Source organism: Suncus etruscus, chromosome 7 (genome assembly GCF_024139225.1).
Source record: "Suncus etruscus isolate mSunEtr1 chromosome 7, mSunEtr1.pri.cur, whole genome shotgun sequence".
Classification (NCBI taxonomy): Eukaryota; Metazoa; Chordata; class Mammalia; order Eulipotyphla; family Soricidae; genus Suncus; species Suncus etruscus.
Genome location: NC_064854.1, coordinates 9,664,564 through 9,793,479, shown reverse-complemented (window position 1 = coordinate 9,793,479; position 128,916 = coordinate 9,664,564). Strand labels below are relative to the sequence as shown.

Sequence of the window (128,916 nt, the reverse complement as noted above, 5' to 3'; positions counted from 1 at the left end):
TGGAGACCCCCATGCAGTGCCCTGGATGGAACTGGGGTCGACCATGAGCAAGGTCAGCGCCTTGGACAGAGCTAGGGCCTACAGCTTGGTGGTGTGAGTTTGGGTAGAGTGGGCATGATCTGACTGGACATATCCCCAGGAAATGTGACCCCAGGATCTGATCCAACACAAGAGGACAGACACACAGACACAGCAGGTCAGGACCACTCTGACGGCCTCTCCCCTAGTGACCCACACCCCTTGGCAGCTCATAGGCCCTGATGACTCAGCTCAGACCAGGGGCAAGGCCACAAGCTGCTGCCAGGTGAAGTGAGGTCCTTGTGCCAGCTGCTGTAGCAGTGTGGACAATCTATGATGTCAAGGGGGTGAAAACACACCCCATGAAAAGCAAGAGGTCAAGCACGAGAATCCTGGAAGTCCCTTTGATCCAGTGACACCCAGACCAGCTGCACCCCAGGCTGAGACAGGCCAGTAACCTGAATCTTCAGGGACCAGAGAGATATAGGGCAGGGGGTGCATGCCTTGCATGTGGCTGACCCAGGTTTGATACCCAGCACTGCATATGAAGTCCAGAGTTCAATCCCGGCATCCCACATGGCCCTTCTTCAAACACCACCAGGAGTAATTCCTGAGTGCTGAGTTAGCAGAAACCCTTGAGATCATGTGGGTGTGACCCCAAAACAAACAAAACACCCCAAAGCAAAACAGTCCACATCTTCATAGGCTGCCAATATCCCCCCATTCTAACTTCACCCATAGGTGGCCTGGTCCCACCCCTAGGCTACCTGTCCACACCCACAGGTTTCCTAGTCCCACCCACAGGCTTCTGGCTCCACCCACAGAAGTGAGAACTGGTCTCTGAGCACCTAAGCCAGGACAGGGCTCAGGCCCTATACACATGGGAACCCTGTTCCATCCATGGCACCACGAGTTCCCCTAAGCACCACCAGGAGTGGCCCCTGAGCACCAAGCTAGGAGTTGCACCTGCTCACCCTAGGGTGCCCAGCTTCCGGCATCTCCCTGGTCTGGGAACTCGTAGTCAGGAGCTTGCGGGTGTTCTTGGGTTTGATCCCCAACACCATTGGGTTGATCCCCAACACCCCAACCCACTTGGGGTCCTGGCACCACTAGGCCTTAACACTCAGCCAATGTTCCAGGAAGGGCCCCAGGCCCCGAGCACCACTGAGGACTGTCCTCCCCACTCCAACACTCATCATCCTCACCGGCCCCTGAGGAAGGCCACTTCTAGCTGCGCCCCAACATTCTGGCAGTAGCTCCATATGTGAAAAGGTTGCAGGGTCTGGGAGAGTTGAGAGGGGTTGGGGAGGTCCCTGACCGAGATTTGGGGACAGATCAAAGAGGACCCTGAGGTTGAGGGTAGCCCCCACCCCCAAAAGCCTCTGATCAGGTATTTTAAGGGCTCCTTGTGCTGGGGTCCTCACTTGAGAGCTCTCCTGGGCTGCAGAGAGGGCTATGGTGGTTCCTCCAATATCCAATCTCACTCCCCCACCTTGGAGGCCCCTCTCAGATCCAGTCTTGGGGCCCTGCTGGTGGTCTTCAGCCCAGGAGGAGTACTGGGAGAGAAACTGGGGAGCGGTGAGGAACCCCATCTGACAGTGACAGTCAGAGGCAGGTCTGCGCCCAGTCCATTCCCCAGCTGCAGCAGCGTCTTTCCCACGGGCGCCCCCTCCTCTGAGCCAAGAGGCCCGCGCCGCGGGGGTCGCCCCCCAAGAACAAGGGGCCTGCTCGCCCGCCCGCCCCTGGCGTCTCCTGGGGTTGGGCGGGCGGACACTCCCGGGCTTGGGCGCGCGGTGGGTGGGAGGACGGGGGGCCCGGAACGACGCCCCTTCCCGCCCCAGCCCACGACGCCGGCGCGTCCCTAACCGAGGGGGTCTCCAGCCGGGACGGGGCGGGGGTTCGGCGGAGGAGGCCCGAGAGGAAAAAACGGGGCCCCGGGGAGGAGAGAAAAGGAGAGGAGAGGAGGGGGCGGCCCCGACGCGCCCCGCCCGCCGTCGCCGATTGGCCCCCGAACCGCTATATCTGGGCGCCCACCCGGAGCGCGGCCGTCCGTCGTGCCCAGCCGTGCCGCGCCGCGTCGTGCCGCGTCCCGTCCCGCCGTCGCCCTCGCGCCCACCGCCCCGCGTGTCCACCCGCGCCCCGCGCCGCGTCCCGCCCAGGCCTCGCCCAGCTGGAATGCAGAGGTCGCCGCCCGGCTACGGCGCACAGGACGAGCTGCCCGGCCGCCGCGACTGTGCATGGGCCCCGGGCCTCGGGGCTGCCGCGCCCGCCGCGCCGCCCAGTCCGCCGCGCAGCCCTGAGCCGGGGCGCTATGGTGTGAGCCCGGCCGGCCGCGGGGACCGGCCGGCGGCCGACGAGTCGCGCATCCGGAGGCCCATGAACGCCTTCATGGTCTGGGCCAAGGACGAGCGCAAGCGGCTCGCGCAGCAGAACCCCGATCTGCACAACGCGGTGCTCAGCAAGATGCTTGGTGAGTGAGTGAGTGAGTGAGTGAGTCCGTGCGTGGGCGCGCGCGAGACGGGAGGGTCCTGGGCTAGCCAAGGGGCGCAGGGGCGCGCAGGAATGGAAGGGTCCTGGGGCTATCCAAGGGGCGCAGGAATGTGGGGACGGGGACGGGAGGGTCTTGGGGCCAGCCAAGGGCGCAGGGGTACGCGAGGGGCGCAGGAATGTGGGGACGGGAATGGGAGGGTCCTATGGCTTTCCGAGGGGCACAGGGGCGCAGGAATGGGAGGCTCCCGGAGATAGCCAAGGGGCGCGGGAACATGGATACGGTAATGGGAGGATCCTGGAGTTAGCCAAGGGGCGCAGAAATGTGGGTACGGGAATGAGAGGGTCCTGGGGCAAGCCAAGGAGCGCAGGGACGCAGGAATGGGAGGGTCCTGGGGCTAGCCAAGGGGCTCAGGAATGTGGGGACGGGGACGGGAGGGTCCTGGGGCTAGCCGAGGAGCACAGGGGCTCGGTGGTCCGCGGGGGATCAGCTGGGATTTGCGGGCGTGGCGACATACTCCCTCCAGGCAGCCAGAGCGCACGGGGCACATAGGGCGCACAGGGCGCACGGCGCAAGCGGCTCCCCGACGGCTCCAGCTGGCTGACCCAGGGGCGCACGGCTCCCCGACGGTGCCAGCTCGCCCGCCGGCTAACCCAGGCTCCCGCCCGCGCCCCCGCAGGCAAAGCCTGGAAGGAGTTAAGCACTTCGGAGAAGCGGCCCTTCGTGGAGGAGGCGGAACGGCTGCGCGTGCAGCACCTGCGCGATCACCCCAACTACAAGTACCGGCCGCGCCGCAAGAAGCAGGCGCGCAAGGCCCGGCGGCTGGAGCCGGGCCTCTTGCTCCCGGGCCTGGCCCCGCCGCCTCCGCCGCCGCCCCCGGAGCCCTTCCCCGCCGTGCCCGGCCCGGCCCGGCCCTTCCGCGAGCTGCCTCCGCTGCTGGGATCCGAGTTCGACGGGCTGGGGCTGCCCACGCCCGAGCGCTCGCCCCTGGACGGCCTGGAGCCCGGCGAGGCCGCCTTCTTCCCGCCGCCCACGGTGCCCGAGGACTGCGCGCTGCGGACCCTCCGTGCGCCCTTCGCCGCCGCAGCCGGGGAGCCCAGTGGCGGCTACGGGGCGCCCCTGGCCGACGCGCTGCGGACCGGGCCCGTCCCGGGCCTCAACTACGGTGCCCCGGGGCCCTACGCCGGGCCGCTGTCGCCGCCCCCCGAGGCCCCGCCGCTGGAGGCCGCCGAGCCGCTGGCCCCGGGCGCCGAGCTCTGGGCCGACGTGGACCTCACCGAGTTCGACCAGTACCTCAACTGCAGCCGGACTTGGCCCGACGCCGCCGCGCTCCCCTACCATGTGGCGCTGGCCAAGCTGGGCCCGCGGGCCATGTCCTGCCCCGAGGAGAGCAGCCTGATCGCCGCCCTGTCCGACGCCAGCAGCGCCGTCTACTACAGCGCCTGCATCTCGGGGTAGGCGACGCCTTGCAGGGGGCAGCGCCTTGTAGGGGGCAGCTCTTTGCGGGGGCAGCGCCTTCTCTGGCTACCCTGCTGGCCGGCAGAACGCTGGTCCTTCTGGAAGGCCGCGGACCTGTCAGACGGCCCAGAGGGCCAATTCAACCCTGGTGCCTACCCTATGCCCCGTTCTTTTCCAGAATCGGGCTCCTCTTCTTTTTTTTACTCTGCCTTTTTATATACGTAATACAGTGTATTTAATTTTTGACGACGTGTAGAGACTTTTCTCTTTCAAGACCTGTTTGGAAAGGTGGGTGGCACAATTTCTGGAGGCTACGGGGGCGGGGGCCTGAACAAACCTTTTCTTAGGAATCTTGTAGAGGGGCTCAGAGAGCACAGTGGTAGGGCGTTTGCCTTTCACGTGGAAGACCAGGACAGACCTGGGTTTGACTCCCGGCATCCTATATGGTCCCCCGAGCCTGCCAGGAGTGATTTCAGAGCGCAGAGTCAGAAGTAACCTCTAAGCACCACCGGCTGACCCAAGCTCCATCTCTGCCTCCACACTCCTACCTCTGTGTGTGCAATGGCCCTTCATCCCCCGTTTGTCTCACTTCTCTTAGGGTTCTTAGACACTGTGCTCACTGACCTCTCGTAGCCTCCTGGGCCCCACCACCACATCTGGGTCCCCAGAGGGCAGCTTCTGACACTTGATGCCTGTCGGGGAACTGTCCTGGCTCCACCCAAGAAACAAGGCTGGTGACCAAAGAGGCCTCTGGCTTTGTCCCAGGCCCCAACTTGAGCCCCTCCCTCTGTCCACCCTCAACATCTTGTCCCATCTCCATTTACTAGGCCCCTGAGGTTCACACCTGGGCCATTTTCACTGTTTAGGAGGACAGGCCTATGATGCTCCCAAGATCTGTGCTACACAGCCCCCAGCCTGTGCAGTGGCAGCTCTCCTGAGGCAGGTTCTACTTGATTGTGGCGCACTGAGCCACCATCTATGACACATGGTCAGACTGGTTTGTGTGTGTGTGTGTGTTGTGTGTGTGTGTGTGTGTGTGTGTGTGTTGTTGTTGTGAGCTATTGGTCTGGGCCTCCTGGGACTGACAGAGTGGGACACCCTTGTGGGCATGGTCACAAGCCAGCAGCTCACAGAGGAGTTGGGAACTGCCTCTACCCAGCCCCTTCTGCAGCGACAGAGCACAGGAGGCTCAGATGGGACAAGCAGACTGCTGTGGGGGCACAGCAATAACCACAGAAAGAGGTCACAGGTGATGGAGGGGCAGGGAACCCAGAGCATCGCCTAAACACTAGTTCACCAGGGACCCCACTGCTGAGTCCTGAATTATCTGGGGAGTGGTGCCAGCCATACCACCTATGCCGGCTCTGTCCCTATCCCAAGGTGCACCCAAATACAGGGACAGCCTGGATCCCACTGCAGGGAGTTCCGGGATCCTGGCATCAGGTGTGGGTATAGATAGGGCCAAGATGGGTGAGCAGGCAGGGACACACAGCCTTCTATCTCCTGGACAGAGAGGGACAGGGCCTTGCCCATGAGTAAGGACCCCCAGGATGGTGGGATATTTTGTCCTGAGTCTCCCCTGGAGACAGGTGGGGTGGCCTAAGAAGCTTTTCTTCAGCAGCACAGAACAGGCCAAGGTCTTCTCAGAGGACGCCCTGTGGGGACAAAGCAACCCTCAGGACCACAGTGCCCTCTCCCGTTGTTGTCCATCTGTGTCATAAGTTCTGAGAAGGGAAGTCCCCACCCCAGTTTTCCCTGACTCAGACCACCAGAAAGAGACCCCAGCAGCTTTGCTCCAGGCAGGAAGCTCCAAACTGTCCCTGTGATTACCTGAATCAAGGTGTCAGCCCTCCCTGGCCAGCAGTCCAGAGACAAAAGCAGGAAGGCATGGGCAGCAGGTATGTCCTCTCCCTTTCCCCAGGTGTAGCACCTGCCATGCTGCCCAGACCCTCAGCTTACACAGCCCACATACCCCCTATGGAATAACTCAATAGTTTTCACTTTATTAGTCTATTCTGATTTGGGAACCACACCCAGTGGTTCTCCAGGCTCTCTGCTTGGGGGACCACAGGGTGTTGGGGATCAAACCTTGTGTGCAGAGCTTGGGCCCAACCTGTTGAGCTCAGTCAACTCAACGTGATCAGTACCTTCACAAGCACCATTCCGGACTCTGCTCATTGTCTTTCACAGCAAGGGGGCCCCAACGCTCAGGAACCCTTTGGGTTATTTTGCTTTTGGGCTTTCAGCCAGAACTGCAATGCTCAAGAACTCTGTGCTCTGGAATCTCACTCCTAGCAGTGCTCAGAGACCATATAAGATCAAACCGAGGTCTATTTGTGTGCAAAACAAATGCTCTTCCAGCTGCACTCTCTCTCCAAGCCCTCAGGAAGCCTTAGTAGCAGGGCAACATTGCTCCCTGAACTTGGGGGAGCTGAACTCACACCCCCAGAAAGTGTTCATACCTTCCTACATAAACAAGGACAGGGAATGTCGGGGAAAGCCTGGTCTTTGGTGGTAATGTTAGCACACACCTGGCACCCAGCCTGGCCACTCCCCCACTGGGCACTGGGTCTATCTGGAAGCACCTGGAGGAAGGACCTCAAACCCCCAGAGGGCACCCGGTCATAGCCAAATGACCTCCCCAAACCCAGGCTCAACCCTTGTATTCCTGTCCCCTCTGGGGTGGTCGGGCCACACTGCTTCAGTCCACAGTGTCCTGGCCAAGTGCGTGTAAATGTGGAGGGTAAGGGGGCTGGAGTTTAAAATTGGGGGTGACGTAATACCAGGATGGGGTAGAGACCTAGCTGGGTGTCCCTCTTCCACCGGATGGTCACCCAGTCCCCAAGGCCGGCCAGCCTCAAGCTCCACGCCCTCTAGACTCAAACCACGCCCCCTTGGTGATAGACACGCTCATACACCGGGAAGTCACGCCCACAAATAAGGCCCCCATCGAATCATCTACGTCCCCTACCTGGAAACCACGCCCACAGACACGCCCCTCGGTGGAAAGCCACGCCCCGCGCCGAGAAAACAGGAAGCGGCGTTGCGGCGGCGGAGGAAGCGCAGGAAGCGGCCGGCGGGCGCGGCGCTTATCTCGGGCCGCAGCCTGGACCCCCTGGCCCCGCGCCCCGCGCACACCGGGCAGGGGGCGCCGGGCGGCCGAGGCCGGAGCCTCTGGGCCTGGCGGGGAGCCCGGCCGCTGAGCGCCCGAGACCTGCCGGCGTCCAGCCCCCCGCCCCGTTTCCCCACGCAGGGACTCACTTCCCCCGGCAGGGCTGGGTGTGTGTGTGTGTGTGTGTGTGTGTGTGTCCTGGGGGTGTCTCGGTGTCCTGGGGGTGTGTGTGTTTGTGTGTGTTCCTGTGTCCCGAGGAGGGGGCAGGATGGGGCAGTCCCTGAGCGCCCCCAGACCCCCGGCGCGGACAATAGGCCGTGCACCTGGCACTCCCCCTGTGCAGGAACGAGGATTGCTTTGCTTCCTGGCGCAGGCCTTGTTTGCTCCTGTCAGGGCCCACAGCTGTGCGGTCCTCCCCTTGCCCACCTGCGGAGCCACCGGACCCCCCAGCTCAGGCCCTGGATCTGGGCGCAGCTGTTTCCGCCCCGGGCCCTGGTCCTGCCTTGCCCCCAGACTCCTTGTGCCCAGTGGGAGGGACCGCATAGGCCCCCCAGGGCCCTGGATCTGAAGCTCCAGGGTGGCAGGAGGGTTCACCCCCACCCCACTTGGAGGATGTGTAGGAGGAGGCAGAACCTCCAAGTCGAAGAAGCAGCGTCGGATTCGCTTTGGGGGCTTTTGGAGTCCAGAGACTCACTCGTCGGCCTCCTTCCCGTGTTCCAGATGTTCTTTCAAAGGCTCCCAGGCCTCCTGCAAAGCTGCCCCCGGGCCGCTCCCCTTTCAGCACTGTGCTGGCGGGCAGGGGTGGGGGCGCTGTGGGAAGTCGCTGCGGATCCCTGGACAGAGCTGTGAGGGCCCAGCTGCCAGCCGGGCACTGGGTAGGGAAGTGGGGGGGGGGGACAGGACGCCACCCGTGGGAACCAGAAATGGAACAAGGGAGAGCAACCACTTGTCATGGGCTGAGGATTCTCTTCCTGCAGCAGTGCCTAGGGTCTGAGTGGGCACCCCAGCCTTGTGCATTTCTTGATAGTTTGGTGTGGTTCTGGGTTTCCCACCCACCCACTCACCCCCGAATTGAGCTGGCTGGAAAGAGGCCTCAGTGAGTACAATCTTTTGCCAGCATCTCTCTTTGTATGTCCCAAGTGAGGAGATACTGGCTATGAACGACCTCACCCGGAAAGCCCAAGTGGCTGTGGCCACGCTCAGCGAACATGGCTCTTCACCCAACACCAGAAGCTGAGCCCAGCAGGATTGGCACCTTCCTGCCATGTCTGGCTCAGCTGTTGGTGTGACTTGGCTTCCAGCCTCCACAGTGTACCTCCCACCCCAAGCCCCAGCTCAGGACATCAGTGATGTGGCTTTGACATGTGAGGCAGAGCTGAGGGTCCTTAGCACATCCAGGATCCCAGAGGAAGGGTGTCCCACCAGGTTCTGCAAGCTCAAGCCACAGCTCCTACTCCTCCCCACATGTCTAGATAGGTTATGGAAGGGGTTCAGGCGCTGCTGCCAGTGGTCACTTTTCACTACAAGGTCATGCCCTCAGCCCCACTCACCAGCCCAGAACTGTGGATAAAGCACTGCCCAGCCAGGGAGCTCAACAGCCACTGGAATACTTGTTCTAGGGCCTTTGGAGAATGGAATGCCTGGGGAGCCCTCTATGTCCTGAACCCAGACTCTTGGACTCTTTCTTTTCTTTGTTTTTGTTTTTTTTTGTTGTTTGTTTGTTTGTTTTTGGGCCACACCCGGCAGTGCTCAGGGGTTACTCCTGACTGTCTGCTCAGAAATAGCTCCTGGCAGGCACGGGGGACCATATGGGACACCGGAATTCCAACCAACCACCATAGGTCCTGGATCGGCTGCTTGCAAGGCAAACGCCACTGTGCTATCCGGGCCCTGGCAGCCTGTTTTCTACCTGTATATTAGACACATGGCGTGGAGGGGCATCAGGCTGGGCCCTGAACCCTGTCCCAGCTCTCCCTTCCTGGCTATGCTCTCTAGTGCCTCAGTTTCCTTAGATCTTTACAAAGCAGCTTCTTGGCTGCAGGGGCCCGAGGCCAGTCAGTGCCTGTCTTGGGGAGCCTGTGTGTCTCCGTGGAGGACTCTGGCGCTGACCTGCCCAGATTGGTGTTGGGGACCCAAGTAACCCCCTTTACTGTCTCCATCCCTGGAGTCAGGGGCACAGTGACAACCCCAAGTGAAAGGAGGGTCCCAGGGCCTGATCCGGGCGCAGGAAACCCTCGCTCCAGGGCCAGCTCCTTTATCCGGTTGTTTTGCTCCAAATTCACAAAGCGCAGCCCTCCCCTCCCTTTCCACCCCTTCCCCTCACTGCTAACAGAAGTGGGGGGAGAGGCTGCCCCCTGCTGCCTGATACTGAGGGTGCAAGTGACCACAGTCCAGGGACTCCCCCAGCTGCGGGACGTCTCCAGTGCCAGGCCGGGAGCTTCCAGTCGTCGGGCAGGTGGCCCAGCATAGGGCGCATTAGGGGGTGTCCAAGGCATCCGCGTGCAATGCAAAGAGCTTCTCCCAGCATGTGGCCACGGCGTCCAGCACTTGCAGCAGGGGCCGCCTCTGGCTGCCTCGCAAGGCAGGGCGCGTTTGAGGTCGTAGAGGGGACCAGGGGCTCAGGGCAGGGCCGCCCGCAGACTCGGGAGTGCGACGCACTTGGCGCAGCAGCGCAGAGCAGTGGCGACGCATCACCGCCTCTGTCCGCATCGCCGCTGTCCATACTGCCTTCTCCAGCGGCCCACTGCGACCCGTGCCCAGCGCCCCTCGCAGGGTCCGACTCAGGGACGAGATGGACAGCAGGATGTCACGCTCCTGCGGGGTGGAGAAACCGATGGAAAAGGCCCTGGGAAGGTCACGGTGCTGCGCACTGCAGGGCGAGGGCAGACCAGTCACTCCTACCTGCTGAGCTCCGCACCAGGGCCCAGAGCGACCTTGCTTTCTTGGACCCCTGCCTGACCGCCCGACTCCAACGTTGTTGGGTGCAGTGAGGCTTTTGGGGTGCAAAGGCGGACTCCCGGCTCGGGCTCCGTGCCTGAGCTGGCGGGTCCCCTTGCCGAAGTGTCTCACGGCTGCCTGCAGATCCTCAAAGATCACCCCGCGGTAGTGGCGGAGTATGTCAGGAACGCTGCAGGTTCCATGCTCCACCTTGCCCGGTGCCAGTGCCAGCCCCAGCAGCAGCATCGGCAGTAGCGCCAAGAGTACTGGCCTGGGAGGCACCTGGAAGGAATGGCAGTGAGGTGGAGACACACACACACACACACACACACACGTGCAGACCATGCTAGCAGTGGGCACTGGCAGGGTCTGGCACTCTGGTTTCCTGAAATGGAAAAGTCCTGCACCAGATCTCCCAGAACAAATCCACAGAACTCCAAAGAACCAAAAGGGTTCCAGAGGCAGGATGGTGGGTGCTCTGATCACAAGTGACAAGGCCAGGCCACCTAGTGAGTCCAAGTTGGGTTCTAGCAGAATAATCCCAGCACATCTGGACGCCACCCACCAGCTCTTCTGACCAAGTGCTACCAGCCAAGGAGTCGGGGCCATGCCCATGTGCTTGTACCCCTAAGAACATGAGGACCCCTGGACTCCGGGTAAGGGCTCAGAGCTCCAGGCCACACCCTGCTGAAAGGGAAAGGTTTGGGGAAACCCCCAGAGCAAGGTATCCAGTGGAGGCCCCAGCGTCCAGCCAGACACAAGCAGCTACTTTCAGATAAGGAGCCCAAAACGGACCCCAAACTGGTGTCAAGACTCGGGACTCAGCTTCCGGTCCTACTCAGAGCCTGCCAGCTGCCCACAGCAGTCCGGGGCCCCTTCTCCCATGCTTGCAAGGTGCCGGAGGCTTCGCTCAGGTGTGGGGGAGAAAGGTGGGTTCCAGATCTTGAGGTGCAGCCCTGATCCAGAAGGGGCCCAGGACTGAGGAGAGTCTGCCAGAGACTACCCCCTTAGCAGCCACCCCTGTACCACAGCAGGGCATGCTCCTCCTTCCCAGGGGATACTGCTCACCATGGGCCTCCCAGTGTCCGGTGTCCCTCACTGCAGTCGCCTGGCCTCGGACATGGTCCTGTGTCTTCCGCTGGTGAATGTGGCGGCCACTCCGGGCTGCGACACCCACCCTCCTCGGGGCTTCCCTGGGCTACAAGGCAGCAGCGGCTGCAGCTTTTGAAGTCACTGTTCCACGCCAAGGGGAGGGAAGCCAGGCAGCTCCTGGCCCTGCCCTCCCGCCCCAGCTCCCCACCCCTGTCCAATCACTTCTTCACTGTACCTGACACAGGCCAGGCCGTGGGGCCCGTCCCCTGCATCGGCCCCAATATTGCTGAGAGGCTGAGGGTTGGGCCAATGAAGGGGCCTGAGACGGGGGGGTGGGCCAAGGCCAAAAGGGCCTTTCTCAGCGGTCAGCTGGGCGCCAGCCTTTGGGGGAGCCAAAGGGAGGGTGGGGCCCCAGGCCCAGCCCCTCCCGCTGGGGGTCCTGCCCCAGCAGGCCCAGGACAGGGACTTCCCAGGCTCCGCGGGGCCAGCCGGCTCCCCCTCTGCAGCAGGAGGGGCTGCCTAGACTGACCAGGTCCCCTCCTGCCAGCCATACCCCAAGCAAGGGCAGTCTCTTTATAGGCAGCTGCCCTCCGCGGAAGCGGAACAACTCGGGAGCTAAAGGTCGCAATATGGGCTGAAATGCATCTGTGAGCACAAAGGGAAACAAGGCGCTCCCGGAGGAGAACCAGGAGCAGAGATGCTCTAGGCTCCACCAAAACCCCACAGGCAGGTGAGAGCCCAAACAAGACTGCCCAGAGATGCAGCTGACCCTCAACTTCTAGACTGGCTAAAAAAGAGTGTGTCAGACAGGACCCCACAATCATGAGCACTGTGAGGTCTGAGATGGGTCAAGCCCCCAAAGACAGCTTGAGTCACCAGTAAGTGTAGGCCAGAAGGCTCCAGCCCTGGCAGATGTAGCCTGAGACTCCAGAGGTGAGAGCAAAAATAGGAGTGGAAACTAAGAGACAGCCCACCTGCCCCCTAGGGGCCAGAGGTCCTTCATGACACCCCAGGGTCCACACGCGGGTCTCACAGTGAGGGGATGGAAGGGAACCAAGACAGCACTTCCAAATAGCTCCACCTTCCCATGACCCAAGCTTGGGAACTCTCTGCTAGGGGCCATGGGTCAGGGGCCTCACAATAAGGACCACAGAGAGGACAATGAGAGGCTGCGGATATGGAGGAGCGCTCAGAGCCCCAGGAGCATGCAGTGTAGCCGACGAGGCGCAAGAAGAGCCAACGGGCTGGTGATTTTCACAGAAGCTTTAATGAGGCTGTCAGAAGCTGTTCTGGATGCTGGCCGCCACCAGCACCAAGATCTCCCCCATCTTCCTCTGCCAATTGGCGATATCCTTAGACACGGCGCACCACAGCTCCCCGTGGCGTGGCTCCGCGTTCTCACAGCGCCGGCGCACCTCCTCCCGCTGCTCCTGTGGGGGAACTGGTGATGAGGGGTGTTCGGGGAGCACATCTCTCACCATACATCCCAACCTGCCACCCAGCCTTCCCAAAGGCCAAGCCCAAGACACTATGGGTCTCGAGGGCTCTGGTCTCCCAGCTCCCCACCCCCAACCTATGGGCATAATTCCCAGCAGGCAGGGCTCTGGTCCCGGTGAGGCCCGCCGGGCATGGGCATGGGCAGCCAGTCACCTCTGTGCCGTGTTGCAGTTCGAACTTGTAGAAGAAGGCCCAGGCGTCCCCCAGGTCCGAGTCGATCTTCACTGTGCGGTGGAACCACTCCCGGGCTTTGGTGATCTTGCGCTCACTCCAGAACAGCCTGCAGGGAGGAGAGTGAGTCTGGGGTGAGGCCGGGAAGCAGGAAACAGGCTCTGCTATGGGGTATGGTACCAGCTGGCTGAAATGTATGTAAACGACAACCACCACTCTGCCTACTTTAGCAGGGCTAAGGAGGAGGCCTGGCCACAAGTCCCCAGACCCTGAGTGGCCCTTAGGGAATCCGACTGAATGAATGGCCTCTTTGGGGTGGGGAATCACACCTGGGTCTCCCATACAATGGATTCGTCTCCTCGCACCCCCACCCAGGGAATAGTGCAGGTGCTGAGAGCATGTGGTCTGGCTGTATGCACACACATCTCTGGCACACAGACACCCACAACAGGAACCTCACAGTCAAATTTCCTTCTGGGTCAAATGCAAGGTGATAAAGGGCTGGGACTGGGGAAAGTCCAGTGGTGGCGCTGCCTCCTCTTGGGCCCTTCTGGATATTTCTGCCCCAGCAGGAAGCGAACCACCATGACTAGATCCCCCTGCTGGAGTCACAGTGATGCCTCAGACCAGCCTGGATGCTAGGGAGCTGCCCTCAGCTGCCTGTCCTCCCACCCGAGGCTGCTGGGCGATGCCACTGATAACCTGATTGTTTTTTAAGCCCTGTGGTCTACTTGATTGCATAGTGTCAGATAAACTGTGATTTTTAAGTGCACAAACCCAGATAACAGGCGCAATAACATAGCCTGGGAAAAGCGAAGAGGGACATATTTATCTTAGCAAAGCCTTTTATGAGGTTTTATTGCTCTTTATCAGGGGCCCCACCAGCAGAGGGCAGGGAGACCTGGGCAGCTCAGTTGGGAGCAGCCCCAGCACCAGGCCTCCGCTATGCCCACCTGCACACCTGAGCCAGTCCAGCTCCCTAGAAGGAAGCAGTGGCTTGAGCAATACGTCACAGCCTACCTACTGCACCTGGGATCACCACACGAAAGCACCTCGCTCACTTTCCTGGGAGGCCCCATACGCATGTGCTCCACGGCATGGTATCCACCGTCTACCTTCTCCCATGAAACATATGAGCCCAGAAAAATCAGGGAAGGTTCCCCACAAGGGGAGGCATTCTGTTTCCTGCCCTGACACTGCACCAACTAATCTGAGGCAGAATTTGCCTGCGACTTGAATTCTGGTGGGTCAAAGCCAGCCAGCAATGGTCTCTCTTGCAACCCAGAACATGCCAAAAGTGAACCAGACAGAACCTGAGAAGAGGAGGCGGGACCCCAAGGCAGGGGGCCCACATAGACTCACGTACTTGGCCACTGCCAGCAGCACATGAGGATCATGCTCACACTTCTTCAGGGCATCTACACTCTTGGTCTTCCTCTGGGGCCGGGCCTCCAGGAAGATAGCTTCAGACCACAGGACACCTGGAACCGGACCAGAAGGTGAGACTTGAGTGCTGTCTACCATGGGCTGTCTCTGAGGGCCTCTGAAGGCTGTGGCCCCAGGGAGGGAACCACTGATGTCTGCTCATGGTTCCTCTGTTCACGGGGTCAGCTCAGAGAAGAACCATAAAGGGTTTCTTGGTGTCATCTACCTCCAGGCTCACCCAGAGCCACAGCAGTGCTGAGTCATATCTAAGTAGCAAATGTGCCAATAGGACCCAACAGCAGCACAGTCCCATAGAAAGAAGGTCTCTTGAAATCAAGTGTCGTGCAGAGGGTTCTAGCTTTATTGCAGCTAACCCAGATTCAATCCCCGGCACCCCATCTGGTCCCCTGAGCTCCACCAGAAGTGATCCTGGAGCACCACCAGGTGTGGTTTAGAAACCAAAACAGGGGGCCCGGAGAGATAGCACAGCGGTGTTTGCCTTGCAAGCAGCCGATCCAGGACCAAAGGTGGTTGGTTCGAATCTCGGTGTCCCATATGGTCCCCCGTGCCTGCCAGGAGCTATTTCTGAGCAGACAGCCAGGAGTAACCCCTGAGCACCGCCGGGCGTGGCCCCCCCCCCCAAAAAAACAAACAAACAAACAAAAAAAAGAAACCAAAACAGGAAAAATCAATACCAGGCCAACGGTAATGAACATTTTGACTTTTATGCATTCGGTCCCGGGCTTGCTCTCTGGCACTAAAAACCCTGACTCCCCTGTGTGGCGATGAGGGTTCGTGAAATGTCTGGGCCCACCTCACCCCCAGGACTCCACATGCAGCCCAGGTCTCGCCCCTCCTCACCGGAGCTGGGGCATTCCTGTAGCGCCTTGGCCATGAGTGTGTTGGCGATGTTCTTCAAGCCGGCTCGGTACTCCAGCCGCACGGACTCCAGCCTGAGGGAGAAGCGCAACTCCTGAGGGTCAAGTCTCACCCTCCAGGCCTCCCCTAAGAGCAGTCACTGAGGCTCAGCTCACTGCTTCCCACAGCCTGTGGTGGTGCCTCGGACTCTCTTGGGCCTTAAGGCTCTGTGCCCTCCTCTAGCTGGGTCACAGCTTCCTGTGTGAGCACGCTGTCACCAAGTCTAGCTCAGAGCAGAACATCACCCAAAGGAGCATGCACGCAGGCTCACTAGATGTCACCTTTACTGCTTCATGCCCCAGCCCTCCCCACACTCTATTCAGAGGTACTCCTGAGCTTCTTTGTTTTGGGGCCACACCTGGTAGGCTCGGGGGACCATATAGGATGCTGGGGATCAAACCAGAGATGGCTGCATACAAGGCAAATTTCCTACACGCTGTGGTAGCGCTCCAGGCCCATATCTGAGCTTCCGCTCATGGAAAGCTTGAGGTAAATGACGCCTGAATTGCGACAAACACAGGACCGGGTCCCCAGAACTCACCAGAGACCCGGGTTCTTGGGGTTCTTCAGACGAGACTTTTCCAGAATGGCACGAGCCCGGGTCAGCTGCCCGCTTTTCTCTTCCAGCCGAGAGAGCAGAAGCCAGAGTGGTGTGGACTGAGGGCACTTCTTCAACTACAGCAACACCGCAGGAAAGGGGGGAAGTCACATGTGGGTCCCACCCCATGCCCCTGTGGGTCCCACATCAAGCCTAGCTCCGCACGGTGGCAGCTCACCCCCTGGTTGTAGGCTTCCCGGGCACGCTCCGTCAGGCCCTCCTGCTCCTCCACCTGCCCCTTCATCATCCAGAGTTTGGGGAAGTCCTCGTAGTGGCGCAGGGCTTCCTCACACAGCTCCTGAGCAGCCGCAATGTTGCCGAGCACCCACTCCAGCTTCACCGACTTCATGAAAACCTGCCGCCAGCCACACCAGAAGTTGCCCCTGGCTGACACCGACCCCCCGGCTGGGGCACAGCTAGGCAGCTCTTGCTGTCTGGAACTCAGACCCTGGATCCTCCGCCCTCCCCAGCCCGGCCTTCAAGACACGATGGGGCTGTAGGGGCCACGGCACTCACCCTGGCAGTGGGCGCGCTGCTCCGCGCCTTGGCCAGCAGCCTCCGGGCCCGTTCGTACTCATTGTTCTCGGACTCCAGCTTCACGGCGGCCAGCCAGATCTCCTCACTGTTGGGGTTGGCCTGGGGGCAAAGCCGAGGCGAGCATTTGGACACAAGCACACAGGGCGCGCCTCACCTAATCAGAAGCAGCCGTCACACGCTGCTGCAGGACCCTCTGCTCCAGGCTCTTTCTGGGCACTCACGTGACCGAGGCGGCATGCGCCCAAGCTGACCCACTGGACCCAGGCCAGCCCTCCTTCTCCTGGCGGACATGTGCTCTGCACGGCTGATGGCTGCAGCCGGCCCCTTCTCCGAGAACCTCTTAGAACCAAAGTGGGCCTCTCACACCCTCGTCTGCAGCCAACCCAGACAGGAGGACGCCCACTGTGGCCAGGTTGTGGGCAGCAGCCAGTAAAGCTGTCGCAGACTCTGATGTGTCACGGCCACTCAGGCAGACAAGATCCTTGGTGTGAACATGCAAAACATGGCGGGGAAGAGCAGCAGTGGTGGGAAGGACGCTGGGGACAGCACCTGGTGCTGGGACCCAAAAAGGGACAGTCCCCCTAGCATGGCGTGTGGGCCTACAGTGTGTGCGCCACCTGCTGAAAAGCCTGAAGCCAGGGACCAACATCTATCAGCGAACAGAGGTTAGGTTCTGGAGCTGAGCCCCCTCACCTACCTGGAAGGCCAGAGCCAGGATGCTCCGTGCAGCAGGCACGTCCCCGGCCAGCCACTTGGACTTGGCGCCCATGAGCCACAGCACCTCTGCTTTGGGGCAGTGGGCCACGGCCCTTTGCAACAACGCCTCCAGGGATTCCCTGCAAGACAGGCCTCACTCAGCAGGGTGCCCCGAGCACCACAGCCATGGGGGACAGTTATTGCTCCAAAGTTCGACACCAGGAGTCGTGAATGATTGACCAGCTTTTATGACGGGAAGAGTGTGGAGAAATCTCCTCTCCACAAAGGGCCCCCCCAGCCAGCCTCTGAGGAGGCGCTACAAAGCGGCACATTGTTCACACGACCACCGACACCCCGACTTCTGACGAGGCCCTTTTACAGCCGTGTGTCCTGGAGGGAGGGGAACGATAACTCCACAGTCTGGGTGACAGGAAAAACCTTTTCATCTTGAGCTGCAGACCCGCCCACAGAGATAGTGACCGGGAGTCAGAGAAACTGTCTATTGAAGAAGCTGTTCTTGGCTCCTAGCTCACCCCGACCCCGAGGCATGAGGACAGAGACTCTCGCACGGGGGGGGGGGGGGGGGGGGGGGGGGGGGGGGGGCGGCACTGTGCGGGAACCTCAGGGGCCAAGGTCACAGGAGACCAGCCTGAGCCGACCCCATAGGAAGCTGCTTCCCCAAAACGCATGAGGAGAGCTTCTCCAATAAGCTGGAAAATGCACAAAACTCCAGAGTGGAAGAGAACTGCCAGCTCTCGAGACCCAGCGTAGCCGGCCCATCCCCACTGCACAGGGATCAGAGCCGATGATTCGGTCGGAGGAGGGTCCGGCCTCGGGGGACCCGGAGTCCAGTGCCGCCCACCTCACGCCAGAAACTACAGCACCTGATCCAACAGGCTGCTCTGGCCAGTGGGGCGAACCGAAAGGTTTTTTCAATTAGAGAGCATAATTAGGGAGAATTGTCAGGGACCTCCTCAGAGCACAAATCCAGCAGAGCACAAATGAAAACCAGGCGCCCCACCCACACTGCAGGGCCCATGTGGCACTGAGACACGGCTCTGGCCTACCTCACCGCAGGCAGCCCTTAGGCATCAGCGCCTGCTGGCTCAGCTGCACATGCTCTGGCCCTCAGCTAGGAGTCGGGAAAGCTTCTCTCCCAGAGGCCCATGAACACAGCTCCTACTGGAGCTCACCACCAAGGGCTGGATCTACCTCAGGCAACATGCACCTAAGCCCAACACCAGGCACGGCGCCTGGGCCTTACCACGTACCTGGTGCCGTGGTTCTTCTCAAAGTAGGCGGCACGTAGCCACACACTCTTCTTGCTAGGGAACACCTGCAGGGCGTAGGCGTAGATGGCCCTCGCACACTCCAGAGCGTTGTGCGCCACACACTGTGGAAGAAACAAGGTGTCAGGGCACACGGCCCATGCTTGGGGCCTAAGGGCACAGCTCAAAGGGCAGGAGCTCTGGGCTTATCCCTGGCACCACCTGGTCCCCCAAGCAGAGTAAGTAAGCCCTGAGGTTCAGGCCCAGAGTGCTGCTGGATTTGGCCCCCAATGAGACAAAAAGCATCGATCTAGTGAACTCAGGGTTCACAGAGCGCTGTGCACTGTGGGCATTTAAGCCAGTGGAAACCCTGGCAGAGAGAGGCCTGAGCGCCCTCAGTCCCGCTCACACTGTCTGCGTCCTCCATCCAGGTGTGCTTCCGGTCCTCTTCCTCAATCCCGATGCCAATCACGGCTCGCATGACTGCCTGGCAGGTGGCCACACTCCCAGCCTTGTCGCACTCCTCGGCATCCTGGGATAGGAAAGGAACACAAAGTGGAGATGAAAGGTGTCTCCCCTAGGGGCCGGTGAGGTGGCGCTAGAGGTAAGGTGTCTGCCTTGCAAGCGCTAGCCAAGGAAGGACCGCGGTTTGATCCTCCGGCATCCCATATGGTCCCCCCAAGCCAGGGGCAATTTCTGAGCGCTTAGCCAGGAGTAACCCCTGAGTATCAAACGGGTGTGCCCCCCCCCAAAAAAAAAAAGAAAGGTGTCTCCTGGAGGTAGGGGGCTTGGATCCCTCCCAAACACTCTCAGGACCTCAGCTTGGCTCATTCCACTTACTTTTCTTTCATTGTTGAACTATACCAGGCAGGACGCAGGGCCGACTCCTGGCTCTGTGTTCAAAGGGACTTATGGGGAATCAAGGATTGCACTGTGCTCTCTCCCCAACTCTACAACTTGCTCCTCAAAGGGCCCCTCTCCACTACTCAGCGACACTAGAAACAATTGACCAGCCCCTGATGACATTCAAGTGTTTCTGTATTGGGGCCGGAGAGGTGGCGCTAGAGGTAAGGTGTCTGCCTTGCAAGCGCTAGCCAAGGAAGGACCGCAGTTCGATCCCCCGGCGTCCAATATGGTCCCCCCAAGCCAGGGGCAATTTCTGAGCGCTTAGCCAGGAGTAACCCCCTGAGCATCAAACGGGTGTGGCCCAAAAAACCAAAAAGAAATAAAAATAAAAAATAAAGTGTTCCTGTACTCTCAGCCTCCCTCAGTACCAATGTGGACAAACCTCTCCAGGAGGTGGCTGAAGACCAGTACAGACTAGTGCAGTAGGAGCTCAGGAGACACACAAAGGGACACACACACACACACACACACACACACACACACACACACAAAAGAGTGGCTAGTAGGAGTACTTGATCTGGGACACACAGAGGAGTGACTGGTAGAAGCACTTGCTTGGGGATACACAGCAGGACACAGGGAAATGCCTCCTATGGGTCAAAAGAAGCAGACAACACAGAGCGCCATGACACAACTCTAAGGAGCAATGCTATGAGTGGGTTTCACACACCTGCCAGGAAACCCATAACCATCCAAGAATGTCCAGCTATTCACAGGGTCCTTTAACATTCTGTTGGGTCCGTCAACACGAAAGTATATGTTGACAAAAGTGGATTAAGAGGAATATAGATATAGCAGATATAACAGTCCCAGACTGCTGGCAGTGGTCAAAATGCCATCTATACAGAATGCAACTCCTTCTCCCATGATGCTCATTATAGGGCCGGAGAACTAGCACAGTGGAAAGCCCTTGCATTAGGCCTACCTGGGTCGATCTCCAACATCCCATATCACTCCAAGAGTGATGCCTGAACATCACCAAGAGTAGGGCCTCCAAAAGATCACCCCCAAAAATTTGTTACAAAAATTCAAGAAATTCATTGTGAAAATATATTCCCAGGAAAGGAACAATGTACAGTGAGTAAGAAATTTGTCTTGCACACAGCCAACCTCGTTTGGATCCCTGTCATCCCATATGACTCCTGAAAACTGTCAAGAGTGATTCCTGAGTGCAGAGCCAGGAAGCTCTAAGCATCGCTGGGAGTGCCCCCCCCCCCCAAAAAAAAAGACAAAGGGCCGGAGCAATAGTACAATGGTAAGGCATTTGTGACCCAGGATGGACCTGGGTTCAATCTCTGGCATCCCATATGGATGGTCCCCGAGCCTGCCAGAGTGACTTCTGAGCACAGCCAGGTGTAACCAGAGTGGCATAAGGTGTGACCCAAAAACCAAAAAAAAAAAAAAGAAAAGAAAGAAAAGGGGGGGGGAACCCCAGGATGGAAGAGAGTACAGCCTCCCAATAACATATCTACTAGCACCCACACGTGCACAACCCCAATAACATGCAATTATGTTAACATATGTTGCAAGTCAGCCCCTGAAAAGGTTGACTGATGAAGGGATGGAGGATGAGGTCTTTTCCTTCCAAACATAGTCCCACATTTACCACTCTAAGAAAATGCCTTGGGAGCACCTTTGCAGCAGAGTTGGACACCCTGCTGTTTCCAGCAACGACACTATATTAGGGAAGGGACACTCATGAGGGGGGCCACTTAGAGGAGCACTCAGAGGGGCACCCTAGGAGGAGGAGAGGCACTCACTGAAGAACACTGACAGAGCAGGAGTACTCCGAGAGCGAGGGGCACTCAGTGAGGGGAAGGTGCTTAGAATTGCAGGAGCACTCGCTGAGGAGGAAGGGCACTCAGGAGCACTCACGTAGGAGCATTTACGAGGGGAGGGACTGAGACAGGATTGAGACAGGAGTGAGAGACAAGGCTGAGACAGGGCTGCCAACAATCACACAAGAAAAGAAACACAGGGTGGCCATACTTGCTTCAGACAAAAGAGCAGAAGTGAGGAAGGCAGTGAATTGAGGATCAGGTGCCAACAACGGGAACTGAAGACTTAACCCGAAGAAGAGGAGCAAAGATCTTACAGCTGCTACTAAGCGACCTAAGGAGATACAAGTACAGCCGCACAAAGGCAGGGCAAGGGGGAAAGTTCCCACCAAAGCAAGGTGAGCACCAGGAAATGAGAAAAACTCTAATCTATGACTTAAGCGCAATATAGAGTCACAGTGGGGAGGGCATTTGCCTTGCACGCGGTGGATCCAGGTTTGATTCCCGCCATCCGACAGGGTCCCTTGAGCCTGACAAGAATAATTTCTGGGGCCGGCTCGGCACGGTGGCGCTCGAGGTAAGGTGTCTGCCTTGCCAGCGCTAGCCTAGGATGGACCTCGGTTCGATCCCCTGGCGTCCCATATGGTCCCCCAAGCCAGGAGCGACTTCTGAGCGCATAGCTAGCAGTAACCCCTGAGCGTCACCGGGTGTGGCCCAAAAACCAAAAAATAAATAATAATAATAATAATTCCTTTTTTTTTTTTTTTTTTTGGTTTTTGGTTTTTGGGTCAGTTACACCTGGCAGCTCTCATAGGTTACTCCTGGCTTTATGCTCAGAAATTGCCCCTGGCAGGCACAGGGGACATATGGGATGCCGGGATTCGAAGCACGGTCCTTCTGCATGAAAGGCAAACACCTAACTTCCATGCTATCTCTCCGGCCCCAAGAATAATTTCTGAGTGCAGAGTCAGGAGTAACTGCTGAGCACCATCCAGTACGACCCAAAAACCAAGACCCAATTATATAGAAGCCATAAAAAATGCAAAATATATGAGTAGTTTTTTAAGACACATCATTAAGAATAATTTATTATTAGCCTAATGGGGATAAAAGGAACTCCTCTAATATAATATTTTACTGTAATTTTATCAGTGTATAAGATATTTTATCAGTGTCTGTAATTTCCTCTTTTCAAAAATGTGGGGCATGATTACTGTGCAGAATTCACTGTCATTTTACTGTAATTTAAGTAATAGTATGAAGCTTTAAAAATAATAACAGGGTTATTATTTTTTATATATTACATATATATATATTATATTTTATATAAGCATTCGCCTTGCACTCTGCTGACCTGGGACGAACCCAGGTTTGATCACTGGCATCCCACATGGTCCACCAAGCCGGCCAGGAGCAATTTCTTTTCTTTCTTTTTTTTTTTTTTTTTTTTTTTTGGTTTTTGGGTCACACCCAGCAGTGCTCAGGAGTTACTCCTGGCTCTACGCTCAGAAATCGCCCCTGGCAGGCACGGGGGACCATATGGGATGCCGGGATTCAAACCACCGTCCTTCTGGATGTAAGGCAAATGCCCTACCTCCATGCTATCTCTCTGGTCCCTAGGAGCGATTTCTGAGCACAGAGCCAGGAGTAACCCCTGAGCGCCACCACATGTGGCCCAAACACCAAAAACAAACAAAGGCAGGAGCAAAAAACAGTACAGACAGCTGGATCCTTGCTGAGCCCATGGTGTCCCTGGTTCAATCCTCAGCACCCCATCTGGTCCTTAGAGCTCTGCCACAAGGGATCCCTGAGAACTGAGCCAAGAATAAGCTCTGAGCACTGTCAGATATGGCTCCCAAACCAAAAAAAGCACAGATGAAGAGCCTGGATTTGTGTGTCAGTATGTGCATGACTTGCACGCAGAGGACCTGGGCTTGATCTCCACCACAAGAAGTAAAAAACGGGAGGGTCCTATAGACCAGCAACAGGCTTCAAACCCATCACCACCTCACTTACTGCCGCCGTCCGGCATTTCCACCACCAAACATGTGATATGCCACAAAGTGCAAGGACCAAGAAACCAGAATGGCCTCCCAGTCTATCACGGAGGCTGAGCCAGGAGAAAAATGTTGAAGTCTCTCTCCTCTTGGCTGACTGCTCACAGCCTGAGCGTGCACAGCACCAGTCCTGCCCCGGTGAAAAGTCCTTCAGAACCCACTCCAGGAAATGCTATTGCCTGAACGGGAGGGAAGTTCAGCCAAGAGTCGACAGGTGAGGACAGGCCCTGAGAAGAGTGAGGCTGCAGCACTAGCTACAACAAGAGTCCTGCCCCAGCTCCTCACCTGGATCCACTGCTCACGGTTTATCTCCACACCGTTAGCCCGCAACGAAGTGATAGCACGGTCAATGATCTTCTCCACCATCTGCGTGTTCCCGTTGGCTTCCTCCAGCTTAGCCGCCGTGATCCAGATGTGCCGGTCCGTCGGAATATTCTCCCGGGCCTTATTTAAGACCTTCCGGGCATTTTCATAGGTCTCCAGTCTGGCCAAAGCAAGCCAGAGCTGCAGGAAGACAGAGCCAGGGAACAGGAGGTTGGGATAAGTGCACCAACATATAACACCCCATCAGCAGGCAGGGCCCTGGGAGGGTGTCAGGAGCATGGCTGGCTGCTGAGTGCTTCACACTTTCTCAATGATCCTCTACTGTAAGAAGCTGCGGGGTTCTCAGCCACTTGTCTGGGGGGTACACAGAACACTAAACTCCTGCCAGGAGTGGGGGACAGGCAGGCCCCAGAGCTGCTCAGCCTCCTGGAACTCATGCCCAGCAACTGATGAGGCCATTTTCTCACTAGGAATGGGTACAGTCTTAGTTGTTGTTTTTTTTTTTCTAGAAATAAAGCAAAATGGATATTGTCTGCAGATTTCACAATGCCCAGGGTGGTAATTAAAGACATGCCGAACCGGACTGTAGTGAAAACAAAACTGGTCACGGCTACACGGTGATGTGAGCCAGAGGTCTGAGAACACAGCCAGACTGAGGCAGAGCTCAGGAAGACACACCCCCTCTTCTACCAGCGCCCTTCTGCTGGGCCCCATTTACAGACAAGGAGCTGAAGTTAGGCGACAGGCCTCTAGAAGAGTGGTGCCAAGGAGCAACGTGGCCTGGACTCACCTCCACGCTGGTGGGGCAGCACTCCACGGCACGGCTGAGCATGATGCGGGCATCTTCGGGCTCTTCCAGCTCCACGGCTGCCTTCCACAAGCGAACCGAGTTCGGCACATGCTCCAGGGCTGGGAAAAGTCAAGGAACGTACCAGGAGAGAGTAAAGGGGGAGAAAAGGGAGAAAAAGGACCAGAGAGATAAAAGTACAGCAAGGAAGGTGCTAACTTTGCAATGTGGCCAACCAGAGTTTAATCCCTGGCATCCTATAATGGTCCCCTGAGCCCGCCAAGAGTGATTTCTGTGTGCAGAGCCAGGAGCGACTCCAGGAATACCTGCCACTAGGTGTGGCCCAAAAACAAGCAAACAAAACAAAGCAGAACAAAACCAATGCTGTCCTGTAAACACTAGGCAGAGTACATCCTGGGAGCCCACAGTCTGTCTACCTGGGCATGCTGGCCCTGCCCAGGAGAAAGTAGAGCTCCTCGGCCTGCCCTTGCATGCCAAAATGGCCTGGAAATACAATCCTCCCTTTCCCCAAGGCCATCACTTCCAGATAGCCCCCTTCTAAGCTGAGAACAGCTAAAATAAGGAGCTGGGAAGCCTGTACTGGGCAGGATAGGCACTGCCCATCAGGAACACACATCGAACCATCCCTCAGTTCTACTGGGGAGTACAGGAAAATCCTCTGGAAAAAAATCATGCCAATGTCCAGAACTTAATTGGTTTGTACTAAAAAAAGTTTCCTGGCTGAAAAACAAGTCAGCATTTTTTTGTATTTTGTTGTTGTTGTTTTCTGTTTTCTGGGCCACACCCAGAGACTCTCAGGGGTTACTCCTGGCTATGCGCTCAGAAATCGCTCCTGGCTTGGGAGACCATATGGGATGCCAGGGGATCGAACCGCATCCATCCTAGGCTAGTGTGGGCAAAGTAGACACCTTACCGTTTGCGCCACCACTCCGGCCCCAAGAAGTCGGCTTTTATAAATTGTGACAGGTGTAACATTCTGCCCTGGCCTGACTGGGAGGGGAGCTGAGTTGACATCAGACCCACATCAGACGACCTGAGCCCACGTGTAAGGGGCCACACAGCAACACCTCTCCCCTGAGAACTCCCTCTACACTCACACACTAACATATACCAGACACGGACAGCACCGAAGCCATCCACTAAAGACTGCCTTCCCCATCTCTCCTCAAAGAGCCCAATTCCAGGGGCCAGAGCAATAGCACAGTGGAGAGGGTGTTTGCCTTGCATGTGGCCGACCCGGATTCAATCCCTAGCATCCCATATGGTTCCCCAAGCCTGCCAGGAGTAATTTCTGACCACAGAGCCAGAGTGCTCAGCACCCTGAGCACTGCCGGGTGTGGCCAAATAAAACAAACAAACTAACAAACAAACAAATAAATAAATAAATAATAAAAAAGAGCCCGATTCCACCCTCAGCCCAAATGACCCACAAGTAACAGGCAAGAAGCCGCACTGCTGGACACTTGTGCGGTGACCACCTGGTTTTCCAGATGCCAAGTGTGGGTCCTGCTTCCCTGTCCAGAAAAGGCCACTGTTTCTTGTTCACTGCCACCAAAGCCCAAAAGATCCTTTCGAGAGCCCCAGATGGCAGGTGCGTCCCACATACAGGCTCACCTTTCCTCAGTACCCGCTTCTTAGCCCGAATATCCGTCTCCAACTCCGCTGCTCTGATGTAGATCCTGACTGACTGCGGGAGGTGCCGGACGGCCTGGGCCACCACGGCCTTGGCTGTGTCCCCTGGCTGCAACCTGGCTGCCTCTAGCCAGACGTCTTCGCTCTGTGAGCAAAAGAGGAAGTGCCGGGCTGGAGCAATAGTATAGCATCGGAAGCAGCGAGGGCATTTGCCTCGCACACGGCTGACCTGGGTACAATAACCAACATCCCATTTGCCCGCCCCAAGCCTGCCAGGAATGATTTTGAATGCAGAGCCAGGAGTAAGCTGAGTGCCGCTGGGTGTGACCCAAAAAAAAAAAAAAATAAAATAAAATATAATAATTTAAAGAAGAAAGTAAAGGAACCAGTGGTAACTGCACAATGACTATTATATGCAGTCCAGCACCCCTGTAAGGCAGGAAGGCCCAGGCTCCACAGAATATGGGGTGCAGGGCTGACTATAAAACACATGCCCTGAAACACACCTGCACCACATGCCCAAAGGGAGGGAGGGCTGAGATGTGACTACAGCCTTGAGGCCTGAGCAAGGAGACCAGTGTCTGCTCCGAGGAGAGCACAGCGACCCCTACTTGGAAGGGGCTAATCCAAGCTGTGCGTCCCCTAATGTGCTAGTCAGTGATCGAAAGGGCATCCTGCTTGGCAAGAGGCCCCAAAAGAAGCGGAGTCCCCCAGAAGGACTCAGAAATCTTTTCAAAGATTGACTAAGAAGGGGCCGGAGCAACAGCAAACCAGGGAAGGTGTCTGACTTGCAATGTGGCCTCCCCAGGTTCCATCTCCAACATCCCATATGGTCCCCAAAATACAGCAAGGAGGGGACCGGAGTGATAGCTCAGCGGAAGGGCTTTTGCCTTGCACACAGCTACCGAGGACGGACTTGGGTTTGATCCCTGGTGTCCCATATGGTCCCCCAAGTCAGGAGCAATCGATTTCTGAGCGCATAGCCAGGAGTAACCCCTGAGCGTCACCGGGTGTTGTTCAAAAACCAAAAAATAAATAAAATAAAAAAATAGGGGCCGGGCGGTGGCGCTAAAGGTAAGGTGCCTGCCTTACCTGCACTAGCCTAGGACGGACCGCGGTTCGATCCCCCGGCGTCCCATATGGTCCCCCAAGCCAGGAGTGACTTCTGAGTGCATAGCCAGGAGTAACCCCTGAGCGTCACCGGGTGTGGCCCAAAAACAAAAAAAAAAAAAAAAAATAGGGGCCGGAGCAGTGGTGCTAGAGGTAAGGCGTCTGTCTTGCAAGCACAATCCTAAGACGGACCGCGATTCAATCCCCAGGTGTCCCATATGGTCCCCCCAAGCCAGGAGTGATTTCTGAGCACATAGCCAGGAGTAACCCCTGAGCGTCAACAGGTGTGGCCCAAAAAACAAACAAACAAAAAAAACCAGCAAGGAGTAACTCCCAAGTGCTGAGCCAAGAGTAACCCTTGAGCATCACCAGGTTTGGACTCCTTATACCCTCAAAAAGACTGATTGAAAAAAGGTGGTAAAATAAAGATAAAAGGGGTGGGGGCAAACCAAAAAAAAAAGGTGATGCTGGAACACTCATAAGTGCAGGATTGATCTCTAGGGTCTTGCTAGGGGACCACAGGGCCTCTTCACATTGCCACGTGGGCACTTCGGCTCCAGGACAAAAGTGTAGGAACATCCTTTTCCTCTCTGCTTCTTGCCGTCATCTGCCCTGTTATCTGTAGCTCCAACACAGAAGCAAGCAACCCTGAAAAGTAGGTTCCTGGAAGGTCCTGCGAGATGCAGGGAGTCCTCGAGAGTTCAGCACAGCATCAGCTCCCAGGACAGGGGATCAGAGGTGGTAGCCATAGGACATCAGGGAGGATCCATACCTTGAATGTGGCAGCCCCAGGTCCCACCCCTGCACCACCAGGAGTGATTCCTGAACGCAGAGCTAGGAGTAACCATTGAGCATCACCAGGTGTGGTCCAAAACCCAGACAGAAAATGGGATGCAGCCTCACCTTGGGACACATCTCTGTCCCCTTCATGATAAGGTTGCGAGCTACTTGCAGCTTCCCCGTGACCTCCTCCAGGCGGGCTGATGCGATCCAGGCTGGTGGGTGATGAGGGTTCGTTTCCCGAACAGACTTGAGGAGCAGCCGTGCTTTCTTGATGTCACTAAGAGGCAGCAGAAGCATAGGTCAGGACACCTCCCTGCAAACCCTTTCTGGGTCCAACCCGGAAAGAAGGCACCCTTGCAAAAACAGGGCGAGCAAACTGCCTACCATGATGTCCAAGTGACAAGACCAACTCAAAACTAAACTGCTGCACAGAACTGAACCGTGCAAGCCCTGGAACTAGCACTGAAGCCTGGTCTTGAGGAAATAAGCCACTGGGACCAGAGAATTGGCATAGCAGGTAGGGTTCTGGCTTTGCAAGCAGCCATTGCATTTCCTTGCCCAAGTCAGCAAGCCATGAGCATGCCAGCTAGGGCCCAGAAAGTGAAAACAAATAAACAGGGCCAGAGAGATAGCACAGTGGTAAGGCATTTGCCTTGCATATGGCCAACCCTGGACGAACCTGGGTTTGATTCCCAGCATCCCCAAACCTGCCAGGAGCAGATTTCTGAGCACAGAAAAGAGTAACTCCTGAGTGCTGTTGGGTGTGGCCCAAAAACAAACAAAAACACAAAACAATAAAGAACAGGGGCTAGAGAGATAGCATGAAGGTGGGGTGTTTGTCTTGCATGCAGAAGGACAGTGGTTCAAATCCCAGCATCCCATATGGTCCTCCGTGCCTGCCAGGGGCGATTTCTGAGCACAGAGCCAGGAGTAACCCCTGAGCGATGCTGAATGTGACCCAAATAAAAAAAGGAAGAAAGAACAGGGGCCAGAGTGGTGGCGCAAGTGGTAAGGCATCTGCCCTGCCCATGCTAGCCTAGGATGAACCTCGGTTCAATTCCCTGGCATCCATATGGTCCCCCAAGCCAGGAGCAATTTCTGAGCTCATAGCCAGGAGTGGCCTCTGAGCATCACTGGGTATGGCCAAAAAACCAAAAAATAATTAAATAAATAAATAAATAAATAAAATAAAGAACAAACAAATAAACCCCAAAGTGAGATCACACTGTATCTCAGAGAGTATCCGGGTTCATCCTGACTTCAGAGTCTCAAAGAAAATGCGCCCACACTGGTATCCCGACTCTACTGGCTCAAGCACTTACTTGATGTCCCCACCATGAGTTGGGATCATGGAGTTCAAATCTGTCAGGTAGCCTTTGGGGTCAACCACAGTCTGTCCACTCACTGAGTCAGAAACCTGCATGAGAAAGACCAGTCAAGTAAGTGGATTGGTCACAAGAAGACCAGTCAGGTGGGAGGACAGGACACAGGAAGGTCATCAGGTAGGTGGATGGAACACAGAAACCAGTCAGTAGGAGGATGGGACACAGGAAGACCCAATCAGGTGGGAAGATGGGAAACAAGGCCAATCAAGTGAGTGGACTGGGATACAGGAAGACCAAATAGGTGGGAGGATAGACCATAGAAAGATCAACAGGTGGGTTGATGGAAGAAAATGATCATATCTAGCACATTCTCAGGCCCCTTTCCAACCCCAACCTGTCCATGTGGAAACTGCAGAAAAGTCCAGCTCCAAAATTAGTGATCACGAACTTCCTTCCACACTGTATAACCAAAATGTAAATAAAAATGAGGGGCTGGAAAGATAACACAGCGGTAGGGCGTTTGCCTTGCACACAAAACTGTCCAGGATGGATGGTGGTTCAAATCCTGGCCCGTCGGGTCTCCTGAACCTACCAGGAACAATTTCTAAGCACAGAGTAAGGAGTAACCCAAGCACTGCCGGTGTGACCAAAAATCTATAAAAATGAAAGCAAGCAAGTTGCAGGAGACAAGCCTAAGTGAATAGAAGGACATTAAGGAAGAACGAAAGCCAGCAATAACCAAGTTTACTTTGGTGCACAACTCATCAATTTAAATCCCCAGCACCACAAATGTGGTCCTGAAGCCCTAGTCGAGTGATTCCAGAGCAGAGTCAAAAGTAAATCCTGCACAGGCTCTCGGCGAAAAAATTTCACTGGGACCACACTCAGGGATTGGACAATCTAGTATGCCTGAAGACCAGAGTTGGTCTTATGCCAGAAAACTTCAGGGGTAAGGTTTCCTTGTATTTAGGCCAACGCTTTTCCTTTCCATTTCTCCCATATTTTGCTGTGCCTATGCAAACAACAACTGCCACTCTTACACCGTTTTTACTGTATTTTTTTTTTTTTTTTTTTTTTTTTTGGTTTTTGGATCACACCCGGCAGTGCTCAGGGGTTACTCCTGGCTGTCTGCTGAGAAATAGCTCCTGGCAGGCACCAGGGACCATATGGGACACCGGGATTCGAACCAACCACCTTTGGTCCTGGACCGGCTGCTTGCAAGGCAAACGCCGCTGTGCTATCTCTCCGGTCCCCAATTAATGTATTTTTTAAGTCTTATCCTTTAAAAAAAAAAAAAAAAAGAAGAGTTAATAAACTTTCTGTTGTGCTTTAATGAGTTCATTGGTGATTCAATAATTTTTTTTTTTTTTTGGTTTTTGGGTCACACCCGGCAGTGCTCAGGGGTTACTCCTGGCTCCATGCTCAGAAATTGCTCCTGGCAGGCACGGGGGACCATATGGGACGCCGGGATTTGAACCGATGACCTTCTGCATGAAAGGCAAACGCCTTACCTCCATGCTATCTCTCCGGCCCCTGATTCAATAATTTTTAAAAATATACTTGCTACTGAACTTTTTCTTCTTTCCTTTGTCTTCCATCTCTTTAGTTTTTCTTTTAATTTTCTATTTTTTTAAATCATGTTGCTTTTGGTCTTCCTAAAACATATGAATTATGATCATTTATGTCAACGAGGTGATGGATTTTCTTTAAGTAAATTTAAAAATAAATCATTTAAAAAAAGAAGTAAATCCTACACAGTCCAAATAGGCTCAACCCTTCCCCCAGCAAAGACTTACTGCAACTAATTTTCTTTGGATATGCATATCATGGGCAGGTAATCAAACAACTCTCCAGATGTCTTAAAATGACCATCATCAAAGAAAAAGGCATAAGTAAACAAAAGGAAAAATAAAATAAAACATCTCTAAAGAGCTAAGAGATAACATACAGGCAGGTTCCTCATTTGCATGTAGCTGACCTGGGTTCCATGCCCAACACTGCATATGGTGCCCTGTGCACTACCAGGAGTCACTTCTGAACAGGGAACCAAGAGTCAGCCCTGAGCACTGCCAATGTCGTCCCAAAACCAATACAGAAGAAAACTATCAGGGGCCAGATTTACAACACAGCAGCTGAAGTGCTTGCTTCCTTTGCATGTAACTAACCTGGGTTCAATTGCTGGCACCCTTTATAATCAATCCCTAGAGCCTGCCAGGAGTAAACCCTGAGACCACTGGGTGATGATTCCAAAACTAAAATGATCAAAAACGGGGCCAGAGAGATAGCATGGAGGTAAAACGACCCAAGTGGAAAATGGAGCAATAGCATAGCAGATAGGGTGTTTACCAGGCCCGTGGCTGACCCAGGCTTGCTTCCGAGCATCCCATATGGTCCCATGAGCTGCCAGGAGTACTTTATGAGTGCAGAGCCAGGAGGAACCTCTGAGCACCTCCAAGTATGGCCCAAAAACAAAAATAATGGTGCCAGAGTGATAGCATAGCACTAGGGCTTTTGATTGGAACTAACCCGGGTTCAATCCTTGGCATCCCATATGGTCCCCTGAGCCTGCCAGGAGCAATTTCTGAGCTCAGAGCCAGGAGTAACCTGAGTGCCCACTGGGTGTGGCACAAAAACAATAGATAGATTAGATAGGTAGATAGATAAATAATAGATAGATAGATAGATAGGTAGGTAGGTAGGTAGGTAGGTAGGTAGGAAGGTAGGTAGGTAGGTAGGTAGATAGATGATAGATAGATAGATAGATAGATAGATAGATAGATAGATAGACAGACAGACAGACAGACAGACAGACAGACCCAAGTAAAATATGAAAATATGGTGCCAGAGAGAGATCACAGCATGTAAGGTGCAGGATGGGTATACTAGAAGGTGTTTGTCTTGCACACAGATGACCCAGGTTCAATCGGGCATCCATTATGGTCTCCCAAGTACTGCCAGGATTGGTTCCTGAGTGCAGAGCCAGGAGTTTCCCCTGAGCTCCACAGCTCCACGAGGTCTGGATCCAAAACAAAAAAAAGAAAAGAACCTCACACACTTAATGAATACACAGCTCAGTGGCATGATTCAAGTCTCACCTGACTCAGCCTCATATCCATCAAGGTGTTCCTTGCCTGGCCAATCTTCCGCATGTCCAGCTCCCCTGTGCCGGGTGTCATGAGTCCGGGTGTCATCCCACCCGGGTAGGGAGTGTTCAGTCCACCTGGGTAAGGTGTGTTGAGACCACCAAATTGCTGGGGGGGAGGGAAAAAGGCCACTCAGGTCTCTTGATAGAAAGAAGAGCCTCCCTCATCTTCCAAATTCTGTGCTATAAGAATGCTTGACACAGTTGGAGCCACAGCACAATGGGTAAGGTGTTCACCTTGCACATGGCCAGCCCAAGTTTGATCACCAGCATTCCTGAGCACCGCCAGGAGTGATTTCCGAGCACAGAGCCAGGAGTAACTTCTGAGCAGTGCTGGTTGTGGCCCCAAGACTAAAACATAAAAGCCTGGGGCCTGGAGAGATAGCACAGCGGCGTTTGCCTTGCAAGCAGCCGATCCAGGACCAAAGGTGGTCCCCCGTGCCTGCCAGGAAATATTTCTGAGCAGACAGCCAGGAGTGACCCAAAAAAACAAAACAAACAAACCAAAAAAAAAAAAACCCATAAAAGCCTGACGCATGCCCATCTGCCAACCCACAAGATCTCCACATGTCCATACACCCCACAAAACCCCACCATCACCCTACCCACACCCACATCTCATGCCACACACACACACACACACACACACACACACACACACACAGAGCTCATCTCCATCTCAGACCATCCATATGCCACCCCACACAAGCCCAAAACCCCACATATCCATACCCACACCCACACCCACACCAGGCCACACCCATACCCACACTGGCAAGCCTCCCACCAATACCCGCCTTCCCAGCCCATCCAGACCACGCCTTCCTTTTCCTCTCAAGCACTCACAGTCTGCCGGGGGTCAACAGAAGTGTGGTTCTCTCCAGTCTGTAAATGTTTCGCAAAAAAACTGTCGGGAACAGGGGTGAGTTTCTCATAGCGTGGGCTCCGCTGACGCTTGTTCCTAGCGTCACCGACTTCAGGAATGCTCAGCCACTCTTCCTCTGTGACTTCTGCCAACTTCCTCTGGAAACACCCAGGCGCCAAACGTTTATGCTCTGGCAGAATTTCCCTCTCTGATCCTGAGACTCCAATAGTTTTGATACAAAAATGGTCATCTATTTCTTTTCCTTTTTTTTTTTTTTTTTTTAAGAGAGAGCACACCTGGAAATGCTCAGGAATCACTCCTGGCAGGCTTGGGGGTCAGGGGACCATATGGGATGCCGGGGATAGAATCCTTATCGGTTGAACCACTGAATGCAAGGCAAACAAATGCTCGACCCATCGTACTATCTTTCTGGCCTCTTTATTTGGTGGGGTTTTATTGTTTTTGTTCTTTTTTTTTTTTTTTTTGGTTTTTGGGCCACACCTGGCGATGCTCTTGGGTTACTCCTGGCTGTCTGCTCAGAAATAGCTCCTGGCAGGCCCGGAGAGATAGCACAGCGGCGTTTGCCTTGCAAGCAGCCGATCCAGGACCAAAGGTGGTTGGTTCGAATCCCGGTGTCCCATGTGGTCCCCCGTGCCTGCCAGGAGCTATTTCTGAGCAGACAGCCAGGAGTAACCCCTGAGCACCGCCGGGTGTGACCTAAAAACCAAAAAAAAAAAAAAAAAATAGCTCCTGGCAGGCACGGGGACCATATGGGACACCGGGATTCGAACCAACCACCTTTGGTCCTGAATCGGCTGCTTGCAAGGCAAATGCCGCTGTGCTATCTCTCCAGGGCCGTTTTGGTTCTTTTTTAGTTTTTGGGCCACACCGGTCACATTCAGGGGTTACTCCTGGCTATGCACTCAGAAATTGCTCCTGGCTTGGGAGACCATATGGGACACTGGGGGATCGAACCGCAGTCCATTGTGCATCAATCGCATGCAAGGCAAATGCCCTACCGCTGCACCATCGATCTGGCCCTCTTTATTTGGAGGGGTTGGCCACACTCTGTTGTGCTTAGGGCTTACAGTTGGCTCTGCACTGCAGGGACCACTCCTAGTGAGTCTCAAGGTACTATATGAAATGTTGGGATTAAACCCGGGTCAAACTGTACAGAAGGCAAGCAACTTGCCTACTATTTCTGGCCCAGCACCTGTGTCTTGAAGGAAAAACATTTTGTTTGGGGCTGGAGAGAGGGCACAGAGGTGGGGCATTTGCCTTGCATGCAGAAGGATGGTGGTTCGCATCCCGGCATCCCATATGGTTCCCCGAGCCTGCCAGAAGTGATTTCTGAGCGTAGAAGCCAGGAGTAACCCCTGAGCGCTGCTGGGTGTGACCCAAAAAACAAACAAACGAACAAAAAACATTTCGTTCAATCTGCTCTTCTTCATTCAACATAAATGGTTCCATCAAAGCTGAGCAGACAGGGGCTAGAATGATAAAACAGCAGCAGGGAGGGTGCTTGACTTGCAAGAAGTTCTGAGACCCAGGTTTGATCCCTGGTACCCCAAATGTCCCTCAAGCCCACCAGGGGTGATCCCTGAGTATAGATCCAGGAGTTCTCCCTGAGCACAGCCAGACATGGCCCCAAAACTAAAAGAGAACCAAAAACAAAAAACAAAATAACAAAGCCTAGCAGATAATGCTCAGGAAACCTCACATATGTGTGAACTGGTTCCCAAAAAAGGGAGTGAGAGAAAGAGAGAACTAAAAAGAAGAGCAAGGGCTTTGAATGCAGGAGGTCTAGGTTCAAGTCCCAACCACAGGATCCCTTGAACATACAGCCAAGAACAGCCTCCTAAGTATTGTTTGGTGCAGCCCAAAATCTATAGAAGAAAAAAGGCCAAGCAATAGCACAGTGGGGAGGGAAGATTGCCTTGCACAAGACTGACCCAGATTTAATCCCCGGCATTCCATATAGTCCTGTAAGCCTGTCAGGAGTGATTTCTAAGCACAAAGCCAGGAGTAACCTGAGCACCACTGGGCATGGCCCAAAGACAAAAACAAAACAAAACAAACAAAAGTTAAAAGAGGGGGCCAGTTCAAAAAAGAAAAAAAAGGGGGGGTGGTGACCAGAGAGATAGCATGGAGGTAGGGCGTTTGCCTTGCATGCGAAAGAACACTGGTTCTAATCCCGGAATTCCCATATGGTCTCTCAAGCCTGCCAGGAGCGATTTCTGAGTGTAGAGCCAGGAGTAATCCCTGAGTGCTGCTGGGTGTGACACCCCTCACCAGCCCCCAAAAAAAAAGTTAAAAGAAAGCTCGTTCATTTGGGTCAAAGGATTAGTACAACAGGTAAGGCGTTTGCCTTGTAAGCCGCAAACCTAGGTTTAATTTCTGGTATCACATATGTTCCCCCAAGCCCACCAGGAATGAGTACAGGAACAGAAGTGAGCCCTGAGCACCACTGGGGGTGTCCTAAAACCAAAACAAAAATAAAAAGCTTTTTGTTTCACCTTTCCCTGGTGGGGGTGGGGATGGGTTCTTACACAGAAGTCTAAGCAGACACACTAGGGCAGGTGCTGTCTTCCATGACCTACATCGAATGGAGAGCTAAGCTACTGAGGCTAAAGCTACTAAGGAAACTGGGTGTCATTCAATTATTTACTTTGAGATCTGAGAACTGCTGTTGGATTTTAGGGCGTTCCATACGGTATTTCTCAATTTCTTCTTTCTCCCTCTGCTCCCTGCCAAGTAAAAATACGTAAGCATTAGAAATACCAGATGTCCAACCTGAAAGTCTTTTTCTTTTTTTAAATATCTCTTAAATCACCAAAAAGGGGGCCGGAGAGATAGCACAGCGGTTGGGGGTTTGCTTTGACATAGCCAAACTGGGACGGACCCCGGTTTGATCCCTGGCATCCCAAATGGTCCCCTGTGCCTGTCAGGAGTGATTCCTGAGTGCAGAGCCAGGAATAACCCCTGAGTGCCACCAGGTGTATCCACTCCCCGAGGAAAAAAAAAAAAAAAAACAATTCCAGAATCAGAAGCTAAGTCAAATACATTCAATTACAACAATACATACTCACAAATGTAACACAACTGTTAGCCCAATAAAATGTGGGTAAGTTTATTAAATATAAACTAGTTTACTCTGCACTGGACAGATGCTCAAAAGCCCTGAACAGGTGTGGTCCCCCACCCCCGCCTCCCCCCAAAAAAAAGAGCAACAGAAAACTGAGACAAATTATTGATCGAGGTAAGCCTGGACCATAGGCAATGGGAATCTAAATATCAAACTCAAAATAGGAAACTCAAGGCTGCTGATAGGAAAACACATGCAAGCAGAGTTCTCAGGAACTTGGGTCCAAGGGACTCCTTTCATCAAGCCTGGACCCTGCTTCTGCCCTCTACAACTACCATTGACAGGACACGAAGAGCGTACCCCAAGAGGACAAATGCCACATAATTGTCCAGGCCCTTTTGCCAAGACTCCTCTCACAAAACAACAATGTCATGAGCCAGTTGCCAAGATCTGGGGCCACCATCAAAGTTGGAAACGACTAGTGTGCTGGGCCAGACTTTGGCTCAAGACACCCTGGGAAGCCCAGCTGGGAGGCATATGGGCCAAGAGGAGGAATGGCAGACCCAGTACAGGCGCACGCCCAGTGGCACTGCTCTCCCCAACGCCTGGCTGGTCAGTCACCCGAAGTGGACACCCACACTCCTCAGTTGGACAGTTCCCAGAGAGGGTCAGTCCAATGTGCAGCCACTGTGAGCCCCTTCTATGAAGGACAATGGAGCTTTTATTTTCTTTTTTGGAGAGGGGGGCCGTGTAAGCAGTGCTCAGGGGACCATATGGAATGCTGGGGATTAAACTCAAGTCAGCCACATGCAAAACAAATACCCTCCCTGCTGTGCTATCTCTCTAGCCACAATGATATCAGAGCTCTGAACTGCTGTTTCCATGCCTAGACCTGAATGCTGCTCTCCAGTGGCCTGGCTCTGACATGCAACCACACAACAGCTGGGTCCTGGCACATGCAGTTGTGGGCAGGTCCCACACGCTCCATGGTTCCATGTCTCTTTCACCACATCACAACAAAACTGGATGAACCCAACAAGAAGGTAATTGCAGAATTAAATATTAATTATAAAGTCTACAGGTAATGACTTTGTTTTACCTTCTCTCTTTTCGTCTCTCGTCCATCCTTTTATCCAGGGCTGCATAGATGGCATCTGCTTCCTCGTCATCTTTCTCATAAGGGCCACTGGAGAAGAGGCTTCCAGCATAGCCGTTGAACTGAAAACCAAAGCACACACTTAGAAAGGCTGTTTCCCCTCCAACATCATGCCCAGAAACAAGAATACCTCTGGCAGTACATGCCTGTTAACCAACCTTCCCAACTGGAAAATCCCCACTGGTCAGAGATGGGGCTCAGAAGCAGAGTTTATATTTGGTACATATCAGGTCCCCAAAGAACAGAAATAAATAAATAAATAAATAAATAAATAAATAAATAAATAAATAAATAAAAGGGGCCAGAGTGATCACACAGTGGTTGGGAATTTGCCTTGCACGCAGCTGACCTAGGACTAATGGTGATTTGAATCCCAGCATCCCATATGGTCCCCAGAGCCTGCCAGGGGCAATTTCTCAGCACAGAGCCAGGAGTGACCCCTGAGCGCCACCGGGTGTGACCCAAACACAAATAAACCAAGGGGGTTAAAAAAAAAAAAAAAAAAAAAAATATATATATATATATAGGCCCGGCATCCCATATTGTCCCCTGAGCCTGCCAGGAGCGATTTCTGAGCATAGAGCCAGGAGTAACCCCTGAGCGTGCCAGTGTGAACCAAAAACCAATATATATATAACATATATAAATATATATATATATATATATATATATTTATATATATAAAGGGTCCAGGGCAGATGAGAACACAGAGTTATCCAAACTGGGGGGGGTGGCACTAAGGAGATGACAATATTTTTTTTTTTGGTTGTTGGGCCACACCCAGCGGTGCTCAGGGGTTACTCCTGGCTATCTGCTCAGAAATAGCTCCTGACAGGCATGGGGGACCATATGGGATGCCGGGGTTCGAACCAACCACCTTAGGTCCTGAATTGGCTGTTTGCAAGGCAAACACCACTGTGCTATCTCTCCAGCCCCGTGGAGACGACAATATTTAGCGATCTGGATTCTGGACCAGAAACAAGCCTCAAATAGGAAAAAGGAGAGAATCCAAACAAGAGTTACAGGTCAGCAGCCCTGTGTAGTGAGATTCAGAGATTCTTCGAGACTCAGAAAGGCTGAGGAGGGCCAGAGCAATAGCACAGTGGGAAGGGCATTTGCCTTGTACATGGCTGACCCAGGTTCAATCCCCGGCATCCCATATGGTCCCCCAAGCCCGCCAGGAGTGTTTTCTGAGTGCAGAGCTCAAGTAACCCCTGAGCACTGCTGGGTGTGGCCCAAAAACAAAATATAAAAGGGGGGTATGTGGAGAGAAGAAACAAAAAATAAAAGGGGGGCCCGGAGAGATAGCACAGCGGCGTTTGCCTTGCAAGCAGCCGATCCAGGACCAAAGGTGGTTGGTTCGAATCCCGGTGTCCCATATGGTCCCCCGTGCCTGCCAGGAGCTATTTCTGAGCAGACAGCCAGGAGTAACCTCTGAGCACCGCCGGGTGTGGCTCAAAAACAAAAATAAATAAATAAATAAATAAATAAATAAATAAATAAATAAATAAATAAATAAATAAATAAAAGGGGGTATGTGGGTATGCTCACAAAAAATACCTGTAGAATGTTCACTTTATGAGGTGTGTTTGGGCCACATCCAGCAATGCTCAAGACTTACTCCTTATGCTCACGGATAACTCCTGGAGGTACTCACGGGACAATATGAGGGGCCAGGGAATCAAACATGGGTTAGCTGGGGCAAGACAAACACACTAACTGCTGTACTATTGGTAGGCCAGGCCCTAATTCCCATTTTTTTATTGTTCCCATTAAATATAAATTCTACAATCTTTGGTTTTGGGGCCACACCAAGCAGTGCTCAGGGCTGACTGCTGGCTCTGTGCTCCAAACCCAACTGGCTTCATGCAAGGCAAGTGCCCTACCCTCTGTATTGTCTCTCCAACCCCTACGATTAGTTTTGTTTTTTTTTTTTTCATTATATGTGGGAAAAAGTCTATACCAATATTTCTTTTTTTGTTTGTTTGTTTTGTTTTTTTGGGCCACACCCGGCGTTGCTCAGGGGTTACTCCTGGCTGTCTGCTCAGAAATAGCTCCTGGCAGGCACGGGATATCAAATGGGACACCGGGATTCGAACCAACCACCTTTGGTCCTGGATCGGCTGCTTGCAAGGCAAACACCGCTGTGCTATCTTTCCGGGCCCTACCAATATTTCTTAAGGAAAATTTCATTCTTCAAAGAAGTGGATCAAACACTCCTGAAATTCATTTGGAACAATAAACACCCACAAATAGAACTAGAGCAACCCTTGGGAAAAGGGGGCATCATTTTCCCCAACTTTAAATTGTATTACAAAGCTACAGTCATTAAAACAGCATGGTACTAGAATAAAGACAGACCCTCAGATCAGTGGAATAGACTTGACTATTCAGAGAATGTTTTCCAGACATACAATCAATTAATCTTTGATATGGGGGCAAGAAACGCATAATGGAGCAAGGAAAGCATCTTCAACAAGTGGTACTGGCACAACTGGTCAGCTACTTGCAAAAAAGCAAACTCAGGGGCCGGAGAGGTGGCACAAGTAGTAGGGCATTTGCCTTGTACATGCTAACCTAGGACAGATTGCAGTTCGATCCCCCAGCGTCCCATATGGTCCCCCAAGCCAGGAGTGATTTCTGAGTGCATAGCCAGGAATAACCCCTGAGTGTCACTGGGTGTGCCCTCCCCCCAAAAAAAAAGATCTAACACCGTGCATAAAGATCAAATCTAAATGGATTAAAGACCTTAACATCAGACCCAAAACCATAAGATATATAGAACAATACATAAGTAAAACACTCCACAACTTTGAGACTAAAGGCATCTTCAAGGAGGAAACTGCACTCTCCAAACAAGTGGAACAGAGATAAACAGATGGGAATATATCAAGCTGAGAAGCTTCTGTACATCAAAGCAAATAGTTCCTAGGATACAAAACCCACCCACAGAACGGGAGAAACTATTCACTCAATACCCATCAGACCAGGGGTTAACATTGAAAATATACAAGGTACTGACAGAACTTAACAAGAATAAAACATCTAATCCTATCAAAAAATGAGGAGATTGGGCCCAGAGAGATAGCATAGCGGCGTTTGCCTTGCAAACAGCTGATCTAGAACCAAAGGTGGTTGGTTCGAATCCCGGTGTCCCATATGGTCCCCCGTGCCTGCCAGGAGCTATTTCTGAGCAGACAGCCAGGAGTAACCCCTGAGTACCGTCGGGTGTGGCCCAAAAAAACAAAAACAAAAACAAAAAAAATGGGGAGAAAGAGGCTGGAGAGATAGCATGGAGGTAGGGTGTTTGCCTTGCATGCAGAAGGACGGTGGTTCAAATCCCAGCATCCCATATGGTCCCCTGAGCCTGCCAGGAGCGATTTCTGAGCATAGAGCCAGGAGTAACCCCTGAGCGCTGCCAGGTGTGATCCAAAAAGGAAAAAAAAAAATGGGGAGAAGAAATGAACAGACAGGGCCGGAGAGATAGCATGGAGGTAAGGCATTTGCCTTTCATGCAGGAGGTCATCGGTTCGAATCCCGGCGCCCCATATGGTCCCCCGTGCCTGCCAGGAGCAATTTCTGAGCCTGGAGCCAGGAATAACCCCTGAGCACTGCCGGGTGTGACCCAAAAAAAAAAAAAAAAAAAAGAAATGAACAGACAGTTCCTCAAAGAAGAAATACAAATAGCCAAAAGACACATGAAAAAATGCTCCACATCACTAATCATCAGGGAAACACAAATTAAAGCAACAATTATCTCACGCCACAGAGACTGGCACACATCACAAAGAACAAGAACAGTAAGTGCTGGTGGGGATGTGGGGAGAAAGGAACTCTCATTCATTGCTGATGAGAATGCCATCAAGTCCAGCCTTTATGAAAAACAATATGGAGATTCCTCAAAAAACTGGAAACTGAGCTCCCATATGAGCCAGCTATACCACTTCTAGGGATATACCCTAGAACACAAAAACACAATAAAAGTCCCTTCCTCGCACCTATATTCATTACAGCACTATTTACAATAGCCAGACTCTAGAAACAACTGAGATGCCCTTCAACAGATGAATGGCTAAAGAAACTGCGATACATATACAAATGGAATATTATGCAGTCGTCAGGAGAGATGAAGTCATGAAATCTTTCTATATGTGAATGAATGGACAGGGAAACCATTAAGCTGAGTGAAATAAGCCAGAGGGAAAGAGAGGGACACAAAATAATCTCACTGATCTATGGGCTTTAAGAAAAATAAAAGACATTATTGTTATAATCCCCAGAGATGAAGGCTCGAAGGACCAGCTCACGATATGAATGAAGCTTACCATGAAGAGTGGTGAGTAGAAGAATAACTACACTAACAACCACCATGACAATATTAATGAGGAGAAATAGAATGCCTGTCTCGAATACAGGCAGGAGGTGGGGAGGAAGGAGATGGGGGCATTGGTAATGGGACTGTTGCCCTGATAAAGGTAGGTATTCTTTGTATGACTGAAATCCAACTACAATCATGTTTGTAATCACGGTGTTTACAAAAAAAAGAAATTGGGGCCGGGAAGGTGGCGCTAGAGGTAAGGTGTCTGCCTTACAAGCGCTAGCCAAGGAACGGACCGCGGTTCGATCCCCCGGCGTCCCATATGGTCCCCCCAAGCCAGGGGCGATTTCTGAGCACATAGCCAGGAGTAACCCCTGAGCGTCAAACGGGTGTGGCCCAAAAACCAAAAAAAAAAAAAAAAAGAAATTAAGAAAAAAAATTCAGTTGACCAAAGACCAATTGATACCTAAAGCAGAAGCAAGCAAACAATATCCCCCATCCTACTTGATGAATTTTGACAATTCGCAACTGGCCAGAGGCTGGAGAAGAATCTATACAGTGAGAAGGCGCATGCCTTGCACTCAAAGACCAGCAATTCCATCCCTGATGCCCTAAAGAGCTCCCAGGGCCAGAACTGACCCCTGAGCACAGATGAGCCAAGTCTGCAGGACCACCAGACCTTCCTCCCTAAAGCCAAGTGTCAGGAAGCAAAGACCAAGATAGCACCTGAGGACCTAACTCAAAAGACACAGAGGTGTGCATCCATCCCCTCTCTGCCTTCCCTTCCGCTTCCCAGGCACACAAGCCACTGGGAGCATCAGCTCCTCGCTGCCCGGGAAACAGGCACCTCATCGTAGTTGGTGTCATTGAGGTCCTCGTCGTCATCGTCGGCAGCCTGGCTTTTCTTCATCTGGTCCCCCACCGTCCTCTTGCCTGGAGGTGCATGGCGATCATCCACGGGATCATTGGCATCCCTTGCAGGCCCAATGTCCGAGCGAGTGGTGAAGCCGGTGGCTCTGCAGGGAACCCAAAAGGTGGCCGGTTACCTGGGGGAGCCCAGGCCAGAGACTTTGCTCCAAGGTGCAGCCCCTGATCCTGACCCCTGGGGCCCCCCACTAGCAAGACCTTGCTGGGGACAGCAGCATCGACTTCTGGTGTGGCTGGTTTGGGGTTGGGGACCTTGTGTCTGTGCTGTCCCCCAACCTGGGAGCCACCAGAGTCTCTAGGTCAGTGGAGACGCCCCCAGATTGTGCCTCGACTCCCACCCTGACACCCCGGGATGCAGAATCTGTTCTGGGCCCTCCTGGGCCCCATGCAAGCGCCCAGAGCCCACCGGCCTGCTCACCCCCGGCCCAGCCCCGGCACGTAGCCGAGAGGCGCGGGCATGCCCAGGAACGGCTTCTTTTTCTTGTTCATGGTGCCCAGGACGCGACGACAGAGGCGGCGGCCCTGACAGCAGACACAGACCAAGGAACGTAGCGACAGGAGGGACCGTGGGAAACCGCGCAGCCCGGTGACCCGGAAGCAGAATACAAGCCCCGCCCCGAACCCGACTCCGGGCGGAAGTTCTGTCTAGTGCGTCACTTCCGCCAGCCTCCGACGTTCCGTTCCACGGGCGGGGCTCCCGCCGCTACAACGTCGCGGTGGTAGGGGCAGAAATGGAGTGGCGGTGAGCGACCCGGAAGCAGAATCCAAAACCCCACCCCTGCTCAATTTCGGGCGGAAGTTCCGCCGACGCCATTTCCGCCCGTTTCAGAGCCCCCCCACGGGGCGGGGCCTGGAGCTTGCTAACGCCTTTCTGGGTTTTGACTTGCCTAAGCCCTGCCTGAGCCCGGCATCCCTTGCTCTCCCCGTGTCCCCCCTCATCCTGCAGGGCAGAACCCCGAATTCTCTGCCGATCTGAGCTTGACTAGGGTGGACCTTGCTAAGTCAGGCCCCCAGGTCCACCGATCCTCCCTTGAGAGTCGCCCGGCCTAAAACTTCTCTCGCTGCACCCCGAAGCGCGCGTGGCTTTGGCGCAGCTTTGCGGGATGCATGCATGCACCGCAGGCCGAGGCCGTATGCATTCTGCCCGTTGTCCCCCCCACATGTGTGCAATGGGGCTCGCCCTAGCTCTGGGCCCTGGGCCCTGCCTTGGCAGCCACTCCAGAGCATCCATCCCCCAATAATCTATCCGGCCACCCCCAATGAGAGGGAAATATTTATTTTATTTTATTTTATTTTATTTTGGGGATTTGGGGTCACACCCGGTGGCTTTCAGGAGTTATTCCTGTCTCTGTGCTCAGAAGTCGCGCCTGGCAGGCTGGGGGGGAACCATATGGGATGCTGGGGATCGAACCTGTGTCAACAGAATGCAAACCAAACACCCTACCGCTGTGCTATCGAGAGGGAAATAAAACACCTGGCCAGGTGCAGGAGAAAAGAGGCGTGTGTGGTCGAACTCCACTTGCACACGCGCGTGCAGGGCGGGAGGTGGGGCACCTGCGTGACCTGGTCCCCACGAGCCCCGCTTTGCCCTGGGGGTCCTCCTCCCCACATGTAGCAGAAGAGAAGCCCAGCCTGGCGCTGCTGGTGGTCCACATAGGACTCTTCCCCCTTAGGCTCGAACCTTCGCCCTCCACGTCCCTGCCTGCCACAGACTAGGTCTCCCAGCCCGGCTGTGCAAAGAGAGGGGAGGTCTGGGTTGTGCGGAAGGGAGCAAGCGCCGGGGTGAGCATGGTTGGGGAGGGGACACAACCCTGGAAGCCAGGATCCCAAAATCCCAGGAGCCCAGGAACCCAGGAACTCAGGAGCCCAGGAACCCAAGAGCCCAGGAGCGCAGGAACCCAGGAACCCAGGATCCCAGGAACCCAGGAACCCAGGAGCCCAAGAGCCCAGAAACCCAGGAACCCAGGAACCCAGGAGCCCAGGAGCCCACGATCGATTTGGGGTGGCCAGGAGGGAAAACGATCGATCGCGGGCACGGGGTGGCACAGTGGGAGGCCGGGAAGGGCGGCACAGGTGGATGCACTCCTTGCAAACAGGTACCGCAGGTGCCAGGCTCGGGCGGAGGCTCCCCCGAGCCGCGCCCAAGCGCACTGACGCCCCTTGCTTGCCCCACGCCCTTGGCACGCGCAAACCCCGCGCGCCGCCGACTCCGCTCCGAGTGCCCGCCACGCGCGGGCAGGGGCTCAGCTGGCTCGGCTGGGGCTGGGGCTGGGCGGCAGGTGCCTGGCCACTTGCCACGCAGGGGCCACCCACCCGGGGCGAGGGGCACGGCGGTGGCCGGGCACGGTGGGCGAGGGGCGTGCGTGCGCGCGGGGCCCATGTTCACCGAGCTGAGGACCAAGCTGAGCCCCACGCGGGGCCGCCCCGCCACGGTGCGCGCGGGTTTCGGGGAGCGCCGCGATGTGGACGGTGAGTGGGGGCCCGAGCCTTGCTGCGGGTAGCTTGGGGACCTTAGGAGGACCGAGCGGCAGAGACGGGGGTCCCCGATGTCTTTGTCCTGGTGTCCCCGCCTGCCTCTGCCTGCCTGTCCGCCCGAGCGCGCGCGCGCTGGCCCTGCTCTGGGCAGGGCTGGGCTGGGCACCACGCTGCTGCGGCAGGATTTTGCCCTCCCTGGCTCCCGCAGTGGACCTGGGAACCCGCCGGGCCAGCCAGCGCCCCTGTGCGCCCCGCCCTGCTTCTTGCTGGAATTGTCGGGGACCAGGCAGAGAAGGACAGGACCTTGCCGCCCCTCCCTTTGCTTGCCAAGCCGGTGACAGGTGCATTCTTGGGCTGTGCCTGGTTCTCGGGTGGGGGTGTGTGTGCAGGCCAGAATCCAAATACTCTTGTCCCACCCACCCCACCACGCTGGCTGACTTCCTGCGCCTGGACCTGGCTCTGCAAGCTTGGAGCTTGGAGGAGGGTCCGTGTTGACTCAGAGGACTTATGTGGGGGGACAGGTCATCACCCCTGAGGCGTCCTGATAACGAGGTCTGACTGGGAATGTAGGGGCTGAGTGCACTGGGACGGTGTCCCATGCCATTCCTGGGAGTGGAGGGAAGCAAAGTCCCTGATCTGTTTTCCCCTCACCTCAGTCGTCCTTCCCTGCTGTGGGTTCAGGACCAGCCTACTCTCCCACTCTGTTCGCAGTGATTCCCCAAAAAGGGAAAAGCAAGTTTCAGTAGGTGCATTGCACTTGGCTTAGGAAAGCAAGAGGTGTGATGGAGGTGCCACACCCCCATGGCGCCCAATCTAAGCACCCTATTGGCTGAATAGGACACTCCACCTGAACAGTCCTAGGGACCGAGAAGGGGAACCAGCTGTGAGTGTTTTCAGAGCTTGGTTTTTCTGAGTTTGGTTTTTTGGGACCACACCGTGTGATACTCATGGCTTCCTCCTGGCTCTGTGCCCAGGAAATTACTCCTGGCGGTGCTCAGGGGACCATATTGGGTGCTGTGGGTTGAACTCAGGTCAAGCACATGCAAGATAAGAGTCCTACCTGCTATACTATAGCGCCAGCCCCCACAGCTTCGTTTTGTTTGTTTAGGTGGTTGGTTTGGGTTTGCCATGCAGTGCCCGGAAGAGAACCTGGCCCTCAGTATCAAAGCATGTGATGTCCCCCCTAACTGCCTCTCTAGCCCCCCAGATCTCAGTATTGTGGGTGACACACAGCTCATGCACACATTGAGGTAGGGCAGATGCCACTGCAGATGACAAGTAGACAGGCATGCACAGGATTCCCTGCCCATGGGCTGCAGCCAAAGACCTCTGTGTGTTCAGCATAGGAAGGAGCTTGGGGGCCATGCTCAGCACACACAGCACTGCCCCCTATGAACTTAGGAAAATAAGAGGTATGATAGAGGTGCCACACCCCCATGGTGCCCACATCCCAATTGGGGAGAGAGTAGTCAGATTCTTTTTTGTTTGTTTTTGGGTTTTTGGGTTTTTTGGCCACACCCATTTGATGCTCAGGGGTTACTCCTGGCTAAGCGCTCAGAAATTGCCCCTGGCTTGGGGGGACCATATGGGATGCCAGGGGATAGAACCGCGGTCCTTCCTTGGCTAGCGCTTGCAAGGCAAAGACCTTACCTCTAGTGCCACCTCGCCAGCCCCGAGTAGTCAGATTCTTTCTCTTCCTCTTTGGTCTGGGGAATCCTGGTTCTTTTTGGGGGGGTCCACACCCCAAACCCTGAGTGGTGCGCAGGGGATACTTTTGCTGTGCACTCAGAAATTACTCCTGGCAGGCTCAGGGTATCCTATGGGATGCCAGAGATCAAACCCAGGTCTGTTGCATACAAGGCAAATGCCCTCTTCACTGTGCTATTGTTCTGGCCCAAGGGAGTCTCCTGATTCTTTTATTTATTTATTTATTTTAATTTAATTTATTTATTTAGGGTTTTGGGGCACACCTGGCAGTGCTCAGGGGTTACTCCTGGCTTTATGCTCAGAAATTGCTCCTAGCAGGCTCCTGGCACCATATGGGATGCCGGGATTCGAACTACCGTCTTTCTGCATGCAAGGCAGATGCCCTACCTCCATGCTATCTCTCCGGCCCCTATTATTTGGGGGAGATTTTTGGGCCACACTCCTGATGTGCTCAGAAATTGCTCCTGGCTTGGGGGACCATATGAGACGCCAGGGGATCTAGCTGCAGTCTGTCCTAGGCTAGCACACACGAAGCAGACGCCTTACCGCTTGTACCACCAATCCAGCCCCAAGGGATTCTTGATTCTTTCTGCCGTGGGTGCTTGGGAACCCCGTACTGAAGAACTCCCCTTGGTGGGTGGAGGCTGACTCACCACAGACAGGTCCCCTTATGATGCAGAGACCCCCTCATGCTCCACAGCCACAGCCCAGTTCAGCTTCAGCAGGACCCTCCTGGATCACACCATGTCAGCAGAGAGCACCCTCTGTCCACTGCCACGAGCTCCTGGCACCAGCTTCACGTGGCATGACTCCCGGAGCCAGAGAGCGGCTAGCAGCCACCCCATCAAACTCCTGCAGCAGCCCGGAGTTGAGGGCTCCCAGGTACCCCCCACAGCCTCTGTGACCCCGGCTCCCTGTCTTACCACCCCACCCCACCTGCCACCCCTCTCCCCACAGGGCCGGCTGTACCCTGACCACTATGGCCTGTACCACACAAGCCCCTCACTGGGCGGCCTCACCAGGCCCGTGGTCCTGTGGACGCAGCAGGATGTCTGCAAATGGCTCAAGAAGCACTGTCCTCACAACTACCTCGTCTACGTGGAGGCCTTCTCCCAGCACGCCATCACGGGTGCCACAGCGGGGCAGGCCACAGAACACCCCCTCACCCATCCTGGCGGGCCCCACTCTGTTATCTAGCATCTTTTGCATGACCTCACCTGTCCCTGCCTTACCTCATACCTGCAGCTATCTCTGAGCCTCTGTGTGTGTCTGTGTGTCTGTGTGTGTGTGTGTGTGTGTGTGTGTGTGCATGCCCCTGATGACACCAGAGGCTGACCCTGCTGCCCCCTGCCCTCCCTTGCAGGCCGAGCTCTGCTGCGGCTAAATGCAGAGAAGCTGCAGCGGATGGGGCTGGCGCAGGAGGCCCAGCGGCAGGAGGTGTTGCAGCAGGTCCTGCGCCTGCAAGTTCGGGAGGAGGGGCGGAGCCTGCAGCTGCTGAGCCAAGGTTGGTGCCCTGAAGGAGCTGAGGGATGGTAGAGGTAGGCAGGGTGACAAGAGGACCCTACCCCGCAACCTGCATGCGCCCCACTGTCTCACCTTCCCCCTTCCCGCAGCTTCCTTTGGAAACAGGGCCTAGCGCCTACCAGAAGCTCCAATCGCAGACCCCAGCACTGTGACGGGCATGTGGCAAGAACGAGGGGCCGGTTGCAACCTCCCAGGCCTGGACTTCGTGCCAACGCTCCCTCAACCCCCCCCCCCACTGGTGCACATGGTAACCCCAGAGCCAGATGGGACCCGGAGCTCCAAACTCACAGGGTGTCTAACCATGCTCCCTGTGGCCACCCAGCCTGCAAACCGTACACACCTTCACCCACCTCTCCCAAGACAGCGTCTGTCTGTCCACCGGCCCCTCATCCTCCCTCAGAAGGTGGGGAGCTGGCCCAGACTCCCCGTGGCCTCTGCCCACTCCTGAGCACCGCCCATCGCCAAATGTGTCCCCTTGTTATTTATGAACCCTTCCCCACACCCCCTGATTCATGGGACCAGGACCTAATGCAGTCCAGGTTTGGGGAACTTGGAGCTGCCAACACAGATCTGTTGCCTGCCCCAAGCCTTGGCTCCACCTACCATGTCCCTGAGCTGCAGCGGCCAGCAGAGCGAGTGGGGATCTTGGAAGTCCCGCTTGCGCTCTCAAACATCTCAGGACAGATAAGGCTGAGGCAGACCTCAGTGCCTGAGTGAGCAGCCGGGGGATGGGGGCTGGCTGTTCATGCAGAGCCAGACAACAGCCTGGTGCCCCCCATCATCCTCTGTGCCCCATGAACTGTTTGGTGTCTCCACTCGTGTTGTGCTGTTACGTAGAGCTGAGGCCTTTCCTGTCTCCGTCCCCCTCGTCTTGGTCCCGTCCCCAGACACCACCAGTCTCCTGAGTCTTTTTCCTTGTTTTGTGCTCACTTTTTTTTTTTATTATTATTTTCAAAAGAACCCAGAATTAAAAATAAACCTGATTCCTAAGTGCCCAGTGAGTACAGTGCCGGCTGGGGTTTAGCAGGGGTGCAGGGGTAGGAGCCAGCTCATGCTGCCACTTCCAGTCGTGGCCACCAGGGGGCAGCGGTGTTGCACTTGGGTTGGGGGGGTACGACCTGGATGGCAGCGCAAGGAAGGGGACCATTTGCTCCATCTCAGCGCCTCTGCCAGGAATATGGAACCACCGTGAAGAAATTGGGACCATTCCCTCATTTCTGTTCTGTCAGTCACAGCTGCAGACTTGCCACGTCTCACCACCTTGGTCCCACCAAGGCAGGTGGAGTTTCACCTGGCAGACAGAGGAGACACCACACTCCACCTTTTCCTCTCATGTGAACTGCAGATTTCTCAAGCCCACAGCCAAGGACTTCCACCAGCAGCAGTCAAAGTTCCCCTCTGGGATCAGGGATCAGGAACCACTATGGGCTCAGTTGTCAGGGACACATGGACCCATAGTCAAGGTACCCCAACAGATTCAGTGGACAGTGACCCCCATAAACTCAGTGATCAGACACCCCCATGGACTCAGTGAACAGGGACATATGAACTATAGACTATAGACTCCACAGTTAGGGAATCCCCATGGACTCAGTGGTCAGGGACCCCAATGGACTCAGTGGTCAAGGACCTCTAAGGACTTCGTGGTGGGATCCCCATGGACTCAGTGGACAGGGACCCCCCATGAACTCAGTGGTCAAGGACTCCAGTGGACTAGTAGGTAGGGACCCCCATGAACTTAGTGACAGGGACCCCCTGGACTTAGTGGTCAGGGACCCCTCATGGACTCATGAATTATGAACTCCAAACTTCCATGGACTCAGTGGTCAAGGACCCATTGGAATCATGGGCTATGAACTCCACAGCCAGGGTACCTCCATGGACTAAGTGGTCAAAGACCTCCATGGACTCAGTGGTCAGGGACCCCCATGGACTCAATGGTCAGGGACCCCCATGGACTCATGGTCTGTGGACTCCAAACCTCCATGGACTCAGTGGACAGGGGCCCCCATGGACTCACTGATTAAGGGCCCCCATGGACTCATGATCTATGAACTCCAAACCTCCATGGACTCAGTGGACAGGGACCCCCATGGACTCATGGACTATGAATTCCACAGCCAGGGTACCTCCATGGACTCAGTGGTCAAGGACCTTCATGGACTCAGTGGATAGGGACCCCCATGGACTCATGGTCTCTGGACTCCAAATCTCCATGGACTACAGTGGACAGGGACCTCCATGGATTAAGTGGTTAAGGAGGGACCGGAGAGATAGCATGGAAGTAAGGCATTTGCCTTTCATGCAGAAGGTCGGTGGTTCGAATCCCGGCATCCCATATGGTCCCCAGAGCCTGCCAGGAGCGATTTCTGAGCATAGAGCCAGGAGTAACCCCTGAGCGCTGCAGGGTGTGACCCAAAAACAAACAAACAAAAAAAAGTGGTCAAGGGTCCCCATGGACTCAGTGACAGAGATCCCCATGGACTTAGTTGTCAGGGACCCCCCCCCATGGACTCATGGACTATGGACTCCAAACCTCCATGGACTCAGTGGTCAAGGACCCCCCATAGACTCAGTGAACAAGGACTCCATTGACTCAGTGGACAGGGACTCCATGGAATCAGTGGTCAGGGACCCCCATGACTCAGTGGACAGGGACCCCCATGGACTCATGGATTATGGACTCCAAACCTCCATGTACTCAGTGGACTGGAATCTCCATGGACTCAGTGGTCAAGGACCTCCCTATGGACTCAGTGGATAAGGACCCCATGGACTCAGTAGACAAGGACCCCCATAAACTCAGTGGTCAAGGACTCCAATGGACTAGTGGACAGGGACCCCATGGGCTCAGTGACAGGGACTCCCCATTTACTCATGGACTATGGACTCTACAGCCAGGGTACCTCCATGGACTCAGTAGACAGGGACCTCCATGGACTCAGTGGTCAAGGACCTCCCATGGACTCAGTGGTCAAGGCCCTCCATGGAATCAGTGACAGGGACCCTCATGGACTTAGTGGTCAGGGATCCCCCATGGACTCATAGACTATGGACTCCAAACCTCCATGGACTCAGTGGTCAGGGACCCCCATGATCCAGTAGAAAGGGACCCCCACGGATTCAATAGTCAAGCCTGCCTCGTGGGCCCCAAGCCCCATGAGGTCCGGTAAACGCAGGTCTTGCCCCCCCCCGGGGCTGTCCACGGGCAGTCATGTGGGTCACTCGGAGAGTGCGCACCGGCCGGGGAGACGACGCCCACACCCTGCTCGTGCCTCAGTTTACCCCAAGCCAAGGCCCGAAGAAGCAGGAGCTGTCAGCTCCCGGGGAGGCCCGGCGACGGGCCGGCCACCGGGGCATGGTTGCAGGGAGGGAAGGGGGGACGCCTCGGACCCGGGGCCGGCCCGACGGCCCCCTCCCCCGCGACCCGTCCCCTCCCGGCGGCGGCGCGAATACCGCGAGAGTTCGCCCCCTCCCCTCCCCCCGGCAGAGCTGTCAAAGGTGGGAGGGGCAGGAGCGCGCATGTGCGCAGCGCGGCGCAGCCCGAGCTCGCCCGGACCCGCGCCCGCGCCCCCGGCCCCGGCCCGGCCCGGCCCCCGGCCCGGCCCGGCCAGCAGACCCGCCGGGCGCCGCAGGTAAGCCCGCCTGCGCCCCCGATCCGTGCGCCCCCGCCCCGCGCCCCCGCCGCGCGCCCCGCGCCCTGACCCCGCGCCCGGGCCGCGCGCCCCGGGCCGGGCCTCGAACCCGCGCCCCGAGCCCCGCGCGCCCCGCGCCCCGATCGCGCGCCCGGACCCCGCCTGGCCGGACCCCGCGCCCCGCCGCGTCCTGCTCCTCCTTCTCCAGAAAAAGTCGCCATTTTGGTTCACTGCTCCGGCTCCCCCCTTGGCGGGTCCCCCGATCGGCCCCTCCAGATCGGGCCCGTCCGGACGCAGGTGACAGGTGGGTGCCAGGCCCGCGTCCAGGTGCGCGTCCCCGCGCGCGCGCTCCAGGGCCCGGCTCGGGCTCCGGGTGCATGGAACGGTCTGGGCCTGGAGCGCGCGCACAGGCTGGCTGGCTGGGCAGCCCCCCCCCCCCCCATCCTGCACCGGCGGGGGTGCTCCTGGTTCACTTCGAGGCTCAAATAAAGGTTGGGGACAGACATAGGGGCGCAGGCCCTTAATGGAGGCGCTGCCTGCCTGCTGCCAGGGACCGCCACCGAATTCTCTTTTCGGAGAGCCCTTAGCCAGTCCACCTGGCACTGGAGCTGGACACGCACTGTCTTGATCCCTGCTGTCGGGTCTCCCCTGGAAGTTGTGGGAGGACTTCCAGAAGTTTGCTGCGGGCTCTTGATGTGGATATAGGGATCCCCACCCCCTTGGCAGAAGACAGAGTCCTCCTGACCTGACCTCACCTCAGTCTGTCCGGGTACGCTCTGCACCCACCTAGGCAGACAGATCTTTCCCAGCCCCCGGAAAAGCAGCTGGTCACCTGCCATATCTCCCTTCCTTCACCGCTGTCTTCTCTCCTGGAAGCGGTATTAAGGGGTGCAAAGGGTGCCAGGGGGTGCTTGAGTGCTGACTGGCTTCCCCCAGCACCTCTCCCTTCCCTTTTCTCCCCAGTGTGAGGATCCCACCAACTGAGACTGAGGGGTTGGGCTGGAGGGGCTGGGAAAAGGGTCGGGACAGATCAGACCTTACCAAAGGGACAGTGTCTCTGCTTTGGCAAAGGGTAGATAACCAGGCTGGGCTGTCCTCCTGGAGCCCCAGCGCCTGTCTGGCCAAGGTATTCCACACTTGGTTGGGAGGGCTCCATTGCATTGTTCGATCTCTTCAGAGATGGCAGACCCTTTCTGTGCTGGAGGGGGCCGCCGACTCCCGGGGCCTAGCAAGAGTGGGCGAGACAGCGGCCCACAGCGGAATGAGGTCCGACTCCCTTCTCTGCATGAGACACAGAAGCTGGGTAAGAAGCCTTGAGCCAGGCAGCCTACGAAGGATATGACCCCTATCCTGGGTTCCCACTGGGCAGCTTGGGCTATTATGAGCCTTGGGGGATAGGAGAGTGTCAGCCCACAACCCTGAGACCCTGAACTCTTGCCCTGGGCCTGCCCCTGTTCCCTGCTGTGTGCAGCTCCTGGTGGCTGGGGAAGCTGTAGGGAGCATCTTCCTCACCTGCCGTGTTTCCCTGTACTGCAGGGATGCCCATGGCCAGGAGTGGGCAGACTGTACCCAGCCAGGTCCCCCTGTGCTTTGAGCCAGGAAGTACAGCCAGTGACAGGACGGAAGGCAAGAAGAAGGGGAGACCGAAAGCCGAGAACCAGGCACTCCGGGACATCCCGGTGAGCTCCCCAAGGATAGGGTGGGTCAGTCAGTCCTTTCTGAAGGTGCTTCAGGGCATGGACAGGTTTGGGTGGGAGGGTCTGCCTGGACACATCTGTCTCCATCCCCAGCTCTCCCTGGTGAACCAGTGGAAAGATGAGTTCAAGGCACATTCGAGGGTGAAGTGTCCAAACTCAGGGTGCTGGCTGGAGTTCCCAAGCATCTATGGACTCAAGTACCATTATCAGCGGTGTCAAGGGGTAAGGTGCTGCGTGGGGTCCCCCTCCCCCCCCACTGTTGGCTGGGGTGTACCTGGGTGGAGGTCAGGCTGGCCCACCCCAGGGTGCCTCTGTGTCCAGGGTGCCATCTCCGAGAGGCTGACCTTCCCCTGCCCCTTCTGTGAGGCTGCCTTCACCTCCAAGACTCAGCTGGAGAAGCACCGCATCTGGAACCACATGGATCGGCCCCTACCAGCCCCCAAGCCCAGCCCCATCAGCCGACCAGTCCCCATCAACCGGCCAGTTGGGGTCAGCAAGCCCATCGGCGTGAGCAAACCAGTGGCTATTGGCAAACCTGTGGGCGTGAGCAAACCCATTGGCATCAGCAAACCCGTGCCAGTCACCAAGGCTGTGCCGGTCAGCAGGCCCGTGCCAGTCACCAAGACTGTGCCGGTCAGCAGGCCCGTGCCAGTCACCAAGGCTGTGCCAGTCAGCAGACCTATGCCGGTTACCAAGGCTGTGCCAGTCAGTAGGCCTGTGCCAGTCACCAAGACTGTGCCGGTCAGCAAGCCAGTGACAGTCAGCAGGCCCATACCAGGCTCCAAACCAGTCACCATCACCAAACCAGTACCGATGGCAAAGCTTGTGACAGTTCCGAAGCACGTGCCAATCACAAAGCCGATGCCAATGAGCAGGCCCCTGGTGGTCAGTAAGCCGGTGCCAGTCAGCAGGCCCTTGGCCATCAGCCGGCCCACTCCACCCTGCAAGATGGTGCTGCTGAGTAGGTCTGAAAACAAGGCACCAAGAACCGTGGGGCGGAGCGGTGGAAAGAAAAGGTAGGTCCACGCTCTGTCCGCTTGACTGGACACTCCAGGCCATGGCCTGCGGCTTGTCAGCCTCAGTGTGGGCCTCCCTGTTCTTGCAGGGCTTCAGACAGCCTGGACGCCTGCCCTATCCCACCCAAGCAGGCAAGGCCCGAGAACGGGGGGTACGGCCCACCTACCACCAGCCAGAGCTCAACCTTCCTGCTGAGCGTAGACTCCAACAGCGGGCCCCTCTCCCTGGGTGCCAGGCCCTTCGGGGGCAAGGAGGCACCTCGGTCCACAGGCTGTATTTCCCCGGTGGAAGAAGGCACAGAGCGGACAAAGCACAGTAGGATGAGAGGATGAAAGCAGGGGTGGGCTGGGGAGGGGTCGTGGACCTAGGCCTCAGGGGTAGTTATTTGACCAGAATCTCGTCCCATTTTCTCTCCCCCGAGTCAGGAAGGAAACAGAAAACACCCAAGAAGTTTACGGGAGAGCAGCCATCCATCTCTGGGACCTTTGGGCTCAAAGGTGAGGCGGCTGCCAGCAAGCCCTGTGGGGCTGGGCAGGTGTGCCCAAGCCGTGTACCCATGCGTGCCCTACCCACCCATGCATCCACACAGGCCTGGCTAAAGCAGAGGACAAGTCCCGTGCCCACCGTTCTAAGAAGCATGAGGGTTCCGGGTCCGAGGACATCCGGAAAAAAGTGGTTCCTACCAGCACTCTCAACAAGGAGGCTCTGTCTGCAGTGGCCCACGCGGCACCAGGTGGGGACACTGGTGGACTGGCAGGTCTCCATCCAGCTGGACCCTGGAGATAGGGGTGGGTTGCAGGGGCTGAAAGTGGTCCCTAGGTTCTGTGCTTGGTGTCCAGGACCCCCACCCCAGCTGCTGAGGCCTGTCCCTGTCCCACAGGTGGTCCCGAAGAGTTATGGCTACAAGCCATCCACGAGCGGGGGGAGGCCGTGTGCCCCAATTGCAAGATGGTCACCCGGAAGACGCTGGCTGGCCTGCAGAAACACATGGAGGTGTGTCAGAAGGTAAGAGCGATCCTGGGGCATGATGGGGGCTGAGGGGGGCGAGTCCTACCCTGGCCGGGAGCCCCCTGGCCAGCATCTCAGCTTTGCTCTGTAGCTGCAGGATGCTCTCAAGTGTCAGCATTGCCACAAGCAATTCAAGTCCAAGGCCGGCCTCAACTACCACACCATGGCTGAGCACAGCACCAAGGTACTCACCACACACCGCCGCTGCCCCAACTTGGGCTCAGTGTGCGCTGGCCACAGTCATTTCTCCCTCTTGTTGTCCCCCCATTCCCTAGTGTTTCTTGGTCCCTGGAAGCAAGCCCTAAGAGGAGGGTCTAGGTGTTGTGGGGCTGGGATGGGATCTAGGGGTGTGGCTGTGAGGGGTGTGGTGAGAATGGGAGGTGAAGGCCAGAGAGATAGCACAGTGGTAGGCGTTTGCCTTGCGTGCTGCTGACCTGGAACGGACCTGGGTTCGATTCCCAGCATCCCATATGGTCCCCTGAGCTTGCCAGGAGTGATTTCTGAGCGCAGAGCCAGGAGTAACCCCTGAGCATTGCTGAGTGTGCCCCCCCCCCAAAAATAAGAGAGAATGGGAGGTGCATCCTGAAGGGGCCCAGGTCAGGCTGGGGAGCTGGTGATGGGTATGAACTGGTGACTGGGCTATGCTGACCGCACTGCCCTGGTCACTTCCCAGCCCTCTGACTTAGAGACTGCCGAGATGAGCGAGCAGGAGGAGCGGGAGCGGCTGCGTAAGGTGCTGAAGCAGATGGGGCGACTACGCTGCCCCCAGGAGGTCAGTGGAGCACTGCAGGGCCAGAGCCCAGTCTGCGCCCTTCTCCCTGGCCGGCCTGCAGTTGGCCACTCACTAGCCTCTGACTCTGCCCCCCCAGGGCTGTGGGGCCGCCTTCTCCAGCCTCATGGGCTACCAGTACCACCAGCGGCGCTGTGGCAAGCCGCCCTGCGAGGTGGACAGCCCCTCCTTCCCCTGTGCCCACTGCAGCAAGACCTACCGCTCCAAGGCAGGGCACGACTACCACATGCGTTCGGAGCACGCTGCCCCGGTGAGCCCGTGGCGACCGTTGCCACACTCCTCTGCCTGCCTCCCGGGTGGGTGGTGACCCGGTTCCATGGGTATGGGGCCTGGTTCCTCATGACTCTGGGATATTGGTTCCTGTGGGTATGGGGGGGGGGTCTGGTTACCCAGATATAGGGGACCTGGTTCCATGGGTTTTTCTCTGTGGGGGTGTGGTGGTTATAGTGATGTTTATGTGTGGGTTATGAGGAAAGGTTTGTGCTGAGGAAAGGTTTTGTGGGGGTGTGCTTCTGCATCTGGGTAAGGGTGTGTGGGAGTGGGGGTGTTTGTGTGTGTAAGGTTATGTATGTGGAGAATGTGGGGTGTGTGATCATTTCCAACTCTCATTGTCACCCTTCTCTGTCCTAACCACACCCCCATTCCTTTTTTTTGTTTTTTTTTTTTTTTTGTTTTTGGGCCACACCCAGCGGTGCTCAGGGGTTACTCCTGGCTGTCTGCTCAGAAATAGCTCCTGGCAGGCACGGGGGACCATATGGGACACCGGGATTCGAACCAACCACCTTTGGTCCTGGATGGGCTGCTTGCAAGGCAAACGCCGCTGTGCTATCTCTCTGGGCCCCACACCCCCATTCCTACCGTACCGTGCATGATCTGTCCTCCGGCCCTGTCTCTAATTTGGGGGGCTGCGGCTACACTCGGCGGTGCTCAGGGGTAACTCCTGGCAGGCTTGAAGAACCATATGGGATGCTGGGGATTGAACCAGGGCCGGCCACAAGCAAGGCAAATGCTCTCCCCTCTGTGCTGTTGTTCTAACCCTGTCTCTATCTTTTTTATATTTCACAAATGAGTGTGTTCATTCTATTTCTATCCCTGGCGTGTGTTTCTATGTGTGTGTTATTTCTACGTTTATACATTTTGGGGAGTGTTCCTATGTTGGAGGGTAGGGACATGTGTTTATGTATTGTAGGGTGGGTGTGTCTATGGGACATGTATTTCTGGGGGTGTTTCTCTAGAGTATGTGGGTGGTAGTGTGTTTCTTTTTTTTTTTTTTTTTGGTTTTTTTGGGCCACACCCGGTGACGCTCAGGGGTTACTCCTGGCTATGTGCTCAGAAGTTGCTCCTGGCTTGGGGGACCATATGGGACACCGGGGGATCGAACCGCGGTCCGTCCAAGGCTAGCGCAGGCAAGGCAGGCACCTTACCTCTTGCGCCACCGCCCGGCCCCGGTAGTGTGTTTCTTGATAGTGTGTTTCTGTAGGGAATGTTGAGAGGTTTTCTAGGGGGTGTTTCTGGAGGGTATATTTCTCTGGGGGTGATTAGGTTGTTCCTCTGGGGTATGTTTCTATGAGGTGGGGTGTTCTGTGTGTGTCTGTTTCTGTTCAGGTGTGGATAATGTGGTTCTATAGGAGTGTTTCTGAATTTCTGAAGGTGTTTATGTGGGGATATTTGGGGTGTTTATGTGGGTGGGTGTTTCTGGTAGTGTTTTTTTTTTAATTGGAGGGGGTTGAGCCACATCTGGAAGTGCTTAAGAGTTATTCTCTTGAATAGTTATGTTCTGCGCTCAGGAATCACTCCTGGTGGGCTCAAGGGATTGAATTGCCAGGGATTGAATCTGGGTTGGACACATGTAAGGCAAGCGCCCTACCCACTGTGCTATCGCTTTGGCCCCTCTGGTAATGTTTCTAGAGGTTTTTCTCAGAGGGTATTTGTTTGGAGATGTTGGGGGGGGCTTTCTGGGAGTGCATATATTGGGATATTTGAGGTGTTTCTATGGGGTATCTGTTTCTGTTGGGGTGTAGATATGTGGTTTTGTGGAATTGTTTGGTATGCTGTTAGGGGGTATTTCTGAGGGCATTTCTGTGGGGATATTTGGGGTGTTTTTGTGGGGGTGTGGTTGGGAGGGTTGTGTGTGTGTGTGTGTGTGTGGTGTGTGTGTACGCGCGGCTCCTCAATCATGCATCTGAGTAGCAGGTCAGGAAGTCGGTCCTTGCTCCTGTTGGTGTTGAGTGGGTCAGGTTAAACCGTGGCATGGACCCCCAGTATCTACCCCCAGTTTCCCTAACTTTATATCTCCTGGACCTCACCCTCACCTCCTTACAGCCCCCTGAAGAGGCCGAGGACAAGCTCCCCGAGGGCGAGGACCTGCTGGGCGTCGAGCGGACTCCCAGTGGCCGTATCCGCCGCACCTCGGCCCAGGTGGCCGTGTTCCACTTGCAGGAGATCGCTGAGGATGAGCTAGCTCGAGACTGGACCAAGCGGCGGATGAAAGATGACCTGGTGCCCGAGACCGCCAGGGTGAGTCACTGGGCAGAGTGTGTCTCCTACATAGCCCAGTCTCCTCTGATGTGCCCCATCTGCAGGGGCTCAGCTGTGGGCATGCCCCGGGGAGGGGTCAGCCCTGCTCTGCCACCCAGCGTCCCCGCTATGCAGACCCCTATTCTTACTGGATCTATCTACCTTTCCAGCTTAACTATACGCGGCCTGGACTGCCCACACTCAGCCCAGAGCTACTAGAGGCCTGGAAAAGCCAAGTTAAGGACCGAGGCCACGTGAACTGTCCCAATGACGTGAGTGGCTGGCTGGCAAGTGGGACCATCCCTGGGTCCTCATGACCCCATAGACAGGGACACTCAGCTCTAATCCTGACAGCCCTCTGTATGTCCCTGCACTTACCCAAGGGAGTAAGAGAGTTCCCAGTTCCCTGGGCAGGGGAACCTTTGCGCACCTCTGCGGGGTGCTTCTAGGAGACTCCCCATGCTTCCTTTCCATCCCCAGTGCTGCGAAGCCATCTACTCCAGCGTGTCCGGCCTCAAGGCTCATCTCGCCAGCTGTAGCAAGGTCAGTACCCAGGTGCTGCTGCAGTCAGCCCCCCACAACAGCATCCTGGTGGCCCACCTTGCCCAGGACACTTGGTGGGGCTGACCCAAGGGGAACCCTGTGTCTTACAGGGAGACCATCTGGTGGGGAAATACTGCTGCCTTCTGTGCCCCAAGGAGTTCAGTTCTGAGAGCGGCGTGAAATACCACATCCTGAAGACCCACGCTGAGGTGGGTGGATGGGTGGTGGTCCTAGATGTCACCCTGTTTCTCTTTTTTTGTTTTGTTTTGGGGCCACACCCGGTGGCACTCAGGGTTTCCTCCTGGCTCTGCGCTCAGAAATCACTCCTAGCAGGCTCGGGGGACCATATGGGATGCCAGGAATCGAACCCGGGTGGATCGGTTCTGGGTCAGCGACCGCATGCAAGGCAAATGCCCTACCACTGTGCTATCACTCTGGCCTTCCCTGTTTCTCCTCTGAGCCTCTCCCAGGTCTCTGAGCTTGCTGAAAATTGTGTCGTCCCCTGCATGGGAGCCCCTCAGCCTTGCATGTTTTATCCTGGGGTTCCACTGCTCCCCTCCTGCCTGCAGAACTGGTTCCGCACCTCAGTGGACCCGCCATCTTCCAAAGCCCGGAGCCAGGAGGCGCTGCCGTCCAGGAGTGAGCAGGGCAGCCCAGCAGGTGGGAGGAAACGCGGCCGCAAGCCCAAGGAGCGGCCACCCGAGGAGACTCCCCCCAAGACGTCTCCGAGCCAGGACGACTGGCCCCCAGGAGGCAGAGACAAGGGGCTGCGGGGTTCCACCAACCGCAGAGTGGGGGCCAGCAAGGCACCTGAGAAGTGAGTGGCCTTCTCACCCACTGCTCTGCCCCCTCCCTGCCTGTCCGTCTGTCCAGTGGTGCCCAGGAAGACAGCTTCCCTCGGCACCAGAGGTTGGCAGCAGCGGTAGGCCCCACAGGAGCTAGGTGAGGGTCTGCAGGTGGGCTGAGCGCAAGGGGCTTTCTGGTCTGTCCTGCCCCCCACCCCTTCCTGCTGGGTCCTCACTTTGTCCCCCAAGACTCGGGTGGGGGGTTCCTGGTGACTGGTGGCCCCATGCAGCCCCTATGTGCAGGGCTGGAAACCCAGCACCCCTGCACCCAGCTACCTCCCAGGACAGATCCTGAGTTTGAGCCCTGCCACTATGCTTGCTCCCCCCCCCACCTCTCCCCACCCTCCTGCTTCTGATCTCTACCTCTCCAGGCCCACCTTCCCCTCCCCAATCCTGCCTGTCATCACGGTGTGGGGACATCCAGCCAGTAGTGTTCTACTTCTGGAAACAGCAGGGGCAGATTGTGTGTATACCAGGGCATGGCTGCCAGTCCTGTAATGAGGGCCACAGGGGGCATTTTGCTCTCCTCCCGCTTTGCTGATCCTGCTGGCTGCGTGTGCCCCCCCCCCCCCCACTGGCTGGAGGAAAGGCTCTTCTTCCCCTTTCTTCTGGTTGTGTGATCTCCACATGTGGGCTGTGGGGGGGTGACGGAGTGGGCCTGAGTTTGCAGGCCTAAATGGACCCAGGACACCTGGAGGTGGTAGCATGCCCTGCAGCCCAAAGGGCAGTGCAAGGAGAGGAAGGGATGCTGCTACTGGGGGTGGGTAGACAGAGGGCTGGGCCTTGCGACCCTGGACGCTGTGAAGTTTGGTATTTCCCGTGTGTGTCTCCTGGGTGTAGTAGGTGCCAGTCTTGTTGCTGTGACGAGTACCCTGTTTTTAATTGTTTGTTTTTTTTTATATATATACAAAAAAATACCACAACAATTAGATATTTTGGTGCTAAGGGTTTCCTGGTGCCAATGGTGGGTCTGGGCTGGGATCCCTCCCGTGCTCAGGGAGGCACTCTGACTGCACTCCACCCTGCCTGATGAGCATCCTGGCCCTGCCTAGGTGGAGGGTCAGTACCAGGGACCCGAAGACCCTACCCACCCTCTGTGGCCCTGGTCTAATGTGCTGGGAGGGGTGTGGAACCCCTCACCCCGACATTCCTTGACTTGATCAAAGGGCAGAGTAGGGGTTGACTGGGGGCCAGAAGTCCCTTGGATGGCATGGGCAGCCTGAGGTTGGAGGACCTCCTTGGTTCTGCAGTCACCATGGGGTACAGCTGGTGGAGCTGGGGACACCCTGTGAGCTCAGCCTTGCAGTGCATGTCCTCATCACCCACTGGAGTGAGGGTGGACCTCAGCACCTCTGCTAGGGGTGGCCACACTCTCCAGCCTCTCAGGTACTTGGCCCTTAGGGAGCAGGGGGCTGGTTTTGGCTGGGGGTGCGGTTCCAGGTCATCCCTAATGACCATGGAGGGGGCAGGCGTCCTGGTGTGGGAGGAAATGGGGCCTAGGGAACCTGGCTTTTAGCACTTTAACCCCTTCTCTACCTGCACAGAGAGCTTGGGGATGCTGCCGGAAATGAGTGTTGAGTCAGACCCCCCTCTCTGTGTCCTATATCTCCCTGCATGCTCTGGCTAGTACAGGGGTCTAAATAGCTCCTCCCACTGGTCTTAGCTGACCCCTTCAGTGAGAAAAACCAGAGCGGAGTGAAGGGTGGCAGGTGTGGGCCCTGTGCAGCCCAGGGCAGGTGCCAGCCCCTTTGTGAAGATCTACCTCTGACCCAGCACCCTGCCTGGGCCACCCACGCAGGGATAGCCACAACTCCCGGTGTGACTAGCGGCCCTGCCTCTCTGATTCAGAAGAGAAAGAAGGGGCTGAGTTGAGGCGGGGTCCTCTGTGCCAGGAGGAGACCCCCCCAGGTGACAGCAGATGTGTCCACTTTGGGCTACTTGGTTTGGGTTTTTTTTTTTAACGCCAGTTCTCAGTACATAAGTGCATTTTGAAAGAGAGGTTCCAGCTACCACTTGTAACCATATATATACATATATATTCTATCTACAAAGTGTTTATTTGCAAGATGATGTTCTGACAGTCAATTTGGGCTCTGCCCGCCCTATGACCATCTGTCCCTGCTCCCTGCCCCCTCCTCCAACACGAGTGACTTGGGGGGGGGCGGGCCACCAACTGTATGTATTAAAAAAAATGACTATCAAATAAATGTTTATTGATTTTTTTTTTTCCAGGGGTTTCTGTGCAGCCTGTTTTGTGGGGTAGCTAGGGGTGGAGGGATCCCGGAAGTCCATAGGGCCGTGGGTGGACTACAACTCCCAGCATGCATGGCCGAAAGGGATTGTGGGAGTTGTAGTCACCAGGCCGCGCAGCGCCAGCAGCGGCGCGGGGACCTGGACTACAACTCCCGACAGGCAGCGCGCGCGGCGCCCGCCCGGTCCGGGCGCGGCCCCCGAAGGCCTTGGACTCCATGGCGGCGCCCCCGGCCTCCGCGGAGGACGCCCCTGGTTCGCGCCCGGAGTCCCCCGCGACTGGGGCCGGGCCCGAGACGCCTGCGGTGAAGAGCGAGAGCGCGGACCAGGACCGGTAGGCGCGGAGCGCAGGGAGCGACGGGCGCGGGCCGGCCTGGGGGCGCCTCGGGGCGCGGCCGCGGGACTGGGCCGGGGGCGTCGCCAGAGCGGAAGTGGAGGGGCGGGGCTTGTCGCCTAGGCACCGGGCCGGGCGGAAGTCAGCGCGGCCCAGGCCCGGGTAGGGCTAGCCTGGGCTTGGTTGCTGGAGGGCCTGGGCTTGCATTCGAGTTCGAGGCTGCCCTGGGCAGAGGGTACCCGCCCCTCCTCGGTGTCCCCTTTTCCTCCTTCCTCTCCTGTCCCTCCTCTGTCCCTTCTTTCTCTTCTTTCTTTTTGATTTCCTGGATTTTTATTTTAGCTCCCACTCCTGGCTCTGTGCTCAGAAACCACTCCTGGCAGGCTCAGGGGACCATATGGGATGCTGGGGATCGAACCCACGTCTGTCCTGGGTCAGCTGCATGCAGGGCAAATGTCCTACTGCTGTGCTATCATTCAGGCTTCTCTATTTTTGGGGGTGGTCTCTCCTTTTTGTCCTCTCCCCTCTCTTTTATTCTCTCACCCTTTCCCCTCTTTCCTCCTCTCTCCCATTCTCTTTCTTCTCTTTTTGTTTTTTGTTTTTTGGGTCACACCCTGCAGCGCTCAGGGGTCACTCCTGGCTCTATGCTCAGAAATCACTCCTGGCAGGCTCGGGGGACCATATGGGATGCCGGGATTCGAACTGCTGTCCTTCTGCATGAAAGGCAAATGCCTTACCTCCATGCTAGCTCTCTGGCCCCATTTTTTCTTTTTGTTTTTGGGTCACACCCAGCATCGCTCAGGGTTACTCCTGGCTCTACGCTCAGAAATCGCTCCTGGCAGGCTCTGGGGACCATATGGGATGCGGGGACTCAAAGCACCGTCCTCCTGCATGCAATGCAAATGCCCTACCTCCATGCTAGCTCTCCGGCCCTCATCTCTTTTTTTGATCTATCCTCTTCTTTCTTCTCCCATCTCTCCCTCCTCTCTCTCCCCTTCCCTCCTCCCTCCTCTCTTTCTCTTCTCTCTTCTCTCTCCCTTTCTCCTCTTTCCTCCCCTCTCTTCTCTCTCCTCTCTCCTCCCTGTATCACTGCTCTTGTCAAAGTACCTGCACAGACATCTCCTGTAATTAGTCTAGGCCGCAGGGCAGTGCCTGATAGCATGCACCCCGGGTTCCTGCTAATGCCACACCCTCATGCCCTCCCTCCCAGATGCTTTCCTCTAGGAAAACTAAGGCTTGGAGTAGCAGGGGTGCTTCGTTCCCAGCAGACCCACACCCAGAGTAGGAAGAAACAGTGGGAGGTGCCCCGAGGAGCAGGAGCCCACACTAGTGCCTGGATTGCCCAAGTTGAGGACGGGTGGGTTGAGGGAGCCTCTGTGCCTGCTCTGCCAGCCCTCAGCAGCTCAGCCAACCCGGCTCTCCCTCCGCAGCAGGCTGGGGAGTGTCCCCCTGGGGGACACTGCTGCTGAGGGCGGGCTGTGGCTATTCTGGGGAGCGGGGTAGGGTTTCAGGTTTGTTTTGCCTGCTGGAGGCACCTTGGAGCCGGTGTTGCCCTGCTCAGCCCTGACCTTCAGCGCCTCTGGGCCCCAGAACCCTCACGGTTCCCAATCTTGGGCTGGAGTTGATGCCTCCTTGGCCACCACATCTGGAGTTGAGGGGCGTTTCTCCCCGCAGCCCCCCAGCAGGGCCCTGAGCTATTAATACCAGCTGCCCAGCCCTGATCCTCTTATCCCCAATCCAGACGTTTAGCAGACTCTGGCATCTGTGCTGCCAACCCCAGTGGGTGGTCTGTTGAGTGTTCCCCACCTCACCTGCTGTGTCAGCCCGAGGAGGATCAGTGATGCCCCTGCGTACCCCAGGGCACCCCTAACCCCTGGGTGCACCCCCCCACCCTCGTGTGCCAGCCATGAGCAGCCCCCCGGCTTACCCTGGTATCAGGATCTCGGGGTGCTGGGCCCTTGGAGCCGAAGGCAGGTGAGTGTCCGGCCTGAGGCCTCTCGTCCTGACTCATGGCCCAGCCCGCATGCATATCAGAGTGGGTGGCAGGTTGGCCCGCAGCTGGCTGGCTGGCTGGGCAGCTGGAGGTCTCGAGTTTGGTGCCTGAGTCTCCCAAGGGCCCTGATCCTTGGAGGTTCGCTTTGGCGGCCCAGATCCGAAGCCTGCTCCTTCACAAGCTGTGAGGCCTTGCGCTGGGTTGATCCTGGGGCGCTTTGCAGAGGCTGGTGGGTCTCACCTGCATGGCAGGTTCTGGGTTCCCCTCTCGCACGCGCACCCTCATATACATGCCGCCTACACCCCAGGTGTGGGCCAGTTGTTGACCTGAGACCTGAGGGAGGGGCTGCTCCTTCTCATCACCCCCAGCTCCCCCACACTCACTGTCCCAGGCCCCCAGATCATGTGGTTTTTAGCCTTGGTGCTCAGCTCTGAGCCTTGGCTCAGCTGACTGTGGACAGGGCACCTGCTTGCTGGCCGGTAATTGGGCCCCCAGAGCTGAGAGCCCCGCCCTGCGGGCTGTTCCCACGGGCTCCATCCTGACAACAGGGCCCTGGGGAGGCCACCACACCTCTCTCAGCAACGTCTGTGCCTTTTCCTCTGTTTAGTCTGTGCCAGCGTCACTCCCGGGCCTTTGAGACTGCAGGCGGGACTTGTCACGTCTTAGGCCTCAGCCACTTGCTCGTCTTTCCACCACCATGTAAACATGCAAACATAGGCAAATACCACCCTCCCAGCCCTCATACCTGCGTCCCCAATGTGAGGGAAGAATCCCAGCTGGAGGTACCTGACTCCAGAGGCTGGTGGGTGGCACAGGCCTGAGGCAGCTCCTGGCACTGTGGTTGTAGCTACGGCAGCAGCAGCAGGTCCAAGGCCAGAGTCAACATGAATGTATGGGGGCTGGAGCAGTGGCACAAGTAGTAGGGTGTTTGCCTTGCATGCGCTAACCTAGGATAGACCGCAGTTTGATCCCCCGGCATCCCATATGGTCCCCCAGGCCAAGAGTAACCCCTGAATGTCACCGGGTGTGGCCCAAATACCAAAAAAAAAAAAAATGAACATATGGGACAGAGCAATAGCACAGCAGAGGTGGTGGCGCTTGTCGTGCATGTGGCTGACCCTGGTTCCATCCCCGGCATCCCATGTGGTCCTCTGTGTCCTACTAAAGTGATCCTGGAGCTCAGAGCTAGGAGTAAGTCCTGAGCACTGCCGGGTATAGACTAACTGGGATCATGAAAATGGTTTCCCCAGCACGATTTGCTTGTCCCTTGCTTGTCCATCTGTCCTGTGATTTCTGCAGAGGTATGAAACAACTGCGAGACCTGTATAGCAGAGCCTGCCTGTGCCCACGGTCTCCTCCTGAGAAAACATGCCAACATGGCCGCTTTGGCCTCTGGGGGCAGAGGCAGCAATGCCAACAAGGACCCTTCACGCAGGGCTCCTAGGTCTCAGCATCCTCCACCACCCACCTTGCCCCACATTACTGAGGCCAGGCCTCACATCTACAGCTGTCCTCCCCGCTGGGGGAGAGATCAGCACTGGTCTCCACATGGGTAGCAGGACAGGCTGGACAGGGTAGCACAGGAGAGAGGGGGTTCTGCACCCATTGGCGCTGCTGGGAGGTCCTGTACCCACTGGCTTCCTTTATTGGGTGCTCCTGTTTGGAGGCAGAACTGTTACAGCTCAGGACCGGAGTGGTAGCACAGCAGTAGGGCATTTGCCTTGCACAAGGCTGACCCAGGACAGACGTGGCTTCGATCCCTGATGTCCCATATTGTCCCCCAAGCCAGGGGCGATTTCTGAGCACAGAGCCAGGAGTAACAACTGAGCACCACGATGTGTGACCCAGAAAAAAAATAAATGTTGAGTTCTTTCCCTCTGAACCCTGCTTCCCAGGGCTGTTTGGTCAGCACAGACGCCTGGCCAAACATGTAGCCATGTGGCCCCCACTTGGTTAGGACTGCTCTGGTCTCCCCTGGGGGCTCAGGCTCAGAGGCCTACTCTTCCTGCAGCAGCAATGCTGAGTCCCTGGACAGACTCCTACCACCCCTGGGCACGGGCCGCTCTCCCCGGAAGCGTACCACCAGCCAGTGCAAGTCGGAGCCCCCGTTGTTGCGCACGAGAAAACGCACCATCTACACGGCAGGCCGACCGCCTTGGTACAATGAGCATGGCACCCAGTCCAAGGAGGCTTTCGTCATCGGTGAGTATCCACCTGGCATGGCATTGGCAGCAGCCCAGGTTGTGGCCCTGCTGCTGGCCCCAACTCCTCCTTCGCCCCCTGCAGGCTTGGGAGGTGGCAGCGCGTCTGGGAAGACCACAGTGGCCAGGATGATCATTGAGGCCTTGGATGTGCCCTGGGTGGTGCTGCTGTCCATGGACTCCTTCTACAAGGTAAGTCCTGAACTCTGTTTAGTGGGACACATGTAGTCTTGGTGGGCAGGTCCCGGCAGCTTCTCCTCCCCGGCAGGTACTAACGAAGCAGCAGCAGGAACAGGCTGCCCAGAATAACTTTAACTTCGACCACCCGGATGCCTTCGACTTCGACCTCATCGTATCCACACTCAAGAAGCTGAAGCAGGGCAAGAGCGTCCAGGTGCCCATCTACGACTTCACCAGCCACAGCCGCAAGAAGGACTGGGTAGGCCCCCACGGGCAGGCGGGCAGGGCAGGACAGAGCCAGCTGTTGTTCGCCACCAGCATGGTGTCACAGCTAGTTGCTCTTTCTCTTGCAGAAAACGCTGTATGGAGCGAATGTCATCATCTTCGAGGGTATCATGGCCTTTGCCGACAAGACATTATTGGAGGTGGGTGCAGGACCAGTAGATACTTGCCCCGTCCCCAAGGTTCAGCTGTTTTGGGGTCCTGAGAGGGCTTCACGTGTGCTTGCCCGGGAGGGAGGTGACTCCTGTGTGTGTGCCGTTCTCTGCTGAGCCTGAGGGACTTTGTGTATGGCCTTGGAACCCCTGGTCTCTCACATAGCACAGAGACCCTCCTGGGCTCAACCCCAGGAGTTCTGAGCCTCAGGACTATGAGTCCAACCCAGAGACCCTCACATGTTGCATCCTGGTCAGGCTCCTTCCCTGACTACCTCCATGTGCAGGTGAAGCAGCCAATAGTGCTGGGCCCAGAGCACAGCTTTCTTTGTGCCTTATTTTTTTTTGGTTTTTAGGTCACACCCGTCATCCATCACTCAGGTGTTATTCCTAGCTCTGCTCTCAGAAGTCGCTCCTGGCAGGCTTGAGGGACCATATGGGATGCTGGGATTCGAACCAGGATCCCTCCTGTGTTGGCTGTGTGCAAGGCAAAAGCCTTACCACTGTGCTACAGCTTCTTGTGCTCTATTTTTTTTGTTTTTTGGGTCATACCTGGCATCGCTGCTTAGGGGTTACTCCTGGCTCTAGGCTCAGAAATCGCTCCTGGCAGGCTCAGGGGACCATATAGGGCGCTGGGATTCGAACCATTGACCTTCTGCATGCGAGGCAAATGCTTCACCTCCATGCTATCTCTCCGGCCCCCAACTCCTTGTGTTCTTGACTGAAGTGTCCACACCCACATCTGCCACTCACTATACACCTGTTGCTCGCCTGTACCCACCGCTCATACCTACCCACACCCGCTGCTCCTGGTATACCCTCCACTCACACCCATACCTGTCAATCACAGTACAACCCCACCGCTCATACTCACATCTGCCCACGCATACCCCATGGAACTGAGGTACCCATGCACCCTTTTGCATCAGGTCATTGCGACCTCTGGCCACTGAGGAGCCAGCCTGGTGTCACCAGGCTCTGTTGCTGACAGAGCCTCTGGCCCTTGTGGCATTTCACTTCTCCTGTCCAGCTCCTGGACATGAAGATCTTTGTGGACACGGACTCTGACATCCGGCTAGTACGACGGCTGCGCCGGGACATCAGCGAGCGTGGCCGGGACATCGAGGGGGTCATCAAGCAGTACAACAAGTTCGTCAAGCCCGCCTTTGACCAGTACATCCAGCCCACCATGCGGGTGGCTGACATCGTGGTGCCCCGGGGTGAGCTGCTGGCCCTCCCACTTGCTTACTACCCCCCAGGGCAGGGGGGCAGGAAGGGACCAGGCATGGGTACCCAGTCACCACCTGTCCTGCCCCAGGGAGTGGGAACACGGTGGCCATCGACCTGATTGTTCAGCACGTGCACAGCCAGCTGGAGGAGGTGAGTTCAGCCTGAACCTTTCTTCGGTCCTGTGGCTGCCAGCATGGGCCTGCCAGCCCTGAGCAGTGGGTACCAGCCGCAGGGCCTTCCCTGCCGGGCTGCACGGGGGGGAGGTGGTCTGCATGTCACAGTGCCCAGGGAGCCGGCTGTCCCTTCCGGGTACCTTCCCAGCAGTAACTGACGTGGCACCCCGGTCCCTTGTGTTTCCCTGTTGCTGCCACAGCGTGAACTCAGCGTCAGGTAAGACTCCCCCCCCCCCCCAATCTGTGCCTACACCTGGCAGAATCCCAGCAGCCCTGGCAGCCCCTTCTGGCCCAGGGAGCAGGTAGAGAAGGAGGTGCCCCTGAATGCTGGGCTCAGCCTGACCTGCAGCCTCCTCTCCCTGGCCACCCAAGGGGGCTCCCGGACTGCAGGAGCCTTGAGAACTCGGGGGTCCTGAGTGCTGGAGCATCTCCACCCTCAAGTGCCCAAGGGTTTCCTGTGTCCACGCAGCACAGGGAGGCTCAGGCCAACTGCCCTGTGCCCTGGCTTGGTCTGGGGGCAGCAGGCTGGAGGCCAGGATGAAACCCTCCAGGTTCTGTCCCAGGCTCCCTGCTTGGTGGCCTTGGTCTGCGGCTGGCAGAGCTTGCTCTGAGACACTGCCACGCCATCGAGACCTCTGCCCCGTGGTCGTGCTAGGTCACATCGCCCAGAGGTTGAGGCGTCAGTGCAGGAAGTGGTGGCGGATAGGCAGCACGCCCCTCCCTGCTGGCCCTGCTGCCCTCAGAGCCACGTCTAGTCTAGGCGGCCAGCGGCTGCAGGAATGGCCGGGCTCTCTGCTGAGCAATTTCTCTCTGTTCTCTTCCTCTTCCCCGTAACCCTGGGCGCCTGCCCTCCCCTCCCGGAACACACTCTGGCCGCCTGCCCCGCCGAGCAGAGGAAGCTGCGCTGGGATGTGTGAGCACAGAGTGCGCTGCTCTGGCCGTGTGTCCCTGCGTGGCCTCCGCATGCCTCTTCCCCCACTGCTGCTCGGCCCACTCTGGAGAGCTCAGGACCCTGGGCTAGGGCTAGGGGGGGCCTGCTGCCCGGCCCCCCACCCCATCCTGGTGCAGGGCAAGGCCCGGACAAAGCCCCACTGGGCCTCTGCTTCCTGCCTGCCCAACGCTCTGCCTCCCACTCCATCCTCGAACCTTTGCCTGGCATGGCGGGTGGGTGGGGCCGCGCTACAGATCCAGCACATGAGGCCGCTTCCCTCATAACCGCCCACCAGTGTCCGAGTGTGATAACGGGGCTCCCCGAGAAGACCTCCCTGAGTCCGCCATGGGTCTGTGCCCACAGAGCCGCGCTGGCCTCGGCACACCAATGCCACCCGCTGCCACGCACGCTGAGTGTCCTCAAGAGCACGCCACAAGTGCGGGGCATGCACACCATCATCCGGTGAGGGGGTGCAGGGATGAGGTGGGGTGCACACCATCATCCAGTGAGGGGACCTAGGAGGGTGCACATCAGTCAGTGAGGGGGTGTGAGAATATAGCAGAATATCATCTGGTAAGGGGATACTGAGATACGGAGTGTGCACGCCCTCCGGTGAGAACTTGTCTGGGGAGGGGTTCCTGGAGTGCAGGGGTGTACACACTGTCATCCACTGAAGGAAGAGGTGGGGAGCACAGAACGCCCCTGGGGCTGAGCCAGGGTCCAGCCTGCACTTGCCCTTCCACTCTCCACAGGGACAAGGAGACCAGCCGTGACGAGTTCATCTTCTATTCCAAGAGGCTCATGCGGCTGCTCATCGAGCACGCGCTCTCCTTCCTGCCCTTCCAGGTGCGTGATTGGGGGGCGGGAATGCCAGGGACCTGGGCACCCTCAGGTCACGGCACCCTCTTCTTCCTTGTAGGATTGCGTGGTGCAGACGCCGCAGGGGCAGGACTATGCGGGCAAGTGCTATGCAGGCAAGCAGGTGCGGGTTGTGGGGGGAAGGCCTGGGGGGGAGACAGGGGGTGCATAGGGTACCCCGGGCCCCATGCAGCTCCGTGCCACCCCCTCTTCTCACTCAGATCACGGGGGTGTCCATTCTGCGTGCCGGGGAGACCATGGAGCCCGCCTTGCGCGCCGTGTGCAAAGACGTGCGCATTGGCACCATCCTCATCCAGACCAACCAGCTCACGGGGGAGCCCGAGGTGGGGCCAGGGAGGATCCTCGCCTGGGGTGGAGGGTCGGGTCGGGCCAGGGGCTCCCTGACTCCGGCCAGCATCGCCTGCCTGCCTGCCCACAGCTCCACTACCTGCGGCTGCCCAAGGATATCCGCGATGACCATGTGATCCTGATGGACTGCACCGTGTCCACAGGCGCTGCGGCCATGATGGCAGTGCGGGTGTTGCTGGTGAGGAAGGGGGTGCGCGGCGGGTGGGTGGGTGGGTGAGTGGGGCCTTCGGGGTTCCCACTAACGGGCGTGGATCAGGCTGGATAGGGCTACCACAGGCGGACCTAGGATGGAGCAGCCAGGAGAGGAGAGGCGGTTAATGGGGGGCTAGTGGGGATGGGCTGTGGCTGCTTAAGGGGGTCTGGGAGACTGATGGGGGCCTAGGAAGACATGGGCGGGGCAGTGTGGGTGGAACTAGAGACTGGGAGGGCGGGGCTAGTCTGGGAGGGGTGGTGTGGATGAAGCTAGGAGGCTGGTGGGGCCTGTGGGCGGGGCAAGGAGTGGGTGGGCGTGACTGGGAGGGCTAGTGGGAGGGGCACTGGTTGGAGGGGCGGGGCAAGGCTGGGAGGGGTGGTGTGGTGTGGATGAAGCTAGGAGGCTGGTGGGGCCTGAGGGCGGGGCAATGATGTGGTGGGCGTGGCTAGGAGGGCTGGTGGGAGGGGCAGTGGTTGGAGGGGCGGGGTTAGGCTGGGAGGGGTGGTATGCTGTGGATGAAGCTAGGAGGCTGGTGGGGCCTGAGGGCGGGGCAAGGAGGCATGTGGGCGTGGCTAGGGAGGCTAATGGGAGGGGCTAAGGAGACTAGGGGCCAGCGGTGCGAGGGGCGGTCCTTAGAGTGGGGCTAAACTGGGAGGCGTGGTATGGGCGTGGCTAAGGAGACTGGTAAGGCTCATGGGCGGGGCAAGGAAGACTTGTGGGCGTGGTTAGGAGTCTGTGGGCGGGGCTAGGGAAGCTGGTGGAGCCTTGGCGGGGCAAAGGAGACTGGTGGGAGGGGCAGTGGTGGGAGGGGCGGTCTTTAGGGCGGGGCTAGGCTGGGAGGGGTGACATGGGTGGAGCTAGGGAGGTTGGTGGGGGCCTGTGGGCGGGGCAAGGGGTCTGGTGGGCGTGGCAGTGTGGGTGGAGCTATGGGGACTGGTGGGCACGGTCATGTGAGTGGGGCTAGAATCTGGTGTGAGGGGCATGTGCCAGAGTGGGCGTGGTTAGTTTGGTGTGGGCGGGGCCAGGAAGGCTGGTTGGGGCCTGTGGGCGGGGCAAGAGGGACTAGTGGGCAGGGCATGGCAGTGTGTTGGGGCTATGGTGACTTGTGGGCGGGGTTGGGGCAGTGGTGGGAGGAGTGGTGTGGGCAGAGCTAGGGAGATTGGTGTGACATGTAGGCGTGGTCATCGGCTTGGTGGGTGTGGCGCGGGCGGGGTTAAGAAGATGCGTGGGTGGGGCAGGGTGCTGGGAGGCTGCGGGGCGGGGCTGCAACTCACCAGCCCATGCCCAGGACCACGACGTGCCCGAGGACAAGATCTTCCTGCTGTCCCTGCTCATGGCAGAGATGGGCGTCCACTCCGTGGCCTACGCCTTCCCCCGAGTGCGCATCATCACCACGGCTGTGGACAAGCGCGTCAACGACCTGTTCCGCATCATCCCTGGCATAGGTGAGGCCGCAGCTCGGGGCCCTCCCTCCCCATCTCCCTGCACGCAGCCTGGGCCGAACCCGGCAGCCTGGGCCTGCCCTGTTGTCCCCAGGGAACTTCGGAGACCGCTACTTCGGGACTGACGCAGCGCCCGACGGCAGCGACGAGGAGGAAGCGGTGCCCGCGAGCTAGGAGTGACCCTCCAAACAACGCTGCCCCCAGAAGTGACTCAATAAAAGCTGTTGCCGATACTCTGGGCTCTGTGGCTTGACTCAGTATTGGCTGCGGAGTATCCATCCCCACAGCAGGATCTAGGCCTCGAGGCCACCGTGCATGGAGAGCTGGGGGCTGTGGCCTGGCAGGAGGCACCTCCTGGCTTCCATGCAGGAGGAAGCCCCTGGCCTGGCCTTGGCTCTCATGGGTCAGACTTGGGGCAGAGGCAGAGTGGCCCAGCTCCTGCTCTGCCGGACAGGCCAGGACACCTGTCTCAGAGGCACTCTGAAGCCACTTCCTCTGCACCAAGTGTTCTACTGGGCCCAGCGGAAGTGTGTGTAGGCGGCTGCGAGCGGGTGTTAGGAACTGCCTGGCCACCAAAGAAGGGGGGGTCACAGGGTGCTGACCACCAAGTGGGGGGCTCCACCAACCCTGATTTTTTTTGGGGGGGTCACACCTGGTGGCGCTCAGGGGTTGCCCTGGCTCAGTGCTCAGAAATGGCAGGCTCGGGGGACCACATGGACCAGCCCTGTTCTAAGGGGAGACCGCTACCCTCACAGCACCAGACTCCGCCCCTCCATCCCTCCTTGCTTACCCACTTCACAAATGCCATCATGGAAAGTTGTTGGGGTGGAGACAGGAAGTCTGGGCGGGGGAGCTGGCCAGAGCAAGGTGATAAATGTCAAGGCTTGTCCAGGGGTGGCCAGATGCTAGGCAGAGACAAGGATTTCAGGGGTTTCTCCAGTCTGGTGAGTACACCTGTCCTCTGTCCAGCCGTCACTTGGCCCTCACTCATGGGGTCTGCCTGCAGACATCTTTGGGGCTGGGACAGGAAAAGGTTAGCAGCCCGGGACCATACCTCAGGGCTCAGTGTAGGAGTAGTGAGGTCGGTTTTTTGTTTGTTTGTTTTTGTTTTTGTTTTTTGGGCCACACCCAGTGACGCTCACCTGGTTCTGTGCTCAGAAATCACTCCTGGAGGCCCGGAGAGATAGCACAGCGGCATTTGCCTTGCAAGCAACTGATCCAGGACCAAAGGTGGTTGGTTCGAATCCTGGTGTCCCATATGGTCCCCCGTGCCTGCCAGGAGCTATTTCTGAGCAGATAGCCAGGAGTAATCCCTGAGCACTGCCGGGTGTGACCCAAAAACAAAAAAACAACAACAAAATATAAATCACTCCTGGCTTGGGGGACCATATGGGATGCCAGGGGATTGAATTGTGGCCCGTCCTAGGTACCCGAGTGCAAGGCAAACGCCCTACCACTGCATCGCTGCTCCGGCCCCATGAGAGGTCATTTCTTTCTTTTTTTTTTTTTTTTTGGTTTTTGGGCCACACCCAGCGGTGCTCAGGGGTTACTCCTGGATGTCTGCTCAGAAATAGCTCCTGGCAGGGGACCATATGGGACCCGGGATTCAAACCAACCACCTTTGGTTCTAGATCAGCTGCTTGCAAGGCAAATGCCGTTGTGCTATTTCTCCGGGCCTGAGAGGTCATTTCTGAGCAGAGCATAAGTCCAGCTCAGAGTCCTTCCTGAGGGCTGCTGAGAGCTGTGTGTGTGTGTGGAGGGGGGCGGGAGGGATGCACAGGCTGGAGCCTTGGAGAACAGCTGGCTACAAAGTCTGGGTCCAAAGCTGTGCTGGAAGGAGCTGGATCCCCTGTGGTGGTGGGAGTTGGGGCCTAACAGATGCCAAAGGGCAGAGCAAGGCCAAGCAAGGGGCAGGGGCACAGCGTTAACTTTTGGCACTCAGGCTCTTGACTAGCCACACCAACTCCTGGGTGGCTCCTCCAGGGCCGTCCAACCCGAGAATGGCGTCTCCAGGGTCCATCTCAGGCTTGTCGGCCCGTGAGGGGCTTCCTGTCCTCAGCAGCAGCCACTGGTGTGCACAAGCCTAGGCCTAGCCAGAGGGCCACGTGCGACTGATCAGGCACCACGCTGGCCAAGATGTCGCCGGCTTAGAATACTGTGAGGCTTGGATGCTCACACGGGCTAGAGGCTCTTCCTGGGACTCAGCTGAGACAGGAAGCTTGTCTCAAATCGTGGTTCCAGGAGTGGTGGCCCCCATGTCTCCAGGGCTGAAGTAGTAGGCTCAGGAACCTCAAGATCAAGTAGAGGGTTTGGGGAACAGAGGTCCTGGGGATCAGTGAAGACTGCAGGGGTAAAGAGGTCATCTTGGCCTGGCTTCAGCAGGGGGTGGGGGGAAAAGTGCCCTGGAGGTGAGTACTCTGGCCCAACCCCCACCCCCAGGACCCCAGTTCCAGCACTGGCAGGCCCATGAGTGTCATTGTCATTCATCCCAGGTCCCCCAGCTCCCCTGGACTAGCCACCTAACCCTAGCAGGGGACAGAGCAGGTGAGAAGGGAGGGAATGCCTAGTGACAAGAAACCCTCTTCTGGCCCCCTAGAAGGGTACAGGGTGTGAGATGAAGACCCACAGAGCCTGGGGACATACTCAGGCTCACTGGTCACCCCTCACCGAGATGGGTCACCACCAGCAGGACCATCCTCCAGCTTCTGGGATCTGAACAGGGGCCGCATGGTCCACTATGCCTTCACTATGGCCTTCACAGTGAAAAGGCCACGCAGCCCCTGCCTCAGCTGTCTGGAAAGGCCGGCATGACACCCCTTCTCTGAGCACGTCAGCAGGGAAATGGCGGAGTCAGTGGACAAGGGCTGGCTCTATAAAAGGATCAGGAAAGCCAAGTAAAGACAACCCTGGACGTTAGGAAGCAGGGACAAGAGGTCTCAGCTCCGAGCATCCATAGCTGTCTGTTCTCGGGGAGATGGGGGACAAGGGGCCTGATTCTGCCAGACAGCCCAGGCTATGCACAGGGTGGGACATGGCTGGAGTGAATCTGAGGCACATCCCAGTTTGGGCAGGGATAGCACCTGGGGGACAGATCCGGACAGTGACCTGAGCTCTTTGTCGATGCCCTTGGCTGGACAGGACAAGAAGGGGCATGGAGGGGACTGCAGCTGCCCCCCATGGGCAGTGGGACCTGCCTGAAGATGCCCTTCCTCTCTGCGGGCTTACAAGATGGAAAGAACAGGGTGCAGGCATGCAGGAAGCAAGTCCTCCCCCCCCCCCCCCAGACAGGTCTGTACAGACATTCAAGGACACACTACCTGAGCACTGAGAACATTTATTTGCAAGTTTATTTTCAGTCAACATTCAGACACAGGAGGTGGAGACCAGGGGACCAGGGTGCTCTCGACCTGGGCTGGACACGCTGGCCAGACTGTTGTGACTTCCGAGCATGGATGCAAGTGGTCCCTCCCTTAGTGTGAAACACGGCCCTGCGCCCCTCCAAAGGACCCTCCCAACCTCTAGCTCTTAGGTTTCCAAGGGGAGGATTTCCGGCCACCCCTGGATGTCACATGGGGCCTCACCTGTGGGCCAGATAAGCATGGGTGGCTCAAGGACAGTGGCTGCCACCCACACCCAGCTAAGGACTTTTGAGTGTGGCACCCCTACTATTTGGCACCAAAGGTGCCTCCAAGCAGCCTACGCACGCCTCACTGGACTCGCCAAGACTGGGGTGTGTCAGGGTGTGCCTACGTGGCAGATATGTGGGGACGAACAGACACCCATACACACGTACGCACACACACAGACACACGGACACCCACACATACCCTGTGACAGATACATATGGAGAGGCAGATATACACACTGGGCTGCCTGTGGTGTAGGGGAGAGCAGGGAAGTGTCTTTGCTAAGTCCACAGGCCAGTTTACTGCCCAAGAGAAGCTGGTAGGTTGTGGGCACACGAAAGGAAGTTTGGCTGAATTCCCCACGCAACCCAGACCCTCGGCAACTGCCAGCCAGGCACGATAGTCCTGGCCGTCTGGGTACTCCCATCTGGCCAGCAGGCACCTGCCCCATCTTTTCTCCGCAGCCACCTTCCAGGCCCCAATTTGGACTGTGGGGGTAGTCAGACAAAGGGTACTAGCTGGAGTTAGACTGGGGAATCTCACAGGACACTCGGGCCAGCTCACGGGAGGGGGAATGTCTTGTCTGAGAAGTCGGGAGCCCGCTCCGCACCACCTGCCACTGGTTAGGGCACAGCCAAGCTCAGGGTCCCTCAGAATCCATCTCTGTCTCCACCACCCAGAAGTAGGCAGAGGAGCATGTGGACAGCCATGCTGAAAGGGGCTCCACTCCCACCACCCAAATGGCTGGACTGTGTGTGCCTCACTGCTGGGGCTTCTGGGGAACTTCCTGTCATCACGTTTGTGGCTTCTCCCAGAAGCCTTGAAAGGTTTGTGTATATGTGGAGGGGACCGGGCCGCTGGTGTGCTTAGCTGACTCCACGGCGGTTTCCTAGGGCATCACAGTGCACCGTCTCCCTCTCGATCAAGTCCTCACAACGATTTTAATGAACAACAAAACCGAACAGGACGAAACAAGTGGCACAGACCAGTGGCAGCCGTACCCTGCTGTGCCGCCCATCTGCCTGCCCAGCACTGTTCCCGTGCCGCTTCCTCTGTCCTCGCCTCGAGTCCTTCATTGAGTACGGGCCCGACAAAGGGCGGCCTGGGCTCTGCAGGGAGCAAGCCTCAAGGGGGACGGGGGATCTGGTTTTGGCGGGGCGTGTGTAGTGGCAGAGATGCGGGGAGGGCTGCTCAAAGGGTGGGTGCGGGGAGCACCTGGACTTCCAGCGGGGAGCTGAGGCCCCGAGATCCCGGGGGCAGCACCTTCCTCCAGGAACCTGCCCCCAGCCTGCCTGTGGGGAGGCGGGCCGGGCAGGGGAAGGAAAGGGCTGTGGAGGTGGGTCCAGGGGTCCACGCGGCTGGCCATGCGCCGCACTGGGCTCTCAGCCCCTCGGCCTGGCTGGTCCAGGAAAAGACAAAGCAGAGGTGGGCTGGCAGGAATGTGGAGGCGCAGCCAGAGGCGGGGTGCTGGGTGGGCGGGCGCGGGAGGGGCCTGGTTTGGACCTGGGAATGACAGGCCGCCTGCCCAGAGGCCCAGAACAGAGTCCGAGGGTGTGGAGGGTCAGAGTTCTCACGAGGAATCATGGGGAGCCCGCCCCCGCCCCTGCGGCAGCCCTCAGAGGGCGTGAGAGGCCACACAATGGACAGAACACTCCGATCCGGGAGCACGGGAAGGAAGGACGGACGGGCACCGAGTGGCATGACCAGTTCTGGGCACCGGCAACTCCTCAGTCCGGTGCTTGAGGCCAGACCACGGCACGTCCACCACGCACAGACACAAGGACGGAACCCAGACATGCTACTCAGAAAGGAAGAGGAGAGGAGGCCGTAGCAAAACTGCTTTCAATACCGCATGCTACGCACTCGACTGTCGGGATGGATGGGTGGGGAGGCCGGAGCAGGAGGCCCCGGGCCCCGGGACTACAGTTCATGATTCTAAGGTGGCTGTGCAGACCCGTCGCTCATCACAGCTGCTCAGGACTTAGTTAAACCCGTCGGTGTGGTAGCTGGGGTGGGAGTCAGCTGTGAGCTGGGTGGTCTCCGTGGCAGACGCTGGCTGGATGACGATGGGCGTGTCTGTGGCCTCTGAAAAGAAAGCACACAGGGGCGAGCTGTGGCAGGTGCGTCACCGTTTCCACCGACAGCCGGCGGCCACCGGGCCACGCTGCTGGGCGCCGAGTCTTAGGCCGCTGTACAGGAAGGAGAGGCCGCTGGGGGGCCTCCGCCCAGCCGTGGCCGCCAGCCCTGGGCACCCCCCACTCGGCCCCTCAGCGGCTGCTTTACCTCCAGGTCCAGTTCACACACAGTCCCAGCTGCCACCACAAACACGCCCGCACAGTCAGTGCCCTCCTGTTTGACAAGACAGGTGGACACGCTCAGGGCCCGCCGTGGCACCGCCCCACGCGGATGCTCGGCTCCTGGGCGGCCACTCACCCCGCTCATCCGACTGCATCTGCGCCTCCAAGTCCTCGGGGGACACGTAGAACTCAGTGTCCTCGCCCTCCGGCGCCCGCGGCTTACACTTCCCGCAGCAGCAGTTGAAACAGCAGCACAGGCAGCAGCAGCAGTAACAGCATGTGAGCAACCCACAGAAGACGAACAGGGCCTGTGGGATGACAAGCACCTGCTGGGCACAGCCCGGGGGAGGGGAAGGGGCATGGCCGCAGTGGGCACGGTAAGAGCACGCAGATCCTTACCTTGGCCCACCAGCTGGACAGCACAAAGTAGGTGTTGACGTTCTCCTCCCCGAACTGCTCAGCCACGTACAGTCCCAGCGAGCCGTACTTGTCATAGATGTTCCTCTTGGTGGCGTCTGTGAGGATGGCGTGGGCGTTGTTGATCTCCTTGAACTTGTCTGCAGCCTCCGGGTTATCGGGGTTCTTATCAGGGTGATACTTCAAGGCAAGCTTCCTGGAAAATCAAAAGCATTTCCAAATAAAAATAAATGGTACCAGGACCAAATAGTCGTATGAACATTGAGTGGAGATAAAAAAAAAATGATCAGACTTAAACACCAAACCCAAAGTCAACAACAACAGAACTGATACCCTATCCACAACAAGCTATACACAGAGGGGAACGGTTACACTAGCACTCCAGGGGGCAAAGGCAGGAGATATGGGACACACGCTGGGAAAAGTAGTGGAGGGAGGACAGCCCTGGTGGTGGGAATGGCCCAGATTCATTGTCACTATGCACCTTAAATATTACTGTGAAAGATTTATTATTCACTTTGGTCATAATAAAAATCATTAAAAAAAAAAATCATTTCCAGGTGTGCTTGGGGAGAGGCCCAGCCTCAACCCTCCCAGGGGCAAGGCTATTTGGGAGCATCTGACTGCTGCCCCCTAAAGTCCCTGAAGGGCAACTGCACACAGAACAGAGGGGGATGAACACAGGGCAGCGGCACCAGTGAGGCATGGTGGAGGTGGCAGGTGGGCTGATGAGAGCCGAGGACAATGGGAGATGGGCTTCACTGGTTCACTGTGCTCCAACAACCCTGGGTGGGTACTGATGTGTCCTTCACAAAGCATCGCTTTCAATTATTATTCTGTCAAGGGACTGACTGACTGGGTCTTTTTCTAGAGGGAGAGGGGAAGGCCTGGGGCCACTAGGAGCTGCTCCCAGTGATGCTGAAGACCATCTGGACCATAAACGAAAGGCCAGCCACAGGAATGGCTGTGGCTCTCTGCCACCACTTTATTTAATTATATTTTTATTTTTGGTTTTTAGGCAACACCCAGTGGCGCTCGGGTTACTTCTGGCTCTGTGCTCAGAAATCACTACTGGCAGGGTGCGGGACCATAAGGGATGCTAGGGATTGAACCTGAGTCAGCCACATGCAAGGCAAATGCCCTACCGGTCCTTATTATTATTATAATATTATTATTGGGTTATATTAAATTATATTATTATTTATTATTGGGTTGATCCACTACTCCTGGCAGTGCGAGGAAGTCACAGGCACTGGGGACTAACTGTTCAGGGGCACGCTTTACCCGGGGCAGGCTCCTTCTTTCTAGGACGCTCTCTGCCCCGAAATGCAGCCTCTTGCTTACCGATAGGACTTTTTGATGTCATCAGAGGTGGCGTTCTTGTCCAGGCCCAGCACATGGTACAGTGAATCCCCGGAGGTTGACAGCGAGCGTTGCCTCTGGTCGGCCATGGCAGGTCAGCTGCAAGGGACAATGCAGCACAGTGAGACAGAGAGGGAAAGAGGAGCTGAGGTGGATGGGCTCAGCCCACATGCTGCCTGAGGCAAACCAGCCAGCTCTGCCTTGAACCTGAGGCACAGGCCCCACAGCCAGGCAGTGCCCAGGCCAACCATCCCACGCCTAGTTCAAGGCCAACAATGGCGGTGACCTGAGAGGAAGATTTCAGTGAAAAATAGAGAGGGGACAACAAGAGCATGGCAGGGAAGGTTTTCTTTTGCCTTGCATGCAGCTGTCCCGGATTTGAACCCCAGTATCCATAGGGTCCCCCGGGGCTATCTCGCATGGAGGTGAGGTGGTTTGCCTTGCATGCAGAAGGACGATGGTTTGAAACCGGGCATCCCATATGGTCCCCTGAGCCTGCCAGGAGCGATTTCTGAGGGTAGAGCCAGGAGTAACCCCTGCACTGCCGGGTGTGACCCAAGAACCAAAACAAAACAAAGGGTCCCCCAAGCGTATGAGTGATTTCTGAGGGCAGAGCTAGAAGGAACCGCTGGGCACTGATGAGTATGCCCCCTACAAAAACAAAACAAAAAATACCCCCACAAACTCCAACAGGGGGCTGGAGCAACATTACAACAGGGGAGGGCACTTGCCTTGTATGTGGCTGACCCACATTTAACCCCTGGCATTCCACCCATATGGTCCCTGAGCACTGTCAGGAGTGATCACTGAGCACAGAGTCAAGAGTTAAGTGAGCCTTGCTGAGTATGGCCCAAAAAACAAACACAAATTAAGTTACCTTGATTTTTTTTATTTGGGGGGGTTTGGGCCATACCTGACCATGCTCAGGGGCTTACTCTTTTTTTTTTTGTTTTGTTTTGTTTTGTTTTTGGGCCACATCCGGTGACCCTCAGGAGTTACTCCTGGCTATGAGCTCAGAAATCGCTCCTGGCTTGGGGGACCATAGGGGACGCCAGGGGATCAAACTGCGGTCCGTCCTAGGTTAGCGCAGTCAAGGCAAATGCCCTACCTGTGCCACCACTCCGGCGTATGGGGCCCACTCTTGGTACCTCAATGGGGTGCTGGAGCTTGACCCCAGACTGACTGCAAGGTAAGTCCTGTAACCACAGCACTGTCTCTCAGGCCCACGGAAACAGAACTTCAAAGGCGACAGCTGTTTCTTTGATTATTTCTGTGGTGTTGTGAGGTGGATCTGAGCCTCACATAAGCAAGACAGATCGTCCAGCAGAGTCAAATCCCAGTCCCAAATGAAGACGCCACTGGGCATGGGCAGCTTTGCCTGCAGGGGGCCCAAGTTCTACCCAAGAACCACACAGTTCTCTGGGCATCACCAAGGTGCAGCCTCTGAGCACTGTCAAGGGCAACTCCAAACAGACAAAATGAAAAGCATATCAGAAACACGGAGATGGGCCGGAGAGATAGCATGGAGGTAAGGCGTTTGCCTTTCATGCAGGAGGTCATCGGTTTGAATCCTGGCGCCCCATATGGTCCCCTGTGCCTGCTAGGAGCAATTTCTGAGCCTGGAGCCAGGAATAACCCCTGAGCACTGCCGGGTGTGACCCAAAAACCAAAAAAAAAAAAAAAAAAAAAAAGAAACACGGAGATGACAAGATCATTGAACAAGACCTCCAAGACCTCCAGGCCCACAGCGGCCTGGGCAACTGAACACAGCACCTCCTCAATGGCTGCACCCAACCACCAGGTTGGCTGCACAAGGAGAGCACCATGCAAGGCCAAGCTCTATCCTAAGCAACACTGGGTTTGTTGCTACCAGGCCCTATCAATCGTTCCAGGTCTTGGCACCACCAGCCCTCAAACACAGGCACAGCACAGGGGCGGGAACAAGTAGAGCTGTTGACAGGAGTCAGCCAAGCAAAGCAGAGATACAACTTGAACGTTATTGACCTGGGACAGGCTTTTCATTTGGGTGTTATTGGGCCACACCCAGTGGCATTCAGGAGTTAATCCTGGCTCTGCACTCACTCCTGGCAGGCCAGGGGGACCATATGGGATGCTAGAGATCAAACCCAAATGCCCTCTCCACTGTGCTATCAGATCTGGGACAGTTTTGGGGGCGGTTCACACTTAGAGGCTCTGGGGTTACTCCTGGCTCTGCATTCAGGGATCATGCTGACTGGTGCTCAGGGGACAGTCTATGGCACCAGGGATGGAACCTGGGTTCTGTGTGTGTAGAGCAAGTGTCCTCCCCGCTGTGCTATTACTGTCCTAAAACAAGTTCTTCACTTTCTTTTTCATTCAGTCACAGTGATCAGGAGCAACCAAGTCCACAGCAGCCCAGGCAATAGGGCAGAGGTGCACAGTCAGGTGATGACGCTAAGGGCCCTCCCAAACCAAAGGGTGGGTCTGTCACCAAGGCCAGAGAGGCAGGGTTGAACTTAGGCCATCTAGGAAGCAGAGTGGGAGACGTGCCTGAGGGAGCTGGGCTCACAGAGCTCAGTACTCGCCAAGTGCTCAGGGTGTACCCCTCAGTCCTAGTGCTCACATGTCGGGCCACACATCTGGCTCCCAGACAGAGCAGCTGGAGGATCCCATGAAACACAGGAAGTGCCTCCAGCTATGCGTGGGGCCTCCGGCCTGAGTTGCCTGCTTGGCCAGGTTCTTGGCAAAGGCATGTTAATGTTTTCTTTTTTGGGGGGTGGGGTGGGGAGTCTGTGCTCAGGGGACTCTATGAGGTGCCAGGTAGGCCCTGTGCCTTCCACACACACGGCCCTCCCTCCCTGGCCCCAGCAAGTTCTTTATATTGTTTATTCAATTATTAAATGCTGACCTGAGCCACACACAACTATCAATAATTAACATTTATGTCTGCTCTATAAAAAAGCCACTGGCCAGCCAAGACTTCGAGAAGCAGCTACTTAATTTAACGGGAAGGGAATTCCCGGTGGAGCGTCTGCACTTCAACCACGATCCGCGCGCGGCCCCACCTGCCCAGCAAGCTTGCCAGCTCCCTGAAAGCCTTGGGCCAGAGGTCAAAGGTCCACTTTGACACCACCCTTAGGAAGATGCGCTCCCTGCACCCCAAAGTCCACTGCTGACTTCCTGACCTTCTGCCTAACAGGAACATTCGCATCACAGTCTGGCAAGGCCTGGCAAAGAGTAAAAATAGCTTAGCGAGTGTTTTGTGGTGCTAAGTCCTGTGTCTTCTACAGTGCACTGGAAAGCAGGTGGTGATGGGACAGACCCCTGTGCACTAGCCCCTGGAGTGCTTGGAACTCATCCTGTGTGGTGCTGGGCATCAGAACCAGGGTCAGCGTTACAAGCATTCGGCCCCCAGCTACTTTGAACAGCTGGAACAGCTGTCCCTAAGACTTGAGTGTGGTGGTGGTGGTGGCTGTGGGCATGTCTCCCTCGTTTTTTTTTATTTCTTTGTTTTCTGGGTCACACCCGGCGGCACTCAGGGGTTACTCCTGGCTCTGTGCTCAGAAATTGCTCCTGGCAGGCTTGGGTGAACCATATGGGATGCCGGGGTTCAAACCGGAGTCCATCCTGTATTGGCCACGTACAAGGCAAACGCCTTACCATTGTGCTATCACTCCAGCCCCCACTTCCCTCCTTCTTCCTCTCCCAGCTGCAGAGCAGTCAGATCCATCTCAGGGATTAGATGCAGGTACAGCCAAGTCAGGATGGCTCCCAGCCCACCTTCCAACCACCTGGTCTCTCCACATGAGGTGCAGGAAGGAGCAAGGACTAAGCCCAAGGATCCCTTCCTCAGTGTTTATGCTTTTATGGGTCATACCTGGCATAGCTTGGGGACTGTATATTATATGTATATTATATGGTGCTGGGGATTGAACCCAAATTCCTTCCTCACTAGGAGAAGAAACACTTAATCTTGAGCAGGCCCTGGGCAAGCTTTGGTATGAGGGGCAAAGGGCAATGGGGTCAGCAAAGTCAGTGATCAAAGCTGTTGTCAGCTCAGGCCATGGGACAGGGATAGGCCAGCCCTGCCCTCAAGCCAGAACATTGTCCTGGGAGAGGCACCATGGTGTCCCAGAGGGCTGAGACTCTGGGGCGTGCAGGGAATGGGCCAGGCCCTTATAGGGACAAAACCCCAACTCCCCCAACTTTGAATCATCCTAGCCCACCCTCCCTCACCAACACCCCAGTTCCCAGAGCAGCAGTTCCTAATCTCACATCCAAATCCTGGACATCACATTAGCTAGGCAAGCTGCATGAATGACCACTAAGCTGGGGAGAGGGGGCAGAAACAAGCATACAGAAGACACAACTAACACCAACCAGTGTGGTCAATCCTCAGACAATGACTCCAGCAATAAAACTGTGATAGGTATGCTGTGATGAGCAATAAAAAGATTATGTTGTGCCTGAGGATATGTGACAGGAGGGAAATCAGAGACATTGGTGGAGGGACACTTGGAAAATTTTAATCCATGAAACTAAGGTATTCACTCAGTAATTAGTAAATCAATCACGGTGTCTGGGTAAGTTTCAAAGTTTCAGGAAAGGGGAGCCGGTCTGCAGCTGTGGACAAGTCTCTTCTGCTGTGTTAACGCAGACACCCGGCAGGGGTCCTCAACCTTTTTAAACAGGGGGCCAGTTCACTGTCCCTCAGACCATTGGAGGGTCTGACTATAGTAAAAACAAAACTTATGAACGAATTCTTATGCACACTGCATATATCTTATTTTGCAATGAAGAAACAAAACAGATACAAATACAATATGTGGCCTGCGGGCCATAGTTTGAGGACCACTGCGTGTCACAGAAATGTAGACACACTCGTGATGTTAGGGACAATAGTCTGGTTTGACAGTTTTGACCACAGTGGAAATTTCAAAGAAGTCTGCAGTGCAAGGGGGCAGGGCCCTGGGGAGTCATGTGGGAGAGAGAGAGCAGGGGGACAGGGGAGGCCAGAGGAAAAGCAACCAACGGAAGGAAAGTCATTTTCTTTTTAGTTTTAGGGTCACATCCGACAACGCTCAGGAGTTACTTCTGGCCCTGAGCTCAGAAGTCGCCCCTGATAGGCTTGGGATACCATATGGGATGCTGGGGATCAAATTGGGTCAGTTCTGGATCAGCTGCACACAAGGCGAACGCTCTGTCGCTGTGCTATCACTCTGGCCCCCAGTTATGTGCATTTTTTAACCTTTCTGTCAACTGTGAAAAGCCATCCCCTCTATTGCAGGGTCCCATGTACCTGAGAGGAGCAGCATGGTTGTACCAGATAAACCCTGAGACCTTGTATACTACCCCTTTGGGGCCACCCCCAGCTGTGGTCAGGGATCACTCATGCCAGGGATTGGAGTTGGGGTAGATAGGGTGGCAAGATAAGCACCCTCCTCGATGGACTCTCTCCCGTCCCCAATTTTAGCAACTGAACACTTGGTTTCCCTTATTCTATATGAGCAGCCTTAGGTCAATGAAGAGAAAACATAGGTCAAAAAGGCAATCTCAAGGGGCTGCAGAGATGGGACAAAGGCATGTGTCCAGCCAGGTGGGATCCCTGAAACTCCACTGAATCCCCTGAGCACAGCTGGGTGTGCCCCCCCAAAACAAAAAGAACAATCTCAGAAAACTGCCAGACTCCACACTGACTGTTAAGTACCCCTCAGTGGGCCTCACACACTCAGCCCTCCACCCAGCACCAGAGCAGGCCTGTCATGTTGTGGGCCCAGCACCAGAGCAGGTCTGTCATGTTGTGGCCTTCTTACAAGTGTAATGAGGATTTGCCCCGCCAGCTCCAGGCCAGCATAGTGGGGAAGAGCCTTCTACCTGGTGCTAGTGAGCTCCAAAGGCCTCCAAGACCCATGTCCAGACGGGCAGTCTTCTCTCTATACTGCTTTCCCTTGCGTGTGAGCCCAGGAGACAGGAGTCGAATCTGCAACTGGTGTGTGCTTCACAGAGCCCAGAAGGAACAAAAGGAGACCAGGGGAACACGAAGACTGGGGGTGGGAACACAGGCACCAGGGGGAGCACAGGGATGAGGAAGCACCAGAGCACTAAGAACAGTGGGAGCATGGAGACCTTGGGACCAAGGTTAGGCCCTGAGCACCCTGGGCTGTGACCCAAAAAACAAAACCAATTTGATTTCCCACCATTCAACACACAGAAGCACCGAGTTACTATGTCTGGAGACACACACCATGATTCCCTCTGGATCTTCGAAAGAAGGAGACTAACATTGTAGCTTCCCGAGTTCTCCCTGTGTAAAATACCTCTGTATGTGCAAAGAAACCACTTCAGGCACTGCTGCTTGTGCCCCCCATCACAGTCACACTGTGCCAGACCTGATGGGAATTGCAGCCAGGTGGGTGGGCCCCTGGTTACCGTGACAAGCAGCAGCTGCAAAGGGTCCTAGAGGCACGGTACAGGACTAGACTTTGGATGGCTCTGATGGTCAAACATGGTGAGCAGTACATCCCTGAGCGTGTCCTGTGAGGGCAGAGCTGGCATCCTGGGTAAAGCCTCTGCTTGCAGAGCCAGGTGGATGCGGTAGGCTGGCTCAATCCTGCAGAAATTGCTCCTGGCAGGCTCGAGGAGCATAAGAGAGGCTGGGGATTGAACCCAGCCTCCTGGTCGGCCACGTTCAAAGCAAATGACTACTGCTGTGCTATCGCTCCAGCCCTTGCCAGCACCTTTTAAAGAAAATGTCCTTCAAAACAGGCAATTGCCAGCCCAAAAGAAGATATAGGGAGTGCCCAGAGCCCAGTGCAAGAGACACAGAGAGCACCAGCTCAGTGCTCTGCTATACGGCCTGTCCTGCCCTGACTCTGAGGACACTCCAAAGCCTTAGCAACAGCACCGGGTGAGTGAGCTCAGGGCATCTGGGCACCCACCCCAGTGATGCTGGGCAGCACCCAGTCTGCAGGGCTCATATCTACTTTTCCTACTTAAAACACACACGTGACCCCTCCAGTCCTTATAGAGTAAGGACTATTTGTTTTTTATTAATTATTTTGTTTCCTTTGTTTTAGGGCCACACACAGTGGTTCAGGGCTTGCATCTTGGCTCTGTGTTTAAGGATCACTCCTGGCAGGTTTGGGACACCATACAAACCCCATATTGAACCTATAGGTCGCTTGCAAGACAAGCGCCCTCTCCACTGTGCTACTGCTCTGGCCTGGGGATAAAGGGGCTTTGAGTGGAAGAAGCACCAGGAGCATTGTTATAAATGAAATTACACAAGATAACTAAATTGCTGAGGGGCAGGAATGAGAGTACAGTGGGTAGGGCGCTGGCCTTTCAAACAAGATCTCTGGTATTCCAGACATCCCAAACTCTGCCAGGAGTGCAGAGCCAGGAGTAAACCCTGAACACTGCTGGATGTGCCACCAAGAAGAGGAGAAAAAGAGACACAGAGACAGAGAGAGACAGAGAGAGAGAGAAAGGAATGAAGGAGAGGGAGGGAGGGAGGGAGAGAGAGAGAGAGAGAGAGAGAGAGAGAGAGAGAGAGAGAGAGAGAGAGAGAGAGAGAGAGAGAGAAGAAATAACTCCAAATACAGGCAACTATGCCTAGAAAGGACATATTCTCTAAGAGCTGGGAATGGAATTCAATGCAGAGGTAGATAAAGTATGAGCTTTATTTTTTTGTTTATTTGTTTTTGTTTTTTTTTTTGGGTCAACACCCGGCAGCACTCAGGGGTTACTCCTGGCAGGCATAGGGGACCATATGGGATGCCGGGATTTGCACCACCTTCTGTTCTGAGTCTGCTTCATGCAAGGCAAACACATTACTGCTGTGCTATCTCTCAGGCCCCAGAATGTGTGAGCTTTAAATGTGAGGTCCTGGGTTTGATCCCTGGCACCCATGTGGTCCAGAGCATTGCAGGGTGTGGTCCAAAAAACAAACAACAACAACAACAAAATTTAAAAGAGGGGGCCCGGAGAGATAGCATAGAGATAAGGCTTTTGCTTGCATGCAGAAAGACGGTGGTTTGAATCTTGGCATCCCATATGGTCCCGTGAGCCTGCCAGAAGCGATTTCTGAGCATAGAGCCAGGAGTAACCCCTGAGCGCTGCCGGGTGTGACCCCCCCCCACACAAAAAGCCAAAAAGCCAAAAACTGGACCATGAGACAGCTTTAAACCATATGAACTTTGGGGCCAGAGCGATAGCACAGCAGTTTAACATTTGCCTTGCACATGGCTGCCTAGGATGAACTTGGGTTCAATCCCCAGCATCTCGTATGGTTCCCCCAAGCCAGGATTGATTTCTGAGCGCATAGCTAGGAGTAACTCCTGTGTGTCACTGGGTGTGGCCCAGAAAGCAAAATAAAACAAACAAACAAACAAAAAAAAAACCAAAAGACAAAAACCATAGGAACTTAACATGTGATATGTCATGGCACAAGGCCGGGCCAGTGACCATCTGTACCCAAAACACCACCTTCTGGTCAGTACAAAGCAATGTGAACTGGCTTCACAAAACAGCTACCCATGGCCCCAAAATTTGTTTAATTTTAGCTTGGCGCCACAGCTGGGCAATATGTGTGGACCACGCAGGGTGCTTGGGATCAAATAAGGGCCAGCTGTGTGCTGTTTTAATCCCTGTACTCTCTGTCTAGCCACAGTATTTCTTTGGCCAGAACTACACTTTAGAGTGCTAGGGCTTATCTCTGACTCTACACTAAGGAATCTCACCTGGAGGTCCTTGGGGTACCATATTCAGGGCTGGACTGAACCAAGGTTGGGTTCGTGCAAGGCCAGTGCCTTACCTGCTGCACTTTCCAGGCCCCCAAATTCTTTTTTTTTTTTTTTTTTTGGTTTTTCGGTCACACCCGGCAGCGCTCAGGGTTAACTCCTGGCTCCATGCTCAGAAATTACTCCTGGCAGGCTCGGGGGACCATATGGGATGCCAGGATTCTAACCACCGACCTTCTGCACGCGAGGCAAATGCCTTACCTCCATGCTATCTCTCCGGCTCCAAAGCCCCCAAATTCTGACTTTAAAGGTCAGCAAAATTTATTACAACTGCTGGCAAGGAAAATATTTTATCGGTCTAAAGCAGCAGCTGGTTAGTGAGCTACATAAAAGTCTTTAAAATTCCAGTAAAGGGCGAAGCAATATACAGTGGATCTTGCACCTGCCTCACATGTGGCTGACCCAAGTTTCATCTCCAGCAATACATTTGGTTCCCAAGCATCAGAACGACCCGAGTGCAGAGCAGAGAGTAAGTCCTGAGCATAGGCTTAAGTGAAGCTTCAAATCAAAGCAACCTAATTAAAAATAAAACAAACGGGGCCGGAGAGATAGCATGGAGGTAAGGATTTGCCTTTCATGCAGGAGGTCATCGGTTCGAATCCCGGCGCCCCATATGGTCCCTCGTGCCTGCCAGGAGCAATTTCTGAGCCTGGAGCCAGGAATAACCCCTGAGCACTGCCGGGTGTGACCCAAAAACCACAAATAATAAAATAAAATAAAATAAAACAAACAAGGCCAGAGCAATAACACAGCGGTAGAGCGTTTGCCTTGCACAAGGCCGACCTGGGATAGACCAAGGTTCAATCCCCAGCCTACCAGGAGCCTACCAGGAACGAATTCTGAGTGCAGAGCCAGAAATAAGTAACCCCTGAGCACAACCAAATGTGGCCCAAAGACCAAAACAAACTAAACCAAGGAAGGGCAGGTGGAGAGAAGACATGTAAGTAGAAGGATCAGTCTTATCTCTACCAAGAAAGACAAGTAGATACATATTTCCTAAATATTTATCTCAGAAATTCCTACAAGACACTCCTACTTACTCCTACTTAGTAAAGAAAAATCCAATGCCCCCCCCTTATTTTTTTTGTTTTTTTGGGTCACACCCGGCAGCACTCAGGAGTTACTCCTGGCGCTAAGTTCAGAAATCACCCCTGGCAGGCTGGAGGATCATATGGGATGCAGGGTTCGAACCACCGTCTTTCTCCATGCAAGGCAAACGCCTTACCTTCATGCTATCTCTCCAGCCCCCATTACTTTAAAAAAAATGTTTTTGGTTTTTGGGCCACACCTGGCAACACTCAATGGTTATTCCTGGCTCTGTACTCAAAAAATTGCTCCCACGGGGCCGGAGAGATAGCATGGAGTTAGGGCGTTTGCCTTGCATGCAGAAGGATGGTGGTTAGAACCCCGGCATCCCATATGGTCCCCAGAGCCTGCCAGGAACGATTTCTGAGCACTGCTGAGTGTGATCCAAAACAAACAAAAAAACTGCTCCTGGTAGGCTCGGGGTACCATATGGGATGCTGGGGATCAAACTTGGGTTGGTCTGGGCCAGCCACGTGCAAGGCAAATGCCCTACCACTGTGCTATCACATGGTGCTCATTCACTCACTAGCTAGCTCCCTCCCTCATTTATTTATTTAGGGAGGGGTCCACATCCAGCTAGTCTCAGTGCTTGCTTCCTGGCTGAGCTCAGGGGATCATATGGGGTGCTAGGAGTGAACCTGGGTTGGCTGCATGCAAGGCCAGTGCCCTCCCCACTCAGCCTGTTTTCCCTTCAGCCCCTACAGGCCATTTTAATTTTAATTTTTTTGGCCACACCCATTTGATACTCAGGGGTTACTCCTGGCTAAGAGCTCAGAAATTGCCCCTGGCTTGGGGGGACCATATGGGACGCCGGGAGATCAAACCACGCTCCTTCCTTGCAAGGCAGACACCTTACCTCTAGCGCCACCTCTCCAGCCCCTACAGGCCATTTTAATTTATGATAATCATCACCAGCTTCTCACCACAGAAGTGAAAGATATCAAGGTCCAAGAGATAGCACAGCAGTAGGGTATTTTGCCTTGCATGCAGCTGACTCAGGAGGGACCTGGTTCGATTCCCGGAATCCCATATGGTCCCCCAGCCTGTCAGGGTCGATTTCTGAGTGCAGGGGCAGGAGTAACCCCTGAGTGCCACTGGGTGTAGCCCCAAATCAATCAATAAATCAATAAAATGAATAAACAAATAAATAAATAAAATAAAGTTTAAAAGAAAAAAGAAGTAAAAGATATCTTACAGTGGGGAGGGCGTTTGTTTGCTTTGAAGGTAGCTGACCTGGGTTCAATCCCCAGCATCTCATAGGGCCCTCTGAACCTGCCAGGAGTCATTTCTGAGTGCAGAACTAGAAGTAACCCCTGAGCGCCGCACGGTGTGACCCCAAAACCGAAAGAAAAAAAAAAAAAAAAGAAGTGAGGGCCAGGAGAGATAGCACAGCGGCGTTTGCCTTGCAAGCAGCCGACCCAGGACCAAAGGTGGTTGGTTCAAATCCCGATGTCCCATATGGTCCCCCGTGCCTGCCAGGAGCTATTTCTGAGCAGACAGCCAGGAGTAACCCCTGAGCATTGCCGGGTGTGACCCAAAAAAAAAAAAAGAAGTGAAAAATAAGAGTGGGGAGGATGGGCTGGCCAGACATGGGGATCCTTTTTCAAAACCCCTCACACTCCCAGGGTGGGAGCACCAATACAGCGAGCAGGGCACATGCTTTGCATTTGGCAGACACTGGTTGGATCCCTGAGAGCCCATGTGGTGTGTGAAAGTAATCTGTTTTAGTTTGGGGGCCACACCCCCCGGGGCTCAGGCTTCCTCCCCCTGATCTCAGGGACCACACCTGGCTCTGAGCTCAGGGGTCATTCCTAGAGAGGGTCAGGGGATCACGAGGTGCACAACCAGGGCCTCCTTTCCTTTTGGGCCCACCCAGCAGTGCTCAGCTATATGCCAGGCTCTGTGAAGTGATGCAGGTTGGGAGTACTGGAGGTGTGCTGACCCCCTCCCCACACGTTCCATTGTGGCAGGGAACACCTCAAGTGCCCAGGGCTCTCTAGGAAAGCAGCAGGCCCAGCTCAATCCCAGAGCTATCTGGGTGGGGTCAAGCCTCTCATTCCAACCCCAATTCCCAGCCGGCCAGCGGCCACTTGCTTACTCAGAACCATGTCCTGTGACCAGTCCAGAGGGCTGAAAGGGGAAGGACAGCTCATCCCGCTTAGGGCACACCCCCTAGCCAGACCAGCCTCAGGGACCAACTCAAAGACATTGGTGGACAGACTGAAACCAGAGTACATGGGGTGGGGGTGGGTCCAAGCCAGGAGTATGTCCTGAGCACCCCTGGGCATGACAATGACCCCCACAACCAAACCAACAGAAAAGATGCTGGCTAGGCATCTTTTCTTTTCTTTTTATTCCTTTGGTTTTTTTGGGCCACACCCGGCAATGCTCAGGGGTTATTACTGGCTCTGCACCCAGAAATCTCTCCTGTAGGCTCGGGGGACCCTATGGGATGCTGGAGATTGAACCTAGGTCTATCGAGGGTCGTCTTCGTGCAAGGCAAACGCCCAACCGCTATGCTATCGCTCCGGCCACTGGGCGTCTTTTCTTTACCGGGTGCTAAGAGTCCAGTTGCTGGGGACTGAGCTCACGACCCTCCACCTTCCCCAGAATTGGCGGAGTTTATTTAGTATTTCACGTATAAATGGCAAAGGTTTCTGTCACCAACTACATTTGTTTGCTCTGGGGCCACACCCGGCAGCGCTCAGGAACCAGCAAGGCTCCTTCTTCCGCTCCACACACACAGCAGACAATGCTGGGGCACGTGGCTCAGTCCTGAATGGCCCCCAATCCTAGGGCCTGCAGTGTCCCCCATTTGGCAAGGTGGCCCAGGGGCAGAAAACCCAGAAAATCTGAGCTAAGGGCTGTAGGGAAGTTCCCGGTTTGCTTTAATCCAGCCAGTGGCAGCTTCCAGAGATAAGAACCAGGGTTAATCGCCTCAGGGCTGTGGCTATCTGTGAGCTGGCCTTGGAAGGGACAAGGGAGGGAAGGAGGGAAGACAGAACTCAGTGACCAGCCTGTGACCCACTAGCCTGGCTAGAGAAGGGAGTGGCTGTCCCAGGCCCTGACCAGCCAGCCCCAAGTGCCAGCTTTGGCCCCTCCAAGGGAGCAAAGGCACCCAGGCTCTGCTGGCCAGGCAGGTGTCCAAGGGAGAGGTGGGCGCTGACCATCATGCCAGGGCCTATCATGCCGTGTCCATTCTGGAGATAGCATTCTGCATTCTGGCGGAATCACCAGCAGGACTGGGTATCGTGATGCCATACAGCAACTCTGCTCATTGTTTTTTCTTTTTGGTTTAGGGGACACACCGTGCGGTGGCTCAGGGCTTACTCAGGGCTCTGCACTCAGGCACTCCTGGCAAGGCTTGGGGGTCTTCTGGGATACTGGTATCAAACACAAGGCAATACCCACTATACTATAATAGTACCCTCCCCACTGTACTATCACCCCACCAGTCCCCCCAAAAAAGTCTTTTTGTTTTTGGACCACACCTGGAGGCGTTCAGGGGTTATTTCAGGCTCTGCGGTCAGAAATCATTCCTGGCAGGCTAGGGAAACCATATGGGATGCCGGGGAACAATACTGGGGATCAAATCCGGGTTGGCCATGTGCAAGGCAAAAACTCTCCCTACTGTGCTATCTCTCTGTCCCCCTCCCAACTCTGTTAATTTCTAAGTTTTTGGACCACACACAGAGATGCCTGGGAGGGGCCTGTTCCTGGCATGACGCTGGGGCTAGAGGTAGGGTTTTAGGGGAGCAATCCCAGGTCCCCTGCATCTGTGATCAGCCAACACTGATTGAAAGCAAACCCCACTCAGACACTGCTCTACCTGAGTGTGACCTGAAACCTCATGGGAGCTTAGTCATGGCAGTCAACACTTCCGCATTACACCCTAAGCCAGCGCGAGTATCACACACTGGGCCACTGAGCTGCAGACAGCTGTGCAGAGAGATGCCAAGGAGAGGCAGCACAGGAGCCCGCACAGGACTGAAAACTGGGTGACAGACACCACAGTGCATAGCAGACCCCCGCCTGGACAGCGGTCAGTTCCTCTCAGCCTGGCAGCATGCTATCAGCCTCGTTCTGAAAAACAATGGTTCCTAAAACTTAAAGCAGAGAAGAAGACATGTGCGCTGACATGCTTCCTGCAGAGCAAGGCACAAAAGCCAGGCACAGTGCCCCGAGCACAGCTGAGAGGCACATCTGACACAGTGGAGTGAGTAAGATTCTGTGATGGGAAAAGCCACTCTAGTACCACACATGTGCTGACAGGTCTGATAGGTGGACAGAGCTGGAGAGGAGAGGGAGAGAATGAATCCTCATACGCTGAGCTCTTAAAACAGCTCTGGATGAACCGATGCCCAAAGGCAAGAGAAAGGGAAAAAAAACTGGTCTTCTTCAGGAGGAAGCTGACAACAAATGGGGAGGGAAGTGGACACTCTGGGGGAGGGCGTAGAGTGGAATGTCATCAGGAAATCGTACAGTAACGGTGCTGTACACTTAAAACACAATTAAGAAATAAATGAATAAAGATGAGAAGACAGTGGGGGGGGGGGGACAGGCCTCCTGCTTTGCATGCAGCCGATCCGGGTTCATAATGGTCTGCCTGAGCATGGGACTTAGCAGGCACGGCCCCCAAACCAAAAATCGAGATGAAATCAAGGGAAATGCATGCTAATAATAAATCAAGGGGGTCCCCTCCCTCGGTTGGTTCTGTGCTCAGCCTATGTGGGTGTCGGAAAGCTCTGGAAACAGCTGCAGCGTCCTCCAGCCTCCCGATGGCCGGAGGGTGCGCTCAGTCTGGGTTCTTCCTTTCAGAAAGGGGGTGCGCCCACCCACCCGGGGTGCACCCACCACCCACCCACCTACCTACCCCTCTGGCCCCCCCCCCCGAGGGGCAGTGAGAGAAGAGGGTGACCCCTGGCAGATCTGCCCGCACCTACGAGGCCAGTGCAGGCCTGGCAGGCTGCGAGCTCGCCTGTCACGCATCCTCAGCCACCGGATTCTTGGGGTTCGATTTTCTGGCACCCCAGGACTCTCGCCTGGGCCCCTCTGGCCTGGCCTGGCGGTGCGAAGGCCTTTTTCTCCAGGGCGGCCCAGCACCCGCACGGGCACTGCGGAGCCCGGGTGGAGGGGCAGGTCGAGCGGGGAGAGGGGGAGGAGGACGACGACGAGGGCGTCCGAAAGCGGGGGCGCGGGCCGAACCCCTACGGAGCGCGAGGGAGGGAGGACGGCGGAGGCAGGAACGAGGAGGGAGGGTCCCGGACGGGCCCGGCTGCGGGCGATCCCGCACTCCCGCGCACGCGCGCCCCAGCCCGCACCCGGCGCACAGGCCGCGGGGGACCCCAGGGCCGCCTCCCGCCCGCCGCAGGCCCCGCCGCCATGGCCGGCGGCCGCGCACCCCGCACCCGCCGCCCCCGCGGCCGCGAGCTCACCTGTCCGCGCGCCGCCCGCCCGCCCGCCCGCCCGCCGTCCGCCGCGCCGGCTCTCGCTTCGGCTCCCTCGGCTCCGCTCGGCTCTCCGGGGCGGCGGCGGCGGCGGCGGCTGCTCAAGAGGGCGCAGGCGCGGGCGCGGGCCGGACGCGGAACCGGAGCGGCAGCGGCAGCGGCACCGGCGGGGACGCGGGCGCGCGCACGCTCACGACGTCGAGCTCGGCTCACGCAGCGGCGCGCGCGCCCCCGCCCCGGCCGCGCCTGCGTCGCCGGCGCCGGCCCGACGGTTTGAATGGCAGCAGGGGCGGGGTCTCGCGGTGGCCACGCCCACTCGGGGCGGGATAGACAGGCCGCTCGCCGCGTGGGCGGGGTCTCGCCGACAGGCCACGCCCCACTCAGGGCGTGACGTCGCTGGCAGCTCGCCGCAGGGGCGGGGCTCGTTGGCCGTCCCAAGAGCGGCCCCGCCCACACAGGGCGTGGGACGGCTGTCGACAGCTCACCGCGGAGGCGGGGCCTGGCTGAGGGTGCCTAAAAGGGCCCCGCCCACACAGGGCTTGGCCCCGCCGGCAGCTCGCCGCAAGGGGCGGAGCGTGACCGACGGCTCACCGCAGGGCGAGGCCCCGCCCACGCGGGGGTGGAGCCTCAATGACAGCCCCGGGAGAGGCCTTGCCCACATGGGTGGGGTCTCGCCGGCTGCATCCGGGAAGACCTCGCGTGTACCGCGGGAGCCTCGGGTGTTCCCAGGAGCTGCAGGCTGTGAGGTGAAGGGACTCGCCTGGCAGGAAATTGGCCCAGGGCTTCAAACACAAAAAATCCACGTTGGCTGGTCTCTTAGGAAATGACCCGGAGGCCCCAACTGTCCACACCCAGCAGTGACCTTAGTCATCTCACAAGCCATCCTTCCCCTCCAATCATTCTAAAGCCCCTGCATTGCCCAACCATCTGCCGGGAAGCACTCCCAACAACGGAGGGGCAGACTCGACTTGCTCTCCCTGGCCCCTGCCCACGTCTTGGCGCAATGACAGGCACCTTCCTGTCACTTCGAACAAGGAAGTAGTGCACAGCTCTGGCTCTGTGCTTGGTCTCTGTCGGAGAGACCTCGCAAAAAGGCTCCAGTACAGCAGGGAGGCTCTTGGGAGTTAATTCCTGAAAGCAGACAGGGGTAATCCCTAGGCATCGCCAGGGATAACACCAAACAAACAAAAAATAATAATAAAGAAAACTTCTGCTCACTGCATCTGTGCCTCATTCTGGCCCCTGGCCATTTTTCATTTAGCAATTGTGTCCCTAAAATAGATACCTAAAAATCCAGATATGGTTCAAGTGCATGTGTGCGTGTGTGTGTGTGTGTGTACCAAGATGCAGAAAGATCAGATTGACACAACTCAACAGGTGTGGGCCCCTTAGAGCACCACATCCCTGGGTTCTGCACTGACCACACCACTGGCTGTGAACTGTAGGAAGAAAGGAGCACCGGAACCATTTTTGGAAGGAAGCTGTCCATACTGGGTCAGTTTGGAGTTCCAAGCATGAATTAGGCCTCTGTGTGACCACTTGACCAAGCAGTACCTAAGAAAATGTTCGCTAATCCAGAAAGGCAATGTGCTCTAAGCTGTTCCTGCTGCTGTAACAGAATGGAAGCCTGCCCACTTTATAAGCAAGAACATGGTAACAGAACATTTATTCAATGCCATTGAAAGCCACATAATAGCGTAGAAAGTCTTAATGATTCTGAAAGTAAAATGAGCAAGATGCAATATATATAAAAACATACATTACAAATGTTTGTGAGGATGGTTCTGCTTCCTGATCTGCCTCCACAGAGAGGCAGCAAGGAAATAGGTTTGGCTCCTCTCTGATGCCTGGAAGCCATCCAGCACACCACCTGCTCCTTGTCTCCTCATCTCCCAGCAGCCAGTAAAGAAAGGGTCACCTCAGTTCCCTCACCAAGAACAGAGCTGGAGAGCTGGGTGCACACAGGGTGCACCTTTGCCGTCCGGTTGCACTGGAGGGCACCATTGGAACCTGTCTGCATTTGCCAGCACGCACACTAGAGAACAGGCCCAGGCAGAGAATGCTGAGGCAACCATAGACATCTCATCTACCCAAGCTCTGGCCCAATGATACGAAGACAGACCCATCGCTGCAGCCATGGGATGGCTCTGAGAGGCCCTGGGACGAGAAATGGGGGCTGGAGCCTCCACCAGGAAAGAGACTTTAGTAGTTCCCAGCAAAGGCCACGAGAGGCAGAGTTCCAAGGCCATCTTCAGGTGCAGTCCACAGGCAGGTGAGAAGCTTAAAAAGAGACTGTGGTGCCAGAATGGCTGTGTGACAGCAGGAGCAACAATTTCCTCCTGTCCACAGCCCCCCCTTATCAAGTATCCCTTTATTCCCCAGGCCCAGTAACCCCTGGCCAGTGGGAGAAGATGCAGGAGACAGTGCCTCCATGAAAGCATGCTGTCATGTCACTTGATAGCATAGGGACCCCAGGGGGCCCTCACACACTTCCATGGGAACCACAGAGACAGACAGAAGGTGGCAAAAGGCATGTTTCAGCTGGAGTCCAAAGAAAAGATTTCTCTATGCGGCTCAAGCTGTGTGGCTTAGCTTTAATTTTTGAAAAGTCCATTGCATTTAAAAAATAAAGAATTTGCCTTGGTTTATTAAAGCTTGATCGTTAGTGTAGTAGCGTCAGGCAGCAGCTGAGAACCATGTGTCTTCCCTGGTCACTGAAGCAGCCGCAGGGCCGTCGGGCTCGCTGGGCGCCCTCCTGGGTCTCAGAGTAAGACCCCACAGGCCTGTGCTCAATCCTCACTCTTCCCACACACAGTGGAGCGAGCCGGGGACTCACCACCCTGCCTAATTCCTGGCATCAGGACTGAGGAGAAAGGCGTCTGGAAAGTCACGCCAAATGGCAGTCACGTCCACAAGTGCCAGGAGCAATGATCCGCTGTGGCTGTGGCCGAGCAGGCTGCTCCGCTGTGCAGAGGGGCAAGGGCGCTGGATCCGCGGCAGGGCTGAGCTGCTAAGGCTTAGAAAGGCTTCTCACCACTCCCAGTTGGGGAGGGAAGGCCGTCACCACCATTCTCTCTGCCACCCACAACCTTGGACTGCAGAGAAAAGAGACGCTGAGCCAGAGCACATCAGGAGGCAGGGGGCAGGCCCCAGGCCCTTCTGGGGAAGGGATGTGGCTGCTCTGTCCTCTCCACAAGCCTTTGACAGGGAGGCAGAACAGCAGGGACAAGGCCATGGGCTGGGCAGAGCTTAGATGATTGGCACACAGGGAAGAGCCACCCCCGGGCTAAACCCTGGTCACTCCCTGCAGCAAGAATAAGGGCGCAGGCAAGGAGGGGCTCCTGTAGGGCCTGGGAGGTGGACAAGGGTCTCTGGCAAGCCCATGTGTCCACATCTTGCTCTGGCTGTCATACTGGGAAACTGCCGCAGGGTCCCCAAGGAACAGATCACACCCGATCAGAATACCTGCCAGCCCAAGTACAATTACCTTGATGGTGCCAACACGGTCCTCAAATGACTTGAAGGTGGCAGAAGTCCTGGGGAGTAAGAAGAAGCAGGTATGAGGGAGAGGTCCTGAGGGGAGGAGGCTGGAGCCAGGCAAAGACCCCAATCCTCACTGAAAAAAATAAGAAAAAAAAAAAAGCCAACAGAAAACCAGAAACCAAAAGGAGTGCTGGACAGGTCCCTGTAGAAATGGCTGGTCCAGGTCCCTCAGTAAGCTCCTGGGTCAGAACTGGAGCCAACAGCAGCAAAACAAGAACTGAAACCTGGCAGCCCTAGTGGGTGACACCTGGCATCATGCAGGGTAGGGTTCACTGGGGAAATACTCATGAGAGTCGAGAGGGAACGACAGGTTCATGCAGGCCCTCACAGGGTACTGGAGACCCTCCAGCAGGGGCTCAGAGACCCCCTCCCTCAAAGCTTGGAGCGGTCTAAAAGGTTTTCGGGGAGCAGAGCGAACAGAACATCACTCCTGAGGGCTTCAGGACAGGAGCCTTGGCTGCCGCGCAGAAAGGTGGTTCCCAGGGATAGGGCACGTTACCTCATAGCCGGCATGCTGATGGAGTGGCGGATGGAATAGTTGCTGCTTGGAAGCATGGCAGAAGCAGAGAAGGAAGCAAGAGTTAGAAACATAAGCCCAGCCTCACTGGCTCAGGGCAGAGGCCACAGCAAGTTCCCCTCCCAGAACTGAGACCACAGCACAGATAGGAACACCTGGACATGGCAATGGCAAGTGGCCGCCCTGAGTTCACCCCACAGCGTGGCACGAGGGAGAACCATGAGATCAGGTAACTCCAAGGGTGAGAACACGTGGCCTGGACATAAGTGCCACCAGCCAAAGTCTAAGTCTCCTCTGAGGGCACCTCCAGGAAGCCACTAGGGCTATGGGACACGCTCTATGGCCAGGGGCCCCAGGACTACATGGAGAGGTGGCCCCTGAGCTACTCAGGGCTTTCTCTACAAGCAGCCTTACCTAAAGGAGTGTGAGAATGGGCGAGCCCTGACAGATGGCAGCAAGAGAGAAGAAACGCAGAGTTAGGTATGTGGGGAACAGGAGCATGGGAGACTTTGGTGAGCAGGATCGGACCCCCACTGCAGAAGCCAGAGGGAAGAATCCAGCGGTGGGGCTTGGGCTGGCACCAGACTGTGAGGCTCCAACCGGTGAGGCACCAGCAGCTAAAGTGTCCAAGCGCTACTGCTGGGACAAAGACCATGTGGACACTCACACCCCCTTGGGGTCAGAGGAGGGGCCTTAACCTGCCTTTGCCTCCAGCTCAGCTTCTAGGCCTCCCACCTATCCCAGGCAAGCCAGAAGTTGATGCACCACAGGCTCTGTAGCGCACGAGCCTCCAGCTTAGAAAAACCAAGGTGCAGGGGCTGGGCGGTGGAGCTAGAGATAAGGTGCCTGCCTTGCCTGCGCTAGCCTTGGACGGACCGCAGTTCGATCCCCCGGCATCCCATATGGTCCCCCAAGCCAGGAGCGACTTCTGAGCACATAGCCAGGAGTAACCCCTGAGCGTCACCGGGTGTGGCCCAAAAACTAAAAAAAAAAAAACAAAAAAAACAAAAACAAACAAACAAAAACCAAGGTGCTACATCACGTACCAGCAGGCATAAGACCCGACAAAGGCTGTGCCTGTGGTGTGGGCTGGTTGTAGCCACACTAAGAGATGACACTACAAACCGATGTCAGGAGTGGGAGGCCTCAGAGTCCGCCAACCGAAGAGGTTCTGCTCAGCATTAACAGGCAGCCCCAGGCCTTGGAAATGTCACCACCCTCACACACTGACTAGCACACTGAATCTCACAGGATGGCCCTCACACACAGTTCCTTATGTACCACAACGGCAACCTCTTCACCAGACCAGACCACCAGTGTAACCACTGCACAGGCCAGGATCTCAAAGTGAGCCCATGTCAATGGGACACATTGAGATGGGCCTAAGACAGGCACCCGACCTGAGATCCCACTGGGGAGTCGTGATAGGCCCTCAGTACTACTACCTAAGGAACCATTCTGAGGCGCAGACCTCAGACACCAAGCATGAAGCAAAAAGGGGCGACCACTGGGCAGCAAACATGGAAACGAGAAGTCCTTCTCTGTAAAGCTGAGAGGGTCTGAAGAATCGAAGTTAAGCACATCAAAGGCCAAGAAGGTCGAGCCAATCCTGGCACAGGCCAGGGCCAAGTGGTACCAGTGTGCCCAGGGATGTTACCAAGACTGAACCAGTGATGCCCCTGAAGCCCAGAAGGTGGAGCAGGGTCTGGGTGTAGGTCAGGAACCCAAAGGTCCAGGCCTGGCACTGCAGCCCACCATGAGAGGTCAGGCCTGACCACCTGAGGACACAACTTGCCCCAGAGGCCTAGCAGGCATAGCCACAGTACCAGGGAAGGGGCGATGGTAGGAAGCTCTGGGCCCAAGACACCTGCCTTCCTTGACCCTGATGCTCTAGAGCACCTTTGGGGCTCTAGATGAGCACTGTGAGCTGAGGGTTCTGGAGTTCCACGGAGAACTGAGGCTTCCAGCCCACCACACAACCCTCCTATGATGTTCCAGAGAACTGCATTAACAGGCAGCGCCTCCAGAATCATGGCATGACAGCCCTGCAGCCCTCCAGCCGGAGTGGAGATGGAGGAGGTGCAGAGAGAAAGTCATGAATGGACTCGATTGCAAAGGGGGTGCTCAGCCGACTGGCCCAAGCCAACAGCACACCTCATGTCTCCAAGCTTCCTGCTGATGGCAGAGCCCACAGTGGACAGGGCAGCTGAGGTCTTCTGGCCGGCCTGGGAGAGAGTTTCCTGAGTCTTCTTGTAGCTGAAAAAAGGAAACAAACGTCACAACCAAGGCCAAGGGGCAGCAGTGTAAACAGGATTAGTATGGTACCATGGACCATGGCCAAAGCACTGGCCTTTACAAGAACCCTGGCAGAGGTCTCCTGTGCCCCCAGAGGCAATTGTGTTTGTGTGTGGCCAGGGGGAGGCAGGCTGTCCCAACCTCCAACTCTGTCACCTGCAATGAAAGCACTCTGAGGACTGAAGAAAGAGCAGCCCACATCTGGGCAGTGGGGAGATGAAAGAGAGACCACACCAGGAGAAAGTGCATCTAGCAGTAGCGCTCAGCCAGACATCAGTAGAGAAGAGGCAGCAAACCAGCTGCATCCTGCAGGCATACCTGCTAAAGTAGCCCAAAGATAGGTCAACTTACACAGTTCCACGGGATGTAGGAGCACCACACCCCCCAGACTGACCCCCTAACACTTGTACTGGGGTGCCACTACAGAGTAGACTCCAGCCAGAGTGAGGCTTCCTGCAGCAGGAAACAGTTAGGGTCCCGTGGATTGGTGAGCCTGGAAAAAATAGTGCAGCCAACACACTCCATGCCTGAATGAGCCACAGACACGGTGCAAGAAATGGAGGCCCAGCAGTTTTGAGTCAGTTAGCTTTGCCAAGGGCACAGGCACTATTTCTGGGGGGAGCCTGAATAAGAGCTGGCCTAGATTTCAGCACAGCTGTCCCCACTTGGGAATGCTCCTTGGCCAGACACCACCAGCCCGGACAGCTGCCACCAAAGTTCTCTGAGGCAGGACAGTCAGGTTGGGGTGCTGTCCTGGCACATGAAACTCCATCAGGTACCCGGACCATCACTGTCACTCCCAAGTAGAGAGCCAGAAGCGGGGTGTGGCGCCCCCCTGCACAGTCCCTTTCAGAACCTGGCTCCAAGGGCACCGCCACCTGCATAAACCCTGCCATGCCCACAGCCACCCACGCTAGTGCTCCTAAGAACAGAGCATTCAACCCCCCCCAACACCCCTCCCAAGCACCTTCCCATATGCTGCACGGTCCAGTCCCAAGGCAGGGATGAGCTGCCTCAGAGAAAACACTGAGTTATTTACGTATTCTCAACTACAGCTGCTGGAGAGAAAAGCAACACTGTCCCTCAGACCTTCAACCCATAAGGGCAGGGCACAGCTCAGCATCTCTCAAGAAAAGGCAAGCCCAGCCCCCAGCTCCCCAATTCCGCTGTCACTGTGCCCTGCCTGGGACAGGGACGCAAAGGGTCAGAGCAGGGCTTACACGGGGGGCCCAGAGTGCACTGGCAGGTGTGGACAGTGAGGTGGGCGCAGCTGAGGAGCCTGGCACAGGCCCATCGCAGAAGGGATGTTCTCTGTATGGCCTGGTGGCTGCTGGACTTTAGTCCAACACAGCATCAGCCCCATGGTCTGAAGGGGGCTCTCTTTAGCATTTGCGAGGAGAAAGACCTTGTTAAGGAAAGGGAAGGAAGAAAAGGCCCGGAAAGCACCGGGCGTGCTAGCGCATGGGCAGAGCAGGGCAAAGACACTCACAGGTCCGACTGGGTCACTTTCTCGTTCCATTCGCCAAGTTTCTCAGAAGTTTTCACATAGCTAAAAACAGAAGGTGTGCGATATATTACATCTGAACTAAGATTCAGGAACTAAAGAGCTGGTCCGAAGGGGAAGGTGCTTGCCTTCCATGAGGCCAAACCCAGTTCACTTCCAGCCTAGCCAGGAAGTGACCCCTGTGCAGAGTCAGGAGTAAACCCTGGGCACTGAAGATCATGTTGTGACTCCGAAACCGTCGAGGCTACCAGGAGTAATTTCTGAAAGCAAAGCCCTGAGGGCCAACAGGTGAAGCCCAAAAACAAAGGCCCCCCCACTCTAAAACCTGACATTTCTTTCTCCAAGCCACACCCAGCAGCACTCAGGAGTTACTCATGGCTCAAAGCTCAGGAAACAGCAGCTTGGCAGGTCTCTGGGGACCAAACCCAGCTGATGTACAAGGGGAAGGCTTAACCCCTACACTACTTCTCTAGCCCCTTATTTATATATATATTTTTTTATTTTTTTATTTTTATTTTTTTTATTTTGGCTACTCCCAACTGTGGATTTGCTCTTAGTGGGATCAAACCTAGGCCAGCTGTGTGTAAGGCACATGTCTTATCTACTCCACTGTCTCTCTGGCTCCTCTTTGTTTTTCCCCTTTGGTTTTTTGGCTAAACCCAGTAGTGTTAAATGCAAGAAGGTACATAGCAAGGCAGAATGGTCACCTCGCATAAGGCCAACCCAGGTTTGATTCCAAGCACTCCATAAAATCCCCAACCACCACCAGGATATTCCCGGAGTGCAAAGCCAGGCGTAATATCTGAACATTGCTGTGTATGATCCAAAAAAAAAAAAAAATTTTTTTTGTAGAGGGGCCAGAATACAGAGTACAGGTTTAAGAAAGGTGTTTGTTGGGCCGGAGAGATAGCATGGAGGTAAGGCGTTTGCCTCTCATGCAGGAGGTCATCGGTTCGAATCCCGGCGTCCCATATATGGTCCTCCCGTGCCTGCCAGGAGCAATTTCTGAGCCTGGAGCCAGGAATAACCCCTGAGCACTGCCGGGTGTGACCCAAAAACCACAAAAAAAAAAAAAAAAAAAAAGAAAGGTGTTTGTTGGACCAGAGAAATAGCACATTGGCAGGGCATTTGCCTTGCACGCTGTCAATCCAGGAAGAACGATGGTTCAAATCCCGGCATCCATATGGTCCCTTGAGCCTGCCAGGAGCAATTTCTGAGTACAGAGCCAGAAGTAACCCCTGAGTGCCACCAGGTGTGACACAAAAGCCAAAAAAAAAAAAAGAAAAGAAAAGAAAGAAAGGTGTTTGCCTTGCATGCAGTCAATCTTGGTTCACTGCAAGCTGTATGATCCTTCAAGCATCACCAGGAAAGATCCTTAAGAAATGAGGCAGGGGCCCGGAGAGATAGCACAGCGGTGTTTGCCTTGCAAACAGCCGATCCAGGACCAAAGGTGGTTGGTTCGAATCCCGGTGTCCCATAGGGTCCCCTGTGCCTGCCAGGAGCTATTTCTGAGCAGACAGCCAGGAGTAACCCCTGAGCACTGCCGGGTGTGGCCCAAAAACCAAAAAAAAAAAAAAAAAAGAGAAATGAGGCAGGATGGGGCCCGAGAGATAGCATGGAGGTAAGGCGTTTGCCTTTCATGCAAAAGGATGGTGGCTCGAATCCCAGCATCCCATATGGTCCCCCAAGCCTGCCAGGAGTGATTTCTGAGCGCAGAGCCAGGAATAACCCCTGAGCGCTGCTGGGTGTGACCCAAAAACCAAATATCAAAGCCAACCAAACAAGAACTTTTGGGGGTCAGAGTGATAGTATAGCAGATAAAGCTTGCCTGCCCTGTATGTGGCTGACTCAGGCTCAATCCCCAGCAACCCATATGGTCTCCCAAGGCCACCAGGAGGCAAAGCCAGGAGTAACTGCTGAACACTAACAAGAGTGGCCCCACCCACTCCCAAAAAATAATAAGATATATTGGGCTAGAGTGGTGGCGCAAGTGGTAGGGTATCTGCCTTGCACGTGATAACCTAGGACGGACCAAGGTTCGATCCCCTGATGCCCCATATGGTCCCCCAAGCCAGGAGTGATTTCTGTATGGATAGCCAGGAATAACCCCTAAGCATCACTAGGTGTGGCCCAAAAACCAAAAACCAAGGGAAAAAAACCAAAACCCAAGACATAAAAAAATATTTATAGGGGCCAGACGGTGGCGCTGAAGGTAAGGTGCCTGCCTTGCCTGTGCTAGCCTTGGACGGACCGTGGTTCGATCCCCCGGAGTCCCATATGGTCTCCCAAGCCAGGAGCAACTTCTGAGCACATAGCCAGGAGTAACCCCTGAGCGTCACCGGGTGTGGCCCAAAAACCAAAAAAAAAAAAATACTTATAGAGGGGTTGAGTGACAGTATAGCAGGTCGGGTTGACCCAGACTTGATCCCCAGCACCCCATCTAAGGTCCTGAGCCCCACCTAAGCACAAAGTCTAGAGTGTGATATTGCAGTGCAAGGTGTGACCCAAAAATCAAACAAACAAACAAAAAAAAATCAAACAAATAAAAACAAAACTCAGCTTGGGACTGGAGCAATAGCAGGGCATGGGGTAGATAATCACCCACCCGTACTTCAGTCTGCCAGGAGTAATCCCTGACTGCAGAGCCAAGAGTAAGCCCTGTACACAGCCAGGTGTGGCCTCCCCCCAAAAAAATAAAATTGACACAATTTGCAGATCTGCCAGTAAGAATCCAGTTACTTGGTTAAAGGGCTCAGGCTGCAACCAAGCTGCTTCCGGATAGTTCCTTGCCTGCCAGAACAATGTTGGGAGAGAGCCCTCAGACAGTCTCCCTGCCGGGCACATAGCCTACAAGTGGATACCTACGCGTTGGAGACCTGCACATCATGCCAGCTCCGAGAGAGGTTCTGCTTCAAGCCCTCCAAGGCAGACATGCCCAGCTTCCGCTTCAGCTCTCCACAGTGCTTCTCTTTGGCGGCCAGCACCTGGCGCAGCGTCACAATCTCTTCCTCTACCTGCAGAAGCAGCGGTGGACACTGTCAGCCAGCCTGACATGGCAGTGCACGGGACAGCCATGACCCAAATGCCCAGCAATAGTCCAGGGAAGCCTGCTCCTGCCCGTCTGGATCTGGGCACAGCGATGTGTGGTATGCCAGGAGTCTCTAGCAAAGCCGGCCAGGCTACCCCCTTTCTTTCCCTCTGGCCTGAATGCAGGTTGAACAAGAGCAGCTGAACAAGCTGCAGCATGGCAACTGAAGCAGAAAGGCAGAGCCCACCAGAGACACTGGAGACAGAGTCAGCCCCAGACTGGACAAGGTGGATACAAACTGCCCAGCACTTGGGCCAACCAAAGCCAGCCACCAAGACAGCTGAGAGCAGAGGCCCAGAGCTCTCATGCTGACAGAGAAGGTGTTGGTAAAGAGATGATATAGGTACTTTGGGTTCAGTCCTTGGCACCCCCTGGAAGGACTGTAAGCAGGGAGCGCCCCCAGCTGCAAGTCTTCCCAGCAGTTTTGGGGGCCCAGAGTTCTCACCAGTCTCGTGGTTTTGTCTGGAGAGCACAAGGGAGGTACTTGGGTATCAACCTGGGGCCCCCCAGTACATGAAGAACTTTCTGAGACTTTTGGAATCATCTTTTTGTGCGAAGACAGGAGACCCCCTCAGTGATGCTTTGGGGTGGAATTCAAGCCTTCTCACAGGTACTAAGCCTGTTCTAACAATGACTATTAACAGCACCTTTCTCAGAAAAGCAACTGTTTTGATCAACACACCAAAATGTAGTTCAGGGCCCCAAACATCGTGAATAAATAGATTCTACCTTAAATTAGAGATAAAGAAAGAAGGGGGCCAGAGAAATAGAATGGAGGTAGGGCATTTGCCTTGCATGCAGAAGGACAATGGTTCGAATCTCGGCATCCAAAATGGTTCCCCGAGCCTACCAGGAGTGATTTCTGAGCATAGAGCCAGGAATAACTCTTGAGCGCTGCTGGGTGTGACCCCCCCAAAAAAAAGAAAGAAGATACATGAAATCCCAGTCAATCAGTAGCCAGTCACTGGCCAGAAAATTCCAATATGGCTCAACTCAATGCCCCGGGGTCCTCAAGGCAAGTGGCGGAGCTGCCCTGGGGACACAGAGATGGAGAATTGTATATGGTGTGTGTGGGACCACTCCCTTTTGATGCTCAGGAGTTACTCCTGGCTAAGGACTCAGAAATTGTCCCTGGCTTGGGGGGACCATAGAGGACGCTGGGGGATCAAACCACAGTCTTTCCTTGGCTAGCACTTGCAAGGCAGACACCTTACCTCTAGCGCCACCTCACCGGCCCCTTGTGTGTGTGTTTTTTTTTTTTAATTTGGGATCACACCTGGTAGTACCCATAAGGTAGCACCTAGCTTTGCACTCAAGGATCACTCCTGACAAGATCAGAGAACCATATGGAAGGCACCTTATCTACTAAATCCTTCAACCCCAAGGTAAAAAGTTTTAAGTTACACAAGAGTTCCCTCTGCTTTCAACTCTGAGGGTACCTGTATCTTTATATGAGATAGGAAGGAAGCCTAAAACAAGACAGAGAAGTTAAGATGTTTGCCCTGTGGCCGAAGAGATAGCAGAGCAGTAGGGTGTTTGCCTTATATGCAGGACGGTGGTTCAAATCAGGGCATCCCGTATGGTCCCCCTCACCTGCCAGGAACAATTTCTGAGTGTAGAGCCAGGAATAACCCGAGTGATGCTGGGTGTGACCCAAAAACCAAAAACAAACAAAACAAACAAACAAACAAAAAAAAAAAAAGATGCTTGCCCTGCACACAGCTAACTCTGGTTAGACCCCTAGAACCTTATATGCTTCCCAGAGCACTTCTGGATACAACCCAAGAAACAGAAAATAACCTAACAAAATAAAGGTCAATGTCTATGGGTCAGATTATACAGCAGGTAAGGTAAGGCACTTGCCTTGCAATCCCCAACATCCCATATGATTCCCTGAGCACCACCAGGAGTAATCCTGACTACAGAACCAGGAAGAATCCCTGAGTATCACCCGAGTATGGCCCCAAAACAAAACAATATGTAAGAAAAGAAAAATCAGGGGCTGGAGTGATAGCACAGCTGTAGGGCATTTGCCGTGCACTCGGCCAACCCAGGATGGATCTAGTCCGATTCCTGGCATCCCATAAGGCCCCCCAACCCTGTAAGGATGATTTCTGAGTGCAGAGCCAGGAGTAACTCCTGAGTGACGCCAGAAGTGCCACCAGGTGTGGCCCAAAAAAAAGGGTAAGTGGAGACTTGCATAGGCCTTATCAGGAACCATCAGGGCATTTCAGCAGGCAGCTACTCACAGCAGCAGTTGCCCCAGGCCTTCCAGAGTCCCCAGTGTGCAAGCTGCGCTCCCAGGCCCTTACGAGTGCCAGACCACCTCTGCTCACAGCCACCCCCAAACACAACCCACACACCGCACCTTGGCCAGCTCAGCCCTGAGCTCTTCCTCCTCAGCCTCCGTCAGGCCTTCAACTACAGGACTCTGGGCAGCCGTGGCCGCGTCGACAGGGACATCCGTCATGGAGTCGGAGAACAAGCCTTTGTTGGGAGAATTCAAGTTGATGTCTGCCAGAGACAAAAGAAAGCACCACGGTCAACAAAGAGGAAAAGAGGAACTGGACACAGGTCTGGGACAAGGGATGGGCCAAGCCAGGCGACGACTCTTCTCTGAAAGGTGACAGTGTGGCAAGGGACCACCAGCAAGTGAGCCTCAGGTGGCCACCATGCTACAGCAGCACAGGGCACACACACATTCGCTCAGGCTTCCAAGCAAGGTTCTTTGGCTAAATGTGAGCACCGCATCAACAGAGCAAAGGAACTCAAAGGAACTCACACAAGCCCCACTTGCTAGCCAAGAGCAGCCAGGGCCCCTGCTGACCTCACCCCTGGGCTCAGGGAGTGGACATAGCACACTCTAGTTCCTGTGTGCCCTATAACTGACAAGGTATCACAAGAGGAAAAAAAAAGCTGACTTTGGGGTAAGTGCGCACAGCTGGGAGGGTGTCTCTTTTGAATGCTGCCAACCAGGATTCTACCCTCAGCACTCTAAGGTCTTCTGATCATCTCCAAAAGTGACACTTGAGTAGTACAGCAGTAAGGCGTTAACTTGAACATGGCTAACACAGGACGGATCCCGTTTCGAATCCCAGCATCCCATATGATCCCGAGCCCACCAGGAGCCTCTTCTGAGCACAGAGCCAGGAGTAACTCCTGAGTGCTGGGTGTGACCCAAAAACTAAAACAAACAAACAAAGAAACAAAAAACAAAAGTGATACTTGAGTGCAGAGCTAAGAATAAGCCCTGAGGGGGGCGGAGAGATACCATGGAGGTAAGGCATTTGCCTTTCATGCAGGAGGTCATGGGTTAGAATCCCAGCTTCCCATATGGTCCCTGTGCCTGCCAGGAGCAATTTCTGAGCCTGGAGCCAGGAATAACCCCTGAGCACTGCTGGGTGTGACCCCAAAAAAAAAAAAAAAAAGAATAAGCCCTGAGGGGCCGTAGTAGAAGCAGAGCTGTAGGGCTTTTGCCTTTGGCTGACCCAGGACAGAGGTGGGTTGGATTCCATATGGTCCCCCAAGCCAGGAGCAATTTCTGAGCCCAGAGCCAGGAGTAACCCAAGTGTGGCAAAAACAGGAAGGAAGGGAGGGAGGGAGGGAGGGAGGGAGGGAGGGAGGGAGGGAGGGAGGGAGAGAGAAAGAGAAAGAGAGAAAGAGAGAGAGAGAAAGAGAGAAAGAGAAAGAGAGAAAGAAAGAAAGAGGGGCTGGAGAGATAGCATGGAGGTAAGGCGTTTGCCTTTCATGCAAGAGGTCATCGGTTCGAATCCCAGCGTCCCATATGGTCCCCCGTGCCTGCCAGGAGCAATTTCTGAGCATGGAGCCAGGAGTAACCCCTGAGCACTGCCGGGTGTGACCCAAAAACCACAAAAAAAAAAAAAAAAAAAAGAAAGAAGGAAGGAAGGAAGGAAGGAAGGAAGGAAGGAAGGAAGGAAGGAAGGAAGGAAGGAAGGAAGGAAGGAAGGAAAGGAAAGAAAGAAAGAAAGAAAGAAAGAAAGAAAGAAAGAAAGAAAGAAAGAAAGAAAGAAAGAAAGAAAGAAAGAAAGAAAGAAAGAAAGAAAGAAAGAGGGCCCAGAGAGATAGCACAGCGGCATTTGCCTTGCAAACGGCCGATCCAGGACCAAAGGTGGTTGGTTCGAATCCCGGTGTCCCATATGGTCCCCTGTGCCTGCCAGGAGCTATTTCTGAGCAGACAGCCAGGAGTAACCCCTGAGCAACGCTGGGTGTGGCCCAAAAACCAAAAAAAAAAAAAGAAGAAGAAGAAGGAAGGAAGGAAGGAAGGAAGGAAGGAAGGAAGGAAGGAAGGAAGGAAGGAAGGAAGGAAGGAAGGAAGGAAGGAAGGAAGGAAGGAAGAAATGCCGGGTGTGACCCAAAAACCAAAAAAAAAAAAAAAGAAGGAAGGAAGGAAGGAAGGAAGGAAGGAAGGAAGGAAGGAAGGAAAGGAAGGAAGGAAGGAAGGAAGGAAGGAAGGAAGGAAGGAAGGAAGGAAGGAAGGAAGGAAGGAAGGAAGGAAGGAAGGAAGGAAGGAAGGAAGGAAGGAAGAAAGAAAGAAAGAAAGAAAGACGGGGCCGGGTAGGTGGCGCTGGAGGTAAGGTGTCTGCCTTGCAAGCGCTAGCCAAGGAAGGACCGTGGTTCGATCCCCCGGCGTCCCATATGGTCCCCCCAAGCCAGGGGCGATTTCTGAGCACATAGCCAGGAGTAACCCCTGAGCATCAAACGGGTGTGGCCCAAAAACCAAAAAAAAAAAAAAAAGAAAGAAAGAAAGAAAGAAAGAAAGAAAGAAAGAAAGAAAGAAAGAAAGAAAGAAAGAAAGAAAGAAAGAAAGAAAGAAAGAAAGAGGGCCCAGAGAGATAGCACAGCGGCATTTGCCTTGCAAACGGCCGATCCAGGACCAAAGGTGGTTGGTTCGAATCCCGGTGTCCCATATGGTCCCCTGTGCCTGCCAGGAGCTATTTCTGAGCAGACAGCCAGGAGTAACCCCTGAGCAACGCTGGGTGTGGCCCAAAAACCAAAAAAAAAAAAGAAGAAGAAGAAGGAAGGAAGGAAGGAAGGAAGGAAGGAAGGAAGGAAGGAAGGAAGGAAGGAAGGAAGGAAGGAAGGAAGGAAGGAAGGAAGAAATGCCGGGTGTGACCCAAAAACCAAAAAAAAAAAAAAAGAAGGAAGGAAGGAAGGAAGGAAGGAAGGAAGGAAGGAAGGAAGGAAGGAAGGAAGGAAGGAAGGAAGGAAGGAAAAGAATCCTGAGCACTGCAGGGTACTCACCACCCAAAAGTAAAAGCTAATTTTGATTCTTTTCAACACACCATTTAGGGTTCTTTTAATTGGTGTGGGTGGACCATTCCAGTAGGTATTCAGGAATCATTCTTGGTAGGCTCAGGGGATCCTATGGGGTGCTGGGGATCAAACCTGGACCAGCGGCATGCAAGACAAGCACCCTCCCTACTCGATACATATCCAGTGCTTCTACAGAAGCAGCAGTGAAAAGAAGCACCTTCTTTTCATCATCAAATTCTGTAAGGCAGCTTTGCCTATGGCTGGTGTGTGTGCATGTGAATGAAGGGGCCAGGATGTGGCTGAGAGGAGGCCCTGGGTTCCAGCCTCACCCAATCAATGAGCAAGCACAAAAGTGAGCCCGAAACACAGCACAAAGAGGGGGAAAGGATGGGGGGAAGGGAAGTTCTGCCTTGCACAGTCAACCTCGGTACCTGGTAGTGTCTTCTAAGGGTCTCCCAAGCCCCTACAGGAAGATTTCCTGAGCACAGAACCAGAAGCAAGTCCTAAGCACTTTCTGGTATAACCCAAACGCCTCCAAACCAAAATCTTCTTGTTAAAACCTTTGAGTAAAGGTTGGAAAGAAGCAAGTCTCTTTCACCGTAGATAAAGCTTCGGAATTTGCTAAAAATAGACAGAACTCACTTGACACCAAAGCAGCCCCAGCTACTGGGCAGGGCCGGGCCCCACAAGAACTCCTCCCAGCAGGAGGCCGGGAGGCAACAGGTGCCCTGAAAGGCACACCCACTTCTTGGTTTGGGGACCAAAAATGCATGGCTGAGATATTAACTCTTAGCTCTGTGTTCAGAGGCCATTCTAGGCATGGCTCAGAGATTAAACGGGGTCCACAGAATGCAAAGCCAAGTGCCTGGCCTCTTGGACTATCTCTCCAGTCTTCTAATTCCACAGATCTAATCACAAAGATCAATCTGTGTGATTGTACTTCAACACTGGTATCAACTAAACAGAAAGTTCTCAAATTCGGTAAAACGTTTTTATTTGTTTTGAGGCCATACCTGGAGGTGCTCAGGGCTTACTCCTAACCCTGAGATTATCAGGGATTACTCTGGTGGGACTTGGGCAATCATGAATGGTGCCAGGGATCAAAGCTGTGTTGGCCCTGTGCAAAGCAAGTGCCCGACTGACTGTATTATTGCTCTGGGTCCTAACTTAGCAAAGTCTTAATATTTTCCCTGAGAGACTGGGGTGACAGGGAAGATTTGGTCTACACCTAAGCAGTGCTGAAGTACATGATGTCTAAATATTGCTGCGTGTGACCCAAAAATGCAATAATGACACATATAAAAGTCTTTCCTTCAGGGCAGCTAGAGAGAAATTACAGTGGGTAGAGAGCGCTTGCGTTCCTTAAGTGACCAACTTGCATTCATTCCCTGACACCCTGTACAGGTCTCCCAAGAACTGCCAGGAGTGATTCCTGAGTGCAGAGCCAGAAGGAAGGGGTAGGGCCCCCCAAAAAAAGAACAAAGGAAAAAGAAGTCTTCTTAAAGTCTACTCGTCATCATAAAATTATCCCCTGTGTCCAATCTTACTCACTCACTCTACATTTCCTTGGGGGTGGAGTCGAGGGCCACACTCAGCGTTGCTCTGACACCAAACATGGGCCTAACTCCCCCATTCCTCCGTATGTCATTAAAAGCAAACACACACAGGGCCGGAGAGATAGCATGGAGGCAGGGCGTTTGCTTAACATGTAGAGAGACGGTGGTTCGAACCCCGGCATCCCATATGGTCCCCGGAGCCTGCCAGGAGCGATTTCTAAGTGTAGAGCCTGGAGTAACCCCCTGAGCGTTGCCGGGATGTGACCCCCAACACCAAAAAATAAAATAAAATAAAAGCACACATACAAGCGCTGGATGCAGTTGTCGATGAGGGTGGACCCGGATCCCGAATGCCTTCTTGCCCTAGCCTGCCTTCATCCTCCTCAGGGGGGGGACAGGGAACAGGCACTTAGCAGAGCAAGCCAGGCCCCAACTGACTGCGCCCTGGGGCTACCTACCCAGTGCGTTTGGTGGCATTGGCGTCTCGCTCTCCCATCCAGAGGGAAACGAACTCGGGGTGCAGGGAAACCAGGCACTTAGCAGAGCATGCCAGGCCCCAAACTCACCTTCCTGCGCCCTGGGACTGGGCCCAGAGGGCGTCGAGGCTGGCTGGCTACCTACCCGGTGCGCTTGGTGGCGATGGCGTTTGGTTCTCCCATGCAGAGGGAAACGAACTCGGGGTGCAGGGAGCCCGCAGACGGACTCTCTGCTGGAGCTGGGAGCGAGGCGGGGCCTCGCCGGGCCTCGCCCCGGGACCCTGGGCTGCGGCCCTGACTCACGCTGCGGCGCGCCCGGGGCTCCCCGTGGCCCCCAGTTGCCACCCTGGGGGCGCCGCTGCAACCTCGGGCGGCTCCCGGGGCGCCCCGCCAGGCCCGGGCCCGGCTCCCCGGAGCCCCCGTCCCAGGGGCAGGGGCGGGCGCGCGGCGCGGCGCAGGAACCGAGTCTCAGCGGCGCGCCCCGAGCGGCTGTTACCTTGGCCGCTGGAATCCATGTTCGGGCGTCGCCAGATCCGGGCCGAACCCGGCGCGGGGCGCAGGACGCAGGACGCGGGGGTGCAACCGAGGAACCGCGGCAAGCAAGACTGGTCCGCCGCGTCTACAAGCGCAACCGGAAGTCCCGCCCCGGGCTCGGTGGCGTCATCAGCGGCGCGCCGGCGCTTTTCCGGTCCGGCGCCTGTCTTCCCCCCCCCCCGCCTCCGTGAATGAAAACCAATCAGAGCGTAGCTCCGCCCAGTCGGCTTGGCCTCAGTCTGATTGGCCGAGGCAGTTGACACGGGGGCGGGGACTCCTGGAGGCTCCACCCCTTACGTCGGCCTCTGGAGCTCCAAGGCATTGGTTGATTAGAGCTGCAAGCTGGTGGAAAGCGGGTGGGGTCTTTCTGGGGACTTGGGGGTCCTGGCTATCAGAGCCCTGGCTTTTGCACCTTTTGCACCCCAGGCTATAGTGCACTTGAAATGCGCCTCCCTAGACTTTGGGGTCAGCCTACCCCTCTGAGTATCTTTGTTTTGGGGCTCACACCCAGGGTCCTTTTCTGTTTGGTTCGTTGGTTGGTTTTGGGGATCACACCCGGCAGCGCTCAGAGATTACTCCAGGCTCTGCACTCAGAAATCATTCCTGGCATGCACGGAGGACCAAATGGGATACCGGGATTCGAACCACTGTCAGTCCTGAATTATCTGCATGCAAGGCAAACACCTTACCGATGTGCTATCTCTCCAGCCTCACACCCAGGGTTCTTTTTTATTTTGGGGGGGGGTCACACCCGGCAGCACTCAGGGGTTACTCCTGGCTATAGGCTCAGAAATTGTCCCTGGCAGGCTCGGGGGACCATATGAATGCCGGGATTTGAACCGTCCTTCTGCATGCAAGACAAACACCCTGCCTCCATGCTATCTCTCCGGCCCCACAAGCAGGGTTCTTAAGGGTTACTCCTGTTACTCCAGCTCTGCGCTCAAAAATCAGGCCTCGAAGGCCGGAGGACATATGAGATGCCGAGGATTGAACATGGGTTGGCCTCGTGTGAAGCAAATGCCCTCCTGGCTGTGCTATTGCTCCTCCCCCATTTGTTTTTGGGGGGTGGACACCCAGCCATGCTCCTGATTCTGTGCTCAGGAATTATTTCTGATGGTGCTCTGGACACCTTATGGAATGCCAGAAATGGAACACAGGTCAGTCATGCTCATAGCAAATGCCTTCCCTACTGTGCTATTGCTCCGTCTCCCTCCTATGTGTCTTTTTATTGGTTGGGGTATCGGTAAAACCAAGTGGCCACTGTATGCCTTCTGACCCCACTCTCCTTGCCTGGCCAGACATTGAGCTCTTGCCCCTCGTTTCCTTAAGCCAACCACTAGCCAGGACTGAGCCACCCTACAGATGAGGAGAATGAGGTCAGAATGTCTCTCTGGCATGGAGGAGCAGTGCAGCAGCCTCTGGAACTCAGAGTTTGCCTGACATCTCCAGGTTCAGACTTGCAAGGGGCAGGTATCCGGTGCCTCCAAAGTCAACCCTGTGGATTCCCGTGTGGAAAAGCAGATCTTGCAGCAGCATTTGTCTTCTCAAGCATCTTCTTCACCCTGTGTTCATTCCCTGGCCCCAGAGCATCAGCACTATGCCCGCCCCTGTCGCTATTAATGTGCCTGGTTTACCGGCCTCCTTTCAGTATTTCCAGAATTTTTTTGCTCCTCCTTATAGCCCTGAGATGGCCCCTCACCCCTGTGTCCTACAATTGAGGGCAGGTGAGAAGGACATGGGCCAGCCTTCCCCAGAGGATGACACAGCAGCACAGCCCTGGGCAGGTCGAGCATTTACTCCTGGCTGCTATCAGCCTGTCTACTCTAGCACCTCATACACCCCAACGCCCCTCTTTCCTGGAGCCTGCCTCTAACCAGGCCCCCTCCATAAAGGCCACCTTCTAGGTCCCACACCACCCATCCAAAGTGATCAAAGCCATAAACGGAGTTAGGTTCATCTTTGGGTCCCCGAACCTGAGCAGTGGAAAGAAGTCAGGAGAGGGCTGGAGTGATAGCACAGTGGTAAGACATTTGCCTTGCACGTGGCCGACCTGAACAGACCCACGTTCAATACCCGGCATCCCATATGGTCCCCCGAGCCTGCCAGGAGTGACGTCTGAGTGCAGAGCCAGGAGAAAGAAACCCCTGAGCGCCACCAGGTATGCCCCACCCACCCCCCCAAAAAAAGTCAGGAGACTTGCAGAAGGGGCTCAACAGATTTCTGGCCCCAGCTCCGGGCATCAAGGTCGGGATTCTCCAGGCTGGGCCAGGTTTACTGCTTCAGGGAACAGGGAGGGGGATAGCCTCAAGGAAGGCTCGAGCCTGCCAGCTGTTGGCAGAGGGTGGCTGCCATCTACAGCTTCCAGGGCAGCTGGAAGTCAGAGGGCTCCAGCGGGCTGCAGTGAGTTGCCTCTAGATTCTTGAGGTGCTGGCGTGCCAGGAAGAGCGCGAGCTGGCGGCGTCTGCGGGAACTGAGGCCCTGGCCCACCTGCCAGGGGAAGGGGAGCCCGTGGGGGCCCCAGTCCTCTTCACCCAGCTCTTTCTCGCGGCGCTCTCGGTAGGCGCGCATCACTTCTAGGCACCACTCGTCGTCCAGGCGGTGTCGCGCGTAAAAGGCGGCCTCCTGGGCAGGGCTGCTTAGGTGCAGCCAGCGTGTCACCATGTCCAGGCCCTCGCGCACCATCACGGCCGGGTAACGGTGCTGCAGGAGGCGCAGGAGCAGCTCGTTGCCACGGTTGCTTTGCACGTCGCCGGCCTGCAGAGGGCAGGACGATTGCACAGCGGTGACCACTTCGTCCTTGGTGCGTCGCAGCAGCAGCACTGGCCCCGGGTACAAGCACAGCTGCTCGGCCACGTTGAGGTTGAAGTGCTCGCGCACGGTGCGTACCACCAGCCCCTTCCAGCTCTGCGGCATGACCTTGAGTGCCAAGGCCACCAGGTCGTCGAAGGTGGCATCGAGTATCAGCGCACCCAGCTCCGGGTAGGTCATGGCCGCCCAGGTGGCCGTGAAGCCACCGATGGACCAGCCATAGAGCACCACTTGTGCAGGTGGAAAGCGCAAACGGTGCAACGCGAACTTGACCACCACGTCCATGGCGTTGGCATCATGCTGGGGGAAAGGTTCTCCGGTGCTGGCCCCAAAACCTGGATGGTTCCAACCCAGCACCGAGTAGCCAGCCTCCAGCGGTGCCCCCAAACAGCCCATCTCATAGAAGCCCGCGTTACCCTCGCAGCAGATGACCAAGAGCTGGCCTTGCCCCTGGCTGCCTGGATCTTGGCGGCGATCCATGAACATGGTGTCAATCTCGTTGCCATCACAGGCCACCAGCTTGGCACGCCGGCCCCCATAGCGCACCACCAGGCGCTCCTGGCCCTGCTGCAGCAGCGGCAGCAGTGCGCGTGTCATCAGGAACACGGAGCCTGGATACACGAGCCAACGGCCCAGTGAGTGGGCCAGCACATAGCTGATCAGCTGAACGGGCAGCTCGCGGATCTGCTGCAGCAGGCATTGCGCCTGGCTACGTGTGCCCCGTGGGCTCGGGCCTGTTGTGTCCTTGCCTAGAGCTGCCCCACGCAGGAGCCAAACACCGGCTGCAGCCGCTGCACAGGTCAGCGCCCCATGGCTGCTGCTGCCCCCGGCTGCACACACATCATCCCAGCGGAAGTCCACCGGCCAGCCACGGAAGGTGTCTGTGTAGTTGGCTGTCAGGTAGAGCTTGAAAACCTGCACCAGTGCTTTCACGAAGCAGATGACGCACATCACACAGGGGCCCCAGGGCCACTCGAGGCCACCCACAGAGGTGGGATGCCCCGCAGCCAGCCCAGGGTTGGCACCCTGCCACTGCGTCAGGGGCACACCAGATCCCACTACCTGGGGTCAGGTCACTCCCTGTGCTAGTCCATGTGGCCTTTGTGACCTGGCTCAAGAGACCTTGGGTGGCTTTATGAGTCACTGCTGTTGCCTGTTGGATCCACCCTGGGCAGATTACACATGCACCCACTGTGGGGTAGAAAGACCCTCAGGTGGGCTCCAGAGCTGCTGGGATCAGGGTACATTAATCACCACTGCTAGGGGCCGGAGAGATAGCACAGCAGTAGAGCATTTGCCTTGCATGCAGCTGACCCAGGACAGACAGCGGTTCGAATCCCAGCATCTCATATGGGCCCCGAGCTTGCCCAGGAGTGATTTCTGAGCACAGAGCCAGGAGTGACCCCTGGTGTCACTCACCACCGGGTGTAACTCACACACACACACACACACACACACACACACACACACACACAAATCACTACTGCTATTGGTCACCTACATCCTCCTTCCAGAGGAGAGGGGGGGGGAAAGGGGGAAAGGGGAGCAGACTGGAAAGCCCCAGCCTGGGGTGGACCCGCTGGCGTTGACCTTTTCCAGGTGGGTTCCCCATTCCATCACCCATGGCAGCAGCTTCCTTCCCTCAAACCCCACAGCCTGCCCAGACTCCTTCTTCCTGTTTCCTGGGGAGGCCCCTGGACTAGAGCCTGGGGAGGAGGGTAGCGGTGGAGTAGAGGGGAGAGGTGGAGGAGGGGACATCAGCCAAAGCCGCCAAAGAGCGCAAGGGAGACCCTGCTGTTGGGATCTGACCACCCCCCACCCCCGACCCAAAACTTGCTGGAACCTTCTAGTCCTGGTGGTCTTTTTTTTTTTTTTTTTTGAAAATTTTATTTAGTTATTGATTGGCTGATGGATTGGTTGGTTCTTGGGCCACACCCAGCAGTTCTTAGGGGTTACTGCTGGCTCTGCACTCAGAAATCGCCCCTGGCAAGCTGGGGGACCATATGGGATGCTGGGAATCGAACCGGGTCCCTCCTGGGTAGACTGCATGCAAGGCAAATGCCCTACCACTGTGCTATCTCTCCGGACCCCTGGTGGTCTTGAGTGCTTCCACTGCCCTTCTTTGTATGGGGGTTTCTGGGCCATCCCTAATGGTACTTAGGCCTGACTCCTAGTTGCATTCAGAGGTCACTCATGGCAGAACTTCTGGAATGCTGGGAATTAAACCTGGGTTAGCCAGTGCAAGGCAAACACCTCTAACCCTAACCTCTCATTTCTGCCCTTTTTTAGGGCAGGAGGCATTGGGTTGGTTTTCTAGGTAAAATGAAGATGGCACAAACTCCAATCACAGATAAAGTCTTCCTAAACAGGAGTGCTCTCCCTGGCTACAGCATGGAGCATCCCTAAAACCTGTCCAATCCCTGAACCTAAGCTGGGAGGACCAGCTAGTTCTGTGATGCTGAGTCTAGCCACTGTGCACCCACTCCCCTCCCTGCTAGCCCAGCTCCACCTGGGCTGGCCATGCCTGATCTGCAGAGGGCAGTGGAAGGGTGGACAGAGCTGACCAGGTACAGTCTGAGCTGACCAGGGATGTGCATACCAAGCACCTCTGTCAAAATGTCAGTCATCCCAACTGCCGCCAGCAGGCATCCTAAGGAAGCTTCAGGCTGTTGCTGTGCCCCCCTTTCTGTCTGTGCAGAAGCAGGTCAGGTTCTAGGGGGAGCTGCAGGATGAGAGGAACGGGGTGAGCCCCTGGGACAGGAGTGGGCCCCTCCCACTGCCTCTGCTCCACAAGAGCCCCAGACCAGCCGCAGCAGCAGTGACCTCTTTGTCTGCTGGCCTGGCTGCGGGGTGGAGGAGAAGAGAGGAGGAAGGCCCAGCCCTCCATGACCCTGAAAGGCTCTGAACCCCACCCTGGAGCCTACCAGGCTTTGTAACCTCTGCCCTAGGCCCCTGGGATCCCCTCCCCCAGGCTGCCCTTCCAGTTGCTGGCCGGAGAGCAGTGATTTACTCCCTTTCGGTGACAGAGGCAGGATCTGGGCGTGGGGGGGGGGAGGGTGCACCCATGCCTCTGCTCAGGAAGTGGGGTGCAAGGAAGAAGGGGGTGGCTTGGAGCCTGGGGACAGGAGGGGACACTTCCTGATGGATGTGGGGTCAGAGAAAGGGCGGAGATGCCTGCACAGCTGCTGAACATCTGGGAGCTGAGAATCCCCAGCTCAGCTTCCTCAGGACGGCAGGGCAGGGGGGGCATACCCTCCTTCCTGTCTCCCCACTGGGAAACTCAGGGCTCTGTGGACCACAGGGTTGGGGGCCCTGAGATATCCAGGGAGTGAATCATCCCTCAGGGCCCCTGGTTTTGGAACTGGCTTTGTCCTGAGCTTGGCCATATGTGTGTGTGTGTGGTGGGGGGGCAGGTGGTTCTCAGAGATCCCAGCCCCCAAGGTCTCTATCCCCTGCTCAAATTGTCCCCTAGTGAAGGAAGGAGTGAGGCTGGCAGGCATGGACGAAGCTATGAGTGTTGCTGAGCCCACTCAAAGATGCATGTGAACTGAAAGGGCCCCGTAAGAGCGTCTGCTCCCACCTTTCCCCAAGAGGCTGGGACCCCAGAAATGAGCCCTGGGGTAGATAGAGAAAAGCCTGGGGTCCTGTAGGACCTCTCCTGACTTGTGCAGGGTGCAATGGGGCACTTCTCACCAGGGCTACGCACCCCACCTGCCCCTCCTGGGCTGACAGTGGTGTGTCTTGGTGCAGGAACGGCTTAAGGCCCCCCACTCTGAGTTGCAGCCCAAGGAGAGGTGAGGGGGCAGGGATGGGCCTCCACATTGCGGCTGAAGCCGGCTGCTGAGCGGATCTGGGTTACACCCTCAGCTCCTCCAAGTCTCCTGTGCAGATTAAATACGGCAACTGTCCCGGAGCTGACCCCAGGGGACCCTGAAAGTTTCCTTCCCCCTCACAGGCACTCTCTGTTCCCAGAGTCTGCCTAGCCTCCTCCCTCTCCAAACCCCAACCTCGAGGAGGGAGGTGGGGAGAAAGGAAGGGGCCCACATACCGGGTCCCTGTGATGGCCTAGAGCCAGGCAAAGAGTCTGGGCTTTTGCTGCCCCCCCTGCACCCCGCAGGAAGGCAGCAGGCGGGGAAGGTGAAGCCTGAGAGGGCAGTGTCCCAGGAGCCCCTTTCTGTCCCCCTCCTAGGGTGTCAGGAGCAACCCTTGTCCCCCTGCTTTGACTCTGCCCAAGGACCCTCTGCCTGGGCTGGGTTGGGCTGGTGCGTGGGAGCAGGCGTGGCCAAGGCCTGCAGGGCTTTGAAGTGGCAGGAAGTGGGAGGAGGCCCCCCACCCTGTTCCCTGCTCCCCCGCCCAGGTGACCCCAGGGCCAGGGACTTCAGCCGCTTCCCCACCCCCAGCCCTGCCCACCAGGCCTCTCCAGAGCCTGTTGGTGAGGACCCTTCCCAGTGCTGTCAGATAAAAATAGCAGAGCCTTCATGTGTGGAAAGCCCCTGGGTGGGGGAGGAAGGAGCAGGGCTGGGGGCCAAGGGGAGACCAGCAGGAAGTGCCACAGGCCTCCCCTCCATGGTCACAGCAGCAGGCACAGCCCAGGAAAGTCCCAGCCACCAGCCCTTTGGACCTGGAGGGACATGGGCCCCCAGTCCCCCTCGGACAGGGCCTGAGGCCTAAGCTGGACCTCCCCTACCCTGTGTGAGCTGGGCTGGGTTCAAGGGAGAATCCCCACCTGGGAGTGGACCTGCTGTCCTGTATTTTGTTTGAGGATCAAGACAGGAAGCCCAGAGGCCCAGGGTTGATAGAAAATGGCATCTTGGAGGGTAAGAGCCTGACCAGGGAGCTGGAGGAACAGAAGAAGGGGCAGGCAGTGGCCTTGCACTCAGCCAACCTGGGTTCAACCCCACATACTTGACACCACTGGGTGTGGTTCCCAGCAACTAAAATAAGCAACAAAAAAGCAGCAGAGCAGTGAGCCAGGATTTGGGGGGCAGCCCAGGGTAGGGGTGATGGGCAGTGGAAGGGCAGGAACGTTTTAAAAAAACAGCTGCTTCTCAGAAGTCACTGGAGGATTCTCTGAAAGTTTCTGATGTGGGTTCAGGCTGGTGGCTGAGCCTGGAACAGGCTAGAGGAGGTCTGCCACCCCGTAGCAAGTAGAAGGTGGTGCTGGCAGGGAGCACTGGCTGATGAGTTCTCCACAAGACAGGAAAGGGATGGAGTGTGGGCCAGGGTGTAGGGGGTGGCCAGGCTCAGGGCCAGGACTGAAGTGGACACTCTGAAGTGTGTCTGAAGATGGGCCAGTTGTCCCTGAGAAAGCTTGGAGGGTTGGTGCCTGATGACCCCTAGGAGGGTCAAAATGGAATGGCCAGCGTCACCTGGGCACTTCCTGTCACACACCAGAGCAGCCACAAAGATTTGCTCTCTGCCATTGAGACCAGGTGTCTATGGAGAACTAATACTTGGTAAGAAGCTTCCTTGAGGAGCCGGAGCAGGGGCTCATCGTAAGGGTATTTGCCTTGCCTTGCACGTGGCTGACCCAGGATGGACCGCAACTTGATCCTCCAGCATCCCATATAGTCCCCTAAGCCAGGAGCAATTTCTGAGCTCATAGCCAGGAGTAACCCCTGAGCATCACTGGGTGTGTCCCAAAAACAAAAACAAACAAACAAAAAAAGAAGTTTCCTTAAGGAGGCTGGAGTGATAGCACAGCAGTAGTATGTTTGTCTTGCATGCTGCCAACCTGGGACGGACCCAGGTTCGATCCCCGGTATCCCACCCATATGGTCCCCTGAGCCTGTCAGGTGGTATTTTTGAGCGCAAAGCCAGGAGTAACCCCTGAGCACCACTGGCTATGACTCAAACAACAACAACAAAAAGTCTAGTGAGTACATCACAAAACACCTGAATGCAGTGGGGGTGGGAGGAATGGGTCACCCAGGTGAGAGGAAGGGGGGCTGTACATCAGCCAGGTGAGCGCTGTGGGGTGTGGTAGGTAGGTCAGTCAGGGCAGAAGAGTTGGAGTTAGTACATCAGTCAGGTAAACAGTGTGGGCATAAGGCCAAGTGAGGATAGTGGGGGCAATAGGTCAGTCGGGTAAGACTGGCCACTGGGTGGGGGGCAGTGGGTCATTCAGGTGAGAGTAAGCCATACAGTTTGGTTTCTATCACAGCGGCTCAGTGGCATATATGCTGATGACCGACGCCCGCTCTTGGTATCTCGCACAATGAAATGAAAATCACGGAAAACCACCTCTGAGTTGCTGGTGGCACATGTGGGATGGTCATGGCCTCCCTGCCTCCAGTATCTGTCTTGCAGAAGAACAAGCTTGGTCCCTGCAGGGGTGGACAGGAATAGGCAACCGTAGCCCAGAGGGTTCTAGGAGGGGCCAGATTGTTAGCACAGCAGTAGGATGTTTGCCTTACATGTGGCCAACCTGGGATGGACCCGGGTTCGATCTCTGGCATCCTATATGTCCCCTGAGCCTGCCAGGAACAATTTCTGAGCTCAGATTCAGGATTAACCCCTGAGCGCCACTGCTGGGTGTGTTCGTCCCCCCCCAAAAAAAAAGGTGAGACAGTGCTGTGGCTGGCAAAAAGCAGCAGGGCCCTGAGACAGAGCACCATGCAGTGATGTTCACCAGGACCATGTCCTGGCTTCACGTCAGAGCTCACAGAGACTGCATGTGATTATTCATCAGTAGTGATCCTGAAATGGCCGCGGGCTGCAGGAATAGCATGGGCTGGATCCGCATTCCTGACCACAGAGTTTTAATTCCCAGCGTCTCTTGTACCCTGTTGTCTGCCAACTACACACAATCACCTGTGACCACCTCACAGAAAGGTACCTTCTTCAGTGAGCCTCACAGCCAGATGTGTCTCCATCACTACACAAATCACAGAGAGGGAGTTACAAATCAAAGGTGAAGGGCCGGAGCAATAGCACAATGGTAGGGTGTTTGCCTTGCACTTGGCCAAGCCAGGATAGACCTAGGTTCAATTTCCAGCATCCCATATGGTCCCCTGAGCCAGCCAGGAGTAACCCCTGAGCATTGCTGGGTGTGGCTCAAAAACCAAGACAAAACAAATCAAAGGTGCACTTATTTTATTATTTTGTTTTGGGGTCAAACCTGGTGATGCTCAGGGGTATTCTTGGTTGTTAACTCAGGAATCACTCCTGGCAGTCTTGGGGAAACAATATGAGATGCTGAGAAACAAATCCTGGTCCACTGTATGCAAAGCTAATACAAGGCAAATACCTTACCCACTATGCTATCACTTCACCCTCAAAGACTTTTTTTTTTGCTTTTTTGGCCACACCCGGTGACGCTCAGGGGTTACTCCTGGCTGTGGGCTCAGAAGCCGTTCCTGGCTTGGGAGACCATATGGGGATACCGGGGGATGGAATCGTGGTCCATCCTAGGTTAGCGCATGCAAGGCAAATGCCCTACTGCCTGTGCCACCGCTCCGGCCCCTAAAATGTTTTAACTTTGATTTATTTGCTTACTTATTTTGGATTTTGGGCCACACCCAGCAGCAGTCAGAAATTACTCCTGGCATGCCCGAGGGACCTTATGAGATGTCAAGGATCGAATCCAGGTTGGCTGTCTGCAAAGCAAATGACATTCACACTGTGCTGTGCTATCATTTCCATTCAGCAAAGCTTCTAATTTTAAATATATATATATATATATATATATATATATATATATATATTTGGTTTTTGGGTCACACCTGCAGTACTCAGGGGTGACTCCTGGCTCTATGCTCAGAAATTGCCCCTGGCAGGCACAGGGAACCATATGGGATGCCAGATTCGAACCGATGACTTTCTGCATGAAAGGCAAACGCCTTACCTCCATGCTATCTCTCCGGCCCCAACTGATTGTTTTTGTTTGTTTGTTTGTTTTGTTTTTGGGCCACACCCAGTGGTGCTCAAAGGTTACTCCTGGCTGTCTGCTCAGAAATAGCTCCTGGCAGGCATGGGGACCATATGGGACACCGGGATTCGAACCAACCACCTTAGGTCCTGGATCGGCTGCTTGCAAGGCAAACGCCACTGTGCTATTTCTCCGGACCCCCAACTGATTGTTAAATAAAATATTTTTAAAACAAGATATATAGGGGCAGGAGAGAGAGCATAGTGGTAGGAAGTTTGCCTTGCATGCTGCTGATCCGGGACAGACCCGGGTTCAATCCCTGGCATCCCATGTGGTTCCCGGAGCCTGCCAGGAGCAATTTCTGAGCTCAGAGCCAGGAGTAACCATTGAGTGCTGCCGCCGGATATGGCCCCAAAACAAAAATAAAATTAAAAAATTAAAATTTTTATGGGCTGGAGAGATAGCACAGTGAGTAGGACATTTGCCTTGTACAGAGCCAACCTAAGTTCGATCCTTGGCATCTCATATGATCCCCTGAACCTGCCAGGAGTGATTCCTAAGCACAGAGTCAGAAATAAGCCTGAGTACCGCCGGATGTGGCTTTCCCAAGATACAAACAAAAAATAAAATATTTAAAAGAGGAGCAGAGAGGCTGGAGAGTTAATACGCAGGGGAGAATGCTTGGATAAGTGGGGATCAGTGCCCATGATCAGGGAGTTTTTCTGAGGGTGCAGAGAGGGCTGGGTTTGGCAGGGTTTGGCAGGGTTGGTTGCACCCACATGAGGATGGGAGTGGGAGTCCTATAGGTCCACTGATCTGGATATAATGCTGACCATGCAGACCAGGACAGCCACAGCCTTCAAACATCTTCCAGAGGAGCCCATAGGCTTCCCAGCTTCCCTGAGTGCTGCAAGGGGGGCCCCAGACCTGGTCACAGCACCCACAGAGCAAGGTCCCATGGCTGCCCGCCCTCCCCTGGACCAGCTACCCTTTTGGAGAGCAAGTACTTGGTCTGCCCAGGATGGACAGGGTGCCACTCTGGCTCTCAGGCTGATGGCCCTGGGGCCCTGCAGACTCAGTGTGTGTGGGAGTGACTTGGTGGCCTCCGGGTGCTGCACCCCAGGCCTAGTGACCTTTTCCCCTGTGGCCTTGACTGGGGCTGGAACCTCCGGTCTGAGTCCCGTGTCTGCCAAGAGGATGTCCTGTGTTCCAGGCCCAAGTCTCTCGGGGCCTGGGGGAAGGGCTCTGAGACTGGACTGGGGTCCCCTTCCCAGGAACGGTCCCCCCTCCCCGCTCTCCTGTTGTCATGGGGGAGGGTCCATGCACAAAGTTTTTCCCTCTTGCCCCAGAGCTCAGCCCCCACCAACCTTGCTCCAGGGACCTGTAGGGGGACAGCAAGGGCCCTATACCCCATCTGCCCTCTGGGGATGTCTTCGTGTATGTGTGTGTATGTGATGTGTGAGCTTGGGACTCTGCCTGTTTCAGTACAGGTCTATTTCTATGTGTGTTTGTGTGGGTCCATGCCTAAGTCTGTGTGTCTCTGGATCCATGTCTGTGTGTATATATGCATGTGTTCATGTGTCTGTGTTTTTATGTGTCTGTATGTGTATGTTGTGTGTTTCTATGTAGGTCCATGTTTCTATGTGTCTGTGTGTCCCTGTTTGGGTCAGTGTCTGTATATCTGTGTCTATGCCTATGTCCCTGTGCCCACAGATTCCTGCACTTGTGTGTGTGTGTGACAGACAGAGAGAGGGAGAGAGAGAGAGAGAGAGAGAGAGAGAGAGAGAGAGAGAGAGAGAGAGAGAGAGAGAGAGAGAGAGAGAGAGAGAGAGAGAGAGAGAGAGAGAGAGAGATGGACCCTGGTTTGCCTCTGAATCTCATTGCTTCTGTCTGACGTGTGGGTCCCTGTCTGCCAAGGGGAGTGCTGGTGCCACCTGGCTATAGAATGTTCTGTGCCCCCAAGCCTGGCCCCTGGAAGGGTGGGGGCAGGAAGGCGGTGCTGGGTTGGCCAGGCTTCTCCTCCGGGGCTCTGTCTACCTTTAGCACCGGCAGCACTGCTGAGTTAAAAATAACCCTGGGGCCTCTGGAAGCGGAAGGGGTTAGGCAGCAGGGCAGCAGGGCCTGGAGGGGGAGGCGGCCAGGCCTGGGTGGCCAGTGCTCCAGGGCCAGCCCAGCCCCCCCACCCCTGCAAGGCTGTGGACCACACTCCTCAAGCTGTGCTGGCTCCGCTCTGAAGAAAGGCGTGTGCCTAGTAGGCTTGGGCTGGACTAGCTGAAAGTTCCTGGCACCTGGGTGGGGTGATGTGGGTCCAGTGAGGGCACAGAACCTGCCTTCTTTAGGACCGAGGGACTGGGGGTGTCTGTACTCTTGCTTGCAGCCACACAAGGAGGTACAGCCTAGAGTGCTCACCATTCTTCCTGCCTCCAGTGCTCCAGCCCCATGGGAGCACCCAGAGCATCATGGGAATACCTTTCGAGCAGTACGCTGATTTCTGGGTCTCAAAGCAGAGCTGGGTGGGTCGAGGAGCCTGGAATGCTCCCCAGAAATTGGGCACCCTCTTGGCTTTAGAAAGCACTGCTGGGATTCCGCCTGCAGGCCAGTCTGCCTTGTCTGGCCTGCCCCAAATTGTCCTGTGCAGCCTTGGGATGAGGCATGGGGAGCATGCTAGGCCGCAGACTCCCTCCCTTCCTCAGGAAACCCAGGGCTCTGATAAGCACTCAGATAAGGATTCTGATAAGGATTGGCCATGGGGCCGATCTCACCCAGAACCCCTGCTGACCTGGCCTCTGTTTCCTGCCTTTTGGCCATTCTGACCTTCAGAACCCTCTCAGCAGAGACCCCTGCATGGCATAGGGGAAAAGCAGAGCATGCAGGACTGGGCTAGGCTGGGCAGGGATGGGCTGGACAGGGCTGGACAGGGCTGTACAGGGCCAGGCAGGGCTGGGCTGGACAGAACAGGGCATGACTGAGCAGGGTTGAGCTGTGCTGAACTGATCAGGTTGTGGAAGCTCAGGTATATATATATTCAGGTTGGTGGGTGGTCCAGGAAGACCCTGCCCAGGACCCTCCAGCATGGGTTCCCTCTTCCAACTCATCAGGCACCTTTTGGCCCAGGGGCTTTCCGTGCTAGGAAGGGGTCTGGGCAGAGCCACTGCTGGCATTGAGGGCACAGATTCCCCATACCACTCAGCAGGTCCCCAGAACTTCCTTTTCCTCGTTTCTGCCTGAGCACTCTGGACCCTGCATCCCAGAGCTTCCTCCAGCCCCAGCACCCAGCAACAGAGGTGCCCAGAGACTGAACTGGCAGGAGTGACTTTGGCTAGGCTTCCTCAGGGCTCTGTCACAGCTGCCTCCGCCCCAGGGACTCACAATCTTGCATAGACACTGGAGGCCTCCCCTTTACCAGCTCCTTACAGCATTTGCAGCTGCGTACCAGGACAGGGCATAAGTGGCTCAGGGAGGCCTTCGGGATAGGAAGCATATCTCTGGGATAGAGCCACAGGACAGGGCCATGGGACAGGGAGCAGGCCCATAGGATAGGACTACGGGACAAAAAAAAAAAAAAAAAAAAAAAAGGACAATGGGGCAGCCACAGCAATGTTGCAGCTGTAGGGTGTTTGCTTTGCACACAGCAGATCCAGGACAAATGGTGGTTTGAATCC

General features: G+C 55.7%; 9 protein-coding genes across 21 annotated transcripts; 4 read left to right on the top strand and 5 right to left on the bottom strand.

Moving 5' to 3' along the window:
• The first annotated feature begins 2,183 nt into the window (after positions 1-2,183).
• Positions 2,184-3,964, top strand: SOX18 (SRY-box transcription factor 18). Its single transcript, XM_049777486.1, has 2 exons — positions 2,184-2,488; positions 3,186-3,964. Exons 1-2 carry the CDS (start codon positions 2,194-2,196, stop codon positions 3,962-3,964), a joined length of 1,074 nt encoding a protein of 357 aa, XP_049633443.1. The 5' UTR covers positions 2,184-2,193.
• A 5,324-nt stretch (positions 3,965-9,288) lies between these two features.
• Positions 9,289-10,462, bottom strand: C7H20orf204 (chromosome 7 C20orf204 homolog). The gene has a single exon (XM_049777106.1). The coding sequence runs from the start codon at positions 10,356-10,358 to the stop codon at positions 9,552-9,554; it is 807 nt and encodes a 268-aa protein (XP_049633063.1). The 5' UTR covers positions 10,359-10,462; the 3' UTR covers positions 9,289-9,551.
• Positions 10,463-12,352: 1,890 nt separating this feature from the next.
• PRPF6 (pre-mRNA processing factor 6) lies at positions 12,353-43,031 on the bottom strand. The gene is made up of 21 exons (XM_049777509.1): positions 42,850-43,031; positions 42,352-42,520; positions 37,130-37,248; positions 35,614-35,692; positions 32,927-33,103; positions 32,034-32,189; positions 28,936-29,030; positions 27,734-27,890; positions 25,703-25,865; positions 24,071-24,189; positions 23,242-23,460; positions 18,625-18,747; positions 18,219-18,340; positions 16,949-17,087; positions 16,231-16,350; positions 15,893-16,069; positions 15,658-15,791; positions 15,060-15,151; positions 14,140-14,254; positions 12,756-12,882; positions 12,353-12,535 (listed from the first exon to the last, which is right to left on the bottom strand). Exons 1-21 carry the CDS (start codon positions 42,918-42,920, stop codon positions 12,383-12,385), a joined length of 2,826 nt encoding a protein of 941 aa, XP_049633466.1. The 5' UTR covers positions 42,921-43,031; the 3' UTR covers positions 12,353-12,382.
• A 1,630-nt stretch (positions 43,032-44,661) lies between these two features.
• Positions 44,662-49,120, top strand: SAMD10 (sterile alpha motif domain containing 10). Of its 3 annotated transcripts, none has more exons than XM_049777283.1 (5): positions 44,662-44,900; positions 47,314-47,495; positions 47,571-47,742; positions 47,977-48,117; positions 48,227-48,362. In XM_049777283.1, the coding sequence occupies exons 1-5, from the start codon at positions 44,810-44,812 to the stop codon at positions 48,247-48,249; spliced, it is 609 nt and encodes a 202-aa protein (XP_049633240.1). In that variant the 5' UTR covers positions 44,662-44,809; the 3' UTR covers positions 48,250-48,362. The 3 variants fall into 3 exon arrangements, with proteins under 3 accessions (XP_049633240.1, XP_049633237.1, XP_049633239.1); XM_049777280.1 differs by having other exon boundaries at positions 44,664-44,900; positions 47,612-47,742; positions 48,227-49,120; XM_049777282.1 differs by lacking the exon at positions 44,662-44,900 and having other exon boundaries at positions 47,084-47,495; positions 47,612-47,742; positions 48,227-49,120.
• Positions 49,121-52,936: 3,816 nt separating this feature from the next.
• On the top strand, positions 52,937-61,847 carry ZNF512B (zinc finger protein 512B). Its single transcript, XM_049777508.1, has 16 exons — positions 52,937-53,075; positions 53,309-53,451; positions 53,563-53,691; positions 53,791-54,485; positions 54,575-54,801; positions 54,912-54,983; positions 55,076-55,219; positions 55,367-55,491; positions 55,586-55,678; positions 56,168-56,266; positions 56,364-56,534; positions 58,607-58,801; positions 58,972-59,073; positions 59,282-59,344; positions 59,455-59,553; positions 59,914-61,847. The coding sequence occupies exons 1-16, from the start codon at positions 52,952-52,954 to the stop codon at positions 60,163-60,165; spliced, it is 2,733 nt and encodes a 910-aa protein (XP_049633465.1). The 5' UTR covers positions 52,937-52,951; the 3' UTR covers positions 60,166-61,847.
• Positions 61,848-62,620: 773 nt separating this feature from the next.
• On the top strand, positions 62,621-73,007 carry UCKL1 (uridine-cytidine kinase 1 like 1). 2 transcript variants are annotated; one of them, XM_049777729.1, is made up of 15 exons: positions 62,621-62,773; positions 66,778-66,965; positions 67,050-67,156; positions 67,233-67,403; positions 67,498-67,569; positions 68,609-68,798; positions 68,897-68,958; positions 69,182-69,198; positions 70,276-70,374; positions 70,665-70,758; positions 70,832-70,894; positions 70,992-71,114; positions 71,210-71,317; positions 72,621-72,777; positions 72,869-73,007. In XM_049777729.1, the coding sequence occupies exons 1-15, from the start codon at positions 62,658-62,660 to the stop codon at positions 72,946-72,948; spliced, it is 1,647 nt and encodes a 548-aa protein (XP_049633686.1). In that variant the 5' UTR covers positions 62,621-62,657; the 3' UTR covers positions 72,949-73,007. The 2 variants fall into 2 exon arrangements, with proteins under 2 accessions (XP_049633686.1, XP_049633685.1); XM_049777728.1 differs by having other exon boundaries at positions 66,775-66,965.
• A 4,315-nt stretch (positions 73,008-77,322) lies between these two features.
• On the bottom strand, positions 77,323-95,942 carry DNAJC5 (DnaJ heat shock protein family (Hsp40) member C5). Its single transcript, XM_049777489.1, has 5 exons — positions 95,778-95,942; positions 80,459-80,575; positions 79,097-79,310; positions 78,834-79,005; positions 77,323-78,485 (listed from the first exon to the last, which is right to left on the bottom strand). The coding sequence occupies exons 2-5, from the start codon at positions 80,563-80,565 to the stop codon at positions 78,382-78,384; spliced, it is 597 nt and encodes a 198-aa protein (XP_049633446.1). The 5' UTR covers positions 80,566-80,575; positions 95,778-95,942; the 3' UTR covers positions 77,323-78,381.
• A 2,407-nt stretch (positions 95,943-98,349) lies between these two features.
• Positions 98,350-114,680, bottom strand: TPD52L2 (TPD52 like 2). Of its 10 annotated transcripts, none has more exons than XM_049777493.1 (9): positions 114,539-114,680; positions 109,105-109,250; positions 106,514-106,662; positions 103,634-103,693; positions 102,004-102,105; positions 100,264-100,290; positions 99,832-99,876; positions 99,277-99,325; positions 98,350-98,884 (listed from the first exon to the last, which is right to left on the bottom strand). In XM_049777493.1, the coding sequence occupies exons 1-9, from the start codon at positions 114,555-114,557 to the stop codon at positions 98,807-98,809; spliced, it is 675 nt and encodes a 224-aa protein (XP_049633450.1). In that variant the 5' UTR covers positions 114,558-114,680; the 3' UTR covers positions 98,350-98,806. The 10 variants fall into 10 exon arrangements, with proteins under 10 accessions (XP_049633450.1, XP_049633451.1, XP_049633452.1 ...); XM_049777494.1 differs by having other exon boundaries at positions 99,832-99,873; XM_049777495.1 differs by lacking the exon at positions 100,264-100,290.
• Positions 114,681-116,928: 2,248 nt separating this feature from the next.
• ABHD16B (abhydrolase domain containing 16B) lies at positions 116,929-118,335 on the bottom strand. Its single transcript, XM_049777490.1, has one exon. It carries the CDS (start codon positions 118,333-118,335, stop codon positions 116,929-116,931), a length of 1,407 nt encoding a protein of 468 aa, XP_049633447.1.
• Between the last annotated feature and the right edge of the window lie 10,581 nt (positions 118,336-128,916).

Excerpts from the sequence above, each read along its gene's own strand:
- SOX18 (XM_049777486.1), top strand. The coding sequence starts at position 2,194 with ATGCAGAGGTCGCCGCCCGGCTACGGCGCACAGGACGAGCTGCCCGGC. Across the intron at positions 2,489-3,185 it reads GGTGCTCAGCAAGATGCTTG|GCAAAGCCTGGAAGGAGTTA; the intron begins GTGAGTGAGTGA and ends GCGCCCCCGCAG.
- C7H20orf204 (XM_049777106.1), bottom strand. The coding sequence starts at position 10,358 with ATGGTCTGCACGTGTGTGTGTGTGTGTGTGTGTGTGTCTCCACCTCAC.
- PRPF6 (XM_049777509.1), bottom strand. The coding sequence starts at position 42,920 with ATGAACAAGAAAAAGAAGCCGTTCCTGGGCATGCCCGCGCCTCTCGGC. Across the intron at positions 17,088-18,218 it reads GAGAAGAACCACGGCACCAG|GGAATCCCTGGAGGCGTTGT; the intron begins GTACGTGGTAAG and ends CCTGTCTTGCAG. Across the intron at positions 16,351-16,948 it reads TCCTGGCTCTGGCCTTCCAG|GCCAACCCCAACAGTGAGGA; the intron begins GTAGGTGAGGGG and ends CTTTGCCCCCAG.
- SAMD10 (XM_049777280.1), top strand. The coding sequence starts at position 44,810 with ATGTTCACCGAGCTGAGGACCAAGCTGAGCCCCACGCGGGGCCGCCCC. Across the intron at positions 47,496-47,611 it reads CCGGAGTTGAGGGCTCCCAG|CCCCTCACTGGGCGGCCTCA; the intron begins GTACCCCCCACA and ends GTACCACACAAG. Across the intron at positions 47,743-47,976 it reads CTCCCAGCACGCCATCACGG|GCCGAGCTCTGCTGCGGCTA; the intron begins GTGCCACAGCGG and ends CCTCCCTTGCAG.
- ZNF512B (XM_049777508.1), top strand. The coding sequence starts at position 52,952 with ATGGCAGACCCTTTCTGTGCTGGAGGGGGCCGCCGACTCCCGGGGCCT. Across the intron at positions 55,492-55,585 it reads ACATGGAGGTGTGTCAGAAG|CTGCAGGATGCTCTCAAGTG; the intron begins GTAAGAGCGATC and ends TTTGCTCTGTAG. Across the intron at positions 56,535-58,606 it reads GTTCGGAGCACGCTGCCCCG|CCCCCTGAAGAGGCCGAGGA; the intron begins GTGAGCCCGTGG and ends ACCTCCTTACAG.
- UCKL1 (XM_049777728.1), top strand. The coding sequence starts at position 62,658 with ATGGCGGCGCCCCCGGCCTCCGCGGAGGACGCCCCTGGTTCGCGCCCG. Across the intron at positions 67,570-68,608 it reads CCGACAAGACATTATTGGAG|CTCCTGGACATGAAGATCTT; the intron begins GTGGGTGCAGGA and ends TCTCCTGTCCAG. Across the intron at positions 68,799-68,896 it reads TGACATCGTGGTGCCCCGGG|GGAGTGGGAACACGGTGGCC; the intron begins GTGAGCTGCTGG and ends GTCCTGCCCCAG.
- DNAJC5 (XM_049777489.1), bottom strand. The coding sequence starts at position 80,565 with ATGGCCGACCAGAGGCAACGCTCGCTGTCAACCTCCGGGGATTCACTG. Across the intron at positions 79,311-80,458 it reads GACATCAAAAAGTCCTATCG|GAAGCTTGCCTTGAAGTATC; the intron begins GTAAGCAAGAGG and ends TTGATTTTCCAG. Across the intron at positions 79,006-79,096 it reads TGTCCAGCTGGTGGGCCAAG|GCCCTGTTCGTCTTCTGTGG; the intron begins GTAAGGATCTGC and ends GTCATCCCACAG.
- TPD52L2 (XM_049777493.1), bottom strand. Across the intron at positions 99,877-100,263 it reads CCATTCTCACACTCCTTTAG|CAGCAACTATTCCATCCGCC; the intron begins GTAAGGCTGCTT and ends CATGCTTCCAAG. Across the intron at positions 98,885-99,276 it reads ACCGTGTTGGCACCATCAAG|TCCAAGGTTGTGGGTGGCAG; the intron begins GTAATTGTACTT and ends TTTTCTCTGCAG.
- ABHD16B (XM_049777490.1), bottom strand. The coding sequence starts at position 118,335 with ATGTGCGTCATCTGCTTCGTGAAAGCACTGGTGCAGGTTTTCAAGCTC.